Source organism: Haliotis asinina, chromosome 6, assembly GCF_037392515.1.
Source record: "Haliotis asinina isolate JCU_RB_2024 chromosome 6, JCU_Hal_asi_v2, whole genome shotgun sequence".
In the NCBI taxonomy this organism is placed as follows: Eukaryota; Metazoa; Mollusca; class Gastropoda; order Lepetellida; family Haliotidae; genus Haliotis; species Haliotis asinina.
In genome coordinates, this window is record NC_090285.1 from 23,530,463 (window position 1) to 23,632,577 (window position 102,115).

A 102,115-nucleotide genomic window follows, 5' to 3' on the forward strand; every position below is an offset into this window, starting at 1 on the left:
ACGCACGACCGACGGACACTACTTGATGTTATTTATAGGAAAGTGGGGGGGGAGGTAGTCATATAGTTACGGACTGTTGGAAAGCTTACGACGGACTGTCTGATCTGGGTTATACCCATAGTGCAGTCAACCACTCCGAGAACTTTAAAGGTAAGTGTATGCAGTAAAGTATATGCGTGCAAATAATTTGCTAATAATGCGCCATTTCCAGTAACTTTTGTTTCTATTTATTACCAAATCCCACCACCGGTGCCTGTACTAACTTAATTGAAAGCCGGTGGTGGTGCATCAAAAGCGGAATACATGTATCGGTCAAGTGTCAGAAGGGACATTTTCTTACAGTTGCTACATGACATCGGCACCATTTACTCCGGAGGACAGTAAAGGTACGTTATACTTTTCTTGTGTATTGATCAGTTGTATGGAATATAGGTTACATATGGCGATGTTGTTATGCTGACCTCAACCGATGTGGACACCCGTTTAATTCCCGTGGCTGAATACGAGAATGGCAGTTATTGCAAGTCATTTATTGTTTATTTATTGAGGGGGGGGGGGGGGGACGGGCGGAACTCTTACCCATTATACACTTCCAGAAATAATATACATACATGATACTAGTATATAAGATACCTCTAACCCGTGTACACGTGCAAAATGTACGTTTATATCCTGTGCAATACACTTGGTCTATACCTCTATCAAGTACACAGGTAAATTGAATAAACACTACCACACAACATAATACACTACTTACTAAAATGCTACGTATGTAGCAAGGCTTAAAATACATGTTGATCAACCTAAGATTCTAGATAAAGTAATACATGAACTTACCCTATGTTCCCTCGCGCAGAACATGTGCTCACTGGCAGAAGGGAGAAATAGTCTGCTGATGAGCCAAACGTTTCAAGTTTGACCTCACATAACCAAAACGATCACGTGACCCCAGAGAACAATAAAACCCCAATCACAGGCCAAGCCCGTGACTGCCCAAGTGACAGTACCCAAGAACCTATATACAATAAAGAGGCTACACTATCAAAGTGCTGGAGTTAACACAGGTATTTAAGGAAATTAAATGTTACATGCTTAGGTTTATGTCATTGAATATTTAGGTTTAGGTTATTAATTTACTTCACGTTTACTATGATAGAAAGTACAAACTTAAATGCACATGTAGATATGTTGGAGCGTTCATGTAGACATTCTGGAATGTACATATAGCCATGCTGGAGAGTTTATGTAGAGTACATGCAGGCAATCTGAAGCGTTGTGTGTAGATATGCTGGAACTTTCATATAGACATGCTGAAACATTACATGTGGGCATGGTGGATGATTACATGCAGACATGCTGGAAAGTTGTATGTAGACATGCTTGAACATTCATGTAGACATGCTGAAACGTTACACGTAGACATTCTGAACCGTAACATGTAAACAATCTGGAACTTTATATATAGACATGCTGGAGGGTTCATGTAGACATACTGGAGTGTACATGCAGACATGCTGCAGCGTTCATGTAGACATGCTCGAATCTACATGTAGACATGCTGAAAGTTGTATGTACATATGCTGTAACATTCATGTAGACATGCTGAAACGATACATGTAGACATGCTGAAACGATACATGTAGACATTCTGCAAGTTTACATATAGACATGCTGGAACATTACATGTAGACATGCTGGAGCATTCATGTAGACACGCTGAAATGTTACATGTAGACATTGTCGAATGTTACATGTAGACATGCTGGAACGTTACATGTTGACATTTTGTAAAATAGTACATTTGAGACCGCCAATAGATGTAACTACCAATGCATGATGAATCGTAGACTATGGAGCAGTGACGGGGATAAAAAATGATCGATCTGCAGAGCTACCGGGCCAGGGTCGGTGGTTTCGTGCACCCACCCGACTGGAGACAGGTAGGCCATGTCGCCATTGATGCGAACCACACACCTTTTACATCGGCCTCGGACACCCCGCTTCGGACATCGGCATGCATGATATTTCTCACTCTACGCCTACTTCTGTCAGCCACTGCCATCAGGTGTCTACACTCCATAACCCCTGATTCCGTTCGTTCGTTTGGTGCTTTTGAGGTCGCCTTCGCCGGTTGGCATGTCGGCAGACCTATCCCTCCTTGGGATGCGTGGGGTGTCCCTCTTTGGGACGCATGGTTGTGGACGTGGTTGTGGCTGCCAAGGGCTGGGGGTGTCCCACCTTGGGACGCATGGGCCGGTGCTGGTGTTGGTGTCCCACCTTGGGATTGATGGGGGAGTGGGGTACACAGTGGCCTGTGTAATGGGTTGTGTTGCACACGTGCAATGGTCCCAGACTTTGGGTGGGGAGATTCCAGACCATGGTGCGGTTGGGTTGAGACCTTGGGGATGGGAGCTTGGGTGCAATAATATCCCTGTGTATGTAACAAACCGGAGGACTGGCTGATTGATATAATTTCTCTATATATACTGACATAGTTCACTGTCCAGAAGAAAGTTTGCTAGTGGCTTATACATTGAATGGTGCTCCGTGTGAGCCAGCAACTGCTTTGCTGTCAATGTATCTAGCTTGGTTTTTTCTTTAAGTGTCTGCCTGATTGTGTCAAATCGTTGGCAGTCCAGCATGATATGAGAGACAGTGGCCTTGGTGTGGCATGTTGGACAGTTTTTATATGAGGTTTTGGTGGTACCTAGCCTCAGGCGTGTGATCATAATATCCACTCGCCTGTTTTGTGAGGGGCCTGGTAGCTTCCCTTTGACACTGGGGCGGAGTTGATGTAACCATCTGCCTTTGTCTGAGGTGTCCCATAGCCTCTGCCACTTGCTAGTGATTGAATTCTGGATCATACTTCGGATTTCGCTTTTTGAATAGGGATGTTCCAGTGACACATTCAATTCTAGCGCCTGTCTGGCTAGTTTGTCCGCTCTCTCATTGCCGGCCCTGATTCCCTAGCAAACACTCTGATATACTCGCCTGCGAGCGATTGTGTTTACATAGATGACGTCACACCTTGTACCGTGGGTAGTGAAGCACATCATATGTGCGACATAAACTCACTAAGAGGCAGAATAACATCTGCTAGTGTCACTCAATTCCAGATTATTCTGTCAAATGACGTTGAAAGTAACCCAGGCCCAGCTCATGTAACTATGAAAGATTTAAACTCCGTTAGGTGTGACATCGTGAACGAGATAAAGGAGTTCAAACAGATCATGATTGCTGAAATATCTACAGTGAAATCCCAACTGAGTGACCTATCAGACAAATGCTAAACACTAGAACATACTGTGACGGATATCCGCAAAGATTTCGATAGGTTATCACAGGAACAGTCTATTATATACAGTGATGTAGACGAGCTTAACGGGAAACTAGAAAACATAGAGGGTAAACTAGAGTCGCATGGAAAGGATATAGACAAACTTGAATCTTTTTGTCGAAGGGACAATGTCGTCTTTTACGGCGTGAACGAGAGTGAAAATTAATCGTTCGACAACAGCAAGAACATAACTGTCGATTTACTCACAAGGCATGTCCAAGCAAAGACTTGGGAGCGTAGTGACATTGTACGGGCGCATCGTATTGGGTCCAGGAGAGATCATCAAACCAAGCCGCGCCCCCTTATTGCAAAGTTTGCGTGCACAGACGACAAGATCGAAGCATTGCGGCACCGGGAAGAGTTCAGGAAGTCTATCATAGGTATTGCAAACGACCTAACAAAACTCTAACGAGAGACATTGGCAGACGTAAGAAAAAGAGACTTAATCGGGTACTACAAGAACGGTCAACTCGATACGAAGCCCACCAATACCAGTCGAGCCCCCAGCGACAATAGGAGGACCAGGGCTCCATGGGCACCTCGGCGCACACCAGCTACACAGACCAGCACCCCGGAGGAAGTGGTACCCCTCCCTCGGGCACTGCAGGGTCATGTGGTATCTCCTCCCCGCAGGCTATGGATGACGAATAGGGAAGTGACCGGTCCAGTGTAGACTCACCAAATACAACAGGTGATGATATTTCTTATGATATTGGTGACCTTTCAATACTCGTATGGAACGTAGATGGCTTAATATCTAAAATACATGATCCCGAATTTATTCAGTTCATAGAAAAATTCCAATGTGTATTGTAGAGACGTTCCTTGAGAGAATTATCGACATCCCGCAACTCTCGGCATATAATGTTTATGCTGCTAAAGCACATAGGCTAGCTACTGCCGGTAGATTATCAGGCGGTGTTTATATGTTCATACAGACGTCACTAGCTAATCACTGCCAACATGAAAACTTGAATATAGATAATGCGGTTGGCATTAGGATAAATGAATCCCTTGTAGAAGGGAATAAAGATATTCTATTCATAGGGATGTATGTTCCTCCCTCTGGCTCTTCCTTCTACAATTCAGGAGAACGGGTTTCCGGCATAGAAGAACTCGACCAGTGGTTAACACATAACGTCGACCACAGTTTTGAGACAATAATATGCGGGGACTTAAATGCACACGTTGGATGTGGCAATAACCCCCCTGAGACTGTTGATGAGCCAGATATGGACAGAGCAGCGTTCCCGGAGGAGCAGAGTATCCCCACAGATCACTGGAACTCTAGTGACCGAACTGTAAATGCGTTTGGGCGAAAGTTGTTGGATGTTTGTTTTACGCACAACCTGTAAATATGCAATGGTAGAACTGCTGGTGATAAAGATGGCAGTTATACATATATTTCAGAAACTGGGTGTAGTGTCATCGACTATTTCATAGCTTCTGTAAGTATTCATACATTTTGTAAATATGTTCTCGTGCACTCAAGAATTGAATCAAAACATTTACCAGTTAGTTTGATGTTGAGCTGTAAATATGCCATTCCTGTAGATACCGATGATCAATGTAATGGTGAGCCATTTTCTGGACACAAATGGAATGATAAACTTGCTAGAAATTTCCTAGATTTACTTCATGCTCAACAACCATCTGTAACTTCCTTGACAGAACTGATAAGCCTTGATATAGAAATGTCTTTGAATTCATTTGTCAGAAACCTTCTAAATGCTGCTGAAGTGTTCAGAAAAAACACAAGTCAAATAACTAGACATTTTATAATAATAATTGTCCATATGCGAAACGAGAGGCAAGGCGTGAACTCAGACGCTATAGAAGCACCAAGTTACCTACCAGTAAACAACACTACTGTACATTGCGTAACAGATACAAGAACGAATGTAGAAAGGCTAAATATCTGTATCAACGTAAAAAGAGCTCCAAACTATGTTCATCAATCAGCAACCCATCTGTATTCTGGAGGGAACTTCGAAGCATCTCCATTAAAAGTTCAAGTTGTCCTATTGATAAACCAATCTTATACCATCATTTCAAGAACTTATATTGTGAACTGGAACCGAAAGAAGATGTATCTTGCAGTCAAGATTTTAATATCGATGAAACTGTTGTTTTAGATGAAGTTGATCAATGTATTTTAGAGAACCCTATCACTGAGTGTGAAATAAGTTCATGTCTCAATCAGCTAAAAAGGGGTAAAGCAGCTGGGCACAATGGAGTAATAGTGGAACTGTTAAAATCTTCTGAAAATATTATCATGCCTTTCCTTGTGAAATTGTTTAATATGCTCTTTGACAAGAGTATTTGTCCAGACGCCTGGAGTAAAGCTGTTATTGTACCCCTTCATAAAAGGGGCGATCGAAGTAACCCTGACAACTATAGAGGAATATCCCTCCTATGCGTGTTAAGCAAGCTATATACATCTATCTTTAATGTTCGTATTACGAATAGGTCTAGTATAAGAGACAAGATACCAGAGAGTCAGGCAGGGTTTAGACAGGGATATTCAACCATAGATCATATTTTTACCTTAAATGGAATTATAGAAAAGTGTCTCCTTAAGAAGAAGAAGAAATTATATGTGGCTTTCATAGACTTCAAGAAAGCCTTTGATTTTGTTGACAGATAAAAACTATGGAAATGTTTATGTAAAACTGGCATGGAAGGGAAAATGTTAAATTCAATTCTTAGTATACATCAATCTGTAAAGGCTTGTTAGATGTAATAATGACCACTTCAATTATTTTGATTGTCCAGTAGGTCTAAAACAAGGCTGTGTTCTTAGCCCGATATTGTTTTCTCTCTTCATAAGTGAACTGTCAAAGTATGGTAAATATGGCATACAACTTTTCCCTGATTTGCTAGATATTCTACAACTCATGTTTGTAGACGACGTTTTACTTATGTCAGATACTGTCCATGGATTACAAAACCAACTGAACATATTACATGATTTTACGGAACACTCCGGTTTAAAGGTTAACCTCGATAAAACCAATATTGTTGTTTTTCGAAGAGGTGGAAGTTTAGCTAAACATGAACAGTGGTTCTTAAGTGAAAACAGAATTACGGTAGTAAATAGTTATAAATACCTCGGTATCTTATTTTCCTCAACTCATAAAATGGGAAGTTGTATTGATGATTCAGCGTCGAGAGATAAGCGTGCACTAATGGAAGTTATTATTAATCTAAGTAAAGTGGGAATGATAAATAGTAATGTCTTCTTCAAAATATTCGACACGCAAATACAACCAATCTTATTGTATGGGGCAGAAATATGAGGTATAAAAACATTTGATAAATTAGAAAGAGTGCATTTAACTGTATGTAAAAGATTTCTTAATATTAACCCCCATACCCTGAATGCCATTGTGTATGGGGAATGCGGTAGGCATCCGCTTTATATTAACGCAATGTGTAAAGCATTAAGATATTGGCTGCGAGTTTTAGGTATGCATGCAAATCGGATACCTCTCAGAGTATATAAAATGCAATTATATTATTCTAACTGTGGTTACACGACTTATGCATGGTATATTCGTAAGATCTTGTTCTCACATGGTTTTGGTTATGTGTGGATGTTTCAATCTGCAGGAGATATATCCTCCTTTATTAATGCCTTTAAAAATGTTGCTATTAATATGTTTTTCCAGTCTTGGACATGTACTCTAAACAATAGCTCCAGATATTGTTTATATCGTGAATATAAAAGGTCCTGAGAAATATCTAGATTGCACTATTGACAAACGACTAAGGAATATATTTGTTAAGTTTACATGTGGTTTGTTAAGAGTAAAATGTAACGAAGGGAGATGGTTAGGAATAGATAAATCTCAGCGTTTATGTCCACATTGTAATTTAGCTACTGAAGACGAGTACCATTTTTATTCATTTGTACATTATATAGCACGCTACGAATTAAGTACCTCCCTTCTGTGTACCATCAAAATCCGAATACGTACAAATTTAGATCCCTTCTATCAACGGATAATGTAGTAGTTTTGAAAAGCTTAAGTAAATTTCTATGGCATGCATATAAATCAAGAGAAATTACATGTACAACTTTAGATAATAAATAGATATCACATAGACAGTATATGACTACCATAATATATATAATATATATTGTATGTACAGCTGTATACTCTGCATTGTATATGGGCCTGAGGCCTTCGTACTAGAAATAAACACCTTATATGCAAACATACTGCAACGTTACATGTAGACATGCTGGATCAGTGTATGAAGACATGCTGCAACGTTACATGTAGACATGCTGAAACGTAACATGTAGACATTCGGGAACGTTACATGTACTCTTGCTGGAACGATACATGTAGACATGGTGGAACGTTCATGTAGATATGCTGGAACGTTACATGTAGACATTCTTGAACGTTACATGTAGACATGCTGGAAAGTTACATGTAGACATGCTGTAGGGTACATGTATACATGCTGAAACGTAACATGTACACATACTGGAACATTCATGTAGACATGCTAATACGTTACATGTAGAGATGTTTGAACGTTACATGTACACCTTCTGGGACGTTAGATGTAGACATGTTGGCACGTACATGTAGACATGGTGAAATATACATGTAGACATGTAGATGGAGCGTTGATGTAGACATGCCAAACCGTTATATGTAGACATTCTGGAACGTAACATTTAAGTATACTCGAACTTTACATGTAGACATGCTTGAACATTCATGTAACGTTACATACTGAAACGTTATATTCTGACATGCTCTTACGTTCCATGTAGGCATTCTTAAAAGTTACATGTAGGCATGCCGGAACGTTACATATAGACATGATGGGACATTTATGTAGACATGCTGGAACGTTACACCTACACATTCTGAAGCGTTACATGTAGACATCATTGAATGTTCAATGTAGACTTGTTGTAATGTACATGTAGACATGCTGGAACGTTATATGTAGACATCGTGAAACGTTACAAGTAGAGATTCTTTAACGTTACTTATAGACATGCTGGAATGTACATGTAGACAAACTGGAACGTTAGATGTAGAGATGCGTGAATATTTCTGTAGACATGTTTTAACGTTACTTATAGACATGCTTGAATGTACATGTAAACATGTTGGAATGTACATGATGGATCATTATATGTAGACATTTTGGATCGTTTATGTCGACATAATAAAACTTACATGTCGACATGCTGGAAGCTACATATAGGTATGCTGGAGCGAACATGTAGACATTGTGGAACGTTATATGTAGACAGGCTGGAGCTTTCATCTACACATTCTGGAATGTACATGAAGACATGCTGGAACGTTCATATACAGATACTGGAAGGCACATGTCGGTATACTGAGACGTTGCATGTAGAGATTCTTTTACGATACATGTAGACATGCTGGAACGTTACCAGTACTCATGCTAGAACGTTACATGTAAACATACTGGATCGTTCATGTGGACATGTAGATGTGGCTCTAGCGTACCTATAGACGAAACGTACATGTAAACATTCTGGAATGTTACATGTAGATATGGTGGGGCATTCATGTAGACATGCTGGAATGTTACATGCTGAAGCGTTACATGTAGATGTCTTTGAATGTTCAATGTAGACATGCTGTAATGTACATGTAGACATGATGAAACGTTACATGTGCACTTGCCTGAACAGTTTTGAAGACATGCTGCATCGTTACATGTCGACATGCTGGAACGTTATATGTACACATGTGGGAGCCTACATGTAGACATCCTGGAACGTTCATGTAAACGCGCTGGAATGTACACGTGGAAAGGCCGGATCATTATATGTAGACATGCTGGAACGCTATGTGTAGACATGGTGGAACGTAACATATAGACATGCTGGAACGATGCATATAGACGTACTCAAATATACATGGAGACATGCTGGAGGGTTGATTTAGACATGCTGGAATCTACATGTAGACATGCAGAAGAGTTTATGTAGATATGCTGGACTGTAGATGTAGACATGCTGGATCATTTAAGTAGACATGCTTGAGAGTACATGTAGACATGCTGAAAAGTTACATGTAGACATGCTTGAAGATTCATGTAGATATGCTGTAACGTTACATGAGACACGCTGGAGCGTTTATGTAGATATGCTCGAATGTACATGCACGTATGCTGGAGGGTACATGGAGACATTTTTTAACGTTAGATGTAGACATTCTGGAACATTCATGTAGAGATGCTGGATGGTTTCAAGTAGACATGCTGAAACGTTACATATAGACATTCTGCTACGTTATATGTAGACATTCTGGAACATTTCATGTAGACATGCTGGATCGTTACACGTAGACATGCAGAAATGTTAGATGTGGACATTCTGGGTCGTTACATGTAGACATGCTGGAATGTACATGTAGACAAACTGGAACGTTGCATGTAGACATGTGTGAATACTTTTGTAGATATGCTTTAACGTTACTTGTAGACATGCTTGAATGTACAGGTAAACATGTTGGAATGTACAAGATGGATCATTATATGTAGACATTTTGGATCGTTTCTGTCGACATAATAAAACATAGATGTAGGCATGCTGGAAGGCACTTGTCGGTACACATGCTAGAACGTTACATGTAGACATGCTAGAGCGTTCATTTGGACATGTAGATATGCCTCTAGCGTTGCTGTAGACATGCTGAAACGTACCTGTAGACATTCTGGAACGTTACATGTGGACATGATGGAATGTTCATGTAACAGTTGTAAACATACTGGTAGGTACGTCATGGATCATTACATGTAGATCTACTGCAGGGTTCATGTAGATATGCTGTAATGCACATGTAGACAAGCTGGACTGTTCATTTATACATGCTAGAACATTCATTTTTTTATGCTGGAACGTTACATGAAGATATGCTTGAACTTTAAATGTAGACATGCTGGAACGTTACATGTACACATAGTGGAACGTTACATATAAACATGTATGTGAATGTGAATGTACATGTAAACATGCCAGAATGTACATGATGGATCATTACATGTAGACATGTAGGAACGTTGATGTAGACATGCTGCAATGTACATGTAGGCATGCTGGAATGTACTTGTACGTATGCTGGAGCGTACATGCAGACATTCTTGAACGTTACATGTAGACATTCTGGAACATTTATGTAGACATGCTGGGGCGCACATGTAGACAGACATGCTAAAACGTTACATGTAGACATTCTGGAACGTTACTTGTAGACATGCTGGAACGTTACATGTAGACATGTTGGAGCGTACATGTAGACATTCAGGAACGTTACATGTAGACATACTGGAAAGTTAAATATAGACATGCTGGAATCTATATATAGACATGATGGAAGGTGCATGTAGACATGCTGGATCATTATACGAAGATATGCTTGAACGTTACATGTAGACATGATGGAACGTTCATGTCGAAATGCTGGAACCTTACATGTAGACAACTTAGAACATACATGTAGACATTGTGGATTCCAGCATTTCCACTCGAAACTTTTCACCATGTCTACATGTGCATTCACGCATGTCTACATGTAATCATCCAGAAGGTCTGCATCAATGGTCCAGCATGTCTACATGTAACGTTCCATTATATTATGTCTACGTATAACATTCAAGCATCTTTACATGGAATGTTCAAGAATGTCTACATGTAACGTTTTAGCATGTCTTCATGTTACGTTCCAGCATATCTGCATGAATGTTCCAACACGTGTACGTGTAACGTTCCAGCATGTCTACATGTACTCTCCAGAGCATGAGTACAATGTACCTTCCAGCATGTCTACATGTAACCTTCCAACATGTGTACATGCAACGTTCCTGCATGTCTACATGTAACGTTCCAACATGTCTACATGTAATGTTTCAGCATGTCTACATAAACGTTCTAGCATGTCTACATGAACATTCCAGCATGTATACAGGCACGCTCCAACATGTCTACATGTAATGATCCAGCATATTTATATATAACGTTCCAGAACATCTACATGTACATTCCAACATGTCGACATTGAACGTTTCAAGATGTCTACATGTAGCGCTTCAGTATGTATACGTGTAACGTTCCAGCATGACTACATAAATGGTCCAGAATGTCTACATGTAACTTTCCAGCATGCCTACATGTAACTTTTTACATGTAGCGTAATAGCATGTCAACATGTAACGTTTCAGCATGTCTACATGAAACGTTACATCATGTCTACATGTATATTCCAGCATGTCTACATGTAACGTTCAAAGATGTCTACATGTAACTTTTAAGAATGCCTACATGGAACGTCCCAGCATGTCTACATGTAACATCTCAGCATGTCGACATGATTGTTCCAGCGTATATGTATATATGCTGGAACATTCATGTCGACATGCTGAGATGTTACATGTAGACATATATAGCTGTTACATGTATTACATATATATATATATATATATATTTAAATTTCACACGCCCTCAAGACTTGCCGACTCCAAGTTTGACTCCACTTGAAGAAACGGTATATATATATGTGTGTGTGTGTGTGTGTGTGTGTGTGTGTGTGTGTGTGTGTATATATATATATATATATATATATGTGCTCCAGCATCTCTACATGTACATTCCAGTGTGTCTACATGAACGTTCCAGCATGTCTACATATAATGATCCATCATGTACATTCCAGCATATATACATACATATATATACCCTGGAACACACACGTATTTCACATTGGTGCAATATTGTACAGAAATAGTGTATATATATATATACACACACACACACACACACACACACACACACACACACACACACACACACACCCACAGGGTATATTCCAGGGTATATATATGTATGTATATATGCTGGAATGTACATGATAGATCATTATATGTAGACATGCTGGAACGTTCATGTAGACACACTGGAATGTACATGTAGAGATGCTGGAGCACATACACACACACACACACACACACACACACACACATACACACACATATATACCGTTTCTTCAAGTGGAGTCAAACTTGGAGTCGGCAAGTCTTGAGGGCGTGTGAAATTTAAATTGACCTCTTTATTCTTATGGTTAATTTATGACAATGCCTTTTTTGCTTATTAGGAAATTAAAAGGCGCTTTCAACTGTTGCGTTTCTAATGGATTCCAGCACATAATGAGTTTACACTATGTACATGTATATGTAAGTGTAAAATGTTCCATACACTTACATGAACTAAATCAGTTATTCCCTTTATTGTACCAAATGCAACATAGTTCCATCTTTGTGCACAGATGTACACATAAAATATAACACAATGTATTTCACATTGGTGCAATATTGTACAGGAATATTTAAAAGTTTTAGTAAGATTCTATATAGAGGGAGGTGTCGTCAGTGTCGATTCAGGCATTCGTCCATAATAGAAGAACCAACAGACCAGTGACATGGTCTTAATACAATGCTCATCTGAATATTTGAATTTAGCATTTTTCCTTTAAACAGAATAATCTCTTGACGTCTGAATTATGAATAATAACATATATGAAAACTAATCGCCGTACAACTAACAAAGTGGAAACCTCGAAATATTACCAACATTCGATTAATTATCAACCTAACATTTCTCACTGGGGAACAAAGTGTAATTACATTTGTACTGGGTACAGGGACACTTGAAACCCGAGGACTGCCTAGTGTTCCTTATGACACGACATCGACGTGACCGGCGCAGGTAGCCTAGTGGTTTAAGCGTTCGCTCGTCACACCAACCATCAGGGTTCGATTCTTCAAATAGGTAAAATGTTTCAAGCTCATTTCAGGCGTTCCCCTCTGTGATGTAACTGTTATATTGTTAACAGCAGTGTGATACAAAAGTCACTCACATCGGTCTGAAGGAAGAACCAACTCCAGAATGCACCTTTTTGACTGGAATGTTCAGAGGATTCTTTGAGTACATCAAGGTAAAGGTGCGCTGACAGCAAAATCCAATTTCTCTATATAAGGCAATCGCCGCGTGATTCTCGACGTATGGATACACAACCATGGCGTCTCCTTCCGAGACTTCATCATAAAGCGTTCTGAAGAGTTCGTATCCCACTTCAACATCATCAGCGTACGTTGGACCCAGTTTCCATCCCCCATCGGCTTTCTGAAGAACACCATAACCGATGACGTCATTAGAAAATGTATCCACAGCTATGTACACAGAGCTGGCGCTTGTAATGATGCATTTATGAAAGAAAATAGTTCTCTTGACTGGATGTATCCGTGCATCGTACTCCTCTACACGTACAAGGAGGGCGCCAGTTACCGGAAGTACGCGAAACTTTGTGTCCAGTAAAAGTGGAATCTTGACATTCATCTTTTCCTTTGTCAACATTTGTATTTCATGTAAGGGTTTGAAACCTTCTTGAAATTTAGGATTCAGCACCATGATTGAAATGTTTTTCTCCCTACATTTTGATAGTGATGTTGTTTTCAGTTTCTTCTCGATCATTTGATTTCGATAGTCTTAATAAGTATCAGTGATGTGACACATTCAAATATTCTTTACCTTTACTTTCAGGACCGTGGACACCATCGTCCTTGGACAAAATTGGACCCTGAAGTCCCCCAGAGGCAGGGACGACTGCTACGAAAACATTCCATGGACAGAAGTGGAGCCAGGACGACTGCCACGAAGCCGACGAGTGTACTGGACAACAACAACCACCTTCTATTAAAGTACTGGAGTACTTCAGTTTGATATTCGTGTTAAATCTTGTTTTTCACGATCTACGTTTACATTTTAAAATCAGTGTGGTGAAAATCAATGTGAAATATTCTTTACCTTCTCTTGTACCACCCTTACATAATAAAGTTTCTATTGCGACTTTAATCATGAACGATATTTTTCAGTTTATTTCAAACACTCATGTATCAATTGAATGTTGATGTTCATATAAAGTTAGGAAAAGTAAACCCTGGGAAGCAGTCTTACTAACGAAAAGTAAAACCTGTCCCTCCAAAACAAAAACCTCAAATGCGGTTATTCTGGGAAAACAAGAGATTACCTAATATATAGTGAGAAGCACACTTTAAATTTATATTAGGCCTTCAGCAACCCATCCTCGCCATAAAATGAGAATATGATTGTCGTAAGAGGCAACTAATGGGATCGGGTGGTCAGGCTCGCTGACTTGGTTGACACATGTCATCGGTTCCCCGTTGCGCAGATCGATGCTCATGTTGTTGATCACTGGATTGTCGATTATATAGCTGGAATATTGCTGAATATTGCTGTAAACCCTCACCCACTCACTCACTCATCTTCTTTGGGATTCACTATATGTAAAGGGATATTGCCCATTCCCAGTCTATTAGATCTGGACTGTGTTATGAGCGAAAGAACAAATGGCGGTGAGTAGGGAGTTTAGATCTTGCATGCTTGCATTTTTCAATACATTATGGCGAAATAACTAAATGATGACATTTTCAAGTTAACAGATAGATTTCTTCACTACGTACACTGCCCATAATAGACTGGACATCTGTTCATAAATCCAACTGACCGGATGAAGACTGCAGCGTACTCATCCGTTGTTGTCATGACGACGTTGATGCCATATGACTGTGCTGTAACCATGAACACACAATATGCGACCTACTAGCTTTATAAACTTCAGGATCGTGCACAACAGAGATTGAGTACTGGGCCCCCATGATGTTTTGAGCTATATTTTAACATTTACTCGCATGCTATCATTCCCTTTGATAGTCCTCTTTTAGTCAAGCATTGGGGTAGCCCCCAGTTCCTGGAATATTGCTAAAAGCTACTTCCTTTAGACATTGATCTGTCTGCTGGACATATGCAGTAATTTTTAAACCAATAACTGACCATGTTTAACGGAATCAAAAGATTGACAGTTTATGACGTTATCATTATATTTCATACTCGGAGAATGCGAAGTAAGAGATATTTATCGCAATTACTTGAGAGTGCCAGCTGCGACACAAGGTCCTCCATGTAGACTCTGTTTCGGACGCGGGGTATCAGTGATGAGTTCAGTGATCTCCGTTGTTTAAACACGAGCCAGAGGTAAGGGTTGATCCGGTCCAGGGGATTTCCAGGCCCACTGTGAGTTAGTATAGTCTGTAAGAAGAGTATCTAGGATGTTACTATGTACACGGTGCCATCAGGTGGTTCCCAAGGCTATTGACGCCTTAGTGGTTTTCCCATTTTTCCTCAGAAACGTTTGTAGATTTTCCGAACAGCATTTATGTGAAGCCATTGTGTGTCAGCTTGACCACAGGCATGGTGCTGACCAACATGGGAACACGATATGGGCAAAGAGAAGTTAGCGCCCAAAAGGATAAATAGATATTGAAGGATATATAGGCGAGTAGGATATTCAAGGGAAACAACTCTTGTTGTGTCTTAGACAACTGGTGATCCATGTTCCTTGTGTAGTTACACAAGACCAAATGTTTTCCCATAGACTTCTATAGTAACAGTATATTTAAAAAAAACTTATATCAGGGCTATCAACAGCCATTGCATTGTACATAGGGGTACAGTCTGGCCTTTAAACTACAATAAAAAACAAAAGCAAAAATTACAGCACTAAAAGCACATCCATCCAGTAATAAAAACTGACCACAATTTTAAGTATTTAATGCTGTCATTTTATCACCATGACTTATGCTTATGTGTGTACCGGTATTTTCAATTAGCTGACATTTGGTGCGGAATGGAGGGTTGATGTGTTCCGCTTCCTGTGTTGGGAAAAATCGCCGGACAAGTTGGAGAGTGTTTGCGTTTTCTTGTAATTAAAGGGCCAGACTGTACCCCTATGTTCACGGAATGGCTGTTGACAGCCTTGATATTCCTTTCTAAAAAATATAGGGTTACTATAGAAGTCTATGGGAAAACATTTGGTGTCGTGTAACCTGTCGTGAGGAAAGGTCACCTACGTTTCCACCCTGAAGTCTGTCGTCGGGGACGTTGACGTAGAGTGCATGCATGAAAAACGGACCAGGGTCATACATCATCACAGTGTAGAGAGCATTTCCCTCCGCCGGCCACGTCACTTCCGGCAGTTCACGCAGGTCAAAAGGGGCATAGAGGAAGTCACAGCGGAGGTTGATGCAGAAATCTGCACGTGTTGTCAGTGGAACGTCCACTATCCTCCCGCAGCCGTTGTATGTCTCTGGTGTTTAACAAAGATATGAAACTGAATGTCATACATTCAGCTACACAAATAAATAACATCATCGTAGAGCCTAACATGACCTACATGATTTGCAGCATCTATAATAACACAAATATACCACAATATCGTGTTTTGTTTTTGTTTGTTGTTGTTGGTTTTTGGTTTTGTTTTTGTTTTTTGTGGTTTTTTTTTTACTGTTAAAAATACGTTTTACGCGCAACCAGAAATAGACAGGGAATCATAAATTCATTTCTTGATATGTTGAGATATAATTTGTAGAAAGAGATGAAAGAATTGTTGATCCAATAAAATAAATACATAGTATCTACAAGCAAATAGTAACACTGCATCTGTGTGTTTATGAGTGAGTGAGTATGCGTCTACGCCGCTCTCAGCAAATATTTCAGCAATATCAAGGCTGGGGACACCTGAAATAGGCTTCACGTATTGTACCCATGTAGGGAATCGAAGCCGGGTCGTTGGCGTGACGAGCGAACGCTTTATCCACTGGGCTACCCCACCACCCCACGTATGAATGAAGTATGTATAGGAGAGTGGAAGGATGTATGTACTCACGGCCGGACCCATCATCTGAAAAGATGCAGATCATACAGACTGACGTAGAAAAGAAAGTACATTGGTGCTTTAGGAGTATGTTATGGCAACAATCATATGTCTTTAAATAGACCTTTGTATTAGCATCTTTCTGCTATTCCTCACACATCTAGCAACCTTCACGTTCAGCATTTTTAACTTAGGTCAAGTAAAACGTGCAATATATATTCATCTGTTGTCCGAAACTGTGGTGTCAGTAGGAATACCGCTGCATTTCCTCAAAATATATTATCTGTGTTTATTTCATCCTGAATCAGAAACTGAAAGAGACAAGGCGCGTCACAACAAGAGAAACTCAAAGCTTACCTGGAAAAATAACGGGGCACGTGACGCTGACTACGAAGGTTAAGCCGCCATTGTCGGAGGCGTCTCCCCCCATCAGACGAGACAGGAGGGAGGTTCTGAATGGTTCAGTGTTTCTACACATGGGACTGTCGTTTCCGGGTGGACAATCAAAATCATATCTCGTCCCAAACCAGTAGGCTGATTCGTTGGTGTAGAGGGACCTCACACTCTCAACACGCGTCATCTGGGCGTTAACATCTGCAGGGCGTTGGATTAAAAGAATGAAAGTACATACTTTGACCAGTTAGTGAATACTTAAGTGCATGCGATAAACCTGTTAAAGACGTCTATTATCACTTAAATGTATTTGCACAACACACTCGCTTTCCTTGAATAACATGCTTTGATCCCATTTCGTCAAGCCTGGGCAGATATCACATTCCCATATTGGGCTATCACTCTCAAAACGAAGGGATGAGAGTAGCAGCATCAACAAACCCAATACAGTTTTCTCGGCGCATGAAGGTACTTCCGAAATATAAAAGTAGGAATTTGAAAAGAAGGGATATTACTAGTACACACTAGAGGTGTTTCGATTAATTGAAATAATCGAAGGTTGGTTGCAACGAACAAGCAATCGATCACATTTTCTAAAGATCGAACACAAACAATTTTGGACCTTTCAGTGTTTGAAACGCTTGACGTATGCTAAAAGTTGCCAGTGTTCGAAAACGTCTTTAATTCTTAAACACTTCACTTCGCTCACTGAAAATTCATGACTGAATATTTCTTGAAGACTCCAGAGAGTTTATGTTCGTGACATATTCGTTATTTGCGTCATTTAACATCGGATGTGAAATTCGCTGAGTTTCAAAATTAAAAATAAAATTAAAAAAATATATATAAATAAGAACACAAGAAAAGGCATGTTATTATTCTTTATACTTATCTGCATCAACCGCCTGAACAGGAAATCTGAATCTTACCAGATTTTCTCGATGATTGCTCGTTGGTAATGAACCAATCGTCAGTGATGAAATTTCAACCAGTTTTCAACACCAGTAAATACACAAACGTATAAAAAATATGTCGAAAGGAATCGATGTTGTTATTTTTATAGATTTCTTTGCATTGCAAAATTTCAAATAAAATATAAATAGATACTCTGCGTTAATGAACAAATATACGCTAAATGTATTTTGCTTACAATTGAACATATTACTCTTCTCTAGACTGATCACGTTACTAAGAATTGTTTCAAATTGTTGGTTAATGGATAAACGAGACACAGTCTCCCGCTCATGAACGGCTTGGCTGTGCGGTGATTTATCGTGCATGAGACCTAAAATATGTTAATACTTTAGCAGAGTAAACTTAAAAAGTCCGAGTCATGATGAATGCCTGATGTTGCAAGTGTCGCATGTTGACCTTTAGTCTTTTTTTTAAGGAGGATGCACTCTGTGAGTAATTAGGTTGTGCTAAGTACAGCGGAATCAGCGATTACAAAAAGGCTTAATAGACCCTTTACCTTTCAGCACTCGTAACAGCGCTACGTACGCTAAAGACCAGGCTGTGTCAATACTAAGACGAATCGAACCATATCATAACAGGACGAGTATAACGTCAAAGTTGTGACACAAAAGACGCTGACATATCAAAATATCATTTCAGCGATACCCATACAAAAGACTAATAATGCTTGGCATTGAGCACGATGTTAACACGTGTGTGTGTGTGCGAGCGTGCGCGCGTGTGTGCGTGTGTGCGCGGGTGTGCGTGAGTAGAGGGAAGGGGGTACATTGATGCAGTAAAGGACACAAAGGGCCTTGTTAATTTAACAAACCGTTATTTGCAAAGAAAGCAGGCAATTTCCTCATCATTCATATTTATATCATCAGATGTACAGTGGAACCTGTCTAATCCGGCACTCATTGGGACTGGGGAAATAATCCGTTTTAGAGAATGTGTCGGATTGCAGAGCTGATGATAAATGGACAAGCCACGAAAGGGACTTGGATTTTATGCCGTTGTTGACAACTTGCTGATGCTGGTTTTCACAGCTTCCACTCTATAACGCAAGCATCTGTATAAAAGGGAGAAGTAGATACACCATCTGACAATTATTTTCACCGTCATTTAGGAATCGATTTTAATCGGAAGTTTGGTGTCAAAGAGTAACAAAGTGTCCAGTTCTTCAGATAGTCATCGGTTTACACCGGTTGACCAGGTGTTTGACGTGTCTTGAACCTAAGAAAATGGAGGAACCTCCACGTGCACTGGTCAGATGTTGTGTCTCACAGACGAACCCATACAACATTCGTCCCACACAAGCGGGGAAGCTTGTCCTAATTCTTCAATCTAGACATGCGCAGAGAGCGGTAGAATAGGACGACTGACTGCCCAATTCTCAATGCAAACGTTGTATCACCTTTTGATAACCATCCTCTGCCGACCACACCTGTCTGTGTTGACGACGGCGTGAAACAACATGGTTTTTGAAAGGTAACGGCTCTCACCAGGACGTCAATACTATTCAATGGCCGGATTTTGAAACTTCCTTAGCATCCCGGGTCGCAAGATGGAACATCTAAACCAACGAGTGGCCAGATTACAGGGATTGGCACAACCATGGCACCGATAGAGCTGACACTGTGACCATCATGGCACCGCGGGATTAGAACAATCATGGCACAAAATTACCATCAGATGTCTGAATGTAACACACACGACAATCTTGTCACAGGGAGTAGTTCTTCTTCAATATATATGTCTTTTGTAACAACAACTTATCAGCAACGTTAATGTTAAGGACGCCCACCAGCTACATGCACAGGTCATGCACCAATATTGTCAATACAACATACACGGAGGGTTACCAATGTTAAAATTACCTAAATTTAATGACTGTTGTTCGATTATTTTTCTATGCCATAAATTTGGAGACAGCGGACAGATTATCAAACGCCTTGCCCAAAATATTAGGGGGTGTCTACTGTCTAGTGTCTTTTGCAGTTATACAAAACCGTGGGTATATTAAGGGGAGTCATGCTCAGGTATTACACTGCCATAAAATATCTTGAAAGTTAATTTAGTGAATATAATAATTTATGTGTTAAACAATGTCTTTAAATTCTTCATTATGAATATAGAACGTCAGTGCAACATTCTTCATTGTGAACATAGAGCGTCAGCGCAAAATTCTTCATTATGAATATAGAACGTCGATGCAAAAGTATTCATTATGAACATAGAACGTCAGCAAAATTCTTCATTTTGAATATAGAACGTTAGTGCAAAATTCTTCAGTATGATACAGAGAGTCAACGCAAAATTCTTTATTTTGAATGTAGAACTTTAGTGCCACAGAATGTCCTGTCTCCACATTCTCAAGAAGCAAGTATATGTAGGGATATAATGTGTGGCTGAGTCGGTTAGCGGGCTCACTTTGTGTCCTGGCGATTAGGGGCCTGACTGTGTGTGTGTAGGTTCGAATCCCGGATGGGACTCCACCTTACAAAGTACCACAATCTGCACTTTAGTGGGAAGGTGTAATCGCAAATATAACATGTTATATTTGGCCACTTTCCAGATGACATTGTGTTATTGTATTTAATAGGAATATAGCTGTGGAAATGATAGAAGATAGAAAATGATTACTAAAAATGAGTGATGACACAAGGTACTAGCTGTATATCTAACACTTTGAGGATAGGGTCGCCAACACTTACATGAGATGGCTGTCAACAGGAGAGCCAGAAGGACGGATACAGCGGCCATGGTCGGATCTTGGTGTGAGTCAGACTCATTATAACCACACCATAGCTCTCGCTACCGCTAAACAAAGATCTCAAGACATCCCACTACGGGTTACGTGAAACCGACCTTTCAGCCAACATATCACAAAAACCTCTCCAGATGTGGGAAATTACAGTTGGAATGCGCTCTGTTGAAAACGGGGTAATTTGAACGTTTTGGAATTATTTTCTTTTCCTTAGGGAGGCGGGGTAGCCCAGTAGTAAAAGCGTTAACTCTTCACGCCATACCCGGATTCGATTCTCCCACATGGGTGCAGTGTGTGAAACCTATTTCTGGTGTCCTCTGCAGTGCTATTGCTGGCTTATTGCTGAGTGCGACATAACAGTAACCTCACTCATTCGTTTAACTCTGTCTTATGAAGATTCAGGTTAGCAGCAGCAAACCCCTTTACAAACACACACATCCCATTATCCTACTGCACAATAACAAAGCCGTATCCTGTAGTCAAAAAGTATGTCGTGATCTCTTTGACTAGGACAGATCACATGAAGTCACGGTCTGTTTGACGAGACGTTCATACCTACTGCTACTGAGCCTCACGTCATTAAAGCCGACGTGCCTTCAACCATGCTGGATGCACTTCTTCTCTCGTCCAGGTAGGGCGCCATTTACCTTACTTTACTGCTTTACTGTTAAGAAGGAAGGGTAACAAGTAAAATGTTTTTACGGCACAGAAACACGGACATGACATTGAGCTGTTCTGAAGGTAAGCACTTACCTAATGAATATCATTACCGTATGGAATACTTGAAGATGGATTCGTGAAGGTCAGTCAAGACACCTGCTGCATTTAGACAAGACCACGATTAGGCTACGATAGGAACGATTCAGATATGTTTTAAAATTGTAACTCTTGTTATAAAGCGACCCGTGAAGGTCCCGGGGTAGAAAAGGCCTTCAGCAACCCATGCTTGCCATAAAGGCGATTATGCATGTCGTTAGAGGCGGATAATGGGATCGGGTGGTCAGGCTCGCTGACTTGGTTGACACATGTCATCGGTTCCAAATTGCGTAGATCGATGGTCATGTTGATGATCACTGGATTATCTGATCCAGACTCAATTATTTACAGACCGTGCGGCGTAAAACTAAACTCACCCACACTATAAAGCGTGATAGATCACAGATCCAAATTGTGGTGATCTCCATGATCATGAGGCATATTGATAATCGTTTCAAGATATTATAAACATGTTCAATAATTCGCCACGATCGTACCGATTTTTTAAGCTATCGTTTGATAACGACGCAGTGCGTGGACATCAGAACAAATCGTATAAGAGCGTGGAAAAGCATGAAAAGGCGCACTGGAGCATAACGGGATGATCGTAATATATCGTAATAACAATAATCAAATGTCTATTTCTAGTGGCCCACGATGTTGCCAAGATGCACTATGATCTATAAAGATCCTTGTACATAATCTATCTCGATATAATACTCAACGGATTTCTATGAGCTTTTTAACACGCCTATTACGATTACCGTCCATAATCTATCACAATCTTTTAGGATCTGTTACGCTCCCTGGTGCTGAGACACGTTCTAGTGCGCTTTGTGTGTTTTCTCATAAATAGTGCCACCCTGCCAGACGAAATACATAGCGATCCAACCGCATGCCGTGTCACACTATTTTATCACTATTTTCATTGTAGAATATAGGAGATGTGACCAAACAAGGGCAAGGGGTTCACAATATCGTGTTTAATCGCACTTCTTTGTGTACAGTACAGCTTCAGAGTTTAAGTTAGTAAATCTAAAAAGTTCATAATAGAGGTCTTCAAAGCCATCATTTAGGTCCTCAAGAACAAAGTACTCAAGTGCACAAAAAACTGACAAGGAGTGGAAGGAGGTTTCTAAAGTTTCAGAAAATTGAGTACCAGGGCGGGTACAAAATTCGTGTCAGGGTGGCTTTACTGGTTCGTCATGGCGAACATGTTTAGAGACAGTCTTCAGTAACAACACACACCAACTGTAGCTATTGTATACTAAGGACATTCGTTGAATACCTAAGAAAGTGTGATGGGGTATCTTCACGGTCGAGAACACACGTCTGTTACGTGACCCTGATGTTGTATGTTCACATTCTATAAAAAGCAAGACACACTTGTGATCGGACCATTAAGCGCATGGCGAGCAATTTAACTTCTTTCTTAAACTACGAAATCGAAGAAATGATGTGGAATAGAACGTTCCATTTTGATACAAAGTATGGATTCACAATTAAACGAAATATGTGACATCTCCTCTGTTGTAAGTAAAAGAAATTAACTGTCCATTGTTAGCGCTAACTGTAAAGTTAGCACTGAATCAAAACATTTGAACTCTCTCATAAATAACGTTAAGATCTTAATCATTGAAAGTCTTTCCACGTCGTTATTAATTAATCATAGCGTGATGGTTTGAAGATCAGACGACCCACCGATGTGACACCACTTGGTTGTCGTGATGTGTTAGGAGTCGTAATTGGAGTCAATGTTGTGGTTGTTGGATGCAATGATGTCTCCATCCTCACTTGAGCAGCTGGACTGGTAGAGGAGCTTGTAGGGGGACTAGGAGCCTCCTGCCGTGAATTCAGTTGATGAGGTATCATGTCTCTTGTTCTGCCTATACTCTGCATCTTCTGCTGTCTTCATATAGTATGATCTTAGAGTTTTCTGTGACCGTTGCCGGAATCCACCGTCTCCCTTGTCTCATCCTGATGTTGTCGTTGTTCTGGAAGTCAGCTCCGCTGTGTGCAGATCGATCATAGTAAAACATCTGATTGTCCTCGGAATCTGATAGCGCTGTGAAGACTTTGTTACATTCTTGTGTCTCAGATATCAACAAGCTAGTTTTGCACGGAAGATTATCTCGCAGTCTCCGACGATGCGATAGTGTTGCGATGGAGAGCACCCTGTGTCTCCTATGGGAGTATTCCGATAGGCAAGCACCGACAAGTATGGATCCGACGCACTCTGCTTTGCTTTTGTTAGGAGTCGTTTCACTGTTTGCACAGACTTCTCTGCCAGACCATTAGCCTGAGGATATAGTGGTGGCGAAGTCACATGAACAATGTTCCATGAATCAGCAAAATGTCTGTCTGAGCACTGTGGTCCATTATCTGAAATGATCATGGAACGTATGCCATACCCGATTAAAGATGGATTTCAGATGTGTTACCACTGTTGATGATTTTTTTGTTTGCCAACAGGGTAATTTCATTGAAGCGACTGTAATAGTTCACGAATATTAGGGAGTCTCTACCATCTAAATGGAACAGATCTGTAGCCACAATCTGCCAAGGCAGTTTGGGGACTTCAGTAGTAATCATTGGCTCCTTACACTGTTCTATTACTACAGTCGTCAATCACACGTTCAATGTCTATGTTCTCCGTGGCCAGAACAATATTGTTCGAGCTCGATCCTTGCATTTGACAATGCCCTGGTGCCCAGTGTGTATCTTGTCCAAAATCTCCCTTCTCATAGTGTTCGATATAACTGTCTTGTCACCTTTGTATATGATGTTGTCTACAACACTCTGCTCATCCCTGAAGTTCAAGAATTCCCTGACTAAAGTCGTACAGTCTTGAATCACCTCTAGCCATCCAAAAGTGATACACTTCTTCATTGCTACAAGCTGCTCATTTCCACTCGTTGCCTTTGCTATCTCACCTGGTTACGTATCTGTCAGTGGAAGATTGCTCACACCCATGTGAACGTATGACTGGATGACTGCACCCAGTGAGAGATCAACATTGTTGGATGTGTCTTTGAAATGACAAGACAGCATGTCTCCAACTGGAACTTCTTTGCTGGGTGTAAATTGCACGTCTGTGTCGTATATATGTATATCAGATTCTCATCCTCTGAAGTCTCATTGGCACAGCATGCAAGGGTTTCTTGAAGACCAACCATTATTGTAGTCTGTCCTCACCCTAAAGTGCCTTCCAAATAGATAGTGGTGGAACTTCTCACATCCGAATAGTATTGCAAGCATCTCCTTTTCAGTCGTAGTTTCTCTGTGCACAAGTCACTGCTTTTGATGCGAAAGCTATGGGATCTTGGGAAAGGACTGCACCGATTCACTTCTCTACTATCGCCGGTTTCTGTAGGTCGAAGTACTGAAGTACAGGACCAGGTGATCTTGTAATCAGGTCTTTGACTTCTTGAAAGGCTTGTTCATGATTCTCAGTCCAAGTGAATAGGTTGTCTTGTTTTGTTAGCTCTCGCAGGATGCATGGAGCATACTGTGCTAGGTATGTGAACATACCCAGAAAGCCCTGTAATTTTTTCTTACTGGTTGGGACCTCCATGTCTTGGACCGTTTTCACTTTCTCTAGATCCAGTTTAATGCCGTCTGCCATCAGTATCTCACCAAAGAACTTCACCTGTTGTTGACATAGTTGTGTCTTCTCAAGATTCTGCTTGATTCCTCTTTCTCACACTCTCTGTAGAGTCTGCCATAAATGAACATCATGTTCAGCAATAGTGTGACCTGCTATTAGGATGTCATCCACTATTGGGTAGGTTTGCTCCAGTCCTTCAAAAGTTCTGTCCATCCTTTTCTGGTATATTTCACGTGCTGTCTTTATTCCAGTAGCCTACGAAATCTATAGGTTTATCCACTTTGCACACTATTCCCATGTTTTCCCTCCTCTGTAACTCTCGCTTAATCTTTGGTTCCAAAGCTACTGGACTTCTCCTAACTGTATGAACAATAGGGACCGCATCTCTTTCCAACTGTATTCTGTGTTCCTCCTCTGTACATCCCACTTCCTTGAGTAACTCATCATATTGCTTCAAGATGTTCTTTGATGTTGTGGATTGTGACTGGTTGATTGCAAGAACAACTTGAATGAGATCCATCTGTCTGCATGCTTTGAGACCCAATGCTGGGGGAATGACAGTCATTATGGTCTACCACCACAAATTCAAAATGCTGAACCATGTCCAGGGATTGGGAAAGAGAACTTTGACAATGGGCCATTTTCAGGATTATTAGCCTGAATTTTGAATGGGCCATTGCCCTTCTATCAATAGAAACATTACAAATTTTAATGGGACATTTTTCATTCTGACGTGCAAAATGGCCCATGGCCCATGGCCCATGGTCCCTGCCTTTCCCAATCCCTGCATGTCTCCATATTGACATTTTAATGTCACTGTCCCTAGAGTGCCAAGGGCAACTCCCCCATATGCAAAAGGCGCCTCTGAGGTGGACGTAGTGGACCTGCTTGTTTTTGTTGATTTTGTTGAACTCGTCATCTGGTAAAGTCTTTACCTGAGCACCGGTATCTAACTTAAAATCTGTTTTTTACATTAATGGGAACATACGCTTCATTTTTGTCATCAAGTACCTGTTCCAAAGATCTAATAAAGAAATCCTGCTCCTGGTCAATATTGTGTATCCTGCTTTGTTGTTGATGGTGAAGATGAAATGTGTTTTGGCCTCTGCCTCGACCTCGCTGATGATATCTCCCTCTTCCTCTGTGAAAGGTTGCTCTACACATAAAAGCATAGTGATTCAGTCTATTGCATTTGAGGCATACTTTCCCCGCAGCAGGACATGTATCTTGGAGAACGTGATTTTCCCACAATTTTGGCACAAAGTAACATATTCATATTTCTGTCACCATGGTGACCATAAGTACCACGCCCACGTGGTCATTTTGTTTGGCTCAATGAATGTACATCCCTCTGAATTTCTTTCATTTGCTCCCTACTCAATTCATAACTCCTTGCTAGTTCTCGTGCCTTAGAAAGTGTCAAGTCAGGTTCTTATAACAAGCGTTCTTGTACATGTTTACCTTTTGTTCCACATACAGTTCTATCCCTTATCATCTCATCTTCTATCTTATCGAATGCACAGTGTTTTGATAAGCTCTTCAGTTCAGTCATACTTTGGTCGATGCTTTCATCAAGTTGTTAATTACTCGAGTAGAAACGAAATCCATTTTGGTACAAAGTATGGATTCACAATTAAACGAAATATGTGACACCTGACACTTGCATAAATATTGCCCCTCACCTCCTCGCAATTCATCGTGGCAATGCTTGTAATTTATATCGTACGCATGAACGCGTGAAGCCTATTTTGCGCACTATTTACGTCCTGTTTACGCATAGGTTACGCACCTGGCACGCACTGCGTGACCGAAAATAGTTCGGACTGGTACGCACTGGCACGCTAACGCACGGCTTCTTTACGTGTACATCAAGTATTATTGGCGCATTGTTTGCGTTAGTGTACGGCATGGTACGCACGACGCGCATTGTTCCAGCATGGGCATATATTGCCACAACCACTTCGCGCATGCGTGAAGCAGACGTGATATTATTTGGTTCTGCTTTGTCCCGCTTGACGCGAGGTGCAGGAATATTGCATCTTGAAGACCAGCAACTAGAGCAAGATCAGGCCATGGAAGAAGGGGTAACCACAACTAGAAAACGGAAATCAAGGCAAGTGTGAGGAGGAATGCTTGACGAGAAAACATGACCTCGGACTCAGTTATTGACAGGCTTCCACAAGGAAGATCCGAGAATTTCGACCGACTTGTTCCAATACATGGTGAAGAATTTAACTTGAGAAAAGGCCACATTCACTAAAGAGCCGCTGAGAACAAGCCGGGACCATACAAGTTCCTACCGCCTACGTCACGACAAGTTAGAAGGCATGAACCTAATCAGCCACCATAACTTTGCGCAATCTTTGGCGAAAATGTCGCACGCAATTTGTGATCAGAGCGGACCAATGTGCGACACTGGGCGTCACGATATGCGTACCAGAATTGTTGAACATTTCAAGATTTTCGTAGCGCACTGGTACGGAGCTCGCACAGTTTATGAATACTTCACGAAAGTAGACACCGAATTTACCCATTGGTACGCAAACGAGAGAACAAGCCGGGATCATACAAGTCACGGACGCAAAATTGTCTGCCACTGCGGGTACAAAATTCGTGCGGGTGTCAGGGTGGCTTTACACAATCACTGAGTGATTCAGCAAACCCCAGCTGCCTGACCTATATGCATTCAACTGTGGCGGGACATGAGTACATTTCTAAAAACAGTATTACTGAAACAGTGAAACACATTTAACTCAGTGTTGTTGTTTGTTTACATGTTGCTTGGCGCTTCACTCCAGCACACTTCCAGGAACATTACGGCGATCTGTACATCTGTATATTCATTGATTTCTGTCTCATACGGCTGACTTCTGTCTCCTTAAGAGGAGCGTTCCTTATCACGGATTTCTCTTGAAGAAGGTGATCTCTCTATCAAGGATCTCTCCTCATGACGTTGATCTCTCTATGAAGGAACTCACTTTACCATGGATCTACCTCCTTTGTCACAAGTCTCTCTCAACCAAGGACCTTTCTTCACCACGGATCTATCCACCAACATCACAGATCTCTCTCTATCGGGAAGTCTCTCTACCACGGATCTATCCACCTGTATCTCACATCTCTCTATATCGAGGACCTCCCTTTACAATGGATCTAACCCCTATGTCCACCAGTATCACGGATCGCTCCCTGCCATGAGCACAGATCTATATACCAGTATCTCTCTCTACCGAAGACTACTCTCTACAATGTATTCTTTCACTATGTCACGGATCTCTCGCTATCGAGGACGTCTCTCTGCTACAAATCAACTCCTCAGCACCACAGATTTCTTGTCTAAGACGTTAAATTTATTTGTCATAAATCTTTGATTCTCGATCCACATGTTCTGTTAGATCATTACAGGTGAACCTTTCATGGAAGAAGATCTTCGCCATCACATATTGTCCGCACATTAAAATAATCGCTCAATGAAATAATTCCTAGGTAACACTGACGGGGATCCTGTGATGTATGGGCCGGCGCGGTAGTCCAGTGGTCGAAGCGTACGCTCGTCACGTCGAAGACCCGTGTTCGATTCCCGATATGGGTACAATGTGTCAAGTCCATTTCTGGAGTTCGCGTGATATCACTCGAATATTGCTAAACGCGGCATAAACGTAAACTCACTCACTCACTCACTGTTACGTATATTATATCATGCGACTTGTTTCAGATGGACATTATTTCTCGTGACACTGCTGCACACGGCCTCTGGGTACTTTGACTACCAAGCTAAAATACCCAACGGTAACAATGTCCCCAGTCCCTGCAAAGCTGGGGAGACGTGGCCAGGCGTGGGGCACAAACTGATGTCCGGGGGTGGTGCCAGGAACGCTTTCGGACAGGACTTTGCAGACAGCGGCAGGGTGAGATCTTCGTGCATTTGGTAACTATGCAAATGTTGTAGGCTGATAATATGTTTGGAGTCTCGAGAGTGAATCAGGTATGGTCAGTTCATCTCCCCACCGTCAACATTTTATCTGGAAGTTTAAACTCTCCGTGCCTGAACCCATCCAGAGTTATCTAATGTTAAATATCTCCAGTCTTTTACTACAACTGGTATAGTCCACAGCACAAAACGCTGATTAAACATACAAAGTACTATTACATATGGTACCCAATGCACAGATTGAAAATACAAAATAGTATTAACCATATACAAACCAGATTCAACATGTTGTCTTATTGTTTCCAAGAATTTATGACACACTTGTAAAATGGGTGATTGCACGACTCCTATAAACAAACAATTATAAACAACTTGGAAATGGGTTCTTTTTCACTCAGGAATGGACCAGAGCGTTGTGCGAAAAGGATTCCGATGGTGACGGATGGACAAATGGCCAAGAGCTGGGTGACCCCAACTGTACCTGGTCCCAAGGGACGACTAACTCCACGAGTTCACCGCTATCCCATCCAGGTGAGTGTTAGAACTAAAGAAATCATTAAGCTCAGATACAAAATAAACAGTCCAACAACTTAAATAGTTAATAGACATGTTCCGCGCGACATGGCCTTCCATTGCCAGATATATGATAGCTGGGATTTAATCAAACAGACAATACAAAACCCCATGCATGGCCTGCCGTCATTCGCCTGTCGTCCTATTTAAAAAAAATACACCAAAATGTTAAAGCTTGTGTGTCGGTTGCTCACCGATCTTTGACTGTTTATCAGGAATTCGTCAGGAATGGCAGTTTTCTTCCTTTCTATTTGCCTTCTTTATCAACGACATTGCTGATTCTCTATCCGTTGATGGGTTGCGTCATACAAATACTTTTAGTTTGGCGTGAATTGCATGTAGGCGTTTTTTTTGTAAATATCTCATCCAATAATCGTATCGATATCAAACTTTGCAAGTGGATGTTTTGTCAGACATGTAACATGTAACTGTCAACAAAATAAACAGCAGAGCGCAGACTGCCTGCAGAGGGAGGGAGCCAATGACCTGTAACAGCGGCAGTGTACTGCTCTTGCATCTGTTTCACTCACGTGTGAGGCTCTCTCTCTCTCTCTCTCTCTCTCTCTCTCACTCTCTCCACTATCCTTATTCTCATTACCGCATTCTGTCCACTGTTCCTAGGTGTTTGTGACCCCTGGACCGACCCTAAGTGTCTGGCCAGAGACGAGAGCTGGGTACTGCCAGCCTGTCAGAATTTGGAATTCACTTGTAACGGCATCAATGACGTCAGTACGTATCCATCACATTGCATGGGAGAGTGAGTTTAGTTTTACGCCGCACTTAGCAACATTCGAGTCTGGAACAAAAAATCCAGTGGTCAATAGCAGGAGTACTGATCTACGCAACTCCGATATGATGACATGTATCAACTAAGTCAGCAAGTGTCATCAACCGCTTTACGATAAGCATGGGTTTATTTTATAAATTCGCACCCGTTAAAGTCGGGGTTAGAACATTGGACTTCAGTAACGCATGTTTGTCGCGACTAACAGGATCAGGTGGTCAGACTACCCGACTTGGTTGACACGTCATCGGTTCCCAGTTGTGCAGATCGATCATCATGCTGTTGATCACTGGATTGTCTGGTCCCGACTCGATTATTTACAAATCGCAGGAATAGTGCGGGGTAAAAGTGAACTCACTCACACATATATTCGCCTGTCATAGTGATCTTCCAACTGGTAGAAATGGATGAGAAACGTACTCATAAGAGTGGATATGACACACGACCCCTGCTATTTTATCCAGGGAATGAGTTTAGTTTTACGCCGCTTTTAGCAATATTTCGGCAATATCACGGAGGTGAACATCAGAAATGGGCTTCATTCATTGTACCAATGTGGCGAATCGAGCCTAGGTTCATTTTTTCGTGACGAGCGAAAGCTTTAATCACTTGGCTACCATACCACCCATGTGTTCATTTGGGATGTTCATGAGTTCCGTGAGTTTGCGTGAACTCTCCACCAATGCAAGTGAGCTGTGTGGTAATCGGCACATATCACTTCTGGGAACGTGACTTGCCGATATGATAGGGGTAAATTATTGTCTTATATTGTTCACTAACAATCCAATCACGGATGTGCTTTACGTCGAGCGATTGTCAAAGGACAGAACGTCAAATGAAAAGTTGTGCCACGTGTTCTTTTTAGGAACATCCCTCTGTCACACACACATACATACGTTCTCTGAAAAGGAGCTGCTTCCTTTGTATCCACGCACCCGTGAGTATTCCGTGTAGGAATAATTGTCGTCAGCCACCTGTGCTTGCCGCAAGAGACTAGATATGACACGTGGTCAGACTCACCGTTGGTAGAGTGCAGATCGTGATAATGTCAGTCACCAGATTGTCTGGTCCAGGATTTTCTCATCACAGAGAATGAAGCACATTTCAGGTGTCCCCAGGCGTGATCTGTATGGATTATTGTTCAAAGCGACGTTAGACCACACTCATTAATTCACTCACGCATCACAGAGCGGTATCATAAAGCTGGAATACAGCGGTATTTTACTCACACAAACGATATTGGTATTCCAAAGCCGCATTAACATGCTCACATACCCTCGCCGTGCATTCGGTAAATGATTCCGGAATTACGTTGCTTCAGTACACGCTGTTTAACTCTATCTGTTCTTTCCTGACTAGGCACGAAAAAAATGGATCTGAAGTTACCCAGGACTGTTGTGCCTGCAGCAGAAACTACCTATATGTGTCAGATCTTCTCCATTCCCAACGACACAGACTACCACATCATTGCCACCCAGCCCCTCATCGACAACGTCAACATCATGCACCACGCCGTCGTCTTCGGCTGCACTAAAGGTAACTGTAAAGCCCACAATGGTAATCCGTCTGTTTAAAACTGTACACATCCGCTCGAACATTGGCCACCCATCCCGACTATGGACATCCGCTCTAACATTAGACACCAACCCCGACTGTGGACATCCACTCTAACATTAGACACCCATCCCGATTGTGGACATCCGCTCTAACATTAGACACCAACCCCGATTGTAGACATCCGCTCTAACATTAGACACCCATCCCTACTGTGGATATCCACTCTGACATTAGACACCAACCCCGACTGTGCACATCCACTCTGACGATAGACAACCATCCCGACTGTGGACGTCCACTCTCACATTAGACAACGATCCCGACTGTGGACGTCCACTCTCACATTAGGCAACCATCCCGACTATGGACATCCACTCTAACATTAGACAGCCATCCGTCCTGTCTGTGGACATATACCCCAACCCTTGACACCCGCCACAACTGTATACATAACTCCCATCTGTAGACATTCTGGATGCAAACAGATCCAATGTAGACTTGCCATTAGAATCATGTGATTCACTTTCTCTAAGGGTGAGTGAGTGTGGTTAGCTTTACGCAGCACTCAGTAATATTCCAGTTATATGGCAGCGATCTGTAAACAATCCAGTCATCAACGGTATCGTTCAGCGCAAGTGGGCTCCGATGACATGTGTCAACCAAGTCAGCGAGCCTGTCCACAATATCCCGTTAGTCGCCTCTCACGACAAGCATGGATGACTGAAGTCCCAACATTCTAACCCGGACCTCCATGAGTTGCAAGAAGTATAATGTAAGATGTACAGATTGTAACATGTTGGGTGTGATGAAACCACCGGACGCTGTGGGATCTTTCAGATGAAGCTGCAACCCCCAACCCCTATCCGTGTGGTATGCTGCCGGGTTTGAGTTGTAATGCCATCGTTAGCCTCTGGTCACTGGGCAACAATGGTGATTGTAAACACGAGAATGTGGGAATCAGGTTTGGGATGAACGGCTTTAAGAAGTTAGCTCTTCAGGTAAGTTGCACACTTCAGATAGACAGAGAGAGAGAGAGATCGAGAGAGACACTGATGCGTGAGTCAATAGCATTTATATTTTCACCCAAGCTATCTATACCTCTCTAAAAATAACGATAAGCGAGTGCAACATGAATGGTTTTTTTCGGACTGGACCAGGATATGCTTAAACGCGTCTGCCTGTTTGGGAAATACATTGGAAACGTTGATGATGTTACTGTTGTCACGACCAGAAATGTTTGTGTCATGCGGCCCCAGCTTTTCAAAGGTATACCAACATATGTCAACAGCTTATCAAAATATTTCTGACCCATTCGCTCTTGTCAAAGGTGCACTGGAACAATCCCAAGAAGAGAAGTGACTATTTCGACCAATCAGGAATGAGGATCTACTACACCCCGAACCTGCGAACTTACGATGCAGGTATCCTGACCACTGGTCAAGACGCACTGCTGATCCCACCTGGAGAAACAAGTGTGAAGGTTCATTCTACCGTTCCGAGTGCCTGTACTAGCCGCTTCTTTACAGGGACAATATATGTGACAGCTGCACTGAACCATATGCATTACCTAGGTATGTACTTTCAGTCTAAGTAAACGTAGGCTCAGTATTATTTATTACACTGCTATATTGAGTGCAACCACCGGCAAACTGTTGCGCAAATGGGGTTGCGCAGCATAGAGAATGTGACCAGTCTTCTTATACGTGTTTGCGAGCGAAGCTTCGGTTCGAAAAATATTTTACATGTCGAAATAACATATCGCCACCATCGAAGGTACGCTCGCATTTCCTAACTTGGTTGTGCTCACATATTTCCAACCTCATATTTGATAATTACTCACGTGAAATATATTTTATTCAACATTTTAAGCCCAACTTGGTATTCAAACCGTTCTTCGCCGCCATTACCCCCGCCACCTTCCGGTTGAAGGGAGTGACGGAACAAGAATAAGCAAAAATAAAAAAAGAAACACCTTATTGCCTAATTTTTCATGAACCTGTTGGGGTTTATTTGTCATTTGTATTGTCGTTGTTGTTAGAAGTTTCGTAACACATTGTAACAAAACTTCATGTCTACTCTTGGCTTCATCAATCAAGCTCTCAGCCATCACAGTGATTCCAGCCAAGCACAGGCTAACTGTAGCGCAAATGGGTTGCGCAGCATACAGAAAATGGCGTGTCTTCTTACATGCGAGCGAAGCGAGCAAAGTTTGGCAACGTACTTTCCTCGCTTCAAATTTTTTTTTGCATGTTAGATAAAACGTTGCCCCCATCAAAAGTATACGCCCATTTCTTCACTGGGTTTTGCTCTCACATTTCCTACCCTGTGTTGAACAATTACTCACATGAAATATCTTTTATTCAACATTTTAAGAGCCACTCGCGGTGTACCAGACCGTTCTTCGCCTCCATTCCCCCTTCCAGCTACCGGGTGAACGGAGTGAGGGAACAGAAGGGTATTATTCCATATGGAATACGTACAGTTACCTCCCTTGCTTCATTCACCCATTACGCCAGAAGTGTTTTTATGTAGAATACATTTTACGAAAATTCTAACAATAGCGACGACAGATAAGACAAATAAACACCAACAGGTTCATGATGAAAGTAGGCAATGTGGAATTTCTTTTCAATTTCGACTTAACTCTTGTTCCATCACTCCGTTCAACCGGAAACTGGCAGAGGTAATGGAGGCGAAGAACGATCTGAATACCACAAGTGGCGCTAAAATATTGAATAAAACATATTTCATGTGAGTAATTACTAAACATGGGGTAAAAAATGTGAGAGCACAGTCAAGTGAGGAAATGGCAGTGTACCTTTGATGGTGGCGATATTTCATTTTGGCATGAAAAATATTTTTTCGATCCGAAGCGAGGAAAGTACGTACGTTAACCTTTGCTCGCTTCGCTCACATATAAGAAGACTTGTCATATTCTGTGTGCTGCGCAACCCCATTTGCGCTACAGTTTGCCTGTGAGCCAAGATACCAGTGTTATGCTGCATTTAATTAAGATGACATATTGCGCGATCCTTCTGCATTTCGCCACTTTCGACATTCACTATATGTTAGGTCCTTGTGATATATTTTCACTGAACTTCGTCTCCGATCTCTGGTATTTATTTTGTCACAGTTTGTGACTGGTGGTCGCATCTATTTTTATTTTTGTAGTTCGTCTACTAGTATTTTCCGACTAGTCCTTGGCCGTTCCGTTACAGTATATTCTATATAAACATATTTTTGGTGTAGTGGGCGAATGAAGCAGGGGAGGTAACTCTATAAGTACTCCATATGGAATAACACCCGCATGTTCCTTCGCTATGTTGAACCGGAAGCTGGCAGTGGGAATGGGGGCGAAGAACGATCTGACATACCACGTGTTGCCTTTAAAATGTTGAATAAAAATGTATTTGACGTGAGTAATAAATCACAATGGTTAGAAATCTGAGAGCACAACGCAGTGAAGAAATGGGTGTATACCCTTGACGGTGGAGATATTGTATTTTGACATGAAAAATATTTTTCGAAAAGACGTGAGGGAAGTGCGTTGGTAACCTTTGCTCGCTTCGAGCCCATATAAGAACACTGATCATATTCTCTATGCTGCACAACCCCATTTGCGCAACAGTTTGCCTGTGGTCCAACAGACCCCAGTTGTAGTAGACGGCGACTTCCCGACTTCAAGGCGGCCTAGGGCGTTTTGATTGGCGGCACTCAGGCGTAACATGATGATTTCAACTTTCCCAGGCAAAACAGAATTAAACACAACGTTTGCCTTTCATAGTGATCGATACCACGGGCATTTCCAGTCTGCCTGTTTGGGAAATACATTAGAAACGTTGATGATGTTACCGTTGTCGGGACCAGAAATGTTTATGTCATGCGGCCTCAGCTTTTCAAAGGTATACCAACAGCTAGAGTCCAGCTTGTCAAAATATTTCTGACCTAGTTCTGGTGAATATTTCTTCAAACGCTTCTAAAACCGGAGAAAACAATCGCCAAAGTAAAGGTAGCCTTAGTATTATTAGTTACACTCCTACACTGAATCTAAAAAACCCTAGTATGAGGTTGCGTCAGGTAATCTGTGGGATTGACCAATCAGAACACACCTTACGGTACCTAACGCGAAAGTTGACATTCGCACATACCTTTGAAACTCTTACCTCGAAAAGGTTTGTACCCGAACGATTCTGAATGCTAGTTAGCCAAGTTAAGCAGCTCTGAATTTGTTCTTAGACTCGCAAGGTTGACTGAGCACCTGCTGACATACAATTTCTAAGACGTAACATTATAACCCGATTTTAGTTCCAATTGCCTGTGATATTGTGAGGGTGGCGGATGTCGGAGCTTCGAGTATTTGTATGTTGTAGACATATATTCATGTCGATCACTTCCTTAAAACATTTGTTTATTATGAAACTGTACAGTTATTGTAAAATACACTAAATAGGACATCTATGTATTTGGTAGTGTACTTTGTAGTCGCCTAGGTAACTAATTAGTTAATTATTTAAATTTAAAATGTATAGTAAAATTATTTGGATTTGACACCAATGTGACTGACATGATTCAGGAAAGCCATTGTAAACATGCCGACCTCGAGTGCGCTTTAGTTTTTGTTGTGTAGGTTCATTAACTCTACGTTAATCGTAATTATCCATCATTGACAGTATATGTGTTAGAGAAAACGCTTCTCGGTTTCAGTAAACAATGTGAAACCATCGGGGTCAGGAAACTCTCCACCTTGTTTTCTCCTACACATATATCCCACTAACGGTTGAGAGTTGGTTAAAATAACTGCAATATTTGCTACTTTATGAAGGTGTTTCCCAGACTCTTGAGCTGTACAGGAATGGTGTGAAAATCAGAGATCTTTCAGCTGACCCCAAATATAACTATGACAACCCTATAATCCATAGGTGAGTCATCACATCAAGGTAATTTATCTCATCTAAATATTATAATATTTATTCTCCTTAATATATTCAAATCAATGTATAAAATGTGCCTACTCGCAAGCCCTCTGTCGCAAGGGCGCTCGCGAGGGACGGTGGAGTAGTCTAGTGGTTAAAGCTTTCGCTCGTCACGCCGAAGACCCGGGTTCGATTCTCCACATGTGAACAACTTGTGAAGCCCATTTCTAGTGTTCAACGATTTGCTATTGTAGACATATTGCTAAAGGCAATAAAACCCTTCTCATTCACTAACCACGGATATCCAGGACAGAAGGCTCTTTGTTCTGCATCTGTAGAAAATGGTGTCGCACCCATTTCTTTTCGACTAATGTTCCATATGTTGGTGCACAGAGTGCACACAATTGTGAATTCAACAGAGAGTTAAAAGTCACTTCATTCAGCCATGAAGTAGAGTGAATAAGTATGGTTTTAAGCCGCTTGTCAGCAATATTCCAGCAACATTACGGCGGAGAACACCAGAAATGCGCTTCACACATTGTGCTCAAGTGGGCAATCAAACCTGGGTCTTCGGTGTAACGATCTATCTATCTATCTATCTGTCTGTCTGTCTGTCTGTCTGTCTGTCTGTCTGTCTGTCTGTCTGTCTGTCTGTCTGTCTGTCTGTCTGTCTGTCTGTAATGGAGATCTGTTCGATTGAAATGGAAACAACACTAACTTATCGGCTACAAGGGAGCCTTAGAACGGCCTATTGTAGGAAGCTTCATACTTATGTTCATACTTCTGTGTCACGATTGCTGGTACCAGTTAGGCCAATATGGTGGTGCTTGCTCTGAAAAAAACCCAACAACTACAACTACACCTACACCTACAACTACAACTACACCTACAACTACAATTACAACTACAACTACAACTACACCTACACCTACACCTACACCTACACCTACAACTACCCCTACAACTACAACTACACCTACACCTACAACTACAACTACCCCTACAACTACAACTACACCTACAACTACAACTACAACTACACCTACACCTACAACTACAACTACAACTACACCTACAACTACAACTACAACTACAACTACAACTACAACTACAACTACAACTACAATTACAACTACGACTACAACTACAACTACACCTGCACCTACAACTACACCTGCACCTAAACCTACACTGCAACTACAGCCACACCTACACCTACAACTACGACTACACCTACAACTTCACCTACAAATACACCTGCAACTACAAGTAAATCTACACCTACAACTACACTGCAACTACAACTACAACTACACCTACAACTACAACTACAACCACAACCACAACTACACCTACAACTACACCTACAACTACAACTACACCTACAACAACAACTACAACTACACCTACACCTACAACTACAACTACACCTACAACTACAACTACAACTACAACTACACCTACAATTACAACTACGACTACAACTACAACTACACCTACACCTACAACTACACCTGCACCGAAACCTACACTGCAACTACAACTACACCTACACCTACAACTACGACTACACCTACAACTTCACCTACAACTACACCTGCACCTACAACTACACCTGCACCTACAACTACACTGCAACTACAACTTCACCTACAACTACAACTACAACTACAACTACAACCACAACCACAACTACACCTACAACTACACCTACAACTACAACTACACCTACAACTATAACTACAACTACACCTACACCTACAACAACAACTGCAACTACAACTACAACTACAACTACAACTACAACTACACCTACACATACACCTACACCTACAACTACAACTACACCTACAACTACACCTACACCTACACCTAAAACTACAACTACATCTACAAATGCACCTACAACAGCACCTACAACTACAACTACAACTACAACTACACCTGCACCTACAACTACACCTACAACTACAACTACAACTTCAACTACGCCTACAACTACACCTACAACTACAACTACAACTACAACTACACCTACACCTACACCTACAACTACAACTACACCTACACCTACAACTACACCTACACCTACAGCTACAACGACACCTACAACTACACCTACAACTACACCTACACCTACACCTACACCTACACCTACAACTACAACTACAACTACAGCTACAACTACAACTACAACTACAACTACACCAACAACTACACCTACACCTATACCTAAAACTACAACTACACCTACAACAACACCTGCAACTACAACTACACGTACAACTACAACTACAACTACAACTACACCTACAACTACAACTACAACTACAACTACACCTACACCTACAACTACAACCACAACCACAACTACATCTACAACTACAACTACAACTACAACTACAACTACAACTACAACTAAAACCACAACCACAACTACACCTACAACTACACCTACAACTACAACTGCAACTGCAACTACAACTACAACTACAATTACAACTACAACTACAACTACACCTACACCTACAGCTACACCTACACCTACAACTACCCCTACAACTACAACTACACCTACACCTACAACTACAACTACCCCTACAACTACAACTACACCTACAACTACAACTACAACTACACCTACACCTACAACTACAACTACAACTACACCTACAACTACAACTACAACTACAACTACAACTACAACTACACCTACAACTACAACTACAACTACAACTACAACTACAATTACAACTACGACTACAACTACAACTACACCTGCACCTACAACTACACCTGCACCTAAACCTACACTGCAACTACAGCCACACCTACACCTACAACTACGACTACACCTACAACTTCACCTACAAATACACCTGCACCTACAACTAAATCTACACCTACAACTACACTGCAACTACAACTACACCTACAACTACAACTACAACCACAACCACAGCTACACCTACAACTACACCTACAACTACAACTACACCTACAACTACAACTACAACTACACCTACACCTACAACTAGAACTACACCTACAACTACAACTACAACTACAACTACACCTACAATTACAACTACGACTACAACTACAACTACACCTACACCTACAACTACACCTGCACCTAAACCTACACTGCAACTACAACTACACCTACACCTACAACTACGACTACACCTACAACTTCACCTACAACTACACCTGCACCTACAACTACACCTGCACCTACAACTACACTGCAACTACAACTTCACCTACAACTACAACTACAACTACAACTACAACTACAACCACAACCACAACTACACCTACAACTACACCTACAACTACAACTACACCTACAACTATAACTACAACTACACCTACACCTACAACAACAACTGCAACTACAACTACAACTACAACTACAACTACAACTACACCTACACATACACCTACACCTACAACTACAACTACACCTACAACTACACCTACACCTACACCTAAAACTACAACTACATCTACAAATGCACCTACAACAGCACCTACAACTACAACTACAACTACAACTACACCTGCACCTACAACTACACCTACAACTACAACTACAACTTCAACTATGCCTACAACTACACCTACAACTACAACTACAACTACAACTACACCTACACCTACACCTACACCTACAACTACAACTACACCTACACCTACAACTACACCTACACCTACAGCTACAACGACACCTACAACTACACCTACAACTACACCTACACCTACACCTACACCTACACCTACAACTACAACTACACCTACACCTACAACTACAACTACAACCACAACTACATCTACAACTACAACTACAACTACAACTACAACTACAACTACAACTACAACTAAAACCACAACCACAACTACACCTACAACTACACCTACAACTACACCTACACCTACAACTACAACTACAACTACACCTACACCTACAACTACAACTACAACTGCAACTACAACTACAACTACAACTACAACTACAACTACACCTACAACTACAACTACAACTACACCTACAACTACAATTACAACTACGACTACAACTACAACTACACGTACACCTACAACTACACCTGCACCTAAACCTACACTGCAACTACAACTACACCTGCACCTACAACTACATCTGCACCTACAACTACACTGCAACTACAACTTCACCTACAACTACAACTACAACCAGAACCACAACTACACCTACAACTACACCCACAACTACAACTACACCTACAACTATAACTACACCTACACCTACACCTACAACTACAACTACAACTACAACTACAACTACAACTACACCTACTACTACACCTACACCTACACCTACACCTACAACTACACCTACAACTACACCTACAGCTACACCTACACCTACACCAACACCTACACCTACACCTACACCTACAACTACACCTACACCTACACCTAAAACTACAAATGCACCTACAACAGCACCTACAACTACAACTACAACTACAACTACACCTGCAGCTACACCTGCAGCTACAACTACAACTACAACTACAACTACAACTTCAACTACGCCTACAACTACACCTACAACTACAACTACAACTACAACTACAACTACACCTACAACTACAACTACACCTACACCTACAACTACACCTACACCTACAGCTACAACGACACCTACAACTACACCTACAACAACACCTGCAACTACAACTACACGTGCAACTACAACTACAACTACAACTACAACTACAACTACAACTACAACTACACCTACACCTACAACTACAACTACAGCTACAACTACAATTACAACTACAACTACACCTACTACTACACCTACACCTACACCTACACCTACACCTACAACTACACCTACAACTACCCCTACAACTACAACTACACCTACACCTACAACTACAACTACCCCTACAACTACAACTACACCTACAACTACAACTACAACTACACCTACACCTACAACTACAACTACACCTACAACTACAACTACAACTACAACTACAACTACACCTACAACAACAACTACAACTACAACTACAACTACAACTACAATTACAACTACGACTACAACTACAACTACACCTGCACCTACAACTACACCTGCACCTAAACCTACACTGCAACTACAGCCACACCTACACCTACAACTACGACTACACCTACAACTTCACCTACAAATACACCTGCACCTACAACTATATCTACACCTACAACTACACTGCAACTACAACTACAACTACACCTACAACTACAACTACAACCACAACCACAACTACACCTACAACTACACCTACAACTACAACTACACCTACAACTACAACTACAACTACACCTACACCTACAACTACAACTACACCTACAACTACAACTACAACTACAACTACAACTACACCTACAATTACAACTACGACTACAACTACAACTACACCTACACCTACAACTACACCTGCACCTAAACCTACACTGCAGCTACAACTACACCTACACCTACAACTACGACTACACCTACAACTTCACCTACAACTACACCTGCACCTACAACTACACCTGCACCTACAACTACACTGCAACTACAACTTCACCTACAACTACAACTACAACTACAACTACAACCACAACCACAACTACACCTACAACTACACCTACAACTACAACTACACCTACAACTATAACTACAACTACACCTACACCTACAACAACAACTGCAACTACAACTACAACTACAACTACAACTACAACTACACCTACACATACAACTACACCTACAACTACAACTACACCTACAACTACACCTACACCTACACCTAAAGCTACAACTACATCTACAAATGCACCTACAACAGCACCTACAACTACAACTACAACTACAACTACACCTGCACCTACAACTACACCTACAACTACAACTACAACTTCAACTACGCCTACAACTACACCTACAACTACAACTACAACTACAACTACACCTACACCTACACCTACACCTACAACTACAACTACACCTACACCTACAACTACACCTACACCTACAGCTACAACGACACCTACAACTACACCTACAAGTACACCTACACCTACACCTACACCTACACCTACACCTACAACTACAACTACAACTACAGCTACAACTACAACTACAACTACAACTACAACTACACCAACAACTACACCTACACCTATACCTACAACTACAACTACACCTACAACAACACCTGCAACTACAACTACACGTACAACTACAACTACAACTACAACTACAACTACACCTACAACTACAACTACAACTACAACTACACCTACACCTACAACTACAACCACAACCACAACTACATCTACAACTACAACTACAACTACAACTACAACTACAACTACAACCAAAACCACAACCACAACTACACCTACAACTACACCTACAACTACACCTACACCTACAACTACAACTACAACTACAACTACACCTACACCTACAACTACAACTGCAACTGCAACTACAACTACAACTACAATTACAACTACAACTACAACTACACCTACACCTACACCTACACCTACACCTACAAGTACCCCTACAACTACAACTACACCTACACCTACAACTACAACTACCCCTACAACTACAACTACACCTACAACTACAACTACAACTACACCTACACCTACAACTACAACTACAACTACACCTACAACTACAACTACAACTACAACTACAACTACACCTACAACTACAACTACAACTACACCTACAACTACAACTACAACTACAACTACACCTACACCTACAACTACAACTGCAACTACAACTACAACTACAACTACAACTAAAACCACAACCACAACTACACCTACAACTACACCTACACCTACACCTAAAACTACAACTACAACTACAAATACACCTACAACAGCACCTACAACTACAACTACAACTACAACTACAACTACACCTGCAGCTACAACTACAACTACAACTACAACTACAACTTCAACTACGCCTACACCTACACCTACAACTACAACTACAACTACAACTACAACTACACCTACACCTACAACTACAACTACACCTACACCTACAACTACACCTACACCTACAGCTACAACGACACCTAAAACTACACCTACAACAACACCTGCAACTACAACTACACGTGCAACTACAACTACACCTACACCTACAACTACAACTACAGCTACAACAACAATTACAACTACAACTACACCTACACCTACAACTACACCTACAACTACAACAACAACTACAACTACAACTACAACTACAACTACACCTACAACTACACCTACAACTACAAGTACGACTACAACTACAACTACACATGCACCTACAACTACACCTGCACCTTCAACCACAACTACAACTACACCTACACCTACAACTACAACTACACCTACACCTACAACTACAACTACAACTACACCTACACCTACAACTACAACTACACCTACAACTACAACTACAACTACAACTACACCTACAATTACAACTACGACTACAACTACAACTACACCTACACCTACAACTACACCTGCACCTAAACCTACACTGCAGCTACAACTACACCTACACCTACAACTACGACTACACCTACAACTTCACCTACAACTACACCTGCACCTACAACTACACCTGCACCTACAACTACACTGCAACTACAACTTCACCTACAACTACAACTACAACTACAACTACAACCACAACCACAACTACACCTACAACTACACCTACAACTACAACTACACCTACAACTATAACTACAACTACACCTACACCTACAACAACAACTGCAACTACAACTACAACTACAACTACAACTACAACTACACCTACACATACAACTACACCTACAACTACAACTACACCTACAACTACACCTACACCTACACCTAAAACTACAACTACATCTACAAATGCACCTACAACAGCACCTACAACTACAACTACAACTACAACTACACCTGCACCTACAACTACACCTACAACTACAACTACAACTTCAACTACGCCTACAACTACACCTACAACTACAACTACAACTACAACTACACCTACACCTACACCTACACCTACAACTACAACTACACCTACACCTACAACTACACCTACACCTACAGCTACAACGACACCTACAACTACACCTACAACTACACCTACACCTACACCTACACCTACACCTACACCTACAACTACAACTACAACTACAGCTACAACTACAACTACAACTACAACTACAACTACACCAACAACTACACCTACACCTATACCTACAACTACAACTACACCTACAACAACACCTGCAACTACAACTACACGTACAACTACAACTACAACTACAACTACAACTACACCTACAACTACAACTACAACTACAACTACACCTACACCTACAACTACAACCACAACCACAACTACATCTACAACTACAACTACAACTACAACTACAACTACAACTACAACTAAAACCACAACCACAACTACACCTACAACTACAACTACAACTACACCTACACCTACAACTACAACTACAACTACAACTACACCTACACCTACAACTACAACTGCAACTGCAACTACAACTACAACTACAATTACAACTACAACTACAACTACACCTACACCTACACCTACACCTACACCTACAAGTACCCCTACAACTACAACTACACCTACACCTACAACTACAACTACCCCTACAACTACAACTACACCTACAACTACAACTACAACTACACCTACACCTACAACTACAACTACAACTACACCTACAACTACAACTACAACTACAACTACAACTACACCTACAACTACAACTACAACTACACCTACAACTACAACTACAACTACAACTACACCTACACCTACAACTACAACTGCAACTACAACTACAACTACAACTACAACTAAAACCACAACCACAACTACACCTACAACTACACCTACACCTACACCTATAACTACAACTACAACTACAAATACACCTACAACAGCACCTACAACTACAACTACAACTTCAACTACGCCTACACCTACACCTACAACTACAACTACAACTACAACTACAACTACACCTACACCTACAACTACAACTACACCTACACCTACAACTACACCTACACCTACAGCTACAACGACACCTAAAACTACACCTACAACAACACCTGCAACTACAACTACACGTGCAACTACAACTACACCTACACCTACAACTACAACTACAGCTACAACAACAATTACAACTACAACTACACCTACACCTACAACTACACCTACAACTACAACAACAACTACAACTACAACTACAACTACAACTACACCTACAACTACACCTACAACTACAAGTACGACTACAACTACAACTACACATGCACCTACAACTACACCTGCACCTTCAACCACAACTACAACTACAACTACACCTACAACTACAACTACACCTACAACTACACCTACACCTACAACTACAATTACAACTACGACTACAACTACAACTACACGTACACCTACAACTACACCTGCACCTAAACCTACACTGCAACTACAACTACACCTGCACCTACAACTACATCTGCACCTACAACTACACTGCAACTACAACTTCACCTACAACTACAACTACAACCAGAACCACAACTACACCTACAACTACACCCACAACTACAACTACACCTACAACTATAACTACACCTACACCTACACCTACAACTACAACTACAACTACAACTACAACTACACCTACTACTACACCTACACCTACACCTACACTTACAACTACACCTACAACTACACCTACAACTACACCTACACCTACACCAACACCTACACCTACACCTACACCTACAACTACACCTACACCTACACCTAAAACTACAACTATAACTACAAATGCACCTACAACAGCACCTACAACTACAACTACAACTACAACTACACCTGCAGCTACAACTACAACTACAACTACAACTACAACTACAACTTCAACTACGCCTACAACTACACCTACAACTACAACTACAACTACAACTACAACTACACCTACAACTACAACTACAACTACACCTACACCTACAACTACACCTACACCTACAGCTACAACGACACCTACAACTACACCTACAACAACACCTGCAACTACAACTACACGTACAACTACAACTACAACTACAACTACAACTACAACTACAACTACAACTACGACTACAGCTACAACTACACCTACACCTACAACTACAACTACACCTACAACTACAATTACAGCTACAACTACACCTACACCTACAACTACACCTACAACTACAACAACAACTACAACTACAACTACAACTACAACTACACCTACAACTACAACTACAATTACAACTACAACTACACCTACACCTACAACTACACCTGCACCTTCAACCACAACTACAACTACAACTACACCTACAACTACAACTACACCTACAACTACACCTACACCTACAACTACCCCTACACCTGCAACTACAACTACAACTACAACTACAATTACACCTACAACTACAACTACAACTACAGCTAAAACTACACCTACAACTGCAACTACAACTACAACTACACCTACACCTACAACTACAACTACGACTACAACTACAACTACATCTACAACTACAACTACAACTACAACTACAACTACAATTACAACTACGACTACAACTACAACTACACCTGCACCAACAACTACACCTGCACCTAAAACTACACTGCAACTACAACTACACCTACACCTAAAACTACGACTACACCTACAACTTCACTACAACTACACCTGCACCTACAACTACATCTGCACCTACAACTACACTGCAACTACAACTACAACTACAACTACAACTACACCTACAACTACAACTACAACTACAACCACAACCACAACTACACCTACAACTACACCTACAGCTACAGCTACACCTACAACTACAACTACACCTACACCTACACCTACACATACAACTACAACTACAACTACAACTACACCTACACCTACAACTACAACTACAACTACAACTACAACAACAACTACACTTACACCTACACCTAAAACTACAACTACAACTACAAATGCACCTACAACTGCACCTACAACTACAACTACAACTACAACTACACCTGCACCTACAACTACACCTACAACTACAAGTACAACTTCAACTACGCCTACAACTACACCTACAACTACAACTACAACTACAACTACACCTACACCTACAACTACAACTACAACTACAACTACACCTACACCTACAACTACAACTACACCTACACCTACAACTACACCTACAACTACAACTACAACTACAACTACACCTACACCTACAACTACAACTACAACTACAACTACACCTACACCTACAACTACAACTACACCTACACCTACTACTACACCTACAACTATAACTACAACTACAGTAACAACTACACCTACAACTACACCTACACCTACAACTACCCCTATACCTACAACTACAACTACAACTGCAACTACAACTACAACTACACCTACAACTACACCTGCAACTACACCTACACCTATACCTAAAACTACAACTACACCTACAACAACACCTGTAACTACAACTACACGTACAACTACAACTACAACTACAACTACAACTACAACTACAACTACGACTACAGCTACAACTACACCTACACCTACAACTACAACTACACCTACAACTACAATTACAGCTACAACTACACCTACACCTACAACTACACCTACAACTACAACAACAACTACAACTACAACTACAACTACAACTACACCTACAACTACAACTACAATTACAACTACAACTACACCTACACCTACAACTACACCTGCACCTTCAACCACAACTACAACTACAACTACACCTACAACTACAACTACACCTACAACTACACCTACACCTACAACTACCCCTACACCTGCAACTACAACTACAACTACAACTACAATTACACCTACAACTACAACTACAACTACAGCTAAAACTACACCTACAACTGCAACTACAACTACAACTACACCTACACCTACAACTACAACTACGACTACAACTACAACTACATCTACAACTACAACTACAACTACAACTACAACTACAATTACAACTACGACTACAACTACAACTACACCTGCACCAACAACTACACCTGCACCTAAAACTACACTGCAACTACAACTACACCTACACCTAAAACTACGACTACACCTACAACTTCACTACAACTACACCTGCACCTACAACTACATCTGCACCTACAACTACACTGCAACTACAACTACAACTACAACTACAACTACACCTACAACTACAACTACAACTACAACCACAACCACAACTACACCTACAACTACACCTACAGCTACAGCTACACCTACAACTACAACTACACCTACACCTACACCTACACATACAACTACAACTACAACTACAACTACACCTACACCTACAACTACAACTACAACTACAACTACAACAACAACTACACTTACACCTACACCTAAAACTACAACTACAACTACAAATGCACCTACAACTGCACCTACAACTACAACTACAACTACAACTACACCTGCACCTACAACTACACCTACAACTACAAGTACAACTTCAACTACGCCTACAACTACACCTACAACTACAACTACAACTACAACTACACCTACACCTACAACTACAACTACAACTACAACTACACCTACACCTACAACTACAACTACACCTACACCTACAACTACACCTACAACTACAACTACAACTACAACTACACCTACACCTACAACTACAACTACAACTATAACTACACCTACACCTACAACTACAACTACACCTACACCTACTACTACACCTACAACTATAACTACAACTACAGTAACAACTACACCTACAACTACACCTACACCTACAACTACCCCTATACCTACAACTACAACTACAACTGCAACTACAACTACAACTACACCTACAACTACACCTGCAACTACACCTACACCTATACCTAAAACTACAACTACACCTACAACAACACCTGTAACTACAACTACACGTACAACTACAACTACAACTACTACTACAACTACAACTGCAACTACACCTACACCTACAACTACAAATACAACTACAACTACAACTACAGAAACAACTACAACTACATCTACAACTACAACTACAACTACAACTACACCTACAATTACAACTACAGCTACAACTATAACTGCACCTACAAGTACAACTACTCCTACAACTACAAGTACAATTACAACTACAACTACTACTACAACTACAACTACAACTACACCTGCACCTACAACTACACCTATAACTACAACTACAACTTCAACTACGCCTACAACTACACCTACAACTACAACTACAACTACACCTACACCTACACCTACACCTACACCTACAACTACAACTACACCTACACCTACAACTACTCCTACACCTACAGCTACAACGACACCAACAACTACACCTACAACTACACCTACACCTACACCTACACCTACACCTACACCTACAACTACAACTACAACTACAACTACAACTACAACTACACCAACAACTACACCTACACCTATACCTAAAACTACAACTACACCTACAACAACACCTGCAACTACAGCTACACGTACAACTACAACTACAACTACAACTACAACTACAACTACACCTACAACTACAACTACAACTACACCTACACCTACACCTACAACCACAACCACAACCACAACTACATCTACAACTACAACTACAACTACAACTACAACTACAACTACAACTAAAACCACAACCACAACTACACCTACAACTACACCTACAACTACACCTACACCTACAACTACAACTACAACTACAACTACACCTACAACTACAACTACAACTGCAACTACAACTAAAACTACAACTACAACTACAACTACACCTACAACTACAACTACACCTACAACTACAACTACAACTACACCTACAACTACAATTACAACTACGACTACAACTACAACTACACGTACACCTACAACTACACCTACACCTACACCTACAACTACACCTACACCTACACCTAAAACTACAAATGCACCTACAACAGCACCTACAACTACAACTACAACTACAACTACACCTGCAGCTACACCTGCAGCTACAACTACAACTACAACTACAACTACAACTTCAACTACGCCTACAACTACACCTACAACTACAACTACAACTACAACTACAACTACACCTACAACTACAACTACACTACACCTACAACTACACCTACACCTACAGCTACAACGACACCTACAACTACACCTACAACAACACCTGCAACTACAACTACACGTGCAACTACAACTACAACTACAACTACAACTACAACTACAACTACAACTACACCTACACCTACAACTACAACTACAGCTACAACTACAATTACAACTACAACTACACCTACTACTACACCTACACCTACACCTACACCTACACCTACAACTACACCTACAACTACCCCTACAACTACAACTACACCTACACCTACAACTACAACTACCCCTACAACTACAACTACACCTACAACTACAACTACAACTACACCTACACCTACAACTACAACTACACCTACAACTACAACTACAACTACAACTACAACTACACCTACAACAACAACTACAACTACAACTACAACTACAACTACAATTACAACTACGACTACAACTACAACTACACCTGCACCTACAACTACACCTGCACCTAAACCTACACTGCAACTACAGCCACACCTACACCTACAACTACGACTACACCTACAACTTCACCTACAAATACACCTGCACCTACAACTATATCTACACCTACAACTACACTGCAACTACAACTACAACTACACCTACAACTACAACTACAACCACAACCACAACTACACCTACAACTACACCTACAACTACAACTACACCTACAACTACAACTACAACTACACCTACACCTACAACTACAACTACACCTACAACTACAACTACAACTACAACTACACCTACAATTACAACTACGACTACAACTACAACTACACCTACACCTACAACTACACCTGCACCTAAACCTACACTGCAGCTACAACTACACCTACACCTACAACTACGACTACACCTACAACTTCACCTACAACTACACCTGCACCTACAACTACACCTGCACCTACAACTACACTGCAACTACAACTTCACCTACAACTACAACTACAACTACAACTACAACCACAACCACAACTACACCTACAACTACACCTACAACTACAACTACACCTACAACTATAACTACAACTACACCTACACCTACAACAACAACTGCAACTACAACTACAACTACAACTACAACTACAACTACACCTACACATACAACTACACCTACAACTACAACTACACCTACAACTACACCTACACCTACACCTAAAACTACAACTACATCTACAAATGCACCTACAACAGCACCTACAACTACAACTACAACTACAACTACACCTGCACCTACAACTACACCTACAACTACAACTACAACTTCAACTACGCCTACAACTACACCTACAACTACAACTACAACTACAACTACACCTACACCTACACCTACACCTACAACTACAACTACACCTACACCTACAACTACACCTACACCTACAGCTACAACGACACCTACAACTACACCTACAAGTACACCTACACCTACACCTACACCTACACCTACACCTACAACTACAACTACAACTACAGCTACAACTACAACTACAACTACAACTACAACTACACCAACAACTACACCTACACCTATACCTACAACTACAACTACACCTACAACAACACCTGCAACTACAACTACACGTACAACTACAACTACAACTACAACTACAACTACACCTACAACTACAACTACAACTACAACTACACCTACACCTACAACTACAACCACAACCACAACTACATCTACAACTACAACTACAACTACAACTACAACTACAACTACAACCAAAACCACAACCACAACTACACCTACAACTACACCTACAACTACACCTACACCTACAACTACAACTACAACTACAACTACACCTACACCTACAACTACAACTGCAACTGCAACTACAACTACAACTACAATTACAACTACAACTACAACTACACCTACACCTACACCTACACCTACACCTACAAGTACCCCTACAACTACAACTACACCTACACCTACAACTACAACTACCCCTACAACTACAACTACACCTACAACTACAACTACAACTACACCTACACCTACAACTACAACTACAACTACACCTACAACTACAACTACAACTACAACTACAACTACACCTACAACTACAACTACAACTACACCTACAACTACAACTACAACTACAACTACACCTACACCTACAACTACAACTGCAACTACAACTACAACTACAACTACAACTAAAACCACAACCACAACTACACCTACAACTACACCTACACCTACACCTAAAACTACAACTACAACTACAAATACACCTACAACAGCACCTACAACTACAACTACAACTACAACTACAACTACACCTGCAGCTACAACTACAACTACAACTACAACTACAACTTCAACTACGCCTACACCTACACCTACAACTACAACTACAACTACAACTACAACTACACCTACACCTACAACTACAACTACACCTACACCTACAACTACACCTACACCTACAGCTACAACGACACCTAAAACTACACCTACAACAACACCTGCAACTACAACTACACGTGCAACTACAACTACACCTACACCTACAACTACAACTACAGCTACAACAACAATTACAACTACAACTACACCTACACCTACAACTACACCTACAACTACAACAACAACTACAACTACAACTACAACTACAACTACACCTACAACTACACCTACAACTACAAGTACGACTACAACTACAACTACACATGCACCTACAACTACACCTGCACCTTCAACCACAACTACAACTACACCTACACCTACAACTACAACTACACCTACACCTACAACTACAACTACAACTACACCTACACCTACAACTACAACTACACCTACAACTACAACTACAACTACAACTACACCTACAATTACAACTACGACTACAACTACAACTACACCTACACCTACAACTACACCTGCACCTAAACCTACACTGCAGCTACAACTACACCTACACCTACAACTACGACTACACCTACAACTTCACCTACAACTACACCTGCACCTACAACTACACCTGCACCTACAACTACACTGCAACTACAACTTCACCTACAACTACAACTACAACTACAACTACAACCACAACCACAACTACACCTACAACTACACCTACAACTACAACTACACCTACAACTATAACTACAACTACACCTACACCTACAACAACAACTGCAACTACAACTACAACTACAACTACAACTACAACTACACCTACACATACAACTACACCTACAACTACAACTACACCTACAACTACACCTACACCTACACCTAAAACTACAACTACATCTACAAATGCACCTACAACAGCACCTACAACTACAACTACAACTACAACTACACCTGCACCTACAACTACACCTACAACTACAACTACAACTTCAACTACGCCTACAACTACACCTACAACTACAACTACAACTACAACTACACCTACACCTACACCTACACCTACAACTACAACTACACCTACACCTACAACTACACCTACACCTACAGCTACAACGACACCTACAACTACACCTACAACTACACCTACACCTACACCTACACCTACACCTACACCTACAACTACAACTACAACTACAGCTACAACTACAACTACAACTACAACTACAACTACACCAACAACTACACCTACACCTATACCTACAACTACAACTACACCTACAACAACACCTGCAACTACAACTACACGTACAACTACAACTACAACTACAACTACAACTACACCTACAACTACAACTACAACTACAACTACACCTACACCTACAACTACAACCACAACCACAACTACATCTACAACTACAACTACAACTACAACTACAACTACAACTACAACTAAAACCACAACCACAACTACACCTACAACTACACCTACAACTACACCTACACCTACAACTACAACTACAACTACAACTACACCTACACCTACAACTACAACTGCAACTGCAACTACAACTACAACTACAATTACAACTACAACTACAACTACACCTACACCTACACCTACACCTACACCTACAAGTACCCCTACAACTACAACTACACCTACACCTACAACTACAACTACCCCTACAACTACAACTACACCTACAACTACAACTACAACTACACCTACACCTACAACTACAACTACAACTACACCTACAGCTACAACTACAACTACAACTACAACTACACCTACAACTACAACTACAACTACACCTACAACTACAACTACAACTACAACTACACCTACACCTACAACTACAACTGCAACTACAACTACAACTACAACTACAACTAAAACCACAACCACAACTACACCTACAACTACACCTACACCTACACCTATAACTACAACTACAACTACAAATACACCTACAACAGCACCTACAACTACAACTACAACTTCAACTACGCCTACACCTACACCTACAACTACAACTACAACTACAACTACAACTACACCTACACCTACAACTACAACTACACCTACACCTACAACTACACCTACACCTACAGCTACAACGACACCTAAAACTACACCTACAACAACACCTGCAACTACAACTACACGTGCAACTACAACTACACCTACACCTACAACTACAACTACAGCTACAACAACAATTACAACTACAACTACACCTACACCTACAACTACACCTACAACTACAACAACAACTACAACTACAACTACAACTACAACTACACCTACAACTACACCTACAACTACAAGTACGACTACAACTACAACTACACATGCACCTACAACTACACCTGCACCTTCAACCACAACTACAACTACAACTACACCTACAACTACAACTACACCTACAACTACACCTACACCTACAACTACAATTACAACTACGACTACAACTACAACTACACGTACACCTACAACTACACCTGCACCTAAACCTACACTGCAACTACAACTACACCTGCACCTACAACTACATCTGCACCTACAACTACACTGCAACTACAACTTCACCTACAACTACAACTACAACCAGAACCACAACTACACCTACAACTACACCCACAACTACAACTACACCTACAACTATAACTACACCTACACCTACACCTACAACTACAACTACAACTACAACTACAACTACACCTACTACTACACCTACACCTACACCTACACTTACAACTACACCTACAACTACACCTACAACTACACCTACACCTACACCAACACCTACACCTACACCTACACCTACAACTACACCTACACCTACACCTAAAACTACAACTATAACTACAAATGCACCTACAACAGCACCTACAACTACAACTACAACTACAACTACACCTGCAGCTACAACTACAACTACAACTACAACTACAACTACAACTTCAACTACGCCTACAACTACACCTACAACTACAACTACAACTACAACTACAACTACACCTACAACTACAACTACAACTACACCTACACCTACAACTACACCTACACCTACAGCTACAACGACACCTACAACTACACCTACAACAACACCTGCAACTACAACTACACGTACAACTACAACTACAACTACAACTACAACTACAACTACAACTACAACTACGACTACAGCTACAACTACACCTACACCTACAACTACAACTACACCTACAACTACAATTACAGCTACAACTACACCTACACCTACAACTACACCTACAACTACAACAACAACTACAACTACAACTACAACTACAACTACACCTACAACTACAACTACAATTACAACTACAACTACACCTACACCTACAACTACACCTGCACCTTCAACCACAACTACAACTACAACTACACCTACAACTACAACTACACCTACAACTACACCTACACCTACAACTACCCCTACACCTGCAACTACAACTACAACTACAACTACAATTACACCTACAACTACAACTACAACTACAGCTAAAACTACACCTACAACTGCAACTACAACTACAACTACACCTACACCTACAACTACAACTACGACTACAACTACAACTACATCTACAACTACAACTACAACTACAACTACAACTACAATTACAACTACGACTACAACTACAACTACACCTGCACCAACAACTACACCTGCACCTAAAACTACACTGCAACTACAACTACACCTACACCTAAAACTACGACTACACCTACAACTTCACTACAACTACACCTGCACCTACAACTACATCTGCACCTACAACTACACTGCAACTACAACTACAACTACAACTACAACTACACCTACAACTACAACTACAACTACAACCACAACCACAACTACACCTACAACTACACCTACAGCTACAGCTACACCTACAACTACAACTACACCTACACCTACACCTACACATACAACTACAACTACAACTACAACTACACCTACACCTACAACTACAACTACAACTACAACTACAACAACAACTACACTTACACCTACACCTAAAACTACAACTACAACTACAAATGCACCTACAACTGCACCTACAACTACAACTACAACTACAACTACACCTGCACCTACAACTACACCTACAACTACAAGTACAACTTCAACTACGCCTACAACTACACCTACAACTACAACTACAACTACAACTACACCTGCACCTACAACTACACCTACACCTACAACCACAACCACAACCACAACTACATCTACAACTACAACTACAACTACAACTACAACTACAACTACAACTAAAACCACAACCACAACTACACCTACAACTACACCTACAACTACACCTACACCTACAACTACAACTACAACTACAACTACACCTACAACTACAACTACAACTGCAACTACAACTAAAACTACAACTACAACTACAACTACACCTACAACTACAACTACACCTACAACTACAACTACAACTACACCTACAACTACAATTACAACTACGACTACAACTACAACTACACGTACACCTACAACTACACCTACACCTACACCTACAACTACACCTACACCTACACCTAAAACTACAAATGCACCTACAACAGCACCTACAACTACAACTACAACTACAACTACACCTGCAGCTACACCTGCAGCTACAACTACAACTACAACTACAACTACAACTTCAACTACGCCTACAACTACACCTACAACTACAACTACAACTACAACTACAACTACACCTACAACTACAACTACACCTACACCTACAACTACACCTACACCTACAGCTACAACGACACCTACAACTACACCTACAACAACACCTGCAACTACAACTACACGTGCAACTACAACTACAACTACAACTACAACTACAACTACAACTACAACTACACCTACACCTACAACTACAACTACAGCTACAACTACAATTACAACTACAACTACACCTACTACTACACCTACACCTACACCTACACCTACACCTACAACTACACCTACAACTACCCCTACAACTACAACTACACCTACACCTACAACTACAACTACCCCTACAACTACAACTACACCTACAACTACAACTACAACTACACCTACACCTACAACTACAACTACACCTACAACTACAACTACAACTACAACTACAACTACACCTACAACAACAACTACAACTACAACTACAACTACAACTACAATTACAACTACGACTACAACTACAACTACACCTGCACCTACAACTACACCTGCACCTAAACCTACACTGCAACTACAGCCACACCTACACCTACAACTACGACTACACCTACAACTTCACCTACAAATACACCTGCACCTACAACTATATCTACACCTACAACTACACTGCAACTACAACTACAACTACACCTACAACTACAACTACAACCACAACCACAACTACACCTACAACTACACCTACAACTACAACTACACCTACAACTACAACTACAACTACACCTACACCTACAACTACAACTACACCTACAACTACAACTACAACTACAACTACACCTACAATTACAACTACGACTACAACTACAACTACACCTACACCTACAACTACACCTGCACCTAAACCTACACTGCAGCTACAACTACACCTACACCTACAACTACGACTACACCTACAACTTCACCTACAACTACACCTGCACCTACAACTACACCTGCACCTACAACTACACTGCAACTACAACTTCACCTACAACTACAACTACAACTACAACTACAACCACAACCACAACTACACCTACAACTACACCTACAACTACAACTACACCTACAACTATAACTACAACTACACCTACACCTACAACAACAACTGCAACTACAACTACAACTACAACTACAACTACAACTACACCTACACATACAACTACACCTACAACTACAACTACACCTACAACTACACCTACACCTACACCTAAAACTACAACTACATCTACAAATGCACCTACAACAGCACCTACAACTACAACTACAACTACAACTACACCTGCACCTACAACTACACCTACAACTACAACTACAACTTCAACTACGCCTACAACTACACCTACAACTACAACTACAACTACAACTACACCTACACCTACACCTACACCTACAACTACAACTACACCTACACCTACAACTACACCTACACCTACAGCTACAACGACACCTACAACTACACCTACAAGTACACCTACACCTACACCTACACCTACACCTACACCTACAACTACAACTACAACTACAGCTACAACTACAACTACAACTACAACTACAACTACACCAACAACTACACCTACACCTATACCTACAACTACAACTACACCTACAACAACACCTGCAACTACAACTACACGTACAACTACAACTACAACTACAACTACAACTACACCTACAACTACAACTACAACTACAACTACACCTACACCTACAACTACAACCACAACCACAACTACATCTACAACTACAACTACAACTACAACTACAACTACAACTACAACCAAAACCACAACCACAACTACACCTACAACTACACCTACAACTACACCTACACCTACAACTACAACTACAACTACAACTACACCTACACCTACAACTACAACTGCAACTGCAACTACAACTACAACTACAATTACAACTACAACTACAACTACACCTACACCTACACCTACACCTACACCTACAAGTACCCCTACAACTACAACTACACCTACACCTACAACTACAACTACCCCTACAACTACAACTACACCTACAACTACAACTACAACTACACCTACACCTACAACTACAACTACAACTACACCTACAACTACAACTACAACTACAACTACAACTACACCTACAACTACAACTACAACTACACCTACAACTACAACTACAACTACAACTACACCTACACCTACAACTACAACTGCAACTACAACTACAACTACAACTACAACTAAAACCACAACCACAACTACACCTACAACTACACCTACACCTACACCTAAAACTACAACTACAACTACAAATACACCTACAACAGCACCTACAACTACAACTACAACTACAACTACAACTACACCTGCAGCTACAACTACAACTACAACTACAACTACAACTTCAACTACGCCTACACCTACACCTACAACTACAACTACAACTACAACTACACCTACACCTACAACTACAACTACACCTACACCTACAACTACACCTACACCTACAGCTACAACGACACCTAAAACTACACCTACAACAACACCTGCAACTACAACTACACGTGCAACTACAACTACACCTACACCTACAACTACAACTACAGCTACAACAACAATTACAACTACAACTACACCTACACCTACAACTACACCTACAACTACAACAACAACTACAACTACAACTACAACTACAACTACACCTACAACTACACCTACAACTACAAGTACGACTACAACTACAACTACACATGCACCTACAACTACACCTGCACCTTCAACCACAACTACAACTACACCTACACCTACAACTACAACTACACCTACACCTACAACTACAACTACAACTACACCTACACCTACAACTACAACTACACCTACAACTACAACTACAACTACAACTACACCTACAATTACAACTACGACTACAACTACAACTACACCTACACCTACAACTACACCTGCACCTAAACCTACACTGCAGCTACAACTACACCTACACCTACAACTACGACTACACCTACAACTTCACCTACAACTACACCTGCACCTACAACTACACCTGCACCTACAACTACACTGCAACTACAACTTCACCTACAACTACAACTACAACTACAACTACAACCACAACCACAACTACACCTACAACTACACCTACAACTACAACTACACCTACAACTATAACTACAACTACACCTACACCTACAACAACAACTGCAACTACAACTACAACTACAACTACAACTACAACTACACCTACACATACAACTACACCTACAACTACAACTACACCTACAACTACACCTACACCTACACCTAAAACTACAACTACATCTACAAATGCACCTACAACAGCACCTACAACTACAACTACAACTACAACTACACCTGCACCTACAACTACACCTACAACTACAACTACAACTTCAACTACGCCTACAACTACACCTACAACTACAACTACAACTACAACTACACCTACACCTACACCTACACCTACAACTACAACTACACCTACACCTACAACTACACCTACACCTACAGCTACAACGACACCTACAACTACACCTACAACTACACCTACACCTACACCTACACCTACACCTACACCTACAACTACAACTACAACTACAGCTACAACTACAACTACAACTACAACTACAACTACACCAACAACTACACCTACACCTATACCTACAACTACAACTACACCTACAACAACACCTGCAACTACAACTACACGTACAACTACAACTACAACTACAACTACAACTACACCTACAACTACAACTACAACTACAACTACACCTACACCTACAACTACAACCACAACCACAACTACATCTACAACTACAACTACAACTACAACTACAACTACAACTACAACTAAAACCACAACCACAACTACACCTACAACTACACCTACAACTACACCTACACCTACAACTACAACTACAACTACAACTACACCTACACCTACAACTACAACTGCAACTGCAACTACAACTACAACTACAATTACAACTACAACTACAACTACACCTACACCTACACCTACACCTACACCTACAAGTACCCCTACAACTACAACTACACCTACACCTACAACTACAACTACCCCTACAACTACAACTACACCTACAACTACAACTACAACTACACCTACACCTACAACTACAACTACAACTACACCTACAGCTACAACTACAACTACAACTACAACTACACCTACAACTACAACTACAACTACACCTACAACTACAACTACAACTACAACTACACCTACACCTACAACTACAACTGCAACTACAACTACAACTACAACTACAACTAAAACCACAACCACAACTACACCTACAACTACACCTACACCTACACCTATAACTACAACTACAACTACAAATACACCTACAACAGCACCTACAACTACAACTACAACTTCAACTACGCCTACACCTACACCTACAACTACAACTACAACTACAACTACAACTACACCTACACCTACAACTACAACTACACCTACACCTACAACTACACCTACACCTACAGCTACAACGACACCTAAAACTACACCTACAACAACACCTGCAACTACAACTACACGTGCAACTACAACTACACCTACACCTACAACTACAACTACAGCTACAACAACAATTACAACTACAACTACACCTACACCTACAACTACACCTACAACTACAACAACAACTACAACTACAACTACAACTACAACTACACCTACAACTACACCTACAACTACAAGTACGACTACAACTACAACTACACATGCACCTACAACTACACCTGCACCTTCAACCACAACTACAACTACAACTACACCTACAACTACAACTACACCTACAACTACACCTACACCTACAACTACAATTACAACTACGACTACAACTACAACTACACGTACACCTACAACTACACCTGCACCTAAACCTACACTGCAACTACAACTACACCTGCACCTACAACTACATCTGCACCTACAACTACACTGCAACTACAACTTCACCTACAACTACAACTACAACCAGAACCACAACTACACCTACAACTACACCCACAACTACAACTACACCTACAACTATAACTACACCTACACCTACACCTACAACTACAACTACAACTACAACTACAACTACACCTACTACTACACCTACACCTACACCTACACTTACAACTACACCTACAACTACACCTACAACTACACCTACACCTACACCAACACCTACACCTACACCTACACCTACAACTACACCTACACCTACACCTAAAACTACAACTATAACTACAAATGCACCTACAACAGCACCTACAACTACAACTACAACTACAACTACACCTGCAGCTACAACTACAACTACAACTACAACTACAACTACAACTTCAACTACGCCTACAACTACACCTACAACTACAACTACAACTACAACTACAACTACACCTACAACTACAACTACAACTACACCTACACCTACAACTACACCTACACCTACAGCTACAACGACACCTACAACTACACCTACAACAACACCTGCAACTACAACTACACGTACAACTACAACTACAACTACAACTACAACTACAACTACAACTACAACTACGACTACAGCTACAACTACACCTACACCTACAACTACAACTACACCTACAACTACAATTACAGCTACAACTACACCTACACCTACAACTACACCTACAACTACAACAACAACTACAACTACAACTACAACTACAACTACACCTACAACTACAACTACAATTACAACTACAACTACACCTACACCTACAACTACACCTGCACCTTCAACCACAACTACAACTACAACTACACCTACAACTACAACTACACCTACAACTACACCTACACCTACAACTACCCCTACACCTGCAACTACAACTACAACTACAACTACAATTACACCTACAACTACAACTACAACTACAGCTAAAACTACACCTACAACTGCAACTACAACTACAACTACACCTACACCTACAACTACAACTACGACTACAACTACAACTACATCTACAACTACAACTACAACTACAACTACAACTACAATTACAACTACGACTACAACTACAACTACACCTGCACCAACAACTACACCTGCACCTAAAACTACACTGCAACTACAACTACACCTACACCTAAAACTACGACTACACCTACAACTTCACTACAACTACACCTGCACCTACAACTACATCTGCACCTACAACTACACTGCAACTACAACTACAACTACAACTACAACTACACCTACAACTACAACTACAACTACAACCACAACCACAACTACACCTACAACTACACCTACAGCTACAGCTACACCTACAACTACAACTACACCTACACCTACACCTACACATACAACTACAACTACAACTACAACTACACCTACACCTACAACTACAACTACAACTACAACTACAACAACAACTACACTTACACCTACACCTAAAACTACAACTACAACTACAAATGCACCTACAACTGCACCTACAACTACAACTACAACTACAACTACACCTGCACCTACAACTACACCTACAACTACAAGTACAACTTCAACTACGCCTACAACTACACCTACAACTACAACTACAACTACAACTACACCTACACCTACAACTACAACTACAACTACAACTACACCTACACCTACAACTACAACTACACCTACACCTACAACTACACCTACAACTACAACTACAACTACAACTACACCTACACCTACAACTACAACTACAACTACAACTACACCTACACCTACAACTACAACTACACCTACACCTACTACTACACCTACAACTATAACTACAACTACAGTAACAACTACACCTACAACTACACCTACACCTACAACTACCCCTATACCTACAACTACAACTACAACTGCAACTACAACTACAACTACACCTACAACTACACCTGCAACTACACCTACACCTATACCTAAAACTACAACTACACCTACAACAACACCTGTAACTACAACTACACGTACAACTACAACTACAACTACAACTACAACTACAACTACAACTACGACTACAGCTACAACTACACCTACACCTACAACTACAACTACACCTACAACTACAATTACAGCTACAACTACACCTACACCTACAACTACACCTACAACTACAACAACAACTACAACTACAACTACAACTACAACTACACCTACAACTACAACTACAATTACAACTACAACTACACCTACACCTACAACTACACCTGCACCTTCAACCACAACTACAACTACAACTACACCTACAACTACAACTACACCTACAACTACACCTACACCTACAACTACCCCTACACCTGCAACTACAACTACAACTACAACTACAATTACACCTACAACTACAACTACAACTACAGCTAAAACTACACCTACAACTGCAACTACAACTACAACTACACCTACACCTACAACTACAACTACGACTACAACTACAACTACATCTACAACTACAACTACAACTACAACTACAACTACAATTACAACTACGACTACAACTACAACTACACCTGCACCAACAACTACACCTGCACCTAAAACTACACTGCAACTACAACTACACCTACACCTAAAACTACGACTACACCTACAACTTCACTACAACTACACCTGCACCTACAACTACATCTGCACCTACAACTACACTGCAACTACAACTACAACTACAACTACAACTACACCTACAACTACAACTACAACTACAACCACAACCACAACTACACCTACAACTACACCTACAGCTACAGCTACACCTACAACTACAACTACACCTACACCTACACCTACACATACAACTACAACTACAACTACAACTACACCTACACCTACAACTACAACTACAACTACAACTACAACAACAACTACACTTACACCTACACCTAAAACTACAACTACAACTACAAATGCACCTACAACTGCACCTACAACTACAACTACAACTACAACTACACCTGCACCTACAACTACACCTACAACTACAAGTACAACTTCAACTACGCCTACAACTACACCTACAACTACAACTACAACTACAACTACACCTACACCTACAACTACAACTACAACTACAACTACACCTACACCTACAACTACAACTACACCTACACCTACAACTACACCTACAACTACAACTACAACTACAACTACACCTACACCTACAACTACAACTACAACTATAACTACACCTACACCTACAACTACAACTACACCTACACCTACTACTACACCTACAACTATAACTACAACTACAGTAACAACTACACCTACAACTACACCTACACCTACAACTACCCCTATACCTACAACTACAACTACAACTGCAACTACAACTACAACTACACCTACAACTACACCTGCAACTACACCTACACCTATACCTAAAACTACAACTACACCTACAACAACACCTGTAACTACAACTACACGTACAACTACAACTACAACTACTACTACAACTACAACTGCAACTACACCTACACCTACAACTACAAATACAACTACAACTACAACTACAGAAACAACTACAACTACATCTACAACTACAACTACAACTACAACTACACCTACAATTACAACTACAGCTACAACTATAACTGCACCTACAAGTACAACTACTCCTACAACTACAAGTACAATTACAACTACAACTACTACTACAACTACAACTACAACTACACCTGCACCTACAACTACACCTATAACTACAACTACAACTTCAACTACGCCTACAACTACACCTACAACTACAACTACAACTACACCTACACCTACACCTACACCTACACCTACAACTACAACTACACCTACACCTACAACTACTCCTACACCTACAGCTACAACGACACCAACAACTACACCTACAACTACACCTACACCTACACCTACACCTACACCTACACCTACAACTACAACTACAACTACAACTACAACTACAACTACACCAACAACTACACCTACACCTATACCTAAAACTACAACTACACCTACAACAACACCTGCAACTACAGCTACACGTACAACTACAACTACAACTACAACTACAACTACAACTACACCTACAACTACAACTACAACTACACCTACACCTACACCTACAACCACAACCACAACCACAACTACATCTACAACTACAACTACAACTACAACTACAACTACAACTACAACTAAAACCACAACCACAACTACACCTACAACTACACCTACAACTACACCTACACCTACAACTACAACTACAACTACAACTACACCTACAACTACAACTACAACTGCAACTACAACTAAAACTACAACTACAACTACAACTACACCTACAACTACAACTACACCTACAACTACAACTACAACTACACCTACAACTACAATTACAACTACGACTACAACTACAACTACACGTACACCTACAACTACACCTGCACCTAAACCTACACTGCAACTACAACTACACCTGCACCTACAACTACATCTGCACCTACAACTACACTGCAACTACAACTTCACCTACAACTACAACTACAACCACAACCACAACTACACCTACAACTACACCCACAACTACAACTACACCTACAACTATAACTACACCTACACCTACACCTACAACTACAACTACAACTACAACTACAACTACACCTACTACTACACCTACACCTACACCTACACCTACAACTACACCTACAACTACACCTACAACTACACCTACAACTACACCTACACCTGCACCAACACCTACACTTACACCTACACCTACAACTACACCTACACCTACACCTAAAACTACAACTACAACTACAAATGCACCTACAACAGCACCTACAACTACAACTACAACTACAACTACACCTGCAGCTACAACTACAACTACAACTACAACTACAACTTCAACTACGCCTACAACTACACCTACAACTACAACTACAACTACAACTACCCCTATACCTACAACTACAACTACAACTGCAACTACAACTACAACTACACCTACAACTACACCTGCAACTACACCTACACCTATACCTAAAACTACAACTACACCTACAACAACACCTGTAACTACAACTACACGTACAACTACAACTACAACTACTACTACAACTACAACTGCAACTACACCTACACCTACAACTACAAATACAACTACAACTACAACTACAGAAACAACTACAACTACATCTACAACTACAACTACAACTACAACTACACCTACAATTACAACTACACCTACAACTATAACTGCACCTACAAGTACAACTACTCCTACAACTACAAGTACAATTACAACTACAACTACTACTACAACTACAACTACAACTACACCTGCACCTACAACTACACCTATAACTACAACTACAACTTCAACTACGCCTACAACTACACCTACAACTACAACTACAACTACACCTACACCTACACCTACACCTACACCTACAACTACAACTACACCTACACCTACAACTACTCCTACACCTACAGCTACAACGACACCAACAACTACACCTACAACTACACCTACACCTACACCTACACCTACACCTACACCTACAACTACAACTACAACTACAACTACAACTACAACTACACCAACAACTACACCTACACCTATACCTAAAACTACAACTACACCTACAACAACACCTGCAACTACAGCTACACGTACAACTACAACTACAACTACAACTACAACTACAACTACACCTACAACTACAACTACAACTACACCTACACCTACACCTACAACCACAACCACAACCACAACTACATCTACAACTACAACTACAACTACAACTACAACTACAACTACAACTAAAACCACAACCACAACTACACCTACAACTACACCTACAACTACACCTACACCTACAACTACAACTACAACTACACCTACAACTACAACTACAACTGCAACTACAACTAAAACTACAACTACAACTACAACTACACCTACAACTACAACTACACCTACAACTACAACTACAACTACACCTACAACTACAATTACAACTACGACTACAACTACAACTACACGTACACCTACAACTACACCTGCACCTAAACCTACACTGCAACTACAACTACACCTGCACCTACAACTACATCTGCACCTACAACTACACTGCAACTACAACTTCACCTACAACTACAACTACAACCACAACCACAACTACACCTACAACTACACCCACAACTACAACTACACCTACAACTATAACTACACCTACACCTACACCTACAACTACAACTACAACTACAACTACAACTACACCTACTACTACACCTACACCTACACCTACACCTACAACTACACCTACAACTACACCTACAACTACACCTACAACTACACCTACACCTACACCAACACCTACACTTACACCTACACCTACAACTACACCTACACCTACACCTAAAACTACAACTACAACTACAAATGCACCTACAACAGCACCTACAACTACAACTACAACTACAACTACACCTGCAGCTACAACTACAACTACAACTACAACTACAACTTCAACTACGCCTACAACTACACCTACAACTACAACTACAACTACAACTACACCTACACCTACACCTACAACTACAACTACACCTACACCTGCAACTACACCTACACCTACAGCTACAACGACACCTACAACTACAACTACAACTACTACTACAACTACAACTGCAACTACACCTACACCTACAACTACAAATACAACTACAACTACAACTACAGAAACAACTACAACTACACCTGCACCTACAACTACACCTATAACTACAACTACAACTTCAACTACGCCTACAACTACACCTACAACTACAACTACAACTACACCTGCACCTACAACTACACCTGCACCTAAACCTACACTGCAACTACAGCCACACCTACACCTACAACTACGACTACACCTACAACTTCACCTACAAATACACCTGCACCTACAACTAAATCTACACCTACAACTACACTGCAACTACAACTACAACTACACCTACAACTACAACTACAACCACAACCACAACTACACCTACAACTACACCTACAACTACAAGTACACCTACAACTACAACTACAACTACACCTACACCTACAACTACAACTACACCTACAACTACAACTACAACTACAACTACACCTACAATTACAACTACGACTACAACTACAACTACACCTACACCTACAACTACACCTGCTCGTAAACCTACACTGCAGCTACAACTACACCTACACCTACAACTACGACTACACCTACAACTTCACCTACAACTACACCTGCACCTACAACTACACCTGCACCTACAACTACACTGCAACTACAACTTCACCTACAACTACAACTACAACTACAACTACAACCACAACCACAACTACACCTACAACTACACCTACAACTACAACTACACCTACAACTATAACTACAACTACACCTACACCTACAACAACAACTGCAACTACAACTACAACTACAACTACAACTACAACTACAAGTACACCTACACATACAACTACACCTACAACTACAACTACACCTACAACTACACCTACACCTACACCTAAAACTACAACTACATCTACAAATGCACCTACAACAGCACCTACAACCACAACTACAACTACAACTACACCTGCACCTACAACTACACCTACAACTACAACTACAACTTCAACTACGCCTACAACTACACCTACAACTACAACTACAACTACAACTACACCTACACCTACACCTACACCTACAACTACAACTACACCTACACCTACACCTACAACTACACCTACACCTACAGCTACAACGACACCTACAACTACACCTACAACTACACCTACACCTACACCTACACCTACACCTACACCTACAACTACAACTACAGCTACAACTACAACTACAACTACAACTACAACTACACCAACAACTACACCTACACCTATACCTACAACTACAACTACACCTACAACAACACCTGCAACTACAACTACACGTACAACTACAACTACAACTACAACTACAACTACACCTACAACTACAACTACAACTACAACTACACCTACACCTACAACTACAACCACAACCACAACTACATCTACAACTACAACTACAACTACAACTACAACTACAACTACAACTAAAACCACAACCACAACTACACCTACAACTACACCTACAACTACACCTACACCTACAACTACAACTACAACTACAACTACACCTACACCTACACCTACAACTACAACTGCAACTGCAACTACAACTACAACTACAATTACCACTACAACTACAACTACACCTACACCTACACCTACACCTACACCTACAACTACCCCTACAACTACAACTACACCTACACCTACAACTACAACTACCCCTACAACTACAACTACACCTACAACTACAACTACAACTACACCTACACCTACAACTACAACTACAACTACACCTACAACTACAACTACAACTACAACTACACCTACAACTACACCTACAACTACAACTACAACTACAACTACAACTACACCTACAACTACATCTACAACTACAACTACAACTACACCTACAACTACAACTACAACTACACTTACAACTACAACTACACCTACAACTACAACTGCAACTGCACCTACAACTACACCTACAACTACAACTACAACTTCAACTACGCCTACAACTACACCTACAACTACAACTACAACTACAACTACACCTACACCTACACCTACACCTACAACTACAACTACACCTACACCTACAACTACACCTACACCTACAGCTACAACGACACCTACAAGTACACCTACAACTACACCTACACCTACACCTACACCTACACCTACACCTACAACTACAACCACAACTACAGCTACAACTACAACTACAACTACAACTACAACTACACCAACAACTACACCTACACCTATACCTACAACTACAACTACACCTACAACAACACCTGCAACTACAACTACACGTACAACTACAACTACAACTACAACTACAACTACAACTACAACTACAACTACACCTACACCTACAACTACAACCACAACCACAACTACATCTACAACTACAACTACAACTACAACTACAACTAAAACTACAACTAAAACCACAACCACAACTACACCTACAACTACACCTACAACTACACCTACACCTACAACTACAACTACAACTACAACTACACCTACACCTACAACTACAACTGCAACTGCAACTACAACTACAACTACAATTACAACTACAACTACAACTACACCTACACCTACACCTACACCTACACCTACAACTACCCCTACAACTACAACTACACCTACACCTACAACTACAACTACCCCTACAACTACAACTACACCTACAACTACAACTACAACTACACCTACACCTACAACTACAACTACAACTACACCTACAACTACAACTACAACTACAACTACACCTACAACTACACCTACAACTACAACTACAACTACAACTACAACTACACCTACAACTACATCTACAACTACAACTACAACTACACCTACAACTACAACTACAACTACACTTACAACTACAACTACACCTACAACTACAACTGCAACTGCACCTACAACTACACCTACAACTACAACTACAACTTCAACTACGCCTACAACTACACCTACAACTACAACTACAACTACAACTACACCTACACCTACACCTACACCTACAACTACAACTACACCTACACCTACAACTACACCTACACCTACAGTTACAACGACACCTACAACTACACCTACAACTACACCTACACCTACACCTACACCTACACCTACACCTACAACTACAACCACAACTACAGCTACAACTACAACTACAACTACAACTACAACTACACCAACAACTACACCTACACCTATACCTACAACTACAACTACACCTACAACAACACCTGCAACTACAACTACACGTACAACTACAACTACAACTACAACTACAACTACAACTACAACTACAACTACACCTACACCTACAACTACAACCACAACCACAACTACATCTACAACTACAACTACAACTACAACTACAACTACAACTACAACTAAAACCACAACCACAACTACACCTACAACTACACCTACAACTACACCTACACCTACAACTACAACTACAACTACAACTACACCTACACCTACAACTACAACTGCAACTGCAACTACAACTACAACTACAATTACAACTACAACTACAACTACACCTACACCTACACCTACACCTACACCTACAACTACCCCTACAACTACAACTACACCTACACCTACAACTACAACTACCCCTACAACTACAACTACACCTACAACTACAACTACAACTACACCTACACCTACAACTACAACTACAACTACACCTACAACTACAACTACAACTACAACTACAACTACACCTACAACTACAACTACAACTACAACTACAACTACAACTACAATTACAACTACGACTACAACTACAACTACACCTGCACCTACAACTACAACTGCACCTAAACCTACACTGCAACTACAGCCACACCTACACCTACAACTACGACTACACCTACAACTTCACCTACAAATACACCTGCACCTACAACTAAATCTACACCTACAACTACACTGCAACTACAACTACACCTACAACTACAACTACAACCACAACCACAGCTACACCTACAACTACACCTACAACTACAACTACACCTACAACTACAACTACAACTACACCTACACCTACAACTACAACTACACCTACAACTACAACTACAACTACAACTACACCTACAATTACAACTACGACTACAACTACAACTACACCTACACCTACAACTACACCTGCACCTAAACCTACACTGCAACTACAACTACACCTACACCTACAACTACGACTACACCTACAACTTCACCTACAACTACACCTGCACCTACAACTACACCTGCACCTACAACTACACTGCAACTACAACTTCACCTACAACTACAACTACAACTACAACTACAACTACAACTACAACCACAACCACAACTACACCTACAACTACACCTACAACTACAACTACACCTACAACTATAACTACAACTACACCTACACCTACACCTACAACAACAACTGCAACTACAACTACAACTACAAGTACAACTACAACTACACCTACACATACACCTACACCTACAACTACAACTACACCTACAACTACACCTACACCTACACCTAAAACTACAAGTACATCTACAAATGCACCTACAACAACACCTACAACTACAACTACAACTACATCTACACCTGCACCTACAACTACACCTACAACTACAACTACAACTTCAACTACGCCTACAACTACACCTACAACTACAACTACAACTACAACTACACCTACACCTACACCTACACCTACAACTACAACTACACCTACACCTACAACTACACCTACACCTACAGCTACAACGACACCTACAACTACACCTACAACTACACCTACACCTACACCTACACCTACACCTACAACTACAACTACAACTACAGCTACAACTACAACTACAACTACAACTACACCTACAACTACAACTACAACTACAACTACACCTACACCTACAACTACAACCACAACCACAACTACATCTACAACTACAACTACAACTACAACTACAACTACAACTACAACTACAACTAAAACCACAACCACAACTACACCTACAACTACACCTACAACTACACCTACACCTACAACTACAACTACAACTACAACTACACCTACACCTACAACTACAACTGCAACTACAACTACAACTACAACTACAACTACAACTACAACTACACCTACAACTACAACTACAACTACACCTACAACTACAATTACAACTACGACTACAACTACAACTACACGTACACCTACAACTACACCTGCACCTAAACCTACACTGCAACTACAACTACACCTGCACCTACAACTACATCTGCACCTACAACTACACTGCAACTACAACTTCACCTACAACTACAACTACAACCAGAACCACAACTACACCTACAACTACACCCACAACTACAACTACACCTACAACTATAACTACACCTACACCTACACCTACAACTACAACTACAACTACAACTACAACTACACCTACTACTACACCTACACCTACACCTACACCTACAACTACACCTACAACTACACCTACAACTACACCTACAACTACACCTACACCTACACCAACACCTACACCTACACCTACACCTACAACTACACCTACACCTACACCTAAAACTACAACTACAACTACAAATGCACCTACAACAGCACCTACAACTACAACTACAACTACAACTACAACTACACCTGCAGCTACAACTACAACTACAACTACAACTACAACTTCAACTACGCCTACAACTACACCCACAACTACAACTACAACTACAACTACAACTACACCTACACCTACAACTACAACTACACCTACACCTACAACTACACCTACACCTACAGCTACAACGACACCTAAAACTACACCTACAACAACACCTGCACCTACAACTACACGTGCAACTACAACTACAACTACAACTACAACTACAACTACAACTACAGCTACAACTACACCTACACCTACAACTACAACTACAGCTACAACTACAATTACAACTACAACTACACCTACACCTACAACTACACCTACAACTACAACAACAACTACAACTACAACTACAACTACAACTACACCTACAACTACACCTACAACTACAAGTACGACTACAACTACAACTACACATGCACCTACAACTACACCTGCACCTTCAACCACAACTACAACTACAACTACACCTACAACTACAACTACACCTACAACTACACCTACACCTACAACTACAATTACAACTACGACTACAACTACAACTACACGTACACCTACAACTACACCTGCACCTAAACCTACACTGCAACTACAACTACACCTGCACCTACAACTACATCTGCACCTACAACTACACTGCAACTACAACTTCACCTACAACTACAACTACAACCAGAACCACAACTACACCTACAACTACACCCACAACTACAACTACACCTACAACTATAACTACACCTACACCTACACCTACAACTACAACTACAACTACAACTACAACTACACCTACTACTACACCTACACCTACACCTACACTTACAACTACACCTACAACTACACCTACAACTACACCTACACCTACGCCAACACCTACACCTACACCTACACCTACAACTACACCTACACCTACACCTAAAACTACAACTATAACTACAAATGCACCTACAACAGCACCTACAACTACAACTACAACTACAACTACACCTGCAGCTACAACTACAACTACAACTACAACTACAACTTCAACTACGCCTACAACTACACCTACAACTACAACTACAACTACAACTACAACTACAACTACAACTACACCTACACCTACAACTACAACTACACCTACACCTACAACTACACCTACACCTACAGCTACAGCGACACCTACAACTACACCTACAACAACACCTGCAACTACAACTACACGTACAACTACAACTACAACTACAACTACAACTACAACTACAACTACAACTACGACTACAGCTACAACTACACCTACACCTACAACTACAACTACACCTACAACTACAATTACAGCTACAACTACAACTACACCTACAACTACACCTACAACTACAACAACAACTACAACTACAACTACAACTACAACTACACCTACAACTACAACTACAATTACAACTACAACTACACCTACACCTACAACTACACCTGCACCTTCAACCACAACTACAACTACAACTACACCTACAACTACAACTACACCTACAACTACACCTACACCTACAACTACCCCTACACCTGCAACTACAACTACAACTACAACTACAATTACACCTACAACTACAACTACAACTACAGCTAAAACTACACCTACAACTGCAACTACAACTACAACTACACCTACACCTACAACTACAACTACGACTACAACTACAACTACATCTACAACTACAACTACAACTACAACTACAACTACAATTACAACTACGACTACAGCTACAACTACACCTGCACCAACAACTACACCTGCACCTAAAACTACACTGCAACTACAACTACACCTACACCTAAAACTACGACTACACCTACAACTTCACTACAACTACACCTGCACCTACAACTACATCTGCACCTACAACTACACTGCAACTACAACTACACGTACAACTACACCTACAACTACAACTACAACCACAACCACAACTACACCTACAACTACACCTACAGCTACAGCTACACCTACAACTACAACTACACCTACACCTACACCTACACATACAACTACAACTACAACTACAACTACACCTACACCTACACCTACAACTACAACTACAACTACAACTACAACTACAACAACAACTACACTTACACCTACACCTAAAACTACAACTACAACTACAAATGCACCTACAACTGCACCTACAACTACAACTACAACTACAACTACACCTGCAGCTACAACTACAACTACAACTACAACTACAACTTCAACTACGCCTACAACTACACCTACAACTACAACTACAACTACAACTACACCTACACCTACAACTACAACTACAACTACAACTACACCTACACCTACAACTACAACTATAACTACAACTACAGTAACAACTACACCTACAACTACACCTACACCTACAACTACCCCTATACCTACAACTACAACTACAACTGCAACTACAACTACAACTACACCTACAACTACACCTGCAACTACACCTACACCTATAATTAAAACTACAACTACACCTACAACAACACCTGCAACTACAACTACACGTACAACTACAACTACAACTACTACTACAACTACAACTGCAACTACACCTACACCTACAACTACAAATACAACTACAACTACAACTACAGAAACAACTACAAGTACATCTACAACTACAACTACAAGTACAACTACCCCTACAATTACAACTACAGCTACAACTATAACTGCACTTACAAGTACAACTACTCCTACAACTACAAGTACAATTACAACTACAACTACTACTACAACTACAACTACAACTACACCTGCACCTACAACTACACCTACAACTACAACTACAACTTCAACTACGCCTACAACTACACCTACAACTACAACTACAACTACAACTACACCTACACCTACACCTACAACTACACCGACAACTACAATTACAACTACAACTACACCTACACCTACAACTACACCTACAACTACAACAACAACTACAACTACAACTACAACTACAACTACAACTACACCTACAACTACAAGTACGACTACAACTACAACTACACCTGCACCTACAACTACACCTGCACCTTCAACCACAACTACAACTACAACTACACCCACAACTACAACTACACCTACAACTACACCTACACCTACAACTACACCTACACCTGCAACTACAACTACAACTACAACTACAATTACACCTACAACTACAACTACAACTACAGCTAAAACTACACCTACAACTGCAACTACAACTACAACTACACCTACACCTACAACTACAACTACGACTACAACTACAACTACATCTACAACTACAACTACACCTACAACTACAACTACAATTACAACTACGACTACAACTACAACTACACCTGCACCAACAACTACACCTGCACCTAAAACTACACTGCAACTACAACTACACCTACACCTAAAACTACGACTACACCTACAACTTCACCTACAACTACACCTGCACCTACAACTACATCTGCACCTACAACTACACTGCAACTACAACTACAACTACAACTACACCTACAACTACAACTACAACCACAACCACATCTACACCTACACCTACACCTACAACTACAACTACAACTACAACTACACCTACACCTACACCTACAACTACAACTACAACTACAACTACAACAACAACTACACTTACACCTACACCTAAAACTACAACTACAACTACAAATGCACCTACAACTGCACCTATAACTACAACTACAACTACAACTACACCTGCACCTACAACTACACCTACAACTACAAGTACAACTTCAACTACGCCTACAACTACACCTACAACTACAACTACAACTACAACTACAACTACAACTACAACTACAACTACACCTACACCTACAACTACAACTACACCTACAACTACAACTACAACTACACGTACACCTACAACTACACCTGCACCTAAACCAACACTGCAACTACAACTACACCTGCACCTACAACTACATCTGCACCTACAACTACACTGCAACTACAACTTCACCTACAACTACAACTACAACCACAACCACAACTACACCTACAACTACACCCACAACTACAACTACACCTACAACTATAACTACACCTACACCTACACCTACAACTACAACTACAACTACAACTACAACTACACCTACTACTACACCTACACCTACACCTACACCTACAACTACACCTACAACTACACCTACAACTACACCTACAACTACACCTACACCTACACCAACACCTACACTTACACCTACACCTACAACTACACCTACACCTACACCTAAAACTACAACTACAACTACAAATGCACCTACAACAGCACCTACAACTACAACTACAACTACAACTACACCTACAGCTACAACTACAACTACAACTACAACTACAACTACACCTGCACCAACAACTACACCTGCACCTAAAACTACACTGCAACTACAACTACACCTACACCTAAAACTACGACTACACCTACAACTTCACTACAACTACACCTGCACCTACAACTACATCTGCACCTACAACTACACTGCAACTACAACTACAACTACAACTACACATACAACTACAACTACAACCACAACCACAACTACACCTACAACTACACCTACAGCTACAGCTACACCTACAACTACAACTACACCTACACCTACACCTACACATACAACTACAACTACAACTACAACTACACCTACACCTACAACTACAACTACAACTACAACTACAACAACAACTACACTTACACCTACACCTAAAACTACAACTACAACTACAAATGCACCTACAACTGCACCTACAACTACATCTACAACTACAACTACACCTGCACCTACAACTACACCTACAACTACAAGTACAACTTCAACTACGCCTACAACTACACCTACAACTACAACTACAACTACAACTACACCTACACCTACAACTACAACTACAACTACAACCACACCTACACCTACAACTACAACTACACCTACAACTACAACTACAACTACAACTACAACTACAACTACAACTACACCTACAACTACAACTACAACTGCAACTACACCTACACCTACTACTACACCTACAACTATAACTACAACTACAGTAACAACTACACCTACAACTACACCTACACCTACAACTACCCCTATACCTACAACTACAACTACAACTGCAACTACAACTACAACTACACCTAGAACTACACCTGCAACTACACCTACACCTATAGTTAAAACTACAACTACACCTACAACAACACCTGCAACTACAACTACACGTACAACTACAACTACAACTACTACTACAACTACAACTGCAACTACACCTACACCTACAACTACAAATACAACTACAACTACAACTACAGAAACAACTACAACTACATCTACAACTACAACTACAAGTACAACTACACCTACAGTTACAACTACAGCTACAACTATAACTGCACTTGCAAGTACAACTACTCCTACAACTACAAGTACAATTACAACTACAACTACTACTACAACTACAACTACAACTACACCTGCACCTACAACTACACCTACAACTACAACTACAACTTCAACTACGCCTACAACTACACCTACAACTACAACTACAACTACAACTACACCTACACCTACACCTACAACTACACCGACAACTACAATTACAACTACAACTACACCTACACCTACAACTACACCTACAACTACAACAACAACTACAACTACAACTACAACTACAACTACACCTACAACTACACCTACAACTACAAGTACGACTACAACTACAACTACACCTGCACCTACAACTACACCTGCACCTTCAACCACAACTACAACTACAACTACACCTACAACTACAACTACACCTACAACTACACCTACACCTACAACTACCCCTACACCTGCAACTACAACTACAACTACAACTACAATTACACCTATTACTACAACTACAACTACAGCTAAAACTACACCTACAACTGCAACTACAACTACAACTACACCTACACCTACAACTACAACTACGACTACAACTACAACTACATCTACAACTACAACTACAACTACAACTACAACTACAACTACAATTACAACTACGACTACAACTACAACTACACCTGCACCAACAACTACACCTGCACCTAAAACTACACTGCAACTACAACTACACCTACACCTAAAACTACGACTACACCTACAACTTCACCTACAACTACACCTGCACCTACAACTACATCTGCACCTACAACTACACTGCAACTACAACTACAACTACAACTACACCTACACCTACACCTACAACTACAACTACAACTACAACTACACCTACACCTACAACTACAACTACAACTACAGCAACAACTACACTTACACCTACACCTAAAACTACAACTACAACTACAAATGCACCTACAACTGCACCTACAACTACAACTACAACTACAACTACACCTGCACCTACAACTACACCTACAACTACAAGTACAACTTCAACTACGCCTACAACTACACCTACAACTACAACTACAACTACAACTACACCTACACCTACAACTACAACTACAACTACAACTACACCTACACCTACAACTACAACTACACCTACACCTACAACTACAACTACAACTACAACTACAACTACAACTACAACTACAACTACACCTACAACTACAACTACAACTACAACTACACCTACACCTACTACTACACCTACAACTACAACTACAAGTACAGTAACAACTACACCTACAACTACACCTACACCTACAACTACCCCTATACCAACAACTACAACTACAACTGCAACTACAACTACAACTACACCTACAACTACACCTGCAACTACACCTACACCTATACCTAAAACTACAACTACACCTACAACAACACCTGTAACTACAACTACACGTACAACTACAACTACAACTACTACTACAACTGCAACTGCAACTACACCTACACCTACAACTACAAATACAACTACAACTACAACTACAGAAACAACTACAACTACATCTACAACTACAACTACAACTACAACTACACCTACAATTACAACTACAGCTACAACTATAACTGCACCTACAAGTACAACTACTCCTACAACTACAAGTACAATTACAACTACAACTACTACTACAACTACAACTACAACTACACCTGCACCTACAACTACACCTATAACTACAACTACAACTTCAACTACGCCTACAACTACACCTACAACTACAACTACAACTACACCTACACCTACACCTACACCTACAAGTACAACTACACCTACACCTACAACTACTCCTACACCTACAGCTACAACGACACCAACGACTACACCTACAACTACACCTACACCTACACCTACACCTACACCTACAACTACAACTACAACTACAACTACAACTACAACTACAACTACAACTACACCAACAACTACACCTACACCTATACCTAAAACTACAACTACACCTACAACAACACCTGCAACTACAACTACACGTACAACTACAACTACAACTACAACTACAACTACAACTACACCTACAACTACAACAACAACTACAACTACACCTACAACGACAACTACAACTACACCTACACCTACAACTACAACCACAACCACAACTACATCTACAACTACAACTACAACTACAACTACAACTAAAACCACAACCACAACTACACCTACAACTACACCTACAACTACACCTACACCTACAACTACAACTACAACTACACTTACAACTACACCTACAACTGCAACTACAACTCCAACTACAACTACAACTACAACGACAACTACAACTACAACTACACCTACAACTACAACTACAACTACACCTACAACTACAATTACAACTACGACTACAACTACAACTACACGTACACCTACAACTACACCTGCACCTAAACCTACACTGCAACTACAACTACACCTGCACCTACAACTACATCTGCACCTACAACTACACTGCAACTACAACTTCACCTACAACTACAACTACAACCACAACCACAACTACACCTACAACTACAACTACACCTACAACTATAACTACACCTACACCTACACCTGCAACTACAACTACAACTACAACTACAACTACACCTACTACTACACCTACACCTACACCTACACCTACAACTACACCTACAACTACACCTACAACTACACCTACAACTACACCTACACCTACACCAACACCTACACTTACACCTACACCTACAACTACACCTACACCTAAACCTAAAACTACAACTACAACTACAAATGCACCTACAACAGCACCTACAACTACAACTACAACTACAACTACACCTGCAGCTACAACTACAACTACAACTACAACTACAACTTCAACTACGCCTACAACTACACCTACAACTACAACTACAACTACAACTACATCTACACCTACACCTACAACTACAACTACACCTACACCTACAACTACACCTACACCTACAGCTACAAGGACACCTACAACTACACCTACAACAACACCTGCAACTACAACTACACCTGCAACTACAACTACACGTACAACTACAACTACAACTACTACTACAACTACAACTGCAACTACACCTACACCTACAACTACAAATACAACTACAACTACAACTACAGAAACAACTACAACTACATCTACAACTACAACTACAACTACAACTACACCTACAATTACAACTACAGATACAACTATAACTGCACCTACAAGTACAACTACTCCTACAACTACAAGTACAATTACAACTACAACTACTACTACAACTACAACTACAACTACACCTGCACCTACAACTACACCTATAACTACAACTACAACTTCAACTACGCCTACAACTACACCTACAACTACAACTACAACTACACCTACAACTACACCTACACCTACACCTACAACTACAACTACACCTACACCTACAACTACACCTACACCTACACCTACAACGACACCAACAACTACACCTACAACTACACCTACACCTACACCTACACCTACAACTACAACTACAACTACAACTACAACTACAACTACAACTACAACTACAACTACACCAACAACTACACCTACACCTATACCTAAAACTAAAAACTACACCTACAACAACACCTGCAACTACAACTACACGTACAACTACAACTACAACTACAACTACAACTACACCTACAACTACAACTACAACTACAACTACACCTACACCTACAACTACAACCACAACCACAACTACATCTACAACTACAACTACAACTACAACTACAACTACAACTAAAACCACAACCACAACTACACCTACAACTACACCTACAACTACACCTACACCTACAACTACAACTACAACTACAACTACACCTACAACTACAACTACAACTGCAACTACAACTCCAACTCCAACTACAACTACAACTACAACTACAACTACACCTACAACTACAAGTACAACTACACCTACAACTACATTTACAACTACGACTACAACTACAACTACACGTACACCTACAACTACACCTGCACCTAAACCTACACTGCAACTACAACTACACCTGCACCTACAACTACATCTGCACCTACAACTACACTGCAACTACAACTTCACCTACAACTACAACTACAACCACAACCACAACTACACCTACAACTACACCCACAACTACAACTACACCTACAACTACAACTACAACTACAACTACAACTACACCTACACCTACAACTACAACCACAACCACAACTACATCTACAACTACAACTACAACTACAACTACAACTAAAACCACAACCACAACTACACCTACAACTACACCTACAACTACACCTACACCTACAACTACAACTACAACTACAACTACACCTACAACTACAACTACAACTGCAACTACAACTCCAACTACAACTACAACTACAACGACAACTACAACTACAACTACACCTACAACTACAACTACAACTACACCCACAACTACAATTACAACTACGACTACAACTACAACTACACGTACACCTACAACTACACCTGCACCTAAACCTACACTGCAACTACAACTACACCTGCACCTACAACTACATCTGCACCTACAACTACACTGCAACTACAACTTCACCTACAACTACAACTACAACCACAACCACAACTACACCTACAACTACACCCACAACTACAACTACACCTACAACTATAACTACACCTACACCTACACCTACACCTACAACTACAACTACAACTACAACTACAACTACACCTACTACTACACCTACACCTACACCTACACCTACAACTACACCTACAACTACACCTACAACTACACCTACAACTACACCTACACCTACACCAACACCTACACTTACACCTACACCTACAACTACACCTACACCTAAACCTAAAACTACAACTACAACTACAAATGCACCTACAACAGCACCTACAACTACAACTACAACTACAACTACACCTGCAGCTACAACTACAACTACAACTACAACTACAACTTCAACTACGCCTACAACTACACCTACAACTACAACTACAACTACAACTACACCTACACCTACACCTACAACTACAACTACACCTACACCTACAACTACACCTACACCTACAGCTACAACGACACCTACAACTACACCTACAACAACACCTGCAACTACAACTACACCTGCAACTACAACTACACGTACAACTACAACTACAACTACTACTACAACTACAACTGCAACTACACCTACACCTACAACTACAAATACAACTACAACTACAACTACAGAAACAACTACAACTACATCTACAACTACAACTACAACTACAACTACACCTACAATTACAACTACAGATACAACTATAACTGCACCTACAAGTACAACTACTCCTACAACTACAAGTACAATTACAACTACAACTACTACTACAACTACAACTACAACTACACCTGCACCTACAACTACACCTATAACTACAACTACAACTTCAACTACGCCTACAACTACACCTACAACTACAACTACAACTACACCTACAACTACACCTACACCTACACCTACAACTACAACTACAACTACACCTACAACTACACCTAAACCTACAGCTACAACGACACCAACAACTACACCTACAACTACACCTACACCTACACCTACACCTACAACTACAACTACAACTACAACTACAACTACAACTACAACTACAACTACACCAACAACTACACCTACACCTATACCTAAAACTACAACTACACCTACAACAACACCTGCAACTACAACTACACGTACAACTACAACTACAACTACAACTGCAACTACACCTACAACTACAACTACAACTACAACTACACCTACACCTACAACTACAACCACAACCACAACTACATCTACAACTACAACTACAACTACAACTACAACTACAACTAAAACCACAACCACAACTACACCTACAACTACACCTACAACTACACCTACACCTACAACTACAACTACAACTACAACTACACCTACAACTACAACTACAACTGCAACTACAACTCCAACTCCAACTACAACTACAACTACAACTACAACTACACCTACAACTACAAGTACAACTACACCTACAACTACATTTACAACTACGACTACAACTACAACTACACGTACACCTACAACTACACCTGCACCTAAACCTACACTGCAACTACAACTACACCTGCACCTACAACTACATCTGCACCTACAACTACACTGCAACTACAACTTCACCTACAACTACAAGTACAACTACACCTACAACTACATTTACAACTACGACTACAACTACAACTACACGTACACCTACAACTACACCTGCACCTAAACCTACACTGCAACTACAACTACACCTGCACCTACAACTACATCTGCACCTACAACTACACTGCAACTACAACTTCACCTACAACTACAACTACAACCACAACCACAACTACACCTACAACTACACCCACAACTACAACTACACCTACAACTATAACTACACCTACACCTACACCTACAACTACAACTACACCTACACCTACAACTACACCTACAACTACACCTACAACTACACCTACAACTACACCTACACCTACACCAACACCTACACTTACACCTACACCTACAACTACACCTACACCTACACCTAAAACTACAACTACAACTACAAATGCACCTACAACAGCACCTACAACTACAACTACAACTACAACTACACCTGCAGCTACAACTACAACTACAACTGCAACTACAACTTCAACTACGCCTACAACTACACCTACAACTACAACTACAACTACAACTACACCTACACCTACACCTACAACTACAACTACACCTACACCTACAACTACTCCTACACCTACAGCTACAACGACACCTACAACTACACCTACAACAACACCTGCAACTACAACTACACCTGCAACTACAACTACAAGTACAACTACAACTACAACTACTACTACAACTACAACTGCAACTACACCTACACCTACAACTACAAACACAACTACAACTACAACTACAGAAACAACTACAACTACATCTACAACTACAACTACACCTACACCTACAACTACACCTACACCTACAGCTACAACGACACTAACAACTACACCTACAACTACACCTACACCTACACCTACACCTACACCTACAACTACAACTACAACTACAACTACAACTACAACTACAACTACAACTACAACTACACCAACAACTACACCTACACCTATACCTAAAACTACAACTACACCTACAACAACACCTGCAACTACAACTACACGTACAACTACAACTACAACTACAACTACAACTACACCTACAACTACAACTACAACTACAACTACACCTACACCTACAACTACAACCACAACCACAACTACATCTACAACTACAATTACAACTACAACTACAACTACAACTACAACTAAAACCACAACCACAACTGCACCTACAACTACACCTACAACTACACGTACACCTACAACAACAACTAGAACTACAACTACACCTACAACTACAACTACAACTGCAACTACAACTCCAACTACAACTACAACTACAACTACAACTACAACTACAATTACACCTACAACTACAACTACAACTACACCTACAACTACAATTACAACTACGACTACAACTACAACTACACGTACACCTACAACTACACCTGCACCTAAACCTACACTGCAACTACAACTACACCTGCACCTACAACTACATCTGCACCTACAACTACACTGCAACTACAACTTCACCTACAACTACAACTACAACCACAACCACAACTACACCTACAACTACACCCACAACTACAACTACACCTACAACTATAACTACACCTACACCTACACCTACAACTACAACTACAACTACAACTACAACTACACCTACTACTACACCTACACCTACACCTACACCTACAACTACACCTACAACTACACCTACAACTACACCTACAACTACACCTACACCTACACCAACACCTACACTTACACCTACACCTACAACTACACCTACACCTAAACCTAAAACTACAACTACAACTACAAATGCACCTACAACAGCACCTACAACTACAACTACAACTACAACTACACCTGCAGCTACAACTACAACTACAACTACAACTACAACTTCAACTACGCCTACAACTACACCTACAACTACAACTACAACTACAACTACACCTACACCTACACCTACAACTACAACTACACCTACACCTACAACTACACCTACACCTACAGCTACAACGACACCTACAACTACACCTACAACAACACCTGCAACTACAACTACACCTGCAACTACAACTACACGTACAACTACAACTACAACTACTACTACAACTACAACTGCAACTACACCTACACCTACAACTACAAATACAACTACAACTACAACTACAGAAACAACTACAACTACATCTACAACTACAACTACAACTACAACTACACCTACAATTACAACTACAGATACAACTATAACTGCACCTACAAGTACAACTACTCCTACAACTACAAGTACAATTACAACTACAACTACTACTACAACTACAACTACAACTACACCTGCACCTACAACTACACCTATAACTACAACTACAACTTCAACTACGCCTACAACTACACCTACAACTACAACTACAACTACACCTACAACTACACCTACACCTACACCTACAACTACAACTACAACTACACCTACAACTACACCTACACCTACAGCTACAACGACACCAACAACTACACCTACAACTACACCTACACCTACACCTACACCTACAACTACAACTACAACTACAACTACAACTACAACTACAACTACAACTACAACTACACCAACAACTACACCTACACCTATACCTAAAACTACAACTACACCTACAACAACACCTGCAACTACAACTACACGTACAACTACAACTACAACTACAACTACAACTACACCTACAACTACAACTACAACTACAACTACACCTACACCTACAACTACAACCACAACCACAACTACATCTACAACTACAACTACAACTACAACTACAACTACAACTAAAACCACAACCACAACTACACCTACAACTACACCTACAACTACACCTACACCTACAACTACAACTACAACTACAACTACACCTACAACTACAACTGCAACTGCAACTACAACTCCAACTCCAACTACAACTACAACTACAACTACACCTACAACTACAAGTACAACTACACCTACAACTACATTTACAACTACGACTACAACTACAACTACACGTACACCTACAACTACACCTGCACCTAAACCTACACTGCAACTACAAATACACCTGCACCTACAACTACATCTGCACCTACAACTACACTACAACTACAACTTCACCTACAACTACAACTACAACCACAACCACAACTACACCTACAACTACACCCACAACTACAACTACACCTACAACTATAACTACACCTACACCTACACCTACAACTACAACTACAACTACAACTACAACTACACCTACTACTACACCTACACCTACACCTACACCTACAACTACACCTACAACTACACCTACAACTACACCTACAACTACACCTACACCTACACCAACACCTACACTTTCACCTACACCTACAACTACACCTACACCTACACCTAAAACTACAACTACAACTACAAATGCACCTACAACAGCACCTACAACTACAACTACAACTACAACTACACCTGCAGCTACAACTACAACTACAACTGCAACTACAACTTCAACTACGCCTACAACTACACCTACAACTACAACTACAACTACAACTACACCTACACCTACACCTACAACTACAACTACACCTACACCTACAACTACACCTACACCTACAGCTACAACGACACCTACAACTACACCTACAACAACACCTGCAACTACAACTACACCTGCAACTACAACTACAAGTACAACTACAACTACAACTACTACTACAACTACAACTGCAACTACACCTACACCTACAACTGCAAATACAACTACAACTACAACTACAGAAACAACTACAACTACATCTACAACTACAACTACAACTACAACTACACCTACAATTACAACTACAGCTACAACTATAACTGCACCTACAAGTACAACTACTCCTACAACTACAAGTACAATTACAACTACAACTACTACTACAACTACAACTACAACTACACCTGCACCTACAACTACACCTATAACTACAACTACAACTTCAACTACGCCTACAACTACACCTACAACTACAACTACAACTACACCTACACCTACACCTACACCTACACCTACAACTACAACTACACCTACACCTACAACTACACCTACACCTACAGCTACAACGACACCAACAACTACACCTACAACTACACATACACCTACACCTACACCTACACCTACAACTACAACTACAACTACAACTACAACTACAACTACAACTACAACTACACCAACAACTACACCTACACCTATACCTAAAACTACAACTACACCTACAACAACACCTGCAACTACAACTACACGTACAACTACAACTACAACTACAACTACAACTACACCTACAACTACAACTACAACTACAACTACACCTACACCTACAACTACAACCACAACCACAACTACAACTACAACTACAACTAAAACCACAACCACAACTGCACCTACAACTACACCTACAACTACACGTACACCTACAACAACAACTAGAACTACAACTACACCTACAACTACAACTACAACTGCAACTACAACTCCAACTACAACTACAACTACAACTACAACTACAACTACAATTACACCTACAACTACAACTACAACTACACCTACAACTACAATTACAACTACGACTACAACTACAACTACACGTACACCTACAACTACACCTGCACCTAAACCTACACTGCAACTACAACTACACCTGCACCTACAACTACATCTGCACCTACAACTACACTGCAACTACAACTTCACCTACAACTACAACTACAACCACAACCACAACTACACCTACAACTACACCCACAACTACAACTACACCTACAACTATAACTACACCTACACCTACACCTACAACTACAACTACAACTACAACTACAACTACACCTACTACTACACCTACACCTACACCTACACCTACAACTACACCTACAACTACACCTACAACTACACCTACAACTACACCTACACCTACACCAACACCTACACTTACACCTACACCTACAACTACACCTACACCTACACCTAAAACTACAACTACAACTACAACTACAAATGCACCTACAACAGCACCTACAACTACAACTACAACTACAACTACACCTGCAGCTACAACTACAACTACAACTACAACTACAACTTCAACTACGCCTACAACTACACCTACAACTACAACTACAACTACAACTACAATTACACCTACAACTACAACTACAACTACAACTACAAATGCACCTACAACTGCACCTACAACTAGAACTACAACTACAACTACATCTGCACCTACAACTACACTGCAACTACAACTACAACTACAACTACACCTACAACTACAACTACAACCACAACCACAACTACACCTACAACTACACCTACAACTACAGCTACACCTACAACTACAACTACACCTACACCTACACCTACACCTACAACTACAACTACAACTACAACTACACCTACACCTACAACTACAACTACAACTACAACTACAACAACAACTACACTTACACGTACACCTAAAACTACAACTACAACTACAAATGCACCTACAACTGCACCTACAACTACAACTACAACTACAACTACACCTGCACCTACAACTACACCTACAACTACAAGTACAACTTCAACTACGCCTACAACTACACCTCCAACTACAACTACAACTACAACTACACCTACACCTACAACTACAACTACAACTACAACTACACCTACACCTACAACTACAACTACACCTACACCTACAACTACAACTTCAACTACACCTACAACTACAACTACAACTACAACTACACCTACACCTACTACTACACCTACAACTATAACTACAACTAAAGTAACAACTACACCTACAACTACACCTACACCTACAACTACCCCTATACCTACAACTATAACTACAACTGCAACTACAACTACAACTACACCGACAACTACACCTGCAACTACACCTACACCTATACCTAAAACTACAACTACACCTACAACAACACCTGCAACTACAACTACACGTACAACTACAACTACAACTACTACTACAACTACAACTGCAACTACACCTACACCTACAGCTACAAATAGAACTACAACTACAACTACAGAGACAACTACAACTACATCTACAACTACAACTACAACTACAACTACACCTACAATTACAACTACAGCTACAACTATAACTGCACCTACAAGTACAACTACTCCTACAACTACAAGTACAATTACAACTACAACTACACCTACACCTACACCTACAGCGACACCTACAACTACACCTACACCTACAACTACAACTACTACTACAACTACACCTACACATACACCTACAACTACAACTACACCTACAACTACAACTACACCTACAACTACACCTACAACTACGACTATAACTACAATTACAATTACAACTACAACTAGAACTACAACTACAACTACACCTACATCTACAACTACACCTACAGCTACACCTACAACTACACCTACACCTACACCTACAACTACAACTACAACTACAACTACAACTACACCTACACCTACAACTACACGTACACCTACAACTAGAACTACAACTACAACTACAACTTCAACTACACCTACAACTACACTTAGAACTACAACTACACCTACAACTACACCTACACCTATACCTAAAACTACAACTACACCTACAACAACACCTGCAACTACAACTACACGTACAACTACAACTACAACTACAACAACTACACCTACAACTACAACTACAACTACAACTACAACTACTCCTACACCTACAACTACAACCACAACCACAACTACATCTACAACTACAACTACAACTACAACTACACCTACAACTACAACTAAAACCACAACCACAACTACACCTACAACTACACCTACAACTACACCTACACCTACAACTACAACTGCAACTACAACTACACCTACACCTACAACTACAACTGCAACTACAACTACAACTACAACTACAACTACAACTACAACTACAACTACAACTACAACTACAACTACAACTACAATTACAACTACGACTACAACTACAACTACAGGTACACCTACAACTACACCTGCACCTAACCTACACTGCAACTACAACTGCACCTGCACCTACAACTACATCTGCACCTACAACTACACTGCAACTACACCTACAACTACACCTACACCTACACCTACACCTACACCTACACCTACAACTACACCTACAACTACACCTACAACTACACCTACACCTACACCTACACCTACACCTACACCTACACCTACACCTAAAACTACAACTACAAATGCACCTACAACAGCACCTACAACTACAACTACAACTACAACTACACCTGCACCTAGAACTACAACTACAACTACAACTTCAACTACGCCTACAACTACACCTACAACTACAACTACAACTACAACTACACCTACACCTACACCTACAACTACAACTACACCTACACCTACAACTACAACTACACCTTCAACTACAACTACAACTACAACTACACCTACACCTACTACTACACCTACAACTATAACTACAACTACAATAACAACTACACCTACAACTACAACTACACCTACAACTACCCCTATGCCTACAACTACAACTACAACTGCAACTACAACTACAACTACACCTACAACTACACCTGCAACTACACCTACACCTATACCTAAAACTACAACTACACCTACAACAAAACCTGCAACTACAACTACACGTACAACTACAACTACAACTACTACTACAACTACAACTGCAACTACACCTACACCTACAACTACAACTACAACTACACCTACAATTACAACTACAGCTACAACTATAACTGCACCTACAAGTACAACTACTCATACAACTACAAGTACAATTACAACTACAACTACACCTACACCTACACCTACAACGACACCTACAACTACACCTACACCTACAACTACAACTACAACTACAACTACACCTACACATACACCTACAACTACAACTACACCTACAACTACAACTACACCTACAACTACAACTACAACTACAACTACACCTACACCTACAACTACACCTGCACCTACAACTACACCTACAACTACGACTACAACTACAATTACAATTACAACTGCAACTAGAACTACAACTACAACTACACCTACATCTACAACTACACCTACAACTACACCTACAACTACACCTACAACTACAACTACAACTACAACTACACCTACACCTACACCTACAACTACACGTACACCTACAACTAGAACTACAACTACAACTACAACTTCAACTGCACCTACAACTACACTTAGAACTACAACTACACCTCCAACTACAACTACAACCAGAACTACACCTACAACTACAACTACAACTACAACTACAACTACAACTACAACTACAACTACACTTACACCTACACCTTCACCTTTACCTTCACCTAGAACTACAGCTACACCTACTCCTACAACTTCACCTTCAGCTAAAAGTACAGCTACAGCTACAGCTACAGCTACACCTTCACCTACACCTTCACCTACATCTACTTCTGCACCTACACCTATAACTACACCTACAACTACAAGACCTGCGCTTCCGCATCAGCGTGGCTTACTCTGACGTGGCCATAGAAAAAGAACTCTCACTGACGTCAAACAAAATGGTTTACAAATATCAATCGTAATAATCATAATTATCATTTATGATTGACGTCACGATATGGCTGAAATATTGCCGATGTGACGTTACATATTAACTAACTCACTAAAGTTCGGTCGGAAGTAAAAACAGAGTAAATGAAACTTTGAATTGTTCATGTGTAATGTATATCTGCAGATTCAAGGATCCCATTGAGATCCAACCTGGGGACGAACTGCGGACGCGGTGTGAGTTCGAGTCTTCCAAGAAGTCAACGACAACAATATATGGCGACGCGACGTCCAACGAGATGTGCTACAGCTTCATCACCTACTACCCTCGACAAAACGCCAAGAGATTATTCTTCAACAGCTTCCTGAGTATTCATTACTGTATGCTTGACATGCTGGACACATATGAAGGTTGTCCTTGGAGGGCAGCATTGTCGTTAACTGATCCCAAACTTCTGAGCCTGTATTTCCTCATCGACCAAAACTGTAACCTGTTCGAGAAGTGTTCGCCCTCATGTTACAACGCCATTCAGACGGCAAAGCAGCACAAGTGTTTGCAAGGTGACATGTGGAGGTTTCTGATGAGATCTCCTCCCATGGATAAGAGGACTGTCACGTTTCTGATGAAGTGGCGCTCGTGTCAATGTGAAGACGCTGAACCCCCCTCGGCACCCCCGACAGCCCCCGACACGGTCGCCAAGCCGAACAACAGCACCTGTGACTGGGCCGGCTTAGATCCCTTAGATCCCGTATCTGTAGATAATCCACTCGGCGCTCTGATCAGCAACATCACTAGCAACTGTATTACTATAGGCATCTGCCTCAAGGAGTGCGTGCAGCCTGACATGGCTGCGAGGAAGCACAAGTGTTTCCAGGGCACGGAGTGGGAATATGGACGGCGCTATCTCTATGAAAGGTCCAACTTCAATAATTTTGCAAAGTTTCTCTTGGGCTTTGAATCCTGTAACTGCGAAATATCTGCTACACCCACCACAACACCGGCAACTACACCTGACACTACAACGACGACAATTGCTGCTACACCTCCTACCACGGGTGCATATTCATTTCAGTGTAGTCATCGCCACCTCGTTCTGATAACGTTCATGTTTGTCTTCAGTACTAGTTGTCTTGCTTCGTAAGAAGATAAACCAGTTGGATAAATTTGATAATACGACCTACCCAGAATGCAGATATATCATCTAACAAGAACTCTATATGAGTTTCAAAAGGCTATTTCCCTGAAGGTAACTTCAAGTTGATTTGAACAAGCATTGCTTCACACGTTTTGGCATTGTGTGTCAAAATGAAGCAGATGAGGTTGTCATGTTGTTTCTTTGTCAATCATACGTATATGCTTACACTTCCTGTATGTTAAGAACAACTCTACATATGTCTACCTTGATATGATATCATATTTGCAGACTAACAACGAGTCTCTGAAATGAACATATTTTACAGATATAACAGTTCATAATCTATCTATCAATATAGCCCCGAGCGTTTCAGGTCTTAACAAGTAACAAGTTTTATTTGGCTATCTCGAAATTCCGAACCACATTTCCCTAATTTTCACTTATCTGTGACTGTACTTATGTATGGAGTAATCTCTCACCCACAATAAAATGCACCAATTCATAAGAATGGTATAAATTTAAGTTATCAGAAAAAATGATAAAATTCCTGAATATTTCCTAGTTGGTGAAAGGAAGATAATTATTCTACACACTAAGTTATGACATTCATGTAGTTGTTTAGATGCTGATCTTTTCCGTGTCAATTTTCTGAAAGTAAAGCTTGCCTTTGTGGTGCTCTTGTGGAAGACGCCAATCCATTCTTTCTAAAATGTCCAAAGTATATCAGCTGTCGGTGTAATTTGACACAAGGCTTTGAAATCCTAAAAGTACGTTTAGATAGTAAAACCATTCTGTACGACAGTCTTAGTCTGACAAAAATTATAAATGAAAATATTTTAAGCCTCGTCCATAAATTCATTGTACTTATTATAAGCGTTTCAGTTAATGTGTAATGTATCTTGCCATGTTCCATTGTCCATTACATGTATTTTTCCATGTAACTGTCGGTAGAGGGCTTTAATATGTTGAATAATATGTGCCCAATCCCTTTCAATGCTGAATAAAAGAAAGAAACAAACAAGACTTCTTCATTTTCATCAGCTGAAACTGAAATCTACACTTGGAATATAATCTAGATTTGCGACATAATCTGGACTTGCCACAAAATCTAGAGTTCCATGTGCTTTTTTGGGTCTGTATGACAGACTATTACGTTTGTCGACGAGTTCAAGGAGCGGTAGGGTAGCCTAGTGGTTAAAGCGTTGGCTCGTCATCCCGAAAACCCGGTTCGATTCCCCACATGAGTACAAGGTGTGAAGCCCATTTCTGGTGTCCTACATTTAAGAGTAAATTGTGGTACTAGTATCAAGGTTTCTAACTAAATGAGTCTCAAGAAAGCGGAAATTTGCTGTGTCTTACTTTAAAACTGATAATTCTTACAGTATCTCTCAACTAAAATCATGAAATATGAACATGTTTACGAAATGTAAAAGGAATGCAAGAATTCTGACCCAAAAACTTCAATATTAATTACATATAGCGTTTTACGTTCATTTTCTCAAATTATCGTTGACGAATTATTGTAAAAGGCAATACCTTGTTACTACGGGCTGCTGGTGACATGTCCAGTCCATACAGGGGTGAGCTCTTCATCAATACCAGTGTCATATGGGCGTGTCGCAGTCACTTACTCGCTCACTCGTGTGTTTTCTTTGCCGCTGCTAGCTACAAAAATGATGCTGATTTACTCACTTATATAAAGGGTAGACCCGTGAAGGTCCCGGGGTAGAATAGGCCTTCAGCAACCCATGCTTGCCATAAAAGGCTACTCAGCTTGTCGTAAGAGGCGACTAACGGGATCGGGTGGTCAGGCTTGCTGACTTGGTTGACACATGTCATCGGTTCCCAATTGCGCAGATCGATGCTCATGTTGTTGATCACTGGATTGTCTGGTCCAGACTCGATTATTTACAGACCGCCGACATATAACTGTAATATTGCTGAGTGCGACGTAAACCTAAACTCACTCACTCATATAAAGGGTAAATAGAACCTCACTCACTCATTTTCTTACTCGGACACTCACTCCCTCCCCCAATCTTATTCGTAAGGACCAGCGACCCTTGAAGGTCCCGGGGTAGAATAAGCCTTCAAGAAACCTTGCTTGCCATAAAAGGCGACTCTGCCTGTCGTAAGAGGAGACTAAGGGGATCGGGTGGTCAGGCTCACTGACTTGGTTGACAAATATATTTCTGTTCTATTTGTTGTGTACATATTCATGTATATGACAGCAGAGAAAACATTTATTTTCTGACTTCAGCAGAACTTATATCACAGTCAAGATTACAGGTCCAACCAATATTATGACAAACATGAGACATGAGACAAACACTGGCGCATGCACTTTTGACCTGGCCAGAACATAAAGACTGGCCACATCCGATTGTCCACAAAGCGACTGGGACACGAATAGTCTTAGAACACTGATGACCACTGCAGTAGGAACGCAGAGGATTGCTGATGAGGTACTACTGATCTGGTGGTTTACATTTTGGAGGGATATGTTTTACTTTTCGCTAGAAAGACCTCTTCCCAGGTTTTCCTTGTCCTCACTTCATATGAACATCAAGATTCAAATGATAGATGACTGTTTGAAATCAACTGAAAAATATCGTTCAAGATTAAACTCACAATACTAATACTTTCCGGGATTGGAACCGCATTTGTGACATCCATGGGCAGACACGCTATACCGCGCGACCACCGGGCTATCGAAAGTTGGGGTGTTAAATAATAGTCATTAAATTGACTTCAGTTATTGTTATGTAATTTCAGTAAATGATCATCTACATCGTAATTACCCATCATGGATGCTATATATGTTAGATAAAGTACTTCTCTTCGGTTTTGGTAGACAATGTAAAACAATCGGGGTCGGGAAATCCCTCCCCCTCCGGTTTTACATTGTCTACCAAAACCCTGGGAGACGTGTTTTCTCCTATACGTGGAACCTTTCTAGGATCATGGTTAGGACTGTAAAATATGTTAGTAGTATGTATATCTAGAATTATTGTGAACCAGCAATGCAGGACACTCGGAACCTGAGCGTCAAAGCTACTTCTGTAACCTGCACCGGAATACAGCTATTGTGGACCATTGTCCACTTGTGTCGTACATAGAGAAGACGAGACTTATCCCAAGAAAAGGACACTTTACGGCGGATATTTGAGTGAGCCTAGTGGGTGAAGCGTTCGCTCGTCACGACCAAGGCCCGTTTACGGACCCTACATGGGTACCATATGTGTGAAGCTCATTTCTGGTGTTCCCCAGCGTGATACTGCTGGAACCCAGACAGACAACGCATGGTTAGCATGGATTAGTACATCAGTGTATGGGGGAGCAGTATCTTTGTAGGATTTTATACAAGTTCTGGTGAGATTGTAACACGTAGATGTCCCTTGCGTGAGATATATTTGATATGATGCACAAAGTAAACAAGGAAATGTGTGGTATGTTACAAAATCAAATGACAAATGGTCAGATTTCACCATATTGTAGAGTATATAACTTACTTGCTTTCAGTGGGACTGACACTTCCTCGTATACATCCCATTCTTTTCGGATAGGAGCAGCTACCACTGCAGCGTGCAAGGGTGTAAGTTCAGAGCTAATGCAGCACTTTGGTCAATGGGGATCTGAGTGTTACAAAACTTACATACGCATTCCATTTTTCATATAATAATAATCTAATAGGATCTCTGGTTCATAAATAATCCTTTTGGCTTCATTGTGTACGGTCCATTCTTCTCCTTTGAGTGATCGTGTGTTTCCGTTTGGCTGATCGGGTCCAGTTACCTAGCGAGAGTCAGTAACCAGCGATGCCATCAGCTTGACAGCGACAACATGCTCTGGCTGGTGAGGGGACGTATGCCATGGGCAGAACTACGGCAGATGGTGGACCGACAAGTGGCCAGGACCATCAGCCACCCCAAGACCCTCGTCATTCACTTAGGGTCAAACGACCTAGTCACCACCTGCGAGCTGTTTCATGAGATTGAGCTGTAGATCCGGATCCGCTTGCTGCTCCCCAAGTCCATAATCATCTGGTCGGACATGCTGCCTCGCAGATACTGGCTTGTGAACAGGTGACCCACCCAGCTAGAGAGGGCAAGAGCTAAACTTAACAGGAGGGTTGGCAGCATGGTGCGACGTGTTGGAGGTATACAGGTTCCCCATCCCCAGTTCAACGCCAGAGAAAGGGATCTGTATGCCTTCGACGGTGTACACCTGTCACGGAGAGGCATGGCTGTTTTTGCTAACAACATTGGTAAAACTTTGGACTTGATCCTTAACCGAGGAGAATCACCAAACTGAATGCTAAAACGTTTTCACCTTTTCCTTACGTTTATTTTCTCGAAAGAAGATGGTGGGTTTATCTACTGAATGGCCTGGGTGTGGGGTAGCAACAATAATTTGACAAAATGAACGTAAAACGCTATAT

The 102,115-nt window shown here is 40.8% G+C and overlaps 5 protein-coding genes across 5 annotated transcripts; all 5 read left to right on the forward strand.

Moving 5' to 3' along the window:
- The first annotated feature begins 21,803 nt into the window (after positions 1-21,803).
- Positions 21,804-98,692, forward strand: LOC137288042 (MOXD1 homolog 1-like). Its single transcript, XM_067820402.1, has 9 exons — positions 21,804-21,878; positions 29,326-29,518; positions 29,940-30,072; positions 30,736-30,843; positions 32,258-32,434; positions 33,293-33,453; positions 33,783-34,026; positions 37,278-37,374; positions 96,726-98,692. The coding sequence occupies exons 1-9, from the start codon at positions 21,850-21,852 to the stop codon at positions 97,678-97,680; spliced, it is 2,097 nt and encodes a 698-aa protein (XP_067676503.1). The 5' UTR covers positions 21,804-21,849; the 3' UTR covers positions 97,681-98,692.
- LOC137287623 (mucin-2-like) lies at positions 44,021-47,436 on the forward strand (the record flags this gene model as incomplete). Its single annotated transcript, XM_067820001.1, has 3 exons — positions 44,021-44,243; positions 45,703-46,758; positions 47,318-47,436. Coding segments are annotated over 3 exons (1,398 nt in total), but the record flags the coding sequence as incomplete, so codon positions are not given.
- Positions 49,966-55,271, forward strand: LOC137286625 (mucin-2-like; the record flags this gene model as incomplete). Its single annotated transcript, XM_067818575.1, has 3 exons — positions 49,966-50,469; positions 53,552-54,101; positions 54,730-55,271. Coding segments are annotated over 3 exons (1,596 nt in total), but the record flags the coding sequence as incomplete, so codon positions are not given.
- LOC137286627 (mucin-2-like) lies at positions 65,111-70,386 on the forward strand (the record flags this gene model as incomplete). The annotated part of the gene is made up of 5 exons (XM_067818577.1): positions 65,111-65,839; positions 66,869-67,028; positions 68,398-68,840; positions 69,171-69,759; positions 70,004-70,386. Coding segments are annotated over 5 exons (2,304 nt in total), but the record flags the coding sequence as incomplete, so codon positions are not given.
- LOC137286637 (mucin-2-like) lies at positions 83,737-94,462 on the forward strand (the record flags this gene model as incomplete). The annotated part of the gene is made up of 11 exons (XM_067818602.1): positions 83,737-84,064; positions 84,507-84,662; positions 85,014-85,233; positions 85,319-85,477; positions 87,067-87,368; positions 87,516-87,592; positions 88,349-88,407; positions 90,084-90,197; positions 91,702-91,815; positions 94,003-94,116; positions 94,363-94,462. Coding segments are annotated over 11 exons (1,743 nt in total), but the record flags the coding sequence as incomplete, so codon positions are not given.
- Positions 98,693-102,115: the final 3,423 nt, after the last annotated feature.

What these genes read in the sequence shown, in the direction of transcription:
- LOC137288042 (XM_067820402.1), top strand. Translation starts at nt 21,850, where the DNA reads ATGCTGGATGCACTTCTTCTCTCGTCCAG. An exon ending in GCACTTCTTCTCTCGTCCAG is followed by an intron (nt 21,879 to 29,325) that starts GTAGGGCGCCAT and finishes GACTTGTTTCAG; the next exon opens with ATGGACATTATTTCTCGTGA. An exon ending in ACTTTGCAGACAGCGGCAGG is followed by an intron (nt 29,519 to 29,939) that starts GTGAGATCTTCG and finishes TTTTTCACTCAG; the next exon opens with GAATGGACCAGAGCGTTGTG.